The 140,093-nt window shown below is 44.2% G+C and overlaps 6 protein-coding genes across 13 annotated transcripts in view; 5 read left to right on the top strand and 1 right to left on the bottom strand.

The window, feature by feature from the left end:
• TRIM45 (tripartite motif containing 45) overlaps nt 1-7,017 on the top strand; it is an 8,974-nt gene extending 1,957 nt beyond the window's left edge. Inside the window, exons 2-6 of the mRNA XM_074809137.1 lie at nt 1,757-2,490; nt 3,467-3,596; nt 5,459-5,573; nt 5,791-5,917; nt 6,710-7,017. Coding sequence (XP_074665238.1) covers nt 1,757-2,490; nt 3,467-3,596; nt 5,459-5,573; nt 5,791-5,917; nt 6,710-6,861 — 1,258 coding nt within the window. The 3' untranslated portion in view covers nt 6,862-7,017. The remainder of the gene's footprint in view (nt 1-1,756; nt 2,491-3,466; nt 3,597-5,458; nt 5,574-5,790; nt 5,918-6,709) is intronic.
• Nucleotides 7,018-13,183: 6,166 nt separating this feature from the next.
• Nucleotides 13,184-27,123, top strand: VTCN1 (V-set domain containing T cell activation inhibitor 1). Its single transcript, XM_074816797.1, has 6 exons — nt 13,184-13,225; nt 18,927-18,991; nt 20,925-21,272; nt 23,694-23,972; nt 24,668-24,828; nt 26,564-27,123. Exons 1-5 carry the CDS (start codon nt 13,194-13,196, stop codon nt 24,787-24,789), a joined length of 846 nt encoding a protein of 281 aa, XP_074672898.1. The 5' UTR covers nt 13,184-13,193; the 3' UTR covers nt 24,790-24,828; nt 26,564-27,123.
• Nucleotides 27,124-28,813: 1,690 nt separating this feature from the next.
• On the bottom strand, nt 28,814-48,353 carry CTC1 (CST telomere replication complex component 1). Of its 7 annotated transcripts, XM_074809009.1 has the most exons (24): nt 46,587-46,652; nt 46,360-46,508; nt 43,585-43,831; nt 42,502-42,698; nt 40,728-40,872; nt 40,061-40,363; nt 39,764-39,892; nt 39,203-39,429; nt 36,936-37,110; nt 36,651-36,851; nt 36,292-36,418; nt 35,976-36,090; nt 35,311-35,773; nt 34,876-34,965; nt 34,438-34,581; nt 34,081-34,151; nt 33,193-33,302; nt 32,694-32,859; nt 32,356-32,442; nt 32,112-32,271; nt 31,572-31,636; nt 30,488-30,650; nt 30,239-30,365; nt 28,814-29,293 (listed from the first exon to the last, which is right to left on the bottom strand). In XM_074809009.1, the coding sequence occupies exons 1-24, from the start codon at nt 46,605-46,607 to the stop codon at nt 29,115-29,117; spliced, it is 3,861 nt and encodes a 1,286-aa protein (XP_074665110.1). In that variant the 5' UTR covers nt 46,608-46,652; the 3' UTR covers nt 28,814-29,114. The 7 variants fall into 7 exon arrangements, with proteins under 7 accessions (XP_074665110.1, XP_074665137.1, XP_074665119.1 ...); XM_074809036.1 differs by lacking the exons at nt 46,360-46,508; nt 46,587-46,652 and adding an exon at nt 48,288-48,353; XM_074809018.1 differs by lacking the exons at nt 46,360-46,508; nt 46,587-46,652 and adding an exon at nt 45,967-46,250.
• A 192-nt stretch (nt 48,354-48,545) lies between these two features.
• Nucleotides 48,546-66,436, top strand: TNFRSF1A (TNF receptor superfamily member 1A). 2 transcript variants are annotated; one of them, XM_074809113.1, is made up of 10 exons: nt 48,548-48,711; nt 58,543-58,738; nt 59,049-59,177; nt 59,481-59,624; nt 61,205-61,286; nt 61,611-61,678; nt 61,892-62,014; nt 62,368-62,405; nt 63,173-63,332; nt 64,899-66,436. In XM_074809113.1, exons 1-10 carry the CDS (start codon nt 48,673-48,675, stop codon nt 65,198-65,200), a joined length of 1,281 nt encoding a protein of 426 aa, XP_074665214.1. In that variant the 5' UTR covers nt 48,548-48,672; the 3' UTR covers nt 65,201-66,436. The 2 variants fall into 2 exon arrangements, with proteins under 2 accessions (XP_074665224.1, XP_074665214.1); XM_074809123.1 differs by lacking the exon at nt 61,892-62,014 and having other exon boundaries at nt 48,546-48,711.
• A 1,053-nt stretch (nt 66,437-67,489) lies between these two features.
• On the top strand, nt 67,490-82,431 carry METTL16 (methyltransferase 16, RNA N6-adenosine). The gene is made up of 9 exons (XM_074809099.1): nt 67,490-67,931; nt 68,128-68,327; nt 70,641-70,781; nt 74,101-74,216; nt 75,000-75,142; nt 78,192-78,261; nt 80,033-80,122; nt 81,005-81,178; nt 81,272-82,431. The coding sequence occupies exons 1-9, from the start codon at nt 67,804-67,806 to the stop codon at nt 81,884-81,886; spliced, it is 1,677 nt and encodes a 558-aa protein (XP_074665200.1). The 5' UTR covers nt 67,490-67,803; the 3' UTR covers nt 81,887-82,431.
• Nucleotides 82,432-83,963: 1,532 nt separating this feature from the next.
• Nucleotides 83,964-137,983, top strand: POLQ (DNA polymerase theta). Its single transcript, XM_074808995.1, is given in 31 exon segments — nt 83,964-84,017; nt 84,019-84,172; nt 87,301-87,483; nt 88,597-88,727; nt 90,139-90,295; nt 94,110-94,218; nt 96,879-97,098; nt 99,035-99,179; nt 99,280-99,426; nt 100,727-100,939; nt 104,156-104,298; nt 105,742-105,946; nt 106,872-107,014; nt 109,382-109,575; nt 109,887-110,011; nt 111,482-111,725; nt 112,514-115,662; nt 116,695-116,838; nt 117,457-117,653; nt 119,142-119,382; nt 120,491-120,684; nt 122,350-122,487; nt 123,877-124,051; nt 124,529-124,664; nt 127,080-127,198; nt 127,827-128,011; nt 128,367-128,478; nt 130,047-130,171; nt 131,650-131,803; nt 133,589-133,704; nt 137,497-137,983. Coding segments are annotated over 31 exon segments (7,866 nt in total). The 3' UTR covers nt 137,611-137,983.
• The last annotated feature ends 2,110 nt before the right edge of the window (nt 137,984-140,093 follow it).

Genomic DNA, 140,093 nt, shown 5'->3' with positions numbered 1-140,093 from the left:
GAGCTGCGTACCTCGGAGAGGATCATGTCAGTAAGGGAGGAAGAGGTGACTGCAAGACAGGTAGGAGCTGAAGAGGAGGCAGCTTCAGTGGCCAGTGAGCAGGGCAGAGGACAGGCAGCACCATGAAAGAAGGGTGATAGGAAGTCCGAACGGCCTTCTGAAGCAAAGAGGTGACAGGCAGGGTCAGAAAAACACCCAATAATAGTAGTCAGGGAAGCCTCTTAGTCTGGGTTAATCAGCTCAGCCTGTTCCCTCCATGTTTGCTGCTCCTTTCCGCTTGATTAACAAATTCTTTCCCCAGAAAGAATAGAGGCATATTCCTCACTGTCCTGCCCCCCTGCAGATACTGGTGCCTGTGGCAAAATGGCTTAGACTCTTAGTTACCTATCCACTCGGGGCTGTAATTCTCAGCATACCATTCTGATTAGCTAATGCCTCATACCCCATGCAAGCTGCTGAAGAGTGATAAACTGAGACCTTGAATGCTGCACTGACAGAAATAACTGCAGAGGTATAAAGCAGTAGAAAATTTGTCCCGATGACCTGTTCCCTACGTTATTTACTGATATAATTTTTTCACCCCACTAGCATCTGCAGACTTGCACCTGATTTAATTGATGGGCAGAGCAGAACATGGGCCAAGGAAACCCATTTTGAAATGGTTTTCTGGTGTGTAGGGAAGTCTTTTAAGGATCTGGGTGCCACTGTTGTGCTCCTTTGAATAAGTGAGAGAGGTCTTAGGCTGAAATCAGGGAAGTGTGAATTTGAAGGGTGTTACGCAGAAGGCTTTGAAAATGTGCTGGACCCAAGGGAGGTTAGTGGGAAGTGAAAGGAGTAGTGTAAGAGCCGCATACTGCCCTGTGATGAGGTTGCTTTGTGTTGCCAGAGCAACTCTATAGAGCTTGGTCCTCGGAGGATTTCTTTGCTTATGGCTTGGAGCTCCCATCGCAACTGCCAGAATTCATTAGTGCAGGAGAAAAGGAGGGAGAGGAGGCTTTTACATCCTGCTTCAAAATAACATAAATCGGAAATATTCTAGTGCTGCCCTGTGACATGGTGGACATCTGGGTCATAACAGGTTCTCTGTGTCCCATCCTTGGTATCCTCTGAGCAGGACCTACCCTGGCAGCCAGAAGGAAATGGAGTTTGACTTTTGGAATATTAAGTATTTTACTACAGACTCTCATCTGGTAGTGACCTGAACTATATTTTCCCCTAACAGGTATTAGAGCTCATTTGCCTCAGCAAATTTAAAGTCGGTGAAAATCACCGGGCTGATGGCTGAGGGGCCTGGCACCTCACGTTCCTCTCCAGAAGCGACCGTTGGTGAGCGATTCTGTTTTGAGACACCTCCTGCCAGCTCTCCCTTTGTAGGGCTCGCTGCCTTCCCGCTGCCTGTCACAGCGGGCTCTGGGGGTAATTGCAACTATCCCACCTCTGTCAGGCTCCGTGAAGGGGCTTCTGGCAGCCTGACAGCCTGTTCCCCGCTCTGTGTGTGGCCATGGTGGGGCACATGCTTCTTGTGTCTGAAAATAGCACTGACCACATGCAGGGAGCCTGAGAGCAGCCTCTAATGTCCTCTTTTGTGTGGAGCCTTGTCCTCAGGAGGCTGCAAGTCCAGAGTGGATTTCCATGGAGACAGGAGTGGTGCACACTGTGCCTTGCAGTCTGTACAGACTGGCATTCGCAAGGGGTCTCGGATGTTTGCATTTCATATCCAACATGCCTAAAGTGATGTGTGATTGCTCCCTTCTAGGAGACAGAAGAAGACAGCCTCTCATGCTGTGGTGGAGCTGGAGAACACCGAGGATTGCAGCCAGGCCGGGAAGCCTCTCTTCTGCCCTTCCCATCCCACAGAGGAGCTCAGGCTGTTCTGCGAGCAGTGTGACCAGCCCGTGTGCCAGGATTGCGTTGCAGACAGACACCGGCAGCACCCGTATGACTTCACCAGCAACGTCATCCACAGGCATGGGAATGCCCTGCGGGAGCTGCTGAAAGACACCCAGCAGCACATGGGCATCTTAGAGGATGTGCTGGGCCAGATTGATGACATGGGCAGTGCCGTCCACAGTCACACAGAGGATGTGGCCGCAGAGATCTGTCTCTTTGCCAGTGGGTATGTGAAAGCGATTGAAGAGCACCGGGACCGGCTGCTGAAGCAGCTGGAGGCCTTGAAGGTGCAGAAGGAAAACCTGCTGCACTTGCAGAAGGCCCAGCTGCAGCAGCTCCTGCTGGACATGAGGACAGGCGTGGAGTTCACGGAGCACTTGCTGATGAGCGGCTCAGACCTGGAGATCCTCATCACCAAAGGGGTGGTGGCGAGCCGCCTGGCAAAGCTCAACAGTGTTGCTTATGACACCCACCCCAGCGTGGATGACGGGATCCGGTTCTCTCCCCAGGAGAGGGCAGGGCAGTGTTGCGGCTATGAAGTTTTCGGGGCCATTCTCAATAAAGTGGTCGATCCAGCCAGATGCACCCTGCACGGGGAAGGTAATGTGGTGCCGTACAACAGCTAAATGGGAATGCGCCGCTCCCTGCAGTCACCTCTCCGTTCTCTGTACCCACATGCTGAAGGCACTGTTGGCTCCCTGCCATCCAGGCATCGACTAGGGGCAGAGGTAGAGCCCTGCCAGAGGTTGCATTGCTCGCTGAGGGCCTACGGCAGCTGTGCTGAGCAGGGACCCAGAGAGGTCTCCCCATCCAGATGTACCGAGCGTACCGGAACTGCCCTCCGCAGCATGGGGCTGAGGGGTGAGGAGAGCGACCCTCAGGCCGAAGACCACAGCTTGCTCAGGGGATGGGAATGGCTCCTGCCATGGCAGGACGTGCTGCTCTCCCACTGGCCCCAGCTGTTCTGCAGCATGGGCCCAGACAGATCCCCTCTGTGACTGAGCGAGCAGGTTCATTCCCCTTACAGCTCCTGCTGAGATTGCCGTGGGAATAACTGGCATTGATGGTTTCATGGATATTTGCTTACTAAGGACTTGGAGCTGGGCCAGCAAATAGATAATATTCAGACCAGCCCACAAAGCGTGGCCACCTCTGGTCAGTAATGGCCTGTGCAGGGCAGATGAGACAGACCCAGGGCCCATCAGCTCCTTTCCATGCCAAGCTGTAAGTGCTGACGTCTCTGGGGCTCCAGCTCCGCGGCGGGGCCGCTCCTCTTCCATCCTGGTTGCATGGTACACCTTGAGGCTGCTAGGGAAGGTGCCTGTTGGGCTGAGAGGGGCAGGCAGGAAGGCCACTCTGGTCCATACAGACCTCTGGGAGCCTGCCCAACATCTCCCAGCACGCTCTCTTGGTCCCCAGAGATAACTTTTCCCTGTGGGTGGAGGGAGCTGTACACCCACCCCAGCAGCAGAGTCCTGGCTTGTGCTCTGGTGGGACTGCAACGCTGTAAAATAGGTGAGAGGTGGCAATTGTGGCGGGTGTGAATCCTTCCTGGTCCTGTTTCTCTGCCTTACAGATCTTCAGAGCGCCCGTCAGAACCAGCTGACTGGCTTTAGCCTGCTTTGCAATGACACCACGGGGGAGCGGATGCGGCAAGGAGGGGAGGCTGTGCGGGTCACCATCACCCACAAGGACAAGAAGGACTGGTGGGTAGCTCACCTGAGAACTCCCTGGTCACTGGGTTTGCCTTTCTGCCTCCCTCACCCTGGCTCCCTCCTCCTTTGGGCAGATGGGAGGATGTAGGTCAGAATCTGTAGGGGAAAAGGCACTACTCTTCCACAGTGCTTCCTACTGGTTGTGGAGCTTGACAGTGTTGGCTTAGATTTGTATTGAGTCTTTGAGTGATTTGGGTCTTCTGAAAGGATTGAACTCTCAGCGGGTGTTAGATATTGTCAGAACAAGCTGTTGCTGCTTCCTACCCCTACCAGTAGATAACCCAGGGCTTCTGCTTCTGTTAACACCTAATGAGAATAAAACCTGGCAACTGCAGAGTGACTGTCCCAGGTCAGACAGACAGTGCTCCAAGCTCAGGAGCCTCTGACAGTTGGTGGAAGTGCCTAGTGCATGTTCTGGAGAAAGAATCTGTGTCGGCACTTCATCGTGCTTTCTCCTGTAGTTGCAGGTGTGGAGCACTTTAACATGTTTGGAGGTTTTCTAGCAAAGGCAGGGAAGCCCACACTTGAGCTAGTAAGTGTTTCTACAATGAAAATGACCAACCAGAAAAAATTATTTTGTAACTGTTTCCAGGCTGCACTTGGCACTATAAAGGAGCCAGGCACAAATGCAAAACCAACTGGTTCTTAAGAAAAAATTCTGTTTTACGCTACATACAATGTAGCTGGAGGAAGGTGATGGCATAACTTGTTCCAGGAATGCTGTTGGTAGGATGACCCGAAGAAAAAAGAGACAGGATGCTAAAACTCCTTGCTACGGGGGAGCATTGACAAGGCCTACAGAAGATGCTTGTCAGTAGAGCCTCGTTGTTCAAGAATGTTGTTCCAATGTACCTTCCTTTCTTGGGTGCACGTACCCTGTAGGAAGGTGGGCACATGAGGGTTACGTGGATGTTGCTTGGTGAGCTAGAGGTTGCTGTGGCCACGTTCACTTTATTTCTTGTTCTTGCATGTAGGTAATTGCTACATCCGTTGCTGAAAGCTGTCTGGCTTTGGGTTGAGGCACAGCAGCTGCAGAAGAGCATGAAGTATCACCACACAGTTCATGGCAGGAAATGATGTGAAATGGTGGGGGGTGGGGAATACAGCCTACAAATTTGGAAGATTATAAACTATCATGTTGTGGGGCACAAGAGACTAATTAGTGGGGATTAGGAAGACTGCCTTCCTCTATGCAGAGCTGCCTGATAATTGTTGGTGGAAAGCTCTTTCCATCTTTCTGTGAAGCAGGCAATCAGTCCCTGAGTAACTACCTGATGCTTTCTCCCTGGCGCTCTGTCCACCAGGGTTCCTTGTGAAACCCAACGAGCTTCACTTTAGAAAGGGGGAGTTCACCAGCAGGGACCCAGAACTCCTCAGAGCACTGAAGAGAACAGTTGGGGTCAGTGAGTTTGGGACAGCGGTTGAAGGGATTCAAACCTGCCCCATTTAGGTCCTGCCTTCTTCATGGGCTCTTCTGGAGGTAACTGCTCTCTGAAGCTGTGACTTTACCCCATTTCTGAGGGCTCTTATCTGATGGGATAATCTGACCTGCAAGTGTGCTGTCTGTTGTCTTCTGCTCTTTCAGTGCTCAGGGTTGCTACAAATCCTTGCAGTGCAGCTAGCTCTGTGTGACTTCCTTTGTATGGTTACTGCAGCTCCTGGTAGCAGGTGTGTGTGAAAGCTACTCAGTGCTTGAGCGTTGCTCATGCATCCTGTTAGGCTCACTTGAGACCCACGGCTGCTGAACAAGGCTGAGGATAAGGAGCTGACCACAAATCTAGGCCAAACAGTAGTTCACACGTAGAGTAATTTTCTGCCAGTCGCTGACTTCTTGGACTTCTCTCTGTTCATAGTGCAGTCGAGCCAACAGTGTGTGATAATGGCGATGGGACCTACCATATTTCCTACAGCCCTGAGGAGCCAGGCTTGTATGGTGTCTGCGTCTATGTGAAAGGGCAACATGTACAGGTAGCATTTCTTGTTTCCCTCGCACTGCTTCTTCTTTACCTGCTTTTCTAAGCACTTGCTTTAAATCTCTCTAAGAATTGCCTCTACCACTTAGCAGTTTAAGGCTGGGTTTAGTGATCTGTGACTGACAGGATCACCCAGCTGGTTTTTGAAAACACAGACACAACATCTGATAGCATCCACTGCATTAGCCTCTCTGCTTGCTTGTCCTCTGCAGGGCTCTCCATTCACTCTGATGGTGAAAAACAAGTTCCGTAAGCACCGAGGTGTGTTTCACTGCTGCACGTTCTGCTCAAGTGGAGGGCAGAAAGCTGCTCGCTGTGCCTGTGGTGGGACCATGCCAGGTGGGTGCTCAGCTTTCCCCATGCTGCTGGTGTCAGGAAGGTTTGTTGCATTTGGTTTTCCCTAGTGTAGATAGGTGTGAGTGGACACTCCAGCCCAACTCCTGCCTTGCACATGCACCAGGCCTGGGATAACCTGTGTGTAGATATCTTCTGGTAGGATGGGACTGCAGCAGTGAGAAATGCAGCAGGACATGCTAAGGGTCTTTGCAGCACACCCCATAGACAGAGACCTGACCTAACTCCACAGGAAATGGGGCTGGGCAGCTCTGTCTTTCAGCCCTTCTCAGTGAGGCTAAGCAGTACTTCATCTATACTGTTCCTGTTCCTATGGAGAAACCTCACTCCTTAGTTAGGATGAGAGTTCAACTCCCTTATTTGTTTAATCCCAAGCAGCTTCCCAGTCCTTGACCTGCATGTGTCATTGTGTATTTTGCATGTTTTACTATAGAATCAGCCTCTTCCTTTTTCTGTGCTTGATCTGTATCTCACTCTGGCATAGCCACCAGTGGCTGGCATGGGGTTCTGCAGGCCTGTGTCTTGCATTGCTCAACAGGCAAGGGGACGGAAATCTTCAGCTTTCCCCAGCGAGTGGAATGGGGAGGTCCCCGTTGGTGGTTCTCCTTTCTTTATCAAGCCCTGGCAATTTTGGCCTTGAGTAAGCTGTGTTCTCATCAGCACGTGCCTCCCTGTCTTAGATAAGTCCTGGGGCTGAAGAGCTCTCTGAAAGCCTCGGACACACTGGGATTTTCTAGCCCACTTTTGGTTCAGCGGATGGTGCCTCTTCTCTTGCAGGTGGGTACCAAGGCTGTGGCCATGGACACAAAGGTCACCCTGGCTGCCCGCACTGGTCGTGCTGTGGACAAGTGAAGGAGAGCTCAGAATGTTTGGGTGGGCCACCCGGCAGCACCTGGCAGAGAAGTTTGCTCAGGACAGTGGTGCTCTGAGCACCCAGGTGAGTTCCTGTGAGCCCAGGGCATTGCTGCTGGCTGCTGCACAAGTGCAAACCACGAGGATCCCTGCCATCACTGCATAAAACCATCGTGATGGGTGTCAACTGAGAAAGGGGGGTGAGGGAAAATAAAATTGTGCCTTATATTCCACCTGGGAGCGTGTATGCAAGGTTGTTTTGTGCCTGAACAGGAGCAAACTCTGGGAATAGTGCCGCTGCCTACACTTTTGAGGAACTGAGGCCTGTGGGGTCAGGCTCTAAGGGGAACCTCAGTCTGAGCAGTTACCTCACAAAAAGGTCAAGATGTGTCTCATTCTGCAGGATTGACAGTCTCGGCTGTCCTTCTTGAAGAGGCCAAGGCTACTCGTTGGGTCACATTCCACAGGGTTTGCATTCATGCCTTGGAAAGGCTTGGCAGCCTGTATATGGCTCCTGCCTCCCTGTTAAATATGCGGCTGGATTCCGGCTTTGGATGTGCACATATAGCCCAGTCACACTCCTGGGAGCTGCTGTTGTGTTTGCAGCTCTTATATTTTCTCCAAGTAAGCTGTAGTCTCATTACACGCTCTGTAAAGTAGGAGCAAGGTGGGTTAGTGATATAGCTGAAGGAAATCCAAGGGAAACCCATGGCACTGATGGGAACAGGATTTAGAGTGTCATTCACCCACTCTGTGCGTTCTTCATGGAGATGGTGTGGGACACAGCGCTGCTGGGGGTGATGCGGGAGCCAGGAGAGCACCCAGCTCGCCAAGGAAAGATCTGGGGACAGTTTGAGCATTGGTAGGAACCACAAGCTCAAGTTTGCAGGGGTCTGTCCTGAACCAGGGCAACTAGACAAGAGCAGCAGAAGGAGATAGAATACAGCAAAACTCCTGGATTTGGCTTTTGCAGTCTTGGCAAGGCTCTGTTTTTAAAAGAAGAAGAGCTTGTCCCATTTTCCATAGAGGAGGGGGGATGTATCTCCTGGGCTTATATGGGCGCTGCCAAGCCATAGTTGGGGAAGTGGCATCTGTGATGAGGAGGAAGAGGCACATTCCTGGAAGGGCAACTGCTAACCTGCCGTTTGTTGCCTGCCGCTTGCCTAGGTGAAGCAGGCACCCTGGCTACCTTCCTTTACAGAACACATTCATGTCATTGAGACTCGGAACGCTACTGCTCTGGGGGTAACCTTGCTGGTAGGTGTGTGTTGCCAGGGGCTCCTTAAAGTGCCTGGGGAGCTGGGGACAAAGGTCTGACTGTTTGTCACCTGGGGAGAGGAATGCTGCTCCAGTGTCAACATAAGGACTGGTTCTCGCTTTCTGTCTGATGATGGTTGGCTTGTAAATAGTAGAAACCTGTGCTGTCTGTTTGCTTGCTCAGACCTAGGAGACTCTCATTTGTTGTTCATTCCTCTTACAAAGACAGTTTTGGAACCTCTTCTTCCCAGCAAAGGAGATAGATATCCTTATGCAAATGCTGTTTATAGCTTTCCATTAATCATCCAGAAAGGGCTGTCAAACAAACGGCGGAAGGTTAGGCAGTTTAAATCTCCAAGTTAGGCAATTTAATTCTCCAAGTTGCTGACTCTGAAATTTCAAAACGAAAGTTTGAGTTAACCTTTAATGGAACAAACAATAACTCATTCTTGTCCTTGCTATGTGCAGAGTCAGTGCTCAGTACAGAATGCGATGTAAAACAAAATGCCTCATTTTCTGTGTCTATTTCTTGGCCCTCACCCCCCATGTGTGTTGTCATTTCTCGGAGCTTCCATGCCGTACTGCAGAGGGAACACATAAGGACGGCACTACCTTCTAGGCACATAATTTCTGTCTAAAAACATCTTAGTCCTCTCAGACAGAGGAATGTGTTTTCTCTTTGTGTTAGACATCCCTCACACACCCTGTCGCTGACATTTTCCGAGAAGCTGTTTGCGAGAATTACACCAGTGAACATATAAACCTTTCAGGGAACTGCGGTCAGCTTGGGCTGAGCTCTACATTTGACATGGGGAGAGCAGTTCTCAGACAGCATGGGGTGCTAATCCTGGCAGAGTCAGGCCCTTGCGCTGTTTTTTTCTTTCTGTTAGTCTTGAAGGCTCAGTCAGTCCCAGGAGTTATAGAGTACTGACTGGCTACCACTCTGTGTTTGGGCAAAGAGGTCTGTGCATGAGGATAGCTTGAAGAATCGTGCAGAAAATACATTTAATGACCTTAATCACTTTGTGGGGGTTAGGTGTGAGTGTCCTCCCATTATTTGCAAGCAGACTTTGCCCTCAGTGTTCATTACTCAGAATGCTTTGCCAGATGAATGTATCCTAGTGACCTGCTGGAGTCTTAGGTTGGGCCCCAACAGCCATTCCCAGGAATGGCTTCCAGTGCTCTGTTGGTAAAAAGCCTTGGGCAGGTGGTGGATGAGGAGGTGCAGTTAGTCTGCTGGGCTATGTGATGTTATTTCTGACCAGCTAGTCCTTGAGATAACAAATGTATTTTCAAGACAGACAGACATGCAGTACTGACAGAACTGCACTGGTAAATATTTATGTTTTTCATAGGACAAAAGCTCTTGCTGATAAAATTGCCTGTCTCCAAAGTCTGAAAAAAAAAGATTAAATAGGGATGAGCATGAGGAGGGGCTTTGGGAGGCAGGAGAAGGAGGACTTACTGTCTAGATAGGGAGTACAGTGTAGCTGGAAGGAAAAACACAGCAAGAACAAAAGACTGTGGAAGACCTGTCAGGGTCCTTCAGCCCTGTACGACTCCACGTAGGGTGACCCTAGAGTCAGGTATCATGCTAAGGTATCCCTCCCTTCTCAGAGGAGGCAAACCACACCGGTGACATGGCTGTGCTTGTAGCTCTGTGTGTGAGTGTCTGGTTTGTCTCCAGAAGATCGCAGGGAGAGTGCAGAACCTGGCTCAGCAGGGCTCCTTGGCCTTCCCATGACAGCAGGTGATTCGCAAGGGTGCCCTGACCATCTGGAGTGCCAGTTCAAGACAGATCCTGGCAGTGGCTCCCAGGCAGGGTAGAGGACTCTGTGTATTTCCAGCCAAGGTTGGCTCACCCCCTCCCTGTTTTGAGAGGTGAGGGCTTGTTCTGAGTGCTGCTGCTTCTAGCTGCCCTTCAAAGGCAGGCGAGACTGAGGACAGGTAGAGATGATAAGGCAGTGCCAAGCTCTCTTCCTTCCAGACCACTACTGTTCCCACTTCGGTGCTTCTCAAGCACCTCTTGACATCATTGTTACAGATGTGGGATCACAAGGCTGGAAAGATGTCCAACGTTTTTGGCCAAATCCCAAGGTCAGCTTTCATCTTTTTCAGCCTGCTGGCTGCCTTCACCTCTCTTGAGTGCTCTGTCAGACTTGGCTGCTTGTCAGCTTGCCACAACTCCCATCTTCTCCTGGTTCTCCTCTTTCACTGATGGCTCCTCCAGCATTCCAGTGACATTGAAATAGGGCATCAACTTCCTGTAAGGGAACTCTTCTGACAGAAGTATTATCTGTGAAGAAAGAAACAAGTTGTATCATGAAGGCCAGAGAGACTGCAGTCTGGTTCTTGTGCCCGTGCCTCCCCCAGACCACGGAACATCTTCTTGGGCCCTGACCGACCTTCAGTCCCTCCTGACCCCACTGTTCCCTCACACAGGCAAGAGGCAGCACATGCTGTGGCCAGCTGTAGGGCAATGACTGGTGGGCCCAGTGAAACTGGTAATGCTTCGTGCCTGCTGTCGCCCTCCCCTCAGTGAATACAGCTGATGTGTCTCTTCCCCAGGTGCTCACCAGCTTTCAGAGACCATGTGGGACCGGATCCTGCTGTCACATTTGGTTGGATTTTGCTAGTAGATTCAAAAGTGGTAAGAGCTGGGCTGACTGTGTGGTCACAGATCCTTGATCTCTTTGGGAAATATCCTGAATACCTCTGTCTTTTTTGCAGTATAAACATACAGAGAGGAGTAGGCTCCAGCATGAGAGCTGCTCAGAAATGAATGTGGTGTTACCCTGGTGAATGGGACTCACCCTGGTCCTGCAGGGGCTACCTGTGCCTGAGAAGTAGACCTGTTTTTCCAACATGGAAGTAACCTGATCGCTGACGGTGCAGTGAGGTTTGCTGTGGCTCTGACCCAGAGTTAACTGGTGGTGAAAGGGGACACCTCGTTGACGCACTGCACCAAAGGCAGCCATAAATCAGGTTGTCAGCAAGGGCAACAGGGTATTTCTTAATGTGCGTTTCCCACCAGGCCACTATGGCCTAAAGCTATTCTGCTTCTAGTAATGCTCTGTTAAATTATGAGAGGTTTAGTAATCAGCAGAATACTGCAAAATAAATCAAAATTCTTTTTAATTTCAGATTAAAAAGGGCTATTCCATGCTAAAGCAGATGGGAAGTGAAAACCGTATAGTCTGCTGTGTAAGTTTAGACCATCGCAACAACCAAAGAGTGACAGTGATTCTCAGGTGAAAGATTTCCACTCCTCGGTTTCATTCAGAGGCTGGAGGATGAAGGATGTGCTTTCAGTATCAGCCAAGATTGGAGCATTAGCAGTAGGTCCTGTTTGCACCTCTGCCACAGACCTTGCACAGGGCGTTCAGATAGTTCCTCTACCCAGAGAGCAATTATCTTCACAGTCGACCACTCACATTGAAGCAGGACATGAACGGTTGGGTAAACCCAATGCCTAGTCGCTCTTGAAAGCAGAAGGTCCCACCCCGGCTCCTCTGTCCTTGCTGCAGGCCATGCGGTCCTGCCCCACCAGAAACATCACTAGGTGTGACTCCTCTCTGACCACGTGGCGAGCCAGTTCAACTCCCTAACTGGCAGGAAACCATTTGCTTTCTAATTTTACTTTGTTTCTTAACAGGTGACTAGGCTTAGTTCAAATCTGTGCTCTCATCAGTGCAAGGTGGTGGGATGTGGGAGGAGGTTCAGCACAAGTTGTGACATGTACCTTCATCCTGGCATGAGAAGGCTGGAAGTCCTGGGTGTTGAATGCCTTGGAATACAGTTTGCTGACTTTGGTGCCTGTATAAGAGCCACAGCCCCTTCCAGCCCCTTCTCTGCTGTCTAGAAAAGGCTGTAATGTGTCATGGACCTCATCTGCCTATGTTCATCCCTTGCAGAGGTGAACAGGCTCTTTTGGAGTTGAACTGTAGTCCAAAAGACTAAGCACACACTTCTGAAATCTCACACATGCACAGTTAGAAGGCTACTGTGCCCCTCAAGTCATTGTAAGCCCTCCTGAACCCTACTCAGCCTTTCCAACTAGTTTGGTCATCACTGACCAGTATTAATTGGTCTTGATTTTAGCCTCTGGTTGTTACAGAGAAAGTAATTTGGTTTTTGTTAGGTGTTGGACTGTCCCCAGTTCCTCTGGGTATCCTCAGCTCTGCATGGGAAAGCTGTTCACTCCCACTAAACATCCAAACGTGCTGGAGATGGCTCGGGACTGTCAAAATTTCCCCTTTTTCCACCCTCCCTGGGACACAGTCCAGATGTAGATGACAGGATACACAGGTTCTCCTTTGGGAAACTGAACATGGTGGTGCAAGCTGCCTTTCTTTTTCTGCTCTATCACAATCTCTCTGCCCTTCTCAACCTCTTATGCCCGAGAGCTACTCATCCTGCCCCCAGCCTCAAGCGAGACCACGCACAGAAGGAAAGTCTTGCAGGGTCTGTGCCAGTTTCTTTCCTTTATGTGCTCTGATGTCCACCATAATGGCAGACCTGAGAGCAGCAGGAGCTGGCCTCGAGGAGAAGTAGTCGTTTGGTCTGGAGGAGTTCAGCGGAAGAAAACAGCAATCAGAAAAGAGGCCGCTGGTGAACCTGTGTGGCTCTGATGGCACTGCTGAGCCTGGAGGAACCTCTTAGCGCAGCACAGAGGCAGGCAAAGATGCACGTTGCAAATGGGGCCCCTCTGCCCAGTGCCAACAGCATGATGGGCAATTCTAGCAAGGAGACCTGAGCTAGTCCTGGGTATAACACAACCCGTCAGTGATGGGTAAACTGTGGGTCTACGTGGGAGACCCAGGATTAGCTGGCTACCAAACCATGAGCTGTGTTATTTTTTGTTTTAAATCAGACATGGTTCTTTAATGGATGGTGTAGGAGGTCTCTCCTGTTGCCCCAGTGACAAAAGAAACCTCCCTGCTTTTCACTGCCCTAGTGGGGGGAGCTGAGGTGTTCACTGTTTCCTCATTCCTCAGAGTTCATTGCTTAGGCTCACCACTCCTTAGCTGAGTTCAGTTATTTAAGCAGGACAGCCCAGGAGAATATATCATGCGAAGGACAGGGGCTGTGCAGAACAGTGTGGGACCTTCGGGCACCCGGTGTTTGACTTCTCTTCATAGATGCCGTGACCATGGCATCCCAAGGCCAGGTCATCTTCTGGAGGTATGGTATTATCTGCATCTGCTTTGGGAGAGGGGAGGGAGGGAATTGCATTTTCCAGACTCCTCGGCTGTATCACCCTGCTGCCAAGGAGCTTCAAGACAGCAGTTCTTTGCAGCTTGACTCTATACTGCACTTACCCAAGCTAATTAAATACCAGTACAGCTTCTTTTATACAATCAGTAAGGCCACGTAGCTGCCAGACACCCATGTGCAGGTCATCGACTGGAGAGACATGTCCTAGAAACTCTGCATGGCTGGAATACGTTACCTCAGGTTTGAATGCTGTGGTAGGTTGGGGTATCAATGGCTTGAGAAAGGCTCTGTGTTCCTGCTGTTGTAGGTTGGGATATCAATGGCTTGAGGAAGGCTCCCCGATCCTTCTGCTGGCCCTCAGACAGTCGCTTGCTCCCATCACATCAGTGTGCTGTGGGGAGAAAGGCAGAGGCTGTGCTATGGCAAGTTTCCTTCCTGTGTGGATCAGGGAAAATGTGTGAGCTGGTGTGTGCCTCTCGTTTCAATAGCCTGTTTCCTTTGGAGCTATTGACCCAGTCCTCATGAACTACAGTCAGAAGAAGAAGTATAGTGGGGAAGGCCATAAAAATATCTACCTCGTATCCTTATCTCCTGATTAGTTGAAAATAACCCCCGCCAGATGGGTAAAGTGGCAAACTTGCTTCAGCCTCCAATAAACGTGGACCAAGCTTACATCTAAACCTGACTGCTTGAACAGAGTCACCAAAAAGCTGTGTCTCTTCATCCCAGGTGGGGGCTTTCCAGGCTGGCTGGAGGCAGAGTATGTGAGACATCCTTGCTTGCATTTATTATGTCAAAGAGGTTTCAGCTGTTACGAGTATCAGTCCCACCTGAGCTGAACAGCAGTGGAGAGGACAGTCCACGTGTGAACAGAAGAGACCTCTCACACACGAGCTGTGCTCCAGCTTTCTCACGTGGAGCGTCAAGGAAGAACTAAACAGTAATATTATCTGCACCTTCTCACTGACAAACGTGAGATTGCTAGTAGACATAATGTAACACGGTATAAATAGTCACTGGGCATCGTATTCCTCATGTGTCTGGAGTGCATGCAATAACCAGCTCTGTTACTCTCAAGAGGCAGCCCAGCTGGCTTTTGTCAGGCAAATGCAATAACTGATGCATGTCAAAAAATGCCCGCCTACCCCTCGCTGCTCTGAGAACCATCCTCTAGCTCTGCCGGCACCCCTGCCCGCCCCGGGCAGCTGCGCGCAGCCAGACGGCAGCAGGTTACTGGAAGCAGTGGGTTTCTTCAAGGACATTGGCCTCTTCAGGCTGATCTTGAAATGCAAAAATAGCCCAGAGAGAGAGGTGGATTTTCCAGGAAGCTTCAGAGGAGCAGTGGAAAGTCTCTATTTATTTCAGGGAAAAGCAAAACAAAATTAAAAAAACCAAAACACTAAAAAAAACCTGAATTGCTGAGAAAAGTTGAGCTCTGCAATCATTAACCGGTCATTGGAATGGAAATCCCTTCATTTTGGGTTACCCCTGCCATGGTGTTTCTTTTCCACAGTAAGCTTTGACATAAGGAGGAAGACAGGGGACCTTCCACCTCTTAGTCTTCCAGGTTTTTTGATCCTCACACCTCTAAGCCCATTCCTGAGGGAAAGCTTACTCTGAGCAGAGCTAGAGATCAGGAGGGTTAAGCCTCTGCTACCTGTCACAGCGGGACTGCGAGCCTCTCTCTGTCCCCAGGCTGTGCTCGGCAGCATTCAGGTGGGGAATGACTGAATTTCATGCCAAATTCTGTTTGGCTGATCAGGAATGGGACCACAGAAAAGAGGATAAGATACACAGAGCAGCATCCTGCAGGCTGCTGAAGCGGTGCCGGGAACCAAGGGTGGCATCAGGGCTCCGACACCTCAGCCGTCTGCATCAGTCTGTTCCCATGCCTCTGAAATGCTGGAAGTACAAGGAGTGCTGATGCACAGAAAACTGCTTTTCACTTGAACTGCTGGACCAGACTGTTGCAAAACACGGCTACCGTCAGCATGCGGCCAGGTTGCCAACTTCCTCTTGTTCGCTCTGCTCCAGAGCTACCCAATATGCACAGGGGCTTCCAGGCAAATATTTTTAAGGCCCTTGTGATTCTTGGATCTCACAGTTTCTGCAGAGGAAACTCCAAAGGGTTCTGATTTCCCCTTGTTCCTGGCAAGAGTTGTTGAAGTGGGCAGTGGCATCTGTGTACCCAAAATTGCCATCCCCCCTGTAACAAACAAGCAGCTTTTTCCGTCAGCCCTGCTGCTGCCTTAAACCAGGGGCGGGAAGCACCTCTCTGGATGCAAAGCGAGCTAGGCTTTGCATCTACAGGGGCAGATGGCACCAGCAGGGGACAAAAACATTGGTGCTGGCCTGTTTGTGTTTGTCTGTGAGCGAGCTGAGGATGGTTTTACCTAGCAGAGTGTTAGGGCAGAGGTGGTGTTCAGGCCAGAGGGTCCTTTTGAGGACCAGAGGCAAGTGTGGTGTCACCTGAAGTGTTCAGGGACTGCACGGGAGGGAGTCCTGGCTGCTTTCCTCTGCCATACCCCCTCCAGCATTTACTGATGAAATCCATTGTAACCTGCAGGCAGCGTCCCTCGGCTCCCAGCAATTTCTTCCCTGCTTACTCTTGCAAAGGAGGATTTTAATCTAGGGGGGTGAAGGCAAGTCACAGCTCCTGTGTGACAGCATGGCGCGGCTGCTGCTTGCTCTGTGCTTCCCCGGCGTGAGAGCTGAGGCTGCTTGTGGCAACCTTAGCTGATTTTATAGCAACTATCTCAATCTGGATCCATAGAAATTGGTAGAGCTCCTCAAGGAGGTAGATGTTATTCAGCACATGCAAGAGGCTTGGTGTCTGCCCTGGGATAGGAAAGCACAAGGTTGTCCCACGGTGAGCCTGGCCGAGACCCCGAGTGACTCAGGGTTGAGCCCTGTGGGACATGACCAGTCTTTGCTGGGAGCTGTCACGCTGTGGGATCCACATAACCCAACAAATGAAATCCCCATCCCACAGGCCTCCAGGGGAGGTGGTGGCCACTGACGGGTCCCCAGCTGCCCATGCCCACGGCTGGAGGATATCCACTGCTTTCCTTTGGGATAGGGTCAGCTGTGACCGCAGCTGCAGGGCACCCGAAGGGGGCAGGTGGAGAACTGCTGTCCCCCCTGGTCATGAGTGAAAGCTGGTGAGAATGGAGAGGAAGCCAAACATATGTCACCTCCCAGCTCTGAGGGCGTCTAGGCAGGGGGGTCTTGGTGCGGATGTGAACACATATATGGACTCGTATGAACCTTTATATAAACTTATCATATACTTGTGGTGAAATACTGTTCTGATTCCTTCTCCTGAGCACACTGGCATGTCCAGACAGGTCTTCCTCAGACAGCTTTCCACTGACTTTAAGGATGAAGGTGGAAGGGAGACAGCAGGAGGGCAATCAAGCCTTCTGCAACATCTCCCTTCCTCTCCCCTCCGTCCCCTCTTTCAACCCATCTTCCCTTTCTCCCTTCCCTGCTGCTCCATGTTCACATGGTGCAACTCCCTAGAGCCCTGTATTAGCCCCAGGGTTGTGGTGTCTGCGGTGACTGAGGTGCGATTGTGTGAGTAACTGATGGAGGCACCCATTAACAGTGGGAGGATTTAGCAGCTGTATGGATGCCGACAGGCTCTCCTATGGGAGGCTGCCTGATGTGTTGCGGAAGAGTGTGCTGCAAGCTGGCAAACGCTGCTGAACGCAGCTATTTTTGTGTGGGCATGAGAGCCGTGACGTCTCGCAGCCTGGTCCTGCCTGGGGACGAGATGGGAAGCAGCAGCTCAGGCGTTTTCTGTGTACAACAAGCCCTGGGCTGGCAGTCCCAGATGCTGATGCGGAGTGGGTGCTGTTGGTGCCTGTGCCTCTCACAGCGTGACTCCCTCCAGCATCTTGCTGGGCATGCAAATGGGGTAAAGTTCCCTGCGAGGAGCTCCTGCAGCTCTCTGGGCTTCTCCTCTGACAACCCTGAGCAGGGCTGAGCCCAGCACGCTGTGACACTGTGGGGCATGAGCATGGGAGCTGCTTGTCCCAGGATATACCTGTGGGTTTTTGTGGGGAGCTGCTTCAGGGCTTGCTCTGGTGGGCAGCTGAGGTCGCTGCCACAATGCCCCAGTCCACATGAAAATGTGCCCAGGACCACATGCGACAGCTCCACCAGCTGCAGTGGGAGCCTGCACCTGGCCACGCTTTCAGGGCTTGTCCAAGCCGGGGCTGCACTGGAGACAGGTTATGCTCGGCAAGACTTGAGCTGTGCTGCTCCGTGCCACGCTGCCTGTCACCTCCTCTGCCAGGGCCGGGTCCTCTCCTTCTCAGTTTCCTCATTCAAGAGCCCTTTATCCATCTCCACACGGGAGCAGCCCAAATCTGACCAGCTCACAAACCTGGCCCTGTTTGCAGCCCTCTCTTGCCCGCTCCTTGGCTTGTACCGGGTGTCTCCGGGGGCCAGGGGCCTGTCTCAGTGCTCTACTCACCTCCCTGGGCAACTGGTCCCTCGCAAGTGACTGCTGGGCTTGCTTATGCACCAGGGCATGCAGGGAGGAGCAACCTCCACTGGGACCCACTTGTGAAAGATGACTCGTAACTCCCAGAAACAGCGCCTGAGAGAAACAGGCCTGCAAGAAAAAACAGCCTGAGAGAGATAAGGGATGGAGGGGAGCAGAGGTCCTCTGAGCTGAGGAATGTCTCAAACACTCACAAGTAGCAAAACTATAGTCACGGGGTGGATAGTGCAGGGTTTGGAGCTGGATAAGGCTGCCTGGACAGCACAGGATGGGCTGGAGGAGGGAGCTCTGTGAAGGCAGGATGGTTCTGCTCTGGTGCGTCTTATAAAGTTTCAAGGGCCATCTGCCTGGTGAACGACCTTTGCCTCATTAGCCACGAAATGCATATTAAAGTTGACACCCCTGCATATGCTGATGAAGATTAACAGGATCACGCTAGTTACATCATCCCACGAAGCACCTTACCCCTCCCCATACAAGGGATACAGAGGTATGGGGGTCGACCTAGGGGACGGACCCAAAGAAAGTGTGTATAAATCGAGGGGGGAGCGAGGAGTGAAATACAGAAAGAAAAAAGAAGACATGAAGAAGGGAAGAAGACAGATGCATCCCTGATGAACTCAGATGGGACCAACGCAGGAACCCAGACTGGTGATCTCTATTTCTCTATTCTCTCTCTCTCTTATTTTCTTTTTCCCTTTTTCCCTCACTTCCATTAAGAAATCGCTTGCCATAACTCATTGTATACTTAGCCAGTTATTGTGTGTCCAGTGAGTACATTGTGGGAAATTAATTAATGTCTGTGCATGGACTTTGAGACTTGTCTCACCATTGTCCACTCTGTTGGGGATTTATGAATCTAAGTCACTTGTCTCCCTTGTCTGAGTGGGACGTGACACCACTGCCTCTTCCCAAAGGCAAGGCCTGGGTCTCCTCTCCTTCTGCCACATGGTCCCTCACCTTTGGTGACGAGTGCTCACCCAAATGTTTGTCACTACTGTGGTCATGTGCTCCACCAGTCCACCTTGCCCTGGGTCTACAGCTTCTCCGCCTCGACCTCCTTCCTGCTGGTGGCTCTGCAGACGTGCACCGTAGGCGTAGGGTGAGAAAGGAGGTGGGCTGTGTGGTAATGTTGTCCTTTCTTTTCTCCCAAAATAGCATGACTACAGTCATTATCATCCTGGCTGCGGTGATTGCCCTGATCATTGGGTTTGGTGTCTCAGGTATGTGACTGCTCCAATTTCTCCCTGTTAGCAGCAGGGTGATGAACTTCTGCCCTGTCACTACCTCCGTGTCTCCATCCTGTGCATGGGCTGAGGTGTGATCTTGTGTGGAAGTGCCACCTACAACCTTGACAAAGGCTCACTTTATGATGATTGTATGCCAGATGGCTGAATTAAGACTGCAGAGGTGACTTTAGTTCTGGCCTTTCTCAACAAGAAATCGCTCCTTGGCATTAAACCACAAGGAGCTGTGCTCTCCTTGGAGACTGGGAACTCTTATAGGTCTGAAATAGTGCAGAGATTTACACACACACACGTGTGCTCAGGGCGAGTTAAAAGACACCAGCACTTGGCGCTCAGAGCTGAGTGAGGAAATCCATTCTGGCTCTTAATTTCTGCCAAAACTTGCCAGCGGGCCGGCCCCAGGCTGAGCAGCGGCTGTGCAGGTGTGAGCTCCCGGTGTGGCGGGGCAACTCTGTTTTGCCCCAGGAAGTGAGTTCCTGACCTATGCTTTCATAGCAGAAATTAAGGCTTTCATTTGTTTTTTTATTTTTTTCTGGTGTGTCAGCAACTGAAACGTTCAGCTCCACCTGTTGCTCCATGGGAAGCCAGATGAGGCGAGGAGTCGACAAATGTAGCGTAGCCTGTGCTGCTGGAGACGTAGTGCTGTGTTAGCTGAAATTGAATGACTCAAGCGTGTCCAGAGAAGGGCAACGGAGCTGGTGCAGGGTCTGGAGCACAGGTCTGATGGGGAGCGGCTGAGGGAACTGGGGGGGTTTAGTCTGGAGAAGAGGAGGCTGAGGGGAGACCTCATGGCCCTCTACAACTCCCTGAAAGGAGGGTGCAGAGAGGGGGGATGAGTCTCTTGAACCAAGGAACAAGTGACAGGACAAGAGGGAATGGCCTCAAGTTGCACCAGGAAAGGTTTAGACTGGCTCTTAGGAAGTATTTCTTTGCAGAAGGGGTTGTTGGGCGTTGGAATGGGCTGCCCAGGGCAGGGGGGGAGTCCCGATCCCTGGAGGGGTTGAAGAGTCGGGTTGACCCAGTGCTGAGGGATCTGGTGGAGTTGAGAACGGTCAGTGTGAGGTTCATGGTTGGACTGGATGATCTTCAAGGTCTTTCCCAACCGAGATGATTCTGTGATTCTGTGAAATTTCCTTGGGCTTGGAGCCCTAAACCTACACATACAGAAAATCCTGAACATACCATGCACCTTCTCCCAGGTGGGAGGAGATGATGGTATTTATTGAGAAGTCGGGCAGCATCTGCCAGGATGGGGCACATTCCCCTGCTGCCTCAGAGATGACAAAAATGTGTTGCTCTGTTGGCCAAAATGCAGCCTCCTCGGGGCGCGCTGAGTGAAGACACTAGGGAAGGGCTGTACAGGAAAGAGGACCTGGCTCGAGGAAAGAGCTAATTCTCAAGCTTGCTCCTTAGGATTTGACTTGAGAAGTGATCTGTGTCCCCAGGGAAGGGAAACGCTGAGTTTTAAATGAAAGAAAACAGTTTGGATTCCAGTAAGAGTGAAAGAGCAGCCTCGTACTTCTCTGCCAGCATTATGCCTTGCAATCACATTTATAAATATAAAACCACATAAAGGAAGTCCTGACTAAGAAAAGACATAAAAATCATGCTCTCGTGGCAGCTGCAAAGAGAAAAATCCCTGATAAGCAAGAAAACACCATGCAAATTCTTCTCAAACTAATAAGAGGAGCTACTTTTTGAAGCATGCTGCATGCTAAAGAAATGCTCCTGTGCTTTATCTTGGTATCTAAGCCATAGAGCTCTGCTAGCAGCACTGGTAGCTGCTCCCTTGCAATGTGCTGGTTCCCATTCAGCCTCGGGGTTGGTGTCTGACAGCCGCAGAGTGGTCTGGCCTTTCTCTATGCTCACTGCCTTGCCTTTCTCATGCTGGATTGCTTTCTCCTTGCAGGAAAACGCTCCATCAGTGTGACGGCACTGACGTCTCTGGGGAACATCGGCCAGCGCAGTGTCCTGGGCTGCACTTTCGAGCCTGACATCCGGATGGGCAGCATAGCGATCCGGTGGGCCAAGGCAGGAGTAGCTGGGCTGGTTCACGAGTTTCAAGGGGGGAAGGACCACCTGCAAGAGCAAGATGCGTCGTTTCAGGGCCGCACGGCAGTGTTCGCAGACCAGGTGATCGGCGGCAACGCTTCCCTGGAGCTGAGGGATGTGCAGCTCTCTGACGCCGGCACCTACCAGTGCTCCGTCACCACGGCCAGAGGGAGTGGAGCAGCAGTGCTGCAGTACAGGACGGGAGGTGAGGGGTATGAGAAAGAAAATCCTGCTGCAAAACACAGGCTAACGTAGCTTGGTCAGACCTACCCGCGGTTATGCTGATGCTAGAGCCTGTGTGAGCAGCACCAGCTCCTCCAGTAGCCACCATCAGGCCTTGAACCCCTGAGTAGGACTGGGATTGGGTTTTTTTTTACTTTTCCAAAGGTGTTTATGGCCTTACCCACTCTTTCCACATCCTTGTGATGGAAAAGATTATTAATAATTTTAATTGTCTCAGTTGTCTTTTTTTTTTCTGCTTGCCACGTGTACTCTACCAGCTACTTAATGGACTAGAAAGAGCCCCGAAGAATGGGAGTAGCTAACTGATCTTATAAAGATCCAGATTTTATACCTGTTAAAGATAAAATGATAGCTTTTTCTCTCTAGATTTAAAATATACCTCCAGCCAGGAGAAGGGCTGCATAGTAAAAATTGTAGCCTATTTAGTATTTTTTTCTGTTTTTCTAATGTATTTGGTTTTTAAAAAATGACTAGCAAAGCACCAAACTGCCCATATCATCGTTATCTGAAGTATTACATATTTGCTAAATTCTTCACCTTCTTGTGAGTCAACCACAAAAGACGCACAGACACAGGTGAATTTTCACTTGCGGGAGCTTAATTCTTCTGAGCTCTCTGGGCTTGGCCGTCGTGTTCACCACTGGCACAAAGCAATATGCTCCCACTGAACTCAGCAACATTTCACCCATTTCTGTCACCTCTGGGTCTTTCTAATGAAACTGTGGTGAGTTACACTGACTATACAAAGGGGATAACGTGAGCCTGCACAGGTAGGTGGTCTTAGTGTTTCTCTGGCTAGCTTTTGCTGGCATCCCTGAGGTCCCAGTGCATCCCTTTATCCCAACAGCTCAAGCTGGGAGAGGAAGATCTGTCAGACCTCTCCAAGTCAAGGAAATGCATTTTTAGGACGGGTGACCACTTTTGTGGTGAGGCCAGCTCTGTGAGGGCATCCTCTGTGCTTCAGGCCAGCCATGGCAGGACAGTAATAACTAGCAGAGCTCTTGAATGAGACAGGCTGCTTTTCTGCAGGTCCAGTCTCCTCCTTTGGCCCAGCAGAGCCAAAGCACCATGGGGTGGGCACCAGCTTCTGTGCAAAAGCTTGTGACGGATGTCTTGGAGACACAGCCACTTCCCCGTGTCACTCACAGGGACAAAAAGGCAATACGAGAGTTGGTGTCACAGGAATGTCTGGCCAGTGTCGTTTCACAGACTCCCATTTCTTACTGAAAGCATGTTTTCTGCCGTGTTGCTATCTGAAGTGCTTTCCCAAGCAGTGAAAAAAAAGGCTGCTGGGCTCACAGGCCCCTTATCTTGCAGTAACAGGATGGAAGAACTGCTTGGGACTACAGCAGGCAGCAGTGAGCCTGTCTGAGGTGTGCTTAAGTCCCGTGGGGATTCGGTCTCCTACCCCTCCTTGAAACCTTGTGAATCTGGCTGCTTTTATATTGCTTGATTCAATGTTTAAAGTGATCCACACAGAAAAGGCGTTAGAGAGAACACATGAAATGCTGCATTAGGTTTTATTTCCGTTGAAATCGGTGAACTCTGCTCACCTAAAAAGCTCTCGTTTCTCTTCACATATGTACGTGTAGGAAATCTGATGAATATACAGAGACCTAGGCTAACAAAGTTTTATTTGAGGTGGTCTTGGCTTCAAAACACAGCTGAGTTTGCAACCGGCTTTAAACATTTTGTTTAATCCAGGGATGTTGGCATAAAACCTGCAGCTCAGCCCATACCTTAGTCTGCCCCCAGCTTGGCTGCAGCCCCATTTAATGTCAGAGTCACATCATGAAGCCGTAGATGTTGGTCAGGCTCCCTTCTCAGTCAGTGGAGAGGGTGAGTCATCTTCCCCTTCCCCCAGCCTCTGGTAACAGCAAGCATTTTTGGCACATCTCTCCCTGCTGAGAACAGCAGGTGCCTCCTTTCAGCCACCCCCCTTCAGCAGAGGTGAGCGGGGCTGTGCTGGCTGCAGCCCCTGCCCGGAGAAGCCGGGCGTGCAGCAGACACGGGCAGCCTCTGGCCGGCCAGGTCCTGAGCCCAGTCTCCGCTGGGAGCCTGGATAGCCAGGAGCTCTTGGGAAAGGCCTAGTTTATAAGCCCAAGACCCAGCTTGTAACTCTTAAGCAGAATCATTTAGACACTAAAGCTGTGCCATGACCTCAGCAGATCTTGTCAAACTTGCCCTAGGAGTCTTTAGATCCCCTGTAGCCCAACCGGTACCGAGCCTGTGTTTGGTTGGACTACACGTGGTGCTGCGCTGCCGAGCAGCAAGTTCCCCACAAATACCTGGGACTGACCGGCAGATGCAGTTGGGTGTTTTCACGCCCAGTTCCTAAACATTTGCCTTTTTCTGACTCTCTCCCCATTTTTCCCTCCCAAAGCCTTCAGCACCCCCAAGGTCCGCATGGAGAACGGCAGCAGCGGGGACACGTTGCAGTGTGAAGCGCCGCGCTGGTTCCCCCGACCCGCCGTGCGCTGGACAGCCTACAGCGACGCCGGGGAGTACCTCCCTCACGTTGCCAACACCAGCTACGAGCTGAACGCTGAAAACATCACTCTGAAAGTGGTTTCCTTTCTGCACAACGTTACTTCTAATGCCACCTACACCTGCGTGATTGAAAACAACATTGCCAAGGCTACAGGCAACATCAAAGTGACAGGTAAGAGTTTAACACCATCCAGAGACCACAGGCATGGGGGAGGTTAAACAGTGCAGCACTGTGCATCAGGGGGTTCCTGCAGCACTGCCTGCCCTGTGTGAGCCATTTCAGTCAAGAAAGGGACTGAAATCCATGGTTAATCCAGGCCTCTCTGTTCCTGGGAAGAAGGAAAGGGTCTGTGTTTGGTCCTGCTATTTCAGATGGTTTTTATGGTAACAATTGCTCCCTTGGCGCGGGGACAGAACTGCTAGGGAATGGGGAGGAAGGAAGGACACACTTCAGAAGAATGTATTCCTTCAAATGTTAACCAAAAGCAAACCAACCAACCCAAAACCCCAACTTTTGACACTTTCTTCAGCCAGCTCAGCTTAGATCTGTTTTCTGTGCCAAAGCAGCAGGCCCCTTTACTAATGGCAGTCGCTCTGACTCCAGCCCACCCGCTTTATTTAAAAGACTGCCTTATTCACAGGAAAGCAAACCTTCCAAAAAGCCTGGATATCTTCTCCTGTTCTACATGAGAAGGGTCATATCTCTTCTACAGCAAGGGCTTCGCAGCAGTGGGTCTCCAGCACAAGAGGCAGGGTCTTATCTTTACCAATATTCAGAAAAATGGGGAGGAATAAATATATACACTCGTTTTGCCTTCCCTGCTGCGTTCCCCATTCTGGTAGCCTCTCACTGTTCTTCTGCTACAGATTTCAGCATTACAAGGGGGACCAACTTGCAGCTGGTGAACCTGAACGCAGAGTCTGTGTCCTCGTCCCTTCCAGCCTGTCACTGGATGCTTCTGCTTCCACTGTACTTGCTGTCAGTATAAACCCTCTATAAAACAATCAGAAACACTCTGGACCTGCAGGTAAGCTTGGAAAGGGAATCTTGGAAGCATATATGCTCAGTATAAGCATATGTAGACCCTCTTGCTGAGCTTGGTTACAGCAGATGACCTCTCTCAATCCTGCCAGAATGTGAGGACATCTTCCCCTGTGGCCATCTGTTACGACCCGGACTGGGAGTCCAGAGAGTCGTAAAGGTTCTGTGATCCCCTCAGGTTAAATTAAGGTGAAACGACACCAGATGACCAGTTAAAATGTTTTACTTGCAGTAGAAACAGCTTAAACTAGGAAAAGAATAGTAAACAATGTGGTCTCTTGTTGAGAAATCTAGAAGAAAAGAAAGGAAAGGAGGGAGAGAGTTAAAAAAAAAAAAAATTGAGATTACCAGACCTGAGACAATGCTGGAACCTGGGGTGATAATCTTGGGCGTTGGGTGTGCACCCGGCAAAGTTTTCTGTGGCCTTTTAAGTTCATCTTACCATCTGATTTGCAGACTAGAGGCAGGTTTTCCATGAACTCATTAGCATGAGGGATGAAGAAGGGTGGAGCACGGGTTCTGCACATGCGTTGAGGGGGAGTGGGGTGCATTAACCCTTTTATCCAATTGATGGTCATGGTCTTCCCCTGTCACCCTTACTTTTCCCCCACTTACCACCATTTTTTGCTGCCTTCATGCTTCTTGGGCAACCATCCAGCCTTTTGGCTCCTTCTAGGGCAGCTGTTTCCCTCTTATCAGACTTTTAGCTCCCCTTCAAGGGCACGGTTGCTAGCAAGGCCTGCATCGTCCATACAAAGTATCGGGCTTCAACAATAGAGCCGATGTTTAGCGGTCCTTGTGCTTGATGAGGAACATTTGTATGGGCTACAAGGCTACAATTCCCACCATTGGTAATACAACCGCAAGGGAGTGGGGGGTGCATCCTTCGATACACTCCACACTTCCTTGGGTGACATTCCTTAGACTAATCCAAAGGCCACAGCTTGTCCTTGAGGTTTTCTGTGTCAATGAATGTTTGAGGCATTTCTTCCTCCAGTTCCTTACACCATCCTTTCCCCATCCCCAGCTTTAGGTCCCTCCCACAGGCTCCCTGATGGCTTCTCCTATCACTTTCTGCAAGCTTAGAGATTCTTCTCTCACAGCACCAACTGTCGTCTCTTACTTGTTCCCTCATTCTCTTTTCCTTCCCTTCTCAACCTTCTCTCTGGCCCAAAAGACTGATGTCTGGCTTGCTGCTCTGCGTACCCTCTGAACCTTGGCTACGCTTCATGGTTGCAAGGCAGCGTGGACTTTTTCCTCTCCCTCTTCCCGAGGCCTGCTGCAGTACAAGCCTTGCTTGCACCTGCTTTACCCAAACCCCGCTGCACAGGGCAGTAGCTTCAGTAAATAGTACCTACTACAGACAATTCCAACAGGGCTAGAGGAAGCTGAGCAAACATACCTAGACCCAGAATAAGGTGGACTGTACACAAAGACAGGACAACTGCCTTAGTATTCATCAACTTCAGCGTGGGGTGGCAGGCTCTAAACTGGTGATGAAGCAGAGAGCTACAGAAAATCAGCTAAAAGAAACATCTCTGTCTTTCCACACGGAACAGTTACTACAGCTACCCTGACAGCAGGACATGCTTCATGCTCTCCTCCCTCTCAGGCTGAGAACTTGAAGAGCTCCTCCCAGTTCCAGAGCATGTAGTAGTAGCACAAACATGAAGTCAGCTGATTTGTCTTGTATTATTATTTCTTACCCTTGCCAACAACAGGATACTTCGTTTGGCTTCAGAAAGAGAGTGAGGAATGCAATAAGGAGAGTTGCATAAATAAAGGAAAAACTGATCACAGGAAGATGTGTTCTCTTCTCTGAATAACCCAGTGACCAGAACTCTGATCATGGGCAGCTCAGAGACAAACTGGAAGAGTTTCCTGCAATACAACTGAGAGCTGATCCTTCAAACTCAGAGTACTAAAAGCAAACACATCTTAATTCCCCCCGAACAGATTGATTTGTCCATCTCGTGTCTCGTGATTCTCTGCATGTACTAATAAAACTGTAAATAAGACAACCAGTTAATCTATTCAGTCTTCTCAGAAGACTATAGTCAAACTCCCCTTCTGAAAAAGACATTGTGAATGGCAAAACATTGATGGATTAAAGAGCCAGCAGGCTTGGAATAAGTATTAGGTCTTCAACCTGGTGAACAGCCTGTATGAGGACTGAGGATTGCATTTGTAATGTGAAATAAAAGGGGAACTGCTGAGTAGTAAGTGTGGCAGCAGACAGAAGAATAACGTACATAATGAGGAGGAAAAGAGGAAGACTAGTAAGATACTACTGAAAAGTTCAAATTCAGAAGTAAAAACAGTCATTAAACATAGTTACAAGAGAGACAAATTTGCCTTTTTTGTTTTTAAGTAAGTCTGTTATCTGGCACTTCCTATCTATTTCTGTCTGCTACTATGTTATTGATATTACAGGACTACTTTCAGTTGCACTTTTAAATCAGATTTTGATCTCTTAATTTACATCACTTACAGTCAACATTTTCCTCAGGCTGAAAGGGGTTTTTTTTGTTTGCTTTTTTTTTTGTTTTGTTTCTTTGGGGAGGGCAGAGGGCAAGCTTCAGCAAAATTGTTACCATTTCACAGAAAGAGCCCACAGAAAAAAGGACTGTCACAGCAAAACTTGTGTAGACCTTTGCTTTAAGCTGTTTTGGCAACTTTCTTAAGGATGGAGTCTCAGAACTTTCTTGAATGGTGGCATCTGTCAGGTCTTGTGCCTCTCATGCTTTGGTCTCAGAAGCGGCCAGCAGGCCTTGAGGGAAGATACTTGACACATGCTCAATAAAGCCACTACCTGAAGTTTAATATAAGGCTCAAGCTAAGGGTGAAAGGGGAAAGGCAGGGGGACTGAAAAACCCCAAAACAGTAGCTGTTCAATTATGCTCTCTGCACAAGGAATAAGGTGAGGAAGTAATTGTGTGTGGAATTTACTAGCCTACAGCACAAGATGAAGGATCTGGATCTTATTTTGCCAAAAGCAAGTGCAGAACACTCAGTCATCACTGCAAGCAGATGGGAGAGGAACCACTTCAAATGGTGACCTCCCACGTGTTGCACTGGTTCGTCTGCCGTGCCACAGTGGCTACTGGCACGTGGCTTTGCAGCCATCCCCTTCCTGATCAGGAACAGACAGGCAAGCCTGTAACATGTGAATTTCACAGAATCATCCAGGTTGGAAAAAGACCTTGAAGATCATCCAGTCCAACCATTAACCTCACACTGACCGTTCCCAACTCCACCAGATCCCTCAGCGCTGGGTCAACCCGACTCTTCAACCCCTCCAGGGATGGGGACTCCCCCCCTGCCCTGGGCAGCCCATTCCAACGCCCAACAACCCCTTCTGCAAAGAAATACTTCCTAAGAGCCAGTCTGACCCTGCCCTGGCGCAGCTTGAGGCCATTCCCTCTTGTACTGGCACTTGTCCCTTGGTTCAAGAGACTCATCCCCCCTCTCTGCACCCTCCTTTCAGGGAGTTGTAGAGGGCCATGAGGTCTCCCCTCAGCCTCCTCTTCTCCAGACTAAACCCCCCCAGTTCCCTCAGCCGCTCCTCATAACACATGTGCTCCAGACTCCTTTTTTTTTTTTTTTTTTTTGTATCACAGCTCACTGCCTTCCTCTTGTTACCAGCCCCATGTACTGTTCACACTGCTGTTTAAGCTGCAAAATAATGTCCATACAGTCCTGTGATTTAGTACCATGATTTGGTTTCCAAACAGTAACTTACTTCCCTTCTCTTCTTGGAGGAAGGAAATGCTTTAAAAACATCATTTTAATAATTTCAGTTGGGTTAAGAAGACTGTCCCTTGTGGCAACTGTACAGTTTTGCACGAAGACGGTGAATGATCCGCATAATGCCTGGCTCTGGCTCATACACCGAGGATCTACGTTCTGCCTCATTTCCCCAATATAGCAAGAAAGCCCTAATACTAAAATAGATACGGTGTTATTTAAACTGTATTTTAACAGCTTTATTTAGTAGATACTACCACATGAAATACACACCTGTGTATGCCCTAGGCCCAAAGCAACCTCTATCATGTAGGAAGTATTGAACATCTCTCTTCCAAAACACAGCACAGTATCGCTGGTGGCAACGGTCCAGAATGACCAGTCAGGAATTCCACGAGTCGCAGCAGCTTCTTCAATGCACCCTTCACCCTGCGCTCACAGGCCTGTCCTCCCATGGGAAAGGAGTCAAAAAACCTCCCAATCCCAGTAGGTATTTCCATAATTCCTATCCCACTGGGAGAGCTGTTAAGCAGTAGCTACCACTTGGCAGTGACTAGATGTTCTCCTAATCCTCTCGCTGTTCAGATAGCTTAAGGTGCCTTGTTCCACCTCCTCCACATTCAGGCACAGCAGGCTTGGCCGAGGTCCCACTTGCGACACAAACTCCACTTCACCGCATCGAAAGTTTCTCAGCTGCAGTGGAACTGAAAGGGAAAGACACAACTTGGAACAACTCAGTACAAGGCTCCTGCTCCGTTCTAGCCCACAGCTGTCGAAGTTGCTGGGGGAGGGAAGGCCTTGCAGCAGCTGCTTGGCATCTACTAAACCCCAAAGGACAGTGTGATTCATGGATCCAGGATGTAAGCAGATGAATGCATTTGGCCAGAATCCCTCCAACTTGGAGGAAACAGACATTCTACACTGTGAAATGCTGTGAACTATGCACTGCTTGCACAGCTGATGCACCCAGCTTTGTATCTTCGATCAGCAACCTGGCCTTACAGACAGGGTTACATGATAGCTGAAAAATAACATCTCCAGGGCAGAGCATCCTCTGGTGAGCTTAGCAAATCCACCCCTGCAGCATCTGGACTCACACGCAAGCGCTAGTGTTAGCACAAGCAGCTAAGAAAATTCTTCCCTAACACAGCAGCTGCACAGCTGCAGCAGCAGGAGCTCAGACATCAGCAACCATGAATTCAAAACTCTTTAGCGCTTTAAATTCTGCGGCCACGGGGATGATTTCCAGGCCTAGTCTTGACTCTACCTGCTGTCCTGACTAAAGTTAAAGCCCACTTGATTTGAGAGGTCTGCGCAATAAATAACTCTGGCTGGCCAGAATCCCACCCCCATCCAAGAACTGGGAACCTTGCTCTAAAACAGCTCTATGCTTCTGTGTAAAGTAGAAAAATTCATATACAATACTGTTGTAGATAGTGACTTTTATAATATTATTTCTGTATTTGTGTAACCATGGTTCTGCTAAGACACACCTTAGCTCTATCGTACAGAATTCAAAACTCCACGGAAATCCTCCAAAGATCTTGCTTTGTGGGCAGTGAAAGCAGCTTTCCTTCCCCAGCCTGATGAGATGGTTCCTCCCTTCCTTCCCACACTAAATATTACAAAAGCCAACAGTGCCTGCTTACCAGGCTGCAGGATCTTGGAGGGCTTCCTGTTTAGGCTGAAATCCAGCAGGATAGGGCGACAGATGAGAGGACTCCTGCACAGGTTCCTTAGATAGCAAGCAATGAGATCCTCAGGTTCCTCTACACACTGAGGAAGGAAAGGTGTGTTGCCAGGCAGGGAGTCACTGGAATACCCAGAGCCAAGGGAAATCCAGTCCAGCTGAGCCTCCAGCCCAGCACGCTGCAGTCGCTGCCGCAACAACCACTCACCCCTGTGCCAGTAGCTTCCCCGTGCTGAATGGTCACTCTGCCCCTGCTCTGCACACAGTTCTGCAGAGCTTCCCACTCGAGCAGGCTCAGGCCCAGCATTGCTCCCACGTGCTGGTTCTTGCACAGCACCAAAGCTTCACCTGTTCCGTCCTCCACCAGCACCCTGTGGAAAGAGCAGGCAGACCAAGATGCAGAGAGAGGTCAGGACCATGCCTGGCTCCCTCACAGGGCTCGTGACCCAGACAGTGGATCTCGGTAAAGAGAAAGGGAGGTTTCGTAGAATCACAGAATCACAGAACTGTCTAGGTTGGAAAAGACCTTGAAGATCATCCAGTCCAACCATTAACCTCACACTGACCGTTCTCAACTACACCAGATCCCTCAGCGCTGGGTCAACCCGACTCTTCAACCCCTCCAGGGATGGGGACTCCCCCCCTGCCCTGGGCAGCCCATTCCAACGCCCAACAACCCCTTCTGCAAAGAAATACTTCCTAAGAGCCAGTCTGACCCTGCCCTGGCGCAGCTTGAGGCCATTCCCTCTTGTCCTATTGCTTGTTTCTTGGTTCAAGAGACTCATCCCCCCTCTCTGCACCCTCCTTTCAGGGAGTTGTAGAGGGCCATGAGGTCTCCCCTCAGCCTCCTCTTCTCCAGACTAAACCCCCCCAGTTCCCTCAGCCGCTCCCCATCAGACCTGTGCTCCAGACCCTGCACCAGTTTCGTTGCCCTTCTCTGGACACGCTCGAGTCATTCAATGGCCTTTTTGGAGTGAGGGGCCCAAAACTGAACCCAGTCATTGAGGTGCAGCCTCACCAGTGCTGAGTCCAGGGGTAAGATCCCTTCCCTGTCCCTGCTGGCCACGCTAGTGCTGATACAAGCCAGGATGCCATTGGCCTTCTTGGCCACCTGGGCACACTGCTGGCTCCTGTTCAGTTTGTTCACGTCTGGGAAGACATGACAGTTCTAACTTCTGTCTTTGCTATTCTGTTCATGTCCCATCCTTGATGGGATTTTTCCCCTCCCCTCTGTGGCGTAATTTGTTCCCTCCTACCCACCAACTCCCACACCCAATCCCTTCGGAGCTTACCATGCACTAGCTTGCCTCACGCCTGTGTGTGATGGACATGGTGGACTGTGTCGGGTGCACCTCCCCTGAAGGAAGAGTAAAGCTACAGCTAAGTATGGGCAGGTGCAAGAGAAGGGGAAGGGCCACTGCTTCTTTTAACCCTCCCCTAATTAAATATGCAAAGGATTAAAGAACTTCACTGCATTTGCAATGACCGTCTTGGGAAAAGGTATGGGGAGAAAAAACACCCGCTGCAAGGTGCTGAACCCCAACAGCAGTGAACATGGGAAAAGCAGAGCATTAACAGAGTAGGAGTCTCCCCTTCAATGTCCTCACTTCACCCCCAGTCCCAGCTGCCAGCCTGCCTGGTATCAGACACATACATCTAATCAGTTGTCACTCTGGTCCCTTTCTATCATCCAAGTCCTTTTCAGACACTGGAAAAAGAGATTTCGGAATTGGCGTAGGAACTCTTATTTTTTCTACATGGTAGCAAAGGATGTGTCAGAGTAGAAAATCTTCAAGGCTTCTCACAAATTCTCTCTGCGAGAGCTTGAATACCTCTTTGAAGATGCTGCTGCAAAGCGAGCAAACCCACTGCAGGGACAGAGTCCGTACACAGGACAAGTGGCATAAAATCCGTGCCTGGGGCAGGTTTTGCAGGTGAGGTTGCAGGCTGGATAGAAACACTAGTGAGGGGGATGAGGCTTCTCCTGCAGGACTAGAAGAAACAGGAACGCGAGAAGCTTGGAACAAGAAACCTTTCTCGGGACGCTGTTAAGGTGAGAACAGACCCTGAGCTCACCTGGAAGGAAAAGGTAGGTGCGAAGCTGGCAGAGATATGATGCTCACACAGCTGGAGGCAATGTATGTGCAATAAACATTATGGAATCTGCAATATGAGAGAGTAGATGTCAGAAAGAGCTCGTAGAAACCAAACCGCTCAGTTTTCTTGGGATGGCTGGGCTGATCTTCATCTGTAACGTGGCAGGAAAATAATTTATAGTAAGGGATTGGGAGACGCAAAGGTATGGACAAGGGATGAGGAAAGGCCACATGAGAAGAGAGATTAAGAGACAGTTTCAAAGACAGTAAGAGAGGTCAGAGCTGCAGCCTAGATCAGGGCTCTAAAGACAGGGGTACCTTGAGATTTTGCGTTCCAAGTTCTGGAAGAGGATCTTGGCTCCAGGTAGCAAACCCCAGAGATGCTGCAGGTAGGTGGCAGTAATGTAAATGTCCATCACAACACTGGAGTCTGGAGCAGCCGAGACGCTGAGCTTGAGGCTGTGATCAGCAGCTAGCAGACTCCCTGAGGAGGCACACAACCACACGCACCATCAGCTCACACACAGGTAGCACAGTCTGTCACTGAGCTAGAGGTGTTTTCCCTCCCATCACTATCACTAGTGGCTATCACTCTTCCACCTCACACATTTTCCAGGTACACTGTTCCCATTCCCATCCCCAACACGCATGCAGCATACAGTTTCCCAGCCCTCTGACGTGCAACGGGATGCCACATCCTGGCACGCTTCCACTATTCTCAGATACAGGAGCACAATTAGCCAAGTGACCTGTCCCTCTGAAACAGAAAGAAGCAAGAATCAATCTGTTGTTACCTCACAGGCCGTCACAATCTCACCTTTCTGCTTTCGAAGGCCGACAGTCACGGATGGTTTCTCATTCTTGGGAGAGGCACACAAGGTCCTCTCCACTATCTCACCAGAGAAAGAAACAAGGGAACCTGTGAAACTGAGAGCAGACCAGGATTTCTGTCTGGGCTGAAGACAAAGGCAGCAGAAGAAGGCCTGACTTCAAGGCCACCACAAAGGACAGGGTGGAGTGCTGTTGCCTGAGCCTGGTTTCAGGGGATCCTGCCCTTGACTACCTGAGCTACTGGACCAAGGGCAGCTTGCTGCAGCCTACCCCACCTAGCGACAACAGGCCCCTTTAACTCACTTTCTGCTTCTTCAGGCTCAGCAGCGAAGAAGAAAAAGGGAAAAGCATTATAGCCTTCCTATCTGCTTAACTCCTAATTGTTTTTCTTAATTAGAGAAAAAAGCCAAGCAAAGAAAAACTCAGTTTACCATAAGGCACTGGTGAAGATTTCAGTGTGCACACATATCACCCCAGATTAATGTGATTTGAACAGAAAAGCTTCTAACCCTAATATTTGTCTATGCTAAAACAACCAAAAAACAAAAACCATCACATATTTAGCCTCATTTTCCCTGCTGCGCCTGTTTCCACTTCTGAGAGGAATTTAGCAGAGGCCTTTGGGACCTAGTCCACACCAGTAGCAGCTCAAACTTCTGGACACCATTTTGCAGTCTTGTCACCTGCTATCCCTTTAGTTTTGATAAATGGGATGGGGACAGTCTGGACTACTTGCACACAGGAAGATTTCCAAACCATATTCCTAGGGTGGATAACTCATCACTGTTTAATGTAGTACTGTCTCCAATAACGAGGAATACAGACACATTCCCCAAAGACATAGCCACAGGTAATTTGGGGCAGACCAACATACCTGTTGTGAAGTATTTCTGGAATGGAGGAAATTCTCTGGTCCATGCCTGTCAGCACCGACCTCGCTGCCAGCTAGAAGTGGGGGAGACACAGCCTGAGATGGATTGCAGTTTATAGGTGTCCCCAGCCAGAGCAGTAAAGGCAAGCTCTGCGTGCTTAGAGCTACGTCAAACAACTGACACTTCCTCCCCAGATTAATTCTGAGGCAGGAAAATGTGAAGCCCAGCAGCAGCCTCTGATGGAGCTTGGAGCAGAACAGTCTCATAAACAAGACATTCCGTATCGACAATTTTTTGGCTAGCTCTGGAGAGCTCTACAAGTCGCCCATGAAAGCCCAGAGCAATAAGGTACCGCATACCTGGCGCTCCGTCAGACAGGAGATCCATGTCTCATGCTGTAAGTGCCAGGTATCTTGGACAGGCAGGCACAGTGGGCAGGATGACCTGCTCAGGAACTTTGCTGGCACAGATGGAAAACAGAGCTTGTCAAACACTTCCAAGTCCTGAGAGAAGAGCGATAAGGCAAGAAAAAAGACTATTAAAGGAAGGAGATGAAAGCTATATGGGAAAAAAGGGCCACTGAAGGATGATGGTTTAAAGAAAAAAAAATTAAAAAATCCACTGAAGTCAGAGCTCTGAGAATTTTAAACAAACACAGAACTGAAGCAGTTCCTTGGCAAGATGGACGGGAATTCCAAGCCTCGAAAAGAGTTTAGTCACCCTCTGACTCCTCGACTCCCACGTGGCAGTTCAGAAAAAGTCTCCAAGAGGAAACAGCAAGACAACCTCTCTCTTACCGAGCAGCAGGGCACAATGAAGCGATACAGCCCATCCAGGTGCAGAAATGGAAACCATCGTAGAGACTTTCCCATAAAGAGCAGCAGTACCTGGCGGGGGAGGGGAGGGAAGAGAGAGAAAAGGTGATGAGAAATGTTAGGAAAAAGGTAGGAAATTGATAATACAGGAAGGAGAGAGCAAGCCCAGCAGAGGATATCTTGATTGAGAAGTAAGGTTAGCACCATCAAGGGTATGAGAAGGTAGATGCATTTACAGAAATGTGACAGAGAGGAGATGCAACTCCCGTGGGGTGGCACAAGGAAGTTGCCTGCATAAACATACATCTGTATCCAACACAAAAATCATTTTCCCATTGATTAGGAATCTACATAATTATTTGAGAAGCCAGCTCCCAGCCTCAACAAATCACACCCCAAAACTGCCTCCTGCCTCACTTCTTGCCGTGTCAGGTCCTCTTCTCCATCGCAGCCAGTCTCCTCCAGCTCTGGTAGATTCCCAGTTTCTCTGGGGTGGCTCCAGAGCTGAGGTCTGCCCAGCCACAACACCGTGGATTGGAAACTGCACTGCAGCTCCCATCCTTCTCCATCTTCTTCTCTGTGTAGTTGATAATTGCGTAACATAAGACCCTCTTTCTGGGTAACCACGAATAGGCGAGATACACAGCTGGTTCTTCCAGCGCTGCTCTGGCCTCCCTGACAGTTCTCATCTCGGTGAGTATCTGGCTTAGGATCCTCCAATTTCAGCATTTTTGCCTTTGGGGTTTCCAGCTCAGATGTTAAGCTGCCATCAGCCTTCCTCCTCAAAGAAGAGCTGTTTCCACTCCTAAGGGCTTTCTGGATTTGTCCTTCAGCAGCATGGAGAACCTGAACATCCTCAAAGCAGAACTGCACGTAGACACTGAAACAACAAAAGGTAGCTGTGAAATTCTGGGTGTATTCTGAACAAAATGGAGACAGTGGGTTTGTTGCTGATAAAGATGACCTTTTCTGCCAACAGCAAAGGACAGATACTATGCTGATAAGCAGCTTTACCATCGTCCAAAATAGCTGTAGAACTGGAGAGTGATGATTTGACTTGTGCACTGAATAAAGGGACTCACCTGTTTTTTTTTTCCCTCACATGCTCCAGATTTGCCAGGTGCTCCCAGGAGGGAAAATCAGTCTGAAGGAATCTCTCCACTACAAGCTGATAGTTTTCCACCTGCAAGAGCGATCCTGCAAACACATCAGAGCAAGGAGCTGAGTTAATAAAAAGAGAACACAAAACCAGTCAGCTCAATTTCCTCATTTTAAAGTCACGAGGCCAGGCAATGACAGCTCAGCATCTCCATACCAAGTCTCCTCTTCCTTGTTCGGGAGCTGGATGGCAGAACAGCAAAAGCTCAGCACTCTCAAATTCAGCTCAGTGAGACATACCTATGAGAGCTGTACGGGCAAAGGGGCTACCATCCTTATGGGATATCACGCAAGGAAGGGCGCTGCTCTTGTCCTGCAGCTGGAGGGAACTGCTCCTGGAGGAGACTCTCAGCACACCCAGTAGTATCTGCAACAGCAAGGAAGCTGCAAAGAGCATCAAACACTTCCCATCTTTGAAGGCCATAAATCAAAGTGTGCGTAGAGCAGCCCGAAATCAGCCTGTGTTCAACACACCACAGATGAGAAAAGCAGTGTCATTGCCTAACAGGAGGGACAGGTGGGCATCAAACAGTGCCGGAAGGCATGGGGGGAACTGGGAACTCTCAAGACACAGACAGGAATGGGAACAAGGTACTTACCAGGCGGGGCTGGAAACTTCCTGCTGAGAGTGTGCAGTAGGACCAGGCCAGTCTGCGATTCAGCTCCTGGGTGCCCATGTGCTGTGCCTCCAAGGGGGAGAGCAGCTGGGATGGACTGAAGCCTTCCCAGCTCTTCTCTTCTGCCACACGGCAAACTACAGACAGAGATGGGGCCTGGCATGGGGGGTTCAGGCTCAGATACTAAGAAAAAAGAAAGAAAGAATGAACCAGCGGAGTTTCTTCCCATCAGACGAACAAGAAACACCTCACAGAGCATTTACTCACCTTCTGCAGGGGACAGTGATGTATTTTTTCCAGGATTTCATTATAGATATCTCTTGCTTCCACTCTATCTGGCACCACGGCTTGCAGAAGAGGGACAAGGAACTTCTCAGCAGCTCCAGGGTTTCGGTGCGTAGAGCTAAGCAACAGTCGATGGCGCCCAAAGAAACAGGAAAACCTGAAAAAAATTACGACAGAAGCATTAGCAGTCCTTGCTTTTTAGTGAGTTTTGCAAGTAAGACAGGGATTCTCTCTGCTTGTTATGAGTGAATGTGCTGTGTAGAAGAACTAAGGAGAGCACAAAAAGAACATGAAGTGATTACTAGAAAGGAACATTTGAGAGCGATGCAGATCTATGTCAGGCAAGCAGACAACGAACAGGAAAATATACAGAAATGGACAGACTGGCAAAGTCTCAAAACTCAAGTGGACAAAAAAACCCAAACCATCCAAACATAATGTCCCTCTAAGTCACACATGCATTTTGTCTAAGCTTGATATAATTATTCATATTAGGTGTACTTGGGTCTCTTTTACAGGATGCAAAAAATCACCAGACAAAACAACCACCGACTGCTCTTGTTCCAGTATTTCCCTTGCGTTGCATTCCTTTCAGAAGTTTAACTCGCTGCTTTTGAATGCCTGGAAGTGATCACACTGCCAGTCAAAATACGACTTAATAAGAAAGTGAACTCAAATGAAAAGAGATAGCAACTAACTCACTGGAACAATTTTCAAACAGTAGCAGGACTTAGCAATCCCATTTAAAGAAAGTGAAAGAGCTAAGAAAAATTGAAACTTATAGCTAGCATCATTCCCAGGGCAAAACTGAAATTGTTTTATTGAAAAGCATGGTAAAAATTCCACAGTGCCAGTAAAGCACAGGAAGACTGAGCATTCCGTAAACTGCTACTTTACTGCCTGAGATTAAATATATACATTTTAGTTTTTAAAGTCCAAGGCAGCAGTTACAGTGATCAACCATAATTATTCCAGAACAAACACAAATATTTTCACTAACAGAACCCAGAAGTAAACCCAGAAACTGGCCCACAGCTGTTATGTGAACAGAATGCAGCCATCAGGGAGAGCAAGAAGCCATCTGGAAGACCCAGAGATAAGCACGTGTGGGAAAATCTGCTAAGACAGAGGCTCTCAAATGCATGTGCACACTCAGAATATCTCGAAGTGATATGCTGAGCAGCTGCTGCTGCTCCTGTGAGCAGCCAGGACAAAAGAGCCTTTATCTCAGTTGCGATTTTGTAATTTTTGTATCAGCACTAGCGTGGCCAGCAGGGACAGGGAAGGGATCTTACCCCTGGACTCGGCACTGGTGAGGCTGCCCCTCGATTACTGGGTTCAGTTTTGGGCCCCTCACTACAAAAAGGCCATTGAATGACTCGAGTGTGTCCAGAGAAGGGCAACGAAGCTGGTGCAGGGTCTGGAGCACAGGTCTGATGGGGAGCGGCTGAGGGAACTGGGGGGTTTAGTCTGGAGAAGAGGAGGCTGAGGGGAGACCTCATGGCCCTCTACAACTCCCTGAAAGGAGGGTGCAGAGAGGGGGGATGAGTCTCTTGAACCAAGGAACAAGCAACAGGACAAGAGGGAATGGCCTCAAGCTGCACCAGGGCAGGGTCAGACTGGCTGTTAGGAAGTATTTCTTTGCAGAAGGGGTTGTTGGGCGTTGGAATGGGCTGCCCAGGGCAGGGGGGGAGTCCCGATCCCTGGAGGGGTTGAAGAGTCGGGTTGACCCAGCGCTGAGGGATCTGGTGGAGTTGAGAACGGTCAGTGTGAGGTTAATGGTTGGACTGGATCATCTTCAAGGTTTTTTCCAACCTAGATGATTCTGCGATTTGGTTGTAGCAGCAGTTTCCAGCTCCAGCCTCAGCGCTCACCTCAACTGGCCAAGCAAACCCCGCTGGCAGGCAGATATCCCTACAGTGCTTCCATAGTTCAGGACAAAACTTCCTAGGCAGGAGTACGTGAGCACATGCTCTGGGCTGCTGCAGCCTCTCGAGAGCTGTGGGCTTATGGCACACGCACTTGAAAAACATCCAGGATTTTCTCCTAAGAGCAACTGCAAGGTACAAGCGACTGGACATGATGTGAAATCTAGATAAATGGCTTACTTAGGCCAGTAAACCAGAAGCGATTGCTGCTGCTATTAATATCCAAGCACAGTAATTTTGTGAACCCTTGGTCCAGAAGACACCCAGGTAGCTTACAAAGCACATTTACACACAGCCTGACTTCAGAAGAACTGTCCTCACCTCTCCTCAAACGTCTCCAGGAGGCTCACCAGCCAGAGGTAGAGTGGCATACCAAGATTGTAGCGGAAGAGCAGCTGTAAGTAGAGATTTCCCGAAGAGGTTGGTGGCTGGTAGGGGGTACTGAGCCTTGAAAAACTCTTCAGCACAACAGTGCTGCTCAGGCAAGCACCAAGTACAATGAAAGGGAAGGATGCCAGAGGCTTCTGCAGGAGGTGGACATCGATGAGCTGAGATACACAGACACACAACTTCAGAGAAGAGAAAACTCGTCTACGACCGCTCCCCAAATCCATCACCCCATCCAAAATCCTTTGTCACTCTACTGGATTGTCTGTAAACCCAATGGGCCTGAGAAACCTAGCACTGCTTAGGAAGGAATCATATAATAATCATTTTGACTCTCATGACCAAACCTAGACAGTAAGATCCCCAATTTTGCTCCAGATACTTGCTGAAATAATTCCAATGTTCCCATAGTCTTCTGCTGACCCACACACTCACGAGCCATCCCCAGGGCCTGAGTCTTTTCCACTGAATGCTTTATGCCTCATCTCCACTTACTTCCACACATGCTCCTGGTCGGAGTCCACGTGCAAAATTCAACAACTGCTGGTAAGCAAGGCACAAGCAGACTTTGTTATCCAGTAAAAAGAGACCAGCTTGGCCATTGAGTATTTTGGTGACAGTTCCCTAAATAGAAAGCAAACAGGAAGTTATAGGAGTGTAGAGAGTCCCAGAACAGAGACTCCTAGGCCTGAGCAATAAAGAAATAAATTCATGATGAAAATAAGACCTTGCAGGCCAGGAGTGGAAACCCTAGAGCGCAAGTGGGTGAAGGCTAACCCTACGAATCCTTACCACATAGGAGATGATCTTGGATTCTTTGGTTGATCTTGGCCTCTCCTCTTCAACTCCCAGCTCCAAGGAGCCACTGAGCTGCTCAGCAGTCTCAAGGGAAGAAGACTGAGTGGATTCTCCTTGCCAAGCACTGTCCAGTGGCTGCTCCCTCACCTGCTCTGCACAGTAGGGCAGAAGGCAGGAAGAAACACTGGTGACAAACATCTTCTGTCCAGATTTCTTCAGGCTGGACATACTCAGGCTTGTTATTGTGTACCTGTGACCCAACTGGAGGATATGATGCCATGCCAGCTGGTTGGGCTTCTAGAGTAGAGAAACCAAAAGTGACATCAGCATCTCCTGCACTGGAAAATATTCTCCCCAACCCCGATAACCCCACCCAAAAACCTCTTCCTTCAAGAGGACTGCCTCACACTCTTAGCAAAAGGGTGATATCTGCAAGATGTCTGCATGAGGGAGGAGGGCTGTATTTCTGCAGGGCACAGAACTGGACTTCTTCATACAAGCACTGTTGTAGGTTGCATGGAATTAAATTAAAAAAAAGAATCACTAGTAAAAGAAAGAATAAATCGAACCGGGAAGTCAAAGGCAAGCTTCAAAGAATTAACCAACTAGCACATACGCAGTTACAGATGGTGAAATTGTGAGCAAAATTCCAAGGACTTACCTGCACCAGCACAGGGACCCAAACAGCTGAGGTGAGGCACTTCAGAAACAGAAAGAAGAATGTCTTGTGGTGAATACAAAGGAGAGGCCCGAGTCTGACCAATTCACCTGCCAGAGCAAGCTTTGATCTTTTCTTACATGCAATCCTAGAGGGCAATTGAGGAGGCAAGGGAAATCAGAGATGAAAGAAGAACTTGAAAGTATCTCAAAAGCAAAATAAACAAATATGCAGCATGCACCTTCTGGAAGTAAAGGATCCAACAAGGTAACATGGACCATCTCTCCAAGAGGTTTTCAGAACAATTTTTGGCTACAGAATTCTTACTTTAACTTTTACATACGAAATCCCTTTGACATTTTAAAAAACCTTAATATTTGAACACAGCAGGGTTGTGTTGAACAAATTCCTATGTTCCAAGAAAACAGCCAGATTACAAAAAGCTTTTCCACAAACAGGAAGCTAATTATAGGTCAAAAGCAAAAAAGTCACAAGCAATTCTTAGCAGAAAGCAGAATTCAGCTTTATAGACTCATGGAATGTGACACTGTGGAAGCTCTATAAACAAAAGAGGCCTGAAAGTAACAATGAGTCTTCCTAACAAACTTGGCACAGGGTGAAAGAGCAGCAAAACTGAAAGCAGAGACGAGAGAGAGGTGACATTTCTTTAGTCATTTCTGTCTGTCACTTCAAACTTTAATTTCAAAAAAAGAAAAAAAAAATTCATTTCAAACAAACAAATGTTTGTCATTTCATTTGTCATTTTCATTTTCAACTTCTACTGGACTGGAATATAACCATCCCAGTCACTCTAAACAAACCCATTCTTGATGCTAAAACATATAAACATTATCCAACTTTATGACTCCTTTTAAAAGAAATACCAGGATGTCCACACACACTAGTACCAGCACTTTATTGGTAAGATTTTTAAAGAAGGAACATGGAAAATTGGTCAGATATCAGGCAATAGCAGAGGAGCTTTATGTTAAAAACCTGAGGGTGTACACTGAAATATGGAAATAGTTTTCTTGTTTAGAAAGGTCTGTTGAGCTAAATAAAACACGCTTAAAGTAAGTTTCTTACAAGCAGATAAACACGATTAGAACAAAATAAAAGAAGAAACTAAAGCAGACTGACATTTTATTGTTATTATAGAGAGTATAGAGAGAATTCTCTACTCAAGAAGATAAAACATGACCTAGCACAACCTGAAATTATCAACTTCAGTAAGATTTGGAATTCCATTGGCTACATTTTCACATAATGTAAGTATTATTTTCACTAAAGACAACAGTTACTTTTATCAGCTGGCATTTAACTGGCACCTTATCTCAGCAATCTGATAAGAACTTCACTGGTGGTGTCTATCAATTTCATATTAGAATCTATAATTATTGTCAATAGTACTTTTGGTTCACTGTAAATTAAAAAAAAAAGAGTTGTGCTAATCAGAAGAGTGAATTTTAACTTCAGTGAAAGCTGAATCATCACTTTGTTCTCACGTCTGTTCTATAGTATCAAAATACATCAGGAAATAATTAAAATTTGTCTCATTTTGTCCAAATACAGAATAAAAACTTCCAGTAAAGTCCTGGGAAACAGCTGATTAATGAAAAGTAGCTTTATTGTCTAACTTCTACTTCCACCGCTCACCATATTGCTTCTACCTCAGGCAGACACAGAATTTGGCTCTTCCTAAGCCAAGTGCTCTTCACAGCATCTGCCACACCAGAGCAACCGCGCTACGACGGAGCGGAGCACGCTAGGTGTTTACCTGGAGGTGAGCAGTGGCTCGGGGGATGCCAGGTGGGTGACTGGAATGCTGTCACACACTTCCTTTGGGAGATTTACTGGCACTGGATCCGCCAGGATTTCCACGTACCCTGCTGCGCTCCGATCCGTCTGTGGTATATACGACCAGCTTGGGAAGAGGAACAGTGACTCCAGCCACTCAAGTTCAAAATGCAGGAGCTAAGACAAAAGATAATGAGATAAAAGCTTGGGATGAGTTATGGTACGTTTTCTCAGCTTTACTTACAATGTTTGTTACTAATTTGCCCTTGCATGCACACCACAAGCTCTTGTTCTACTGCGGGGCCTCATTACTAAATGAGAGCACTGTTGTCTGCCCGCTCTCTGCCCACTGGAGAGCTTCTGTCCTTACAGATGCAAATCTGGATTTGCTGAGCTCTACAGCTAGCTGTTCCTGGGTTACAGTCACACCCTCCCGGCAAGGTGATAATTAATTCACTGCAAGGCTTGGTTATTTTCAGACTATTTCTCTAAAAGTCTCACCTGCTTTCTTTTCCCCTGTGTTTTCAGTTAGAAGTTCACACCGACATAACTTTTTTTTGTCTTCAACTCCTCGAAAAGCCCAACCTCAATGCTCTTTCATCACCACTCTAGGGGTTACCGTAGACTCCCCTTGTAATGAACTTCAACTCTCATGCAAGCTGTTATTTCCTGAAAGTATGTCATCAGTGCATCACTGAACACCCAGTACAACTCTCCAGAAAGTTATTTCTGCTCCACTAGTTGGAATTCAACAAATAGAGGGTAGTGCTATGACCTTCAGTTCTCCCAGGCCACCTCGTACTGCTGAGAATTTAACAGAACTGCACATTAGGCTGTCTCTTTTTTCCAGGCCAGCGCATTCAGTATTTGTTCTCCTAGCGATGACAGATTTGACACATTCTATCCTCTCCCCAGGATCTGAGCTTGCTCTTTTCCTGCCTGTTACACAGATGGGTTATTTCCCTCACTTCAGACTTTGGCAGATCATCTGAAGGCCCTGGTGATCTGTGGCACTGCCCTAGAAGTAGGAATAAAGACAGAATCCCTCAGACTGAGAACATACCTCACAAGGAATTATCCCAGTATTGTCTTTCACGTATAGGCAACCATCTACCAACTTCGCATCGCCCTCTTGCCTTCCATCTGTTAAATAGCCAACCAAGATCAGGTAAGTCCTTGGTAAAGGACTCTGCACAGGTAAAAAACCTTGTCCTTGATGAGCCCATTCTTTGAATTCATTAGTGCTCCAGGTCAGGTGGCTGCAGCACGGCATGCACTGCTGACGCTGTAGGTCAGAGATGGAGATGAAACTGGAATGAAAATAAAAGCAAGACTATAGAAAAAACCTGGTCTGCAAAGTTTGGAAATTACAGCGATTGCTGCAGTAGACAAAGCTTGACTAAGTCAGAAGAGCCTTAGCTATTGGCACGGTCTGATGCTACCACATGGGAAGAAATCAACCCATTCACTGGCATTTATCAAGGATCTCTCTCAGCTCAGTCAACATGTTCCGCTTGAACATCCTCTCTGAAAAGAGACACCCTTTGCTACTATGGTCACCTGAGCAGGCATGTGGAAGACTTGAAAACAAAAAAATAAAACTGAGAGCTGATAAAATGGAACATGTTTTCAAGTACATGTAGGGGGAGGCGAGAGGGAGAACAGTTATTAGTTCAGACATTTTTGGCTTGAATGGGAGACTCTGTGAGAAAACCCCAACAACTGCTCAACACAGTTTACATATCAGTAACAAACACAGGTAAATACAGACTAATTCCATCATCTGGTGCTAAAATCACTGAACTGTAGTAAAAGCAAGGCTGAACAACTTCTAGATGAAGATCGTGATAGTTTTGGAACAAACTCTCTCCTGTGGATAACGTACACAATACAAAGCTGAGAGACACCAAGCCAGATTATTAGACTAGGCCTTCACTAGCCAAGCTAGCCCTGAGTCTTTCCACCTACCCTCCTGGCTTTGGGGAGAGGGGGGAGAAGGAGATGTAACATCCAATCAACCAGATGTGAAGCCATCCGCAGTTCAGCATCTGTCTGGCCGCAGTACCAAATATGGGAGAACTAGGCAGCATCCGCAGTAGATTCTAAGCCTTTTCAGTGTTTATATGATCATGGCAGCATTCATCGTTGTTGTTTACATCCTGGCTCTCTATGCTAGAGAATTAACAAAAGTCCTCTCTCCATGTTAACATCAACACTGAAAGAACGAATACAAACTGGTCTCCAGCTAGTGATTTGCTACTTGTTTCCAGCAAGGTTCACTGACAATTTTAGGTTGTGAAACTGGAGCTCTATTCACAACACCCACTTGCTCAGTAGCAGGATATAATCAAATTCAGAGAGTATGAATTTGAAGAGTTTCATTGGATTAGTCAAGTATCAAAGGTTCAAAGCCAGAAACCAGTCTAGACGAGTGATGGGTCTGCATCAGCAATAAATAGTATTTATATATGAAAAAAGAAAGAGATAAATTTATGCAGATACTTGTGTATTTGGCAGGAATCTGAACAGGAGAAAGATTAGCTGAAAAGGACATAAACAAACTGCTCCACCCTGAGAGACAGAGCAGCACTGGGAATAATACTGATATCTATGATCTACAAGGAGAACACAGTGCTGCTCATGTTTTCATCACATGTGCTGACTGTTTTTTGTGAGAAAACAAAACTACAGCAGTACACTGGGTCCTGGTTATCACATACAGAGAACTAACTGAACCCTCTTCTGGACTCTCTTCTGGTGCTCCAGAGCTTGATGGTCAGCTGTGGATGTAGTACACTGCTCACAAACAGACCACTGGCCTCATACAAGACAAGTATCAACCACCTTAAACTCTTCTCTACGAATTCCCCTGAATAAAAACCAACCTCTGGATAAAGTACAGTAGAATATAGTCTACAGAAAAAATATGTAGATGAGATCAGTTTAGCTGGTGTGAAGGCCCTACCACCTATATTTATAAGCTATTATTATAAAATTATTTAGTCCTTAATCAAATCCAGTTGACCTTTGTCCCCAAGCCAGCTGTGCCAGGGGTTTTAATAGCCATTCTCCCACCATACGTTGGAGCAAGAAAGAAATAGATTGGATAGATTTGGTGAGTTAAACCTTCCAATCTGGATCTCTCTCTGCAAGTTGCATGTTTTTCATGATGGTAACCACCCAAAAGCCTTTGACCATCTAAAATACGGGCCAGACTACCCTAGATTCCCGCTTTGTGAGAGCACACCCTTGAAGGCTGACCTCTGCTGCCCAACGGCCTCGCAGACCATGCCCAGCACCAGCCTCCTGAGCCAACTAACAGGCTCCCGCCGGGAAGCCGCCGTGCAAACACCGTGCAGCACAGCAGCTCGTTCTCAGCGAGATGCCCTACTTTGGTTACACGCTCTACCTACCGCAGACTGGCGGATACGGTGCTTAATCATACCGCAAGAGCGATCGGCGGCGCATTGAAGCCAAGAGAACGCATGTGGTTACCCCATCCTCGACAACATCCCTCCCACACCCAGCATCCGGGGCTGCCATCGCACAGCAACGACTGGCGCTCGCCTGGCGCCGGCGGCAGCTGCTGTTGCTGCTCCTGCAGCCGCGGTGCTGAGCTCCCGGGAGGGCTGTGCCGAGCTCCCGGGAGGGCCCCGCCGGCTCCGCTCCACCGGCCGGTGGCTGCGGCCGGGCCCTGCGCCGGGGGTGGTGGTGGGGCCTTTCTCCGCAAGGTGCTGCGCATGCGCGAGGGATGAGCGCGGGCACCGGGCCCGGAGAGAACCCCCCCTTCCCGCCCCGCTCCGACCCTTCACCCCTCTCCGCCCCTCCTCTCGGTCACCTATAGCCGAGCGGCAGATCCCCGCCGCCCGCGCTCCGCAGGCACCGCAGTACCGCCTCCAGCGGCGGCGGCTCCGGCCCGCCAGGCCCCTCGCAGGCAGGGAGCGCTCGGCGAGCGAAGTCCCGAGCGGCCTGCAGCCAGCGCTGCTCCTAGAGAGAGCAGAGAAACGAGGCTTCAGCGCCGTGCGGCGGGGAAGGCGCCCGGAGCCCCCGCCCTGGGTCCCTCACCGCCACGCTGGGCTGCGCCATGACAGCGCCCGGCCGGGCCGCACGGCTCACGGGGTTGCCACGGCGACGCGGCGGCGGGAAACGCGCAGAGCCCGCCGGGAGGGGCCGCCGAGACGCGAGCCCGTCACTCTCCGACTCCTCCCTCCCCTCCGGCCAATCGCCGCCCCCGCTCGGCGCTTCCCCCCGCCCCCCCGGCGGCGCGCGGTCCCGCGGCGGCCGCCCCTGAGGTAAAAGCTCTCGGAGCGGCGGCAGGAGGTGTTCCGCTCACCGGGACCGCCGAGAAACGGGAACCCGGGAGTAGAGCGGCCGCGCTGACAGACAAGCTGAAATCTTGGAGCGCAGGAGCTGGGCTCGGTCCCCTGGGTGGTACATAGCCACGGAGCCCCGGGAACCACGGAAGGCCTGGCAGGTCGCGGGGAGGCGGCGGCGGTGAGGGGGAGGGTGGCGTGGGCTTGCCAGTTCTGGCGAAGGCTGGGAAGTGGAAGCTGATGCGTTTGACGTTAATGTGTCAAGTGTGTGGCGGAAAGAGTCGAAAGGGAGGGTTTATGGGGACTTCTCTGACACTTGTGTGGTTCTAGAGAAATGCTGTTTCTATTTTTTGGAAGGCCAAAGCATGAAGATTGAAGGGTATGCCTCATCCACTCATCTGTGATAAATCTGAAACAATCCATTAAAAAAGTGATTCACTCCTCCATAGAATGTACTCATCGGTTCATAAGAATTCTTCCTTTAGGGGCTAATTTTGTATTGGCCTTGGTCAAGGCAAGGAAATGAACTAGACAAAACTTGGTAAATCTCTTTCATCTCTCTCCCCAGAGGTGGCTGCACCCTGATAACAGGTTATTCTGCTATTTCCTTCCCTCCTGGAACCTGCTGCTGGAAAGTCAGAGCTGTTCCAAGCCCAAAGTATGGAAGAGAGCTGTGTAGCTGCACGGCGCTCGTTATTTTGTCCCTGTGCACGCACCACTGGTGGCTTCCATACAGCACATAAGTGACTCGGGAGCAGGCACAGTCTGCAGAGGTGTTTGGCTTTATCTGCAGCAATTCCGGCAGTGCAGAGTGCGTTGTACAGGTGTTTTGGACTTACACCCATGAAATGGACATACTCATCCAAAACAACGCTTAGCAGCTGAGCTGTTGGCTGTAGTACAGAGAGAATTGTGGAAAACAGTGGGGAGTGTTCCCTGTTGCAAACTGACAGCTGGAAGATAGGTGCTGGGGCTGCTCCACGGGCCCTCCTGTTCGTGATGCCAGGCTCTTGTGGTAACTAACAACCAATTCCTGTCGCCCTGAGCAGCTGAGACCAGGTAACTTAACACATGCAGCTCATTATCTTGAGTGGAAGCAGTTCTGAAACTAACGGGCAACAAATTAAGGGGAGTTCGTTATCGTTTAGCCACTTATTCCTTATTGTATATTTATTTTTTCTAAATGCTATCGTTATGAGCATGTGAAGCAGAGCTCATGCAGAATGTGACATACGCTCCACTTATCTTTGCAGTGTCAGTGCCGCTGGTTTGTTGGAGTGTGCAAGAAAATGTGTGTTTTAAATGAAAAAGTACAGGATGGGTATATATACTCTAAATAAGCTACTTTTGGCTGCTAAGCACCTATCTTTAAAATTATTTTGGTGCTGACAAGGCAGTTAAGACGCAGAGTTACTGTCTTACAACTACACGGTTAAGTTTCCCGTGAACTTACCATCAAAAGTACGGCCGAAAGGCGAAACCCTCATGTGTCAGGAAGTTTTAAGATGACAGTGACCATCCTTTGACTCCTCTCCCGTGTGTTTTCTGTCGGTTTTAGCCACGCGAAACACCTTCGGTTCTTTTTCTTCAGCTCGCCCGTGTCAATTTTTGAGGAAAGCTGCAAGTGGGTGTGCGGAGAGAGGGCGGGAGGGCGGGCGGGGCGCGGAGCCGGGCCACCTCCCCTCCCTCCCCGCCGCCCTCTTTCCTGCCGCCGCTGCCAGGAAGTTGGAGACGGGGCAGCGTCGCTCCCCGCTGCTCCAGCCGGGGCTGGGCAGGGTTGGGGCGGCTTCCTCTGGGCGCGGGGGACCTGCCATGGGGACGTAGCGGGCCGCGGAGCCATGCGCGGCCCGGCGCTGCCCTGCAGCTCGCTGGGGACGGTAAGTCACGGCGGGGGCTCCGGTCCCGCAGCGGGCGGCTTGCGGGCTTCCCCCCCCACCACCCCACCCCCCGGGGCTGCAGCGCGGTGCCCGCCGCGGAGCTTTGGGTCCCGAGCTGCCTTCGCCCCCTTCTCGCGGCCGCGGGGCTCCTCACCGCTCCGGCTCTGCGGACAGCCCGCCTCCCGCTCTCCGCGGGCTTTGGCTTCCCTCACGGCAGCCCGGGAGCGGGGGAGCCATTTCCTCCTGCGGGGGGGCGAGGCGGGCGGTCGTGATGAACGGGGAGGCTGCCCCGCGCCGACCGGAGCGGCGACAGGCGGCCGGGAAGCGGAGCCGCGCCTGGCCCGCCCTCCCCTGGCCGCCTGCGGTGTCACCGCGCTGCGGGGCTGCCGAGGCCGGCGGTGCTCCCTCCTTCCCTGCCCGCCCACCGCTGGGCGCTGGGTTCGCCGGCCAACCCCTTTCCGGATTTTATCCCTGAGTCAGGGCAAAAGCGGCTGGATTTACGGGAATGGCGGAGGATATCCCGGAGCTCCGCTCCCGCCGCCTCGGACTCACCCGGCTCCGCTCCGCGGTCGGCCGCGGGTGCCTACGGTTGTACCGCCAGCGACGGGCTGGGCGCGTTGCTGTTAGTAAATTGTTAGTAGCAGTTGCCACTCTGCGGGCATTTAAACAAAGATTAGCGGGCTCTGCCTACGCCCCAAACTATGGGGTTTGTTTAAAAGCGGGTTTACCTTTGCCAGGAAATCTGCTTTGACCTTTTTGGGTATCTTAAATCAAGATTTTTAAGCTGTCCATTGTAATTTTGCGGGTGAAAAGTTACCTGTAAAAGAAATCAGAGTATTTTACGAATAGTGTGACTGCTAGAGGTGAATGACCATCCAGTATCAGCAGATGCGTGATAAAGCTGTGACAGTAGGGGTGTGGCATCACTTACCATCATGACATAGTAAATTCTGATATAGAAGTTACAAGGTCAGAGTGTTTATCCTTAAATACCTGAGCATCCTGCTAACAAACACTTGCACTTGATGGCACTGGACTTGTGATGTTGGGTTAGTTGTTAATTTGCTGTCAGAAAGCTGTGACTATGCTACTCAAAGTTACCTTCTTCCAGAAGCTTTATTTTTTTGTGCTTGGAAGCTTTTTGGAAACCAGGTAGTAGAGTTAAGGCTAGCACTGGCAGGACAACCGAACTAAATCTGTGGAGTGGGAGCACTCTACACCTTGAGTCTAACTGTGGATCACTTACCATCCTGGGGCCTAGGTGGGATACATAAACCGTCAACTTACATACGGATTTCAAAGCACTTAGCAAAGCTGGGAAGGTGTATTCTGACTTAAGAATAGTGGTCCACATACTCTTCTGTAATTCAGATACTGTATGTGAGATTCATATTATTGGCAATAAAATGCACAAAACCCCATTGGATTCCCCAAATTAATTATATTGTCATCAGTTAAATAATATTCTGGAGGAAGATTGTCCTTCAGTCCTTTTTCTTTTTGAGGACGTTTTTCCCCTCCTATTTACATGTCATTTCAAGTTAATGCCACCACACTCACTCGTTACAGATAATGTTTATCTTTTCCATAAAATAAATTTTTTTTTCAGTGTTAAAATTCTAACTCTGTTGCATGCCCTTCCATCTTCCATTTACTTTCCATATCATCCTATGTTGGCCCTCATAGCTTTTCTTACTTTCTTGATGACCCCTTCTAGTTTTCTGATTCTTTTATGCTTCCTCTGATTCTTCAGAATTTCCTGTGGCATGTTTCCATGCATTTTCTCTTTTCGTATGTCCATAACCTCCATGACTTCTCAGGTCCTCTGTGTTTTCCCTGTGCACTCCTAACTTTCACAGTGGAAAAATTGGCAACTGTCTTCTCTGAGGCCTCTGTGTTTTCTGTCGCACTAAAAAGAAAAAAAAAATAAATGGCAGTTTCGTTTATTAAAGGCAGTTCAGTTTTATGAAGAAAAGATTAAATAGCCATAAGGGTACTTCTGGCACCCTTTGAAGGTAAAGGGAGGAATTGCAATTTTGAAGTTGGAAGCTACGTTATATAAAAATTGAAAACCAAGGCACCATGTGCATTGTAAAAAAGAACTGTTGGGTCTACCATCCTGTTTCCACTAAGTGGCCAATGGCAGGTGTCTACCAAGGGTTTTGAAGCAGGGCAAGTGTACAACAATGAAAAATAAAAATATTTTCCCAGCTTCCAGTGATCTGTGACTGTAGGAATTCCCAAGTTGAAATGGTGTCTTCATTTTTCTGTCTCCTGGGTGTGTTTTTTCTTCTGCTGATGGGTGTGATGATCTCTTTTGGAACCCAGGCATGTTTCTGGCACCCCCAGCACTCTGGCAGGGAGTCCCACACCGCAACTATGTGCTGGCTAAAAAAGTACCTACCTGTATGTGTTTTGAACCTGTCCCCTGCTTGTTTTATGCGGTGCCTTAGTTCTTGCACTGGAAGAGCCAGAGAAGAGCCATCCCAGTTCATCACCTTCGGCCATCCCAGTTCATCACCTTCGGCCATCCCAGTTCATCACCTTCGGCCATCCCAGTTCATCACCTTCGGCCATCCCAGTTCACCTTCTCTATGGCATTCATGACTTCGGGGACTGCTATAGTATCCTCTGCTCAGTTTTCTCTTTTATAGACCAGTATTTTTAATCTTTCCTTCTATGGCAGCCAGTCTGTACCACTGGTCATCCTTGTTTTCTTTCTCTGCATAATATCTGGGTTAATCTATATTCTCAGGATTGGGGACTAGAGCTACAGTCCAGATTCAGTCCTTACGGATTTATATATTGGCATAACAACACCCTCTGTTTTGTCCTCAGTTCTTTTCCTAATAATTCATAGCATTTGATTGCATTTCTGATTGCTTTCTCTAACCAGGTTCATTCAACTTTTGATTTGCTTATTAATCTAATTTTAATTTCTATTTTTGATGACTGTTTACTTCTAGCCAAATAGAACATGTTGATATCCAGGTCTGTGCTAATTTCAATTGCGTGGTAATTTAAGTTCTCACAAGTAATCAGTATTGTCAGTTTGGATGCCTTTTCCCTTAGTTTTCATTAAGTAATCCATTTTCTGCATTAGCAGTATTATTTGGGCTAAAACAGTTTTTGTCATTTTTCTCCTTCTTATCCATTTTCATTAGTCATCACAAAGGGGCTTTGTTTTTATTTGGGTCAGATGTCTTGTGTTCTCTTCCATACTCTTGTCCTCATCCCTGGGTGACCGAGTGCTTCCTTTGAACCCTCAGTAACGCAGATCTTTCTACTGTGGTCTTCGGAACCTGACAGCAGGAAGCACATCTCAAAGCAATGTTGCTACATTTCTCTGTTAAAACAAACAGGAGCACATCAGTTCCAATGAGTGGGACTCAGCATGTGACAATTACCCCACTCTTAAAAAATTCACCTAGTGAGTCACTGTGAGCAGGCTGCAGGCAGAGGTCAAGGGCTCGTGCCCAGCTGAAAATCAATTTGGGATTGAAGGGGGAGGCCACTTTTCCACTCTTCATCTCTGCTAATATGAAATAAAAACTTCTAACTTTATATACTGTATTTATACAGACGTTTTATGGTGTGAAGTCCATGATCTTTATAGATAAATCACACGGTTTTTTTGTTTCTAAATTAAGATTTCTAAGGCATTTCTTCATTGTGTGAAAGCTATTACCAGTCTCCTGATTCTAGACAAGGCCTAAAATACAGCATTCCTCCACCTGATCTTGATAAAATGGAGGTTTATTTATAATAACAGCTCTTGTATCCTTCTTTTGACCTTTCCAGGTTTTAGTGAGCAATGAGAAAAGCTTCCTGTAAATGTTGCTTTAATATACATTTCTCAATGTGTAAAGCAGAAGTTCTGGTTTCTTGTGCATCTTTGTATAGCAGACTAAAAAAAATGCAAACCTCAAAGAGCTTTTGGAAATGGCTGAAGCAGTCAAAAAATATAAAGGGTAATCTTGCACCCTGATTTCTTTGGTAGATCGTTACCCTGAGCAGGATCTCTGTTTTCCTCTGAACTTCCAAGTTGGCTAATTTTTTATGACTCATCAAAAAAGTTTACAGATGACTGATAAGTAGATTACTTGTGCATTGGTGTGTATTGTGTTGAACTCTGATGCAAAGGGAAGTTTCAATTAAGAAATTCTAATGACTTGTAATGCCTTTTATTTGCAGGTAGTTCTTTAGTTTAACAATGGAATTTGCAGAAGGGAAGTCTTTTTTGAGAGAAGCAGTTGAGTAAGATGTTGTTGGGGAAACTATTAAATGATGAATATGTTAGGTGTGCACAAAAAAGAGTAAGCCTCTTAATCTCTGGGTTTTAACAGCACGTCTGGGTTTATAAAATTGTTTTATTCTGAAATTTTCAGCTTTATGCTTTTGCATTAAGGAGTTTTTAAACTGGAAATTATTAATTTGGAAGTATTTTAAATGTAAGCTTCGTGATGAGCAATATTATTTGAATTGTTTGGAATGCTAATACCCGAGCGTCTGCTCCAGCAAGTATTGCCTTCCTGTTAGTTCACATGAACAGGCATGGGGTCTCAAGGCACTGGATGTGGGGGCAGGAGTCACTTCCCACCTGTCTAATTCCGCCCCTTCCCACCCAGTTTGCTTTCTGTGACCGGCCTTGGTCCACTCTGGACACTTCTGGCTTTCTAGGAGAGGGAAGTCTTGTTTCCAACACAACCCTCTCCAGCCTTGCTTTCCCATCATACCTGTGCATCACTGTAGGTGCTTCCTCCGCCCTTCTCCCTGAGGGCGAGGAGCCTTGCAGATAGCAGCAGGGCTACACCTCTGCACAGAGTGCATGATAAAGAGCTCTGGCATCCCTGCTGAATAAATTGGTATTTTCTAGCCTTGTGGACATTGGCAGGGGATAGTAGCCCTGATACGCTGCACTTCCATGCGTTGTCCCTGTGTTTCAGATACTGTGCCCTCTTTCTCCTTGGCCTGAGAAGACTGCTCTCAAATGTCCCTTCTTATTTCCAAGCCCCGCTTCCATCTTTCTTTCATCTTGCTGCGTTCTTCACTTCTATCTTAGCTGGTCCTTTCTTTCTTTGCCTTACTCTTGTCCTGGTTTTGACTGGGATAGAGTTAGTTTTCTTCCTAGTAGCTGATACAGTGCTGTGTTTTGGGTTTAGTGTGAGAATAATGTTGATAACACACTGATGTTTTAGTTGTTGTGAAGTAGAGCTTATCCTAAGTTAAGGATTTTTCAGTTTCCTGTGTTTGCTGGCACAAGAAGCTGGGAGGGAGCGTGGCCAGGACAGCTGACCCGAACTAGCCAAAGGGCTATTCCATACCACAGAACGTCACACTCAGTATATAAACTGGGGGGAGTTGGCCAGGAGGGGCAGATCGCTGCTCGGGCATCGGTCAGCGGGTGGTGAGTGGTTGTGTTGTGCATCACTTGTTTTTTCTTGGGTTTTATTTCTCTCTCTTTTTTTATATTCCTTTTCATTACAATTATTATATTTATTGTTATTATTGTTGTTATTATTTTATTTTAGTTATTAAACTGCTCTTATCTCAACCTGTGGGTTTTACTTTTTTTTCTGATTCTCCTCCCCATCCCACTGGGAGGTGGGGAAGAGTGAGTGAGCGACTGCGTGGTGCTTAGTTGCTGGCTGGGGTTAAACCACGACACTGTAGAGATGTCACCTCACTTGCAGTTCTCGGTGCATGGCCTGATGTGGCGGAAACAGCAGCAAGGGTGTGAATTGAAGTGGTGGTAGTGATTCAAGAATATTTGAGGTTGAAGATGGTGCAGAGACTCCTAAATCCTGTCTCAGCCGCCAAAGCTTTGCATAGAAGAGCTTTTGAGCTTTTGCAGTGTTTTTTTTTTTCACTGTAGCTGCCGGCAGTAAGTGCTGGCATGAGACATAAGAAGGAACTAGGGTTGCCTCACATGTGAGAAGAATGTATGGGACACATAGCTGTCACCCAGAGGGGTGGAATGATTTAAGGATGCAGCATTCTTGTTTTCATCTGCCATATTTTGTTTATTTCTGCAGCAGTTTCAAAAGTAAAACCTAGAGTTTCTGCTGATTCTTTTTTTCCTGGGAAGTCCCTGCTCACTAAAAATGTGAATCACCGGTGTGCATGATGTGGTTTGGTGGTTTGAATTATCATTTGGCTTAGGTAATACATGCTGTCCACTTTTCTATGCAGCACTGGTTAGTAGGTACTTGTTCTTATGGTCTGTGGAATCAGAGCATGTTATAAATCTAACGATGGAAAAATCACCTTATTTCAGTGAGCTGTCACCAATGACTTGAGGCTTCATTGCTTGGTAAATGGGGCCACATCCGGCTGGTGACCAGTCACCAGGTGTGTTCCTCACGGCTCACTTCTAGGACCCGTTCTGTTCAATATGTATCAGTGATCTGGATGCAGGAGCTGCATGCACCGTTAGCAAGTTTGCTGATGATACCAAACTGGGAGGTGCTGTTGACTCTCTTGAGGTACAAGGTGCCTTGCAGAGGGATCTAGATAGATTGGAGCACTGGGCTATGGTTAATGGGATGAATTTAACAAGAACAAATGCCGGATTCTGCACCTGGGAGGAGTAACGCCGGGCACAAGTGTAAACTGGGAGAGGAGTGGCTGGAGAGCAGCCCTGCAGAAAGGGGTCTGGGGGTGCAGGTCGGCAGCAGGCTCAGTGTGGGTCAGCAGCCTGCCCTGGCAGCCCAGAGGGCAAACCGCATCCCGGGGGGCATCAAACACGGCACGGCCAGCCGGCAAAAGAGGTGACTGTCCCGCTGTACTCAGCGTTGGTGCGGCCAACCCTGGAGTGCTGGGTGCAGTTCTGGGCCCCACAACTGAAGGATGTGAAGGTCCTCAGACGCGTCCAGAGGAGGGCAACCAAGCTGGTGGAACGGCTGGAACGAATGTCCTGTGAGGAGTGGCTGAGGGCTTTGGGCTTGTCTAGTTGGGAGAGAAGGAGGCTGAGGGGCGACCTCATCACTCTCTGCAGCTTCCTGGGGAGGAGAAGTGGAGAGGGAGGTGCTGAGCTCTCCTGCCTGGGATCCAGCGATAGGACATGTGGGAATGGCTCAAAGCTGCACCAGAGGAGGTTTAGACTGGACATTAGGCAGCATTTCTTTACCAAGAGGGTCAGATACTGGAGCAGGCTTCCTGGAGAGGTGGTCGATGCCCCAGGCCTGTCAGTGTTGGAGGCATTTGGACAATGTCCTTAATAACATGCTTTAACTTGGTCAGCCCTGAAGTGGTCAGAGTAGTTGATCGTTGTAAGTCCCTTCCAACTGAAATATTCTGTGCTATTCTAGTTTCATGTATTTCCTGAATTTTATGAATTCTGTCATTGGTATAAATCAGTATACTGCTGAACAGCTTGGGGAGCTGCTTAAGATGGTGGTGTGTTTTTTTTTTTTTTTCCCCTGTCATATGAATGATTTTTCTGGAAGGCCGAGTCGCTGGTTTGTGAGTCACTTGTGGTTTGTGACTCTCTGTTCCTCAGATTTTCATCAGTGATAATGTGTTAACTCTGGTTTGATTACACTTAGAGACATGCTTTCACTTAATCTGAAAAACTGAAAACACCTGTATTGTTTTATTTTGTTTTTGAAGGTGCATCTGACCAATTTTCTATGTGTTTTTGGCTTGATCTTTGATGCTTTCTTCTGTTGTTTCTATTGCTGACTTGTCTGACCTAGGGGCTAGTTATATATATTCCCGTGTCGGGGAATTAATCATTGGGTAGAGAATCAGGATTTTGTTTTTTTATTTTACTTTTTATTTTGCTGTCAGGCCATCTGTGTGAAAGATCTTTCACCTATTTTCCTGCAAGCAATCAGTCTTGTAAGACTGTCAGCTGCTGAAACGAGTTTTATTTCTACTGAGTTCTTGGAGTACTTGCATTTATTGTGTGGTCAGCTAATTAAGTCTGAAATGATAGTCATTTAAATATGTGGTTTTCTTTTTCCTGTTCACCATTTTAACATCTGGTCTAGTGAATATGTCTTTGTATGACAGAGTGCTCTGAAAAATGGGGTTTTTGCTTTGTCAGAGTTACAAAGTGCTATCCTTGAGGTTTTAAGTTGCTTTCATGTATGTACCTTTTTCCCCCAAAGCTTTAATTTTGAGAGAGAAACAGGACAGCATGGGGCTGTCATAGCCATCTCTTTTTGCGTATCCTCTCTTAAGCTTGCAACCACAAAATTGGTATCAGCATTGTGGTTTACCCTTATTGGTTTGCTTTGCTTTTGCTATAACTCTCCTAGCTGAAAAAGCAAAAAGAAACAGAACTCTGAAGCTGTGCCTCTACAGCTACACATCTTGCCACTTTCAAAAAAGCAAGCTGGGAAAACATTACAATGTAGGGAAGGTAGTGTAGTAAAACTCTATGTACAGAGATTGTATGGATGGGTTGGGGTGGTATTTATTTGCAGAAAAAAAGAGGAGTTGATTTTCATGCATTCACACCATCCGATGCATAGACTACATTGGCACATGCTCTCCACGACATACCCAGAAGCACTAACACACGTATGTCCAGATGGTGTGGCACTACAAACTACTTTTTGGACAAGTCCATCATACCCCTTGGATGTCATCAGCTGGTATGGGATGGACGTTTGACATAGAAACTTGCTGACTTTAGGCTCCATAAATCTTGGGTCAAGTTGTTTCTCTTTTTTTTTTTTTTATTTTATAATTTTTTAACCTTTTTGTTATTGTGTTTTTTCCTTGTCTGAAGGCATGTTTGAAATACATGCCTAGAGTCTGTTTTTCTGCTGGGCCAACAGGCAGAGGAATCGTGTTTGTGATATGCTGCAGTTTTATTACCATCCTCCTAGTGCAGGGTCTTTTGCCAATGAGTCATCTATGCTGAGTGTAGACCTTTTGGCTCGGACATAAACAGCACATTTCTCAATTTCGCTGCTGGGAATAGCGTCCTGAAAACAGCGTGCAGGGAATGGTGTCCTTCATTATCTGTAGAGGCTGTTCTTTTAACCCTTCGTTCTGCTGTTCCTTCGTGCGTCTGTGTGTACACACGCTCATGCTCTCTTACAGTCATACTGCAGTCGTGCTAATCTTAATATTTCTGTTAAAATTCTTGACAAGTCATCTTCAAAATGAAAAATAGCAAGTAAATCTTAAAGGAATTAAAAAAAGAAAAAAGTGCACATTTTTGTGGCAGACTGCTCAGACCGAATGTTAACAGCTGCAGTTTTAAAGGAAGAATCTATGTTTTATGGGGAGAAGTCGAAAACCTAACTTTCCCACGTTTCTAGGGCTGGCTTGCTCAAGAGGAGTTTTGGAAGCTTTTCTTTACTTTGCATGCAGTGAGATCCTCCTCTGCCTTCTTACTCCAAACTTTCCATCTGGTTTATTTAGTCAGTAGAACCGCAAGTACTGGATGCATTCTTCTCTCTGGAACTGTTTCTAGATGGGCAGTCTTACTGCCTTTCTTATAAAAACATTCTTTGCTCTTGAGTAACTTTCTTGCAAGCTGCAGCATTTTCAAGGCATTCCATCTACGAATTGCACATCACGAAAAGTATTTGCTTTATATACAATCAGTTTGTCATAAAGACATATGGCATATTAATAACACAGATGATAGGCATGAGTTTGTTGGGGCTTTTTGTGGTAACTAATCTGCCTCCACACTTTTGTCAGTGGAGGGTCCTGATAGCAGAATTGGTCAAGTCAATTGAACTCACTGTTTAATAAGGTTTAATTGTAAGTGCTGAAGTCAGCTGTGCAGTCTGCAAGGGGATGTGATGTTTTCTCACCTTGTTTCTCTTCCTGTTTCTTTCCCTCTCTCTCCCTCTGTATTTACAGGTTATCTTAACATTCATCTGCGTGTTATCAAAGGAATCTGTAGGAATTGCTCCAGTGCCATATACATTGCAAGTCCATCGGGTAGCTTTGGATGGAAGAGACCCCTCTAACCCCTTGAGGGGAGAAGAGAGGCAGTGTCTACTGGGACAATACCTACATCCCAGTGAGACTCACTGCTGCATGAGATGCCATGCAGGTACGTAAAATGAGTACAGTAATAGTGACCTTCACCTTAGAGGCATTTCCCTGTCCGGTACTCTCAAACTGTCTCTCTCCTACAGCTACATCAGTGCTCCCTTTCCTTGGTACCTATCCCTACCTGGATAAATTCTCATTCCTTGTCTCTTCTTTTGGTCTGTCAGTGTCCTTCACACTGGTGAGAGGAAGTATACTTGGTCCTTACACCATCAACTTCAGGGTTTCTCTGAGCAATCCATGACTCCCATCCTCCCTAAGACAACGCATTTGCCTTCCTGTCAGAGGTCTGTTAAGTGATTTTCTTGCAGGTACCTACAAGGCAAAAGACTGTGATCGGCCTGACCAGGCACCTGTCTGTCTTCCGTGTGCTCATGGCACATTCACAGCTGTTGATAACACCATGTCTAAATGCTTCCAGTGTACACACTGCCGTATGGGTGAGTTATCTGTAGGACCTGATGAAAATGTGTGGTACTGGTGGGTAGGGGGCTGGAGGGGATGGCAAGATGAGCAAGAAGCTTGGAAGAGTAAGCAATTGAATGGGCAGAAGGACAGTGTATGGGAAAGGATTGGGGACAGCAGGAATAAGGGTTACCAAATTACTACAGTCTGAGACAGAGTTTGCAGGCCTTTTTGGCCTTTTTCTGAGAAGATTAGGGGATAGCAATACCTGTCACTGCATCTCTTAGCTCAAGGTAAAGGAAGAGGTTGGAATAATCACTTCTCCTTTCTTTCCACAGAGTTTGGGCAGATAGTAGAGACCCCCTGCACCCCAAAGCAAGATACTGTATGCGGCTGTCGGAAGCATCAGTATCAGATTGGCCTGTCCGATCTCTTCCAGTGTAGGAACTGCAGCTCGTGTGTCAATGGGATTATTGCCAACTGTGAGTATGGATGGGTGTGGCTCCACTATGGACATACTGTTCTCAGGTAGACATTAATAGCCCCTCCTTTCACCTTCTGACATGCTGCAGTGCCTTGCCCTGAAGTAATTGTAGTTTTGGAACAACTCTTGGTTTTCCTCGTCCACTCTCCCCAGAAAGACTGCCATTTTCTGCCTGCCTTGGCATCAAACCCTATTTTCTATCACAGTTTCTACTTTCCTTTTGTCCTTGAATGGTTTCTTGGTTTTGGCTGTTGTGAGGAGATATTTGCTACTTAATTTTGGTATCTCTGCCTTGCATGCACTGAAGCAAGGTCTTTTGTCTTTGTGTGGATATTTCTCCTGATGCTCGTTGCATTTCCCTCCAACTGCTGGAGGCACTTTTGAGTGCAATGGCTGAAAATACCACTAGTGCCAGTGCTCAGCTGAACTGCTTGTCAGTCAGTTGCTGAACCATCACAGTGCAGTGTTTTAAAGTAAAGAGCTGCTCAGGTAATGCTGAACTGTACTGAGTGGCATTGGGTGTGACCTGGGGATGGTGCAAGTGTCTGGGAGAAGTACCCATGTTAGCTGTCCCAAGCTGCCTCATCTCCAGCCAGGAATCGGAGATCTTAACCAAATACTGTGTGCCGCCATCTACCTTGTACTGTATAATTCTGTTCATGTCCCTTAAATGCTCCTTACCTTGTTGTCCTAAAGCTATCACCTCTTCTTTGCAAATTCTGCTTCTCCTGATCCCTTTCCCTTCTCTTACCTTGCCTAGCGTGAGCTTTACTGTCTCACTGGTGAATTCGTTCCCTCTGGTGCTCAGTAATCTTCCTCTAGGACGGTTTCCACGCTTACACCTGTCCTCAAGGGTCATCATCGTATGCTGCCCTTAAGCAATTTCCTTCCCTCTTGGCTGATGTAGAACTGGTTTTGTCCTGTCCCTTGCTTGCCGCAGAATGCATGGTTCTTTTTCAAGCACCTTTTTCCCTCCCGTCATGCAGCTTTATGTCCTTCCATCACTATTCTTGCCTGCTCCTCCCCATACCTGTTTTACTCAGTCTCCATACTGTGACTTGCTTAGAAGCAATAGCTCTTTCATTTCTTACCCCTTCCACTCACAGCATAGCAGATCACAGGAGTGAATGTGTCCCATGGCTTGAAGTGATTTCTGCCTGCCCTGAACTGACTTCCTCACGAGTCCCAGCTGCTCAGGGACCACTTCTCCCTTGTCTTTGCCTTACTAATGTGATTTCCCCTTCCTGTCATGCTGCTTGAACTTGAGTGACTTTCCCTGCTTTTGTGCTGGAACTGCCATTATCCGTTAGACCAATTTCAGTTGCACTGTAATTTTAGTCCCTTTCCAAGGTTCTACAGAGGTCTCTGACCTACCAGGATAGTGGTACCCTTACTTTTTATTATATTTATCCTCCCCCAACCCTGTCCTCAAACATAGACTGATCCTTTTTCTCTTCTTCAGTAGCAGTTCTCTGAGTTTAAAGAGGGATAATCTCCCACCCATCTGGGAGTGGATTTTTCTCCTTTTGTTTTCTTCTCCATCCAGCTTATGGCTACAGTTTCTTCTTTTCTCTACAGGTTCAAAGAACAGAGACACAATTTGCAGGTGTAAGCCGGGATTCTTCTTGACACTTAGTAACGTTTGCAAGCCTTGCAACAGGTGAACTTTTTTCTCTGTATCCCCCTCTGCTGAGTAGGAGAGAGAGCAGACACAAGCCCCACAGGGGGAGGAAATTTTTCACAAGGCTCTGTCCATCTTGACATAACTTTACAACATTCTGCTTTTCCAAGGCAATTGGGTCTTCCCCTCTGCCACCCCCAGTCTTCTCCATGTAGGCATCAGCCCACTAAGAACCCAAAGCCACTAGCCACACTGCATTGCTCTGCTTTGCAGGCTCGTCTTGACTCGTCTGTTACTTAGGATTGTTGCACATGGCTGGTGTTTTGTTTCATGCGTGCTCACCTCTCTGATTTGCTCTTTCAGCTGCATTGGAGAAGAGTGCTTGCAGTGTCATAGCTCAGTGGCTACCTCACCGACTCCGTCTGGGCTGAGTGAGTACTGGGGGAACTGAGGGACAGTGAAATCTTTTCAGTGTGGGATTTTGTTTTGTTAATGCCTTCTGTAAAGTGTTGTTTTCTCCACTCTCTCAAACCATTATTCTTTTTCTCCCTACCATTTGCACATCTTCACTTGCTGTTCTTCCTCTAGCACTTACATCCTCCTTTCTCAGTCATTCACTCATTTGCCCTCATCCTTTTGTCCAGATGGGAGCCTTGTCCTTGGCATCATTGTTGCAATATTTGGAGTTATCTCTGTCCTCTATGTTGTAAATAAAATAGTGAAGATGGTCCAGAAAAATGGGATAGCGTCGTCTTTCTACTCCTGTGGTGAGTACAGCAGCATATGCAGAGATATTAACTGGGATAGACATCATTCTCTGTGTGCTTGTGTATGCGCACACGTGTGAGGGAAGAAGTGGGATCCCGTTACTCTGCTTTGCTGCAAGGCCAGAGGAACACAAGAACTCGACAGCTAAGCGTATTGGTGCAGTTCTTGCAACTCTGCATCCATGACCATAGCTGTGATTGGAAGTGCAATGTGAGCTCATTGCTGGGAGATGTGCATTTTGCTAGAAAACCTTTTTGAGGGCAGGATTGTGCAAGCTGCTTTCCTGTTTTCTCTGGGATGAGAGGAAGCGAAAATAATTTCTGCTTTCTTTTTTCTTTTTTTTTCTTTAAAGTTTCTTTGCCGCAGACAACCAAGGAGCCAGTATCTGAGGTGAGCAAGAGGATGGGTATAAGATCTTTCCTTCTGCTTTCAACTGTGTTAGCCTGGGATCCAGAGTAACATTTTTCCCCAAGGGCTGTTTTTAGGCCTTATATTTTCAAATGAGCTGAGTAATAGGGCTGTTTAATTCAGAAGTCTTTTCCTGTAGAGGGTGAAGCCATTAACATTTGACATCCCTTCTTCTAGAGGTTGCTTTTCAATCTCCTGGCTTTTTGCTTTTTTCTTTCTGGATGCATTATTTTCAGATAGCTGCTCCTTAATCCCTTTTTCTCCCTATATACCTTAAGCTTGAAGGATTTAACTAATTTTATTTCACTTCAGATCTTGACCCCACAAGCCTCTCAGTGCTGCTTCACAGTGTTCTCTCAGGTCCCATGTTGTTCTGCCATTAAGAGGGCCCAAGCAGTAGTTGAGGCGGGGCTTCCACAGCCTTACAGAGAAGGCTGATGGAAAAGGTGGCATGTGGAGCTTCTAGAATGGTGGTGATTTCAGGTTCCAGCATTACCTGATTTTGTAAAGAAATACTTTTTTCCAGACTACTGTTTTTAGATGCCAAAAGAGAGTTAAACTCCTTGGGTTCTGCTGGAAAGAAATTTGTGGTGCCTTCTGCTCAAGGCATTAGGAAGAATTAAAACCTCAGCACCTGCTCCCCACCTATTTTGGATAAACTTTAGTATGTAAAGCTAGTGGTTCCTTGCAAGAAACAGGTGTATTGTGCTGTTGTGGGTGGTTCTGGACTAAGAAAACATGTCTTTTAGGTTGAGGTAAAAAGAAGTGAAATTTCCATCCTTCTTCCTGAGTCCCAGAAAGAAACAGAATTGTCAGTGAATGCAACACCACCACCTGCACCTCTGCTGCAAAGTTCCCATGAGTTACCAGACTGTGTCAGACCTGCCAGGAAGACGCAGCTTCCAGACAGTAAGTGAAACTCCCCCACCCTTCCCTCCTTCCCCAGACAAATGAGAACCTGATTGTGCAAGCGCAGCTAGGAGGATGTTGGACGGACCTGAGCCGGTGTACATGACCTGCGTGTATGTTCATTGTGCTGGGTTTGTGTGTGTGGTGGGGTTTTTGGTAGTGGGGAGGGGGCTACAGCAGTGGCCCCTGTGAGAAGCTTCTTAAAGCTCCTGTGGCTCCAAGTTGGACCCACCTCTGCACCAAGGCCAAGCCAATTAGCGACGGTGGCTGTGCCTCTGTAATAACGTATTTAAGAAGGGGAACCGGTAAGGGGGAGTTGGAGTTGTGAGGAGGAATTGTGAGGAGGACACGTATGCGAACACCGAGGTCAGTGGAAGAAAGGAGAAGAAGGGGGGAGGTGTGCCGGAGTGGAGACGCCCTTGCAGCCCGTGGTGAGATGGCAGGGCTGCACCCCCCCCCACCCCCCCCTCCCCCATTGGAGGTCCGTGGTGGAGCAGAGACTTGCCTGTGGAGGACCCCACACCAGAGAAGGTGGCTGCGCCTGAAGACGACCTGGACTCTGTGGGAAGCCCCCGCTGTTGTCGTTCAGCACTGGGAGGATTGCAACACGTGGGAGGGACCCACGCTGGAGCGGCTTGGGAAGAGCTGCAACCCGTGAGAGGGAGAAAGTTAGTGGAGGACTGTCTCCTGACACCACGCCAGAGCAGGGGAGAATGGGAGGAGTCCTCTCCCTGGGGAGGAAGGAGCGGCAGGGCTGGCTGCACCCCCCCATTCCCTGCCCCCTGCACCGCTGCAGGGGGAGGAGGTAGAGAAATCAGGAGCAAAGTTGAGCGCAGGAAGAAGGGAGGGGTGTGGGGAAGGTGTTTTTAAGATGTGGTTATACTTCTTACTGTCCTACTCTGTTAAGTGGTGGTGTTGATGGTGTTTGAATTAAATGGACATTCTTTTTCTTCCCCTAACGAGTCTGTCTTTTGCCTGTGACATGTAAGGGGCGAGTCATGCCTCTCTGTCCTTGTCTCAATTCCCAACCCTTTTGTTGTATATTCTCCTTCCCATTCCTGAGGGGGAAGGGGTGAGCAAGCAGCTTTGTGGTGCTCAGTTGCCTTCTGGGCTCAAACCACAACATTCATGCATGGCACAGTACAAAGGCAGAAGCGTTTCCAGAGGCTGTATATGCTAAACACCTATGCAAGGCCTTTCTGTTGTCCCTTTTCCCTACCAGCAAAATGGGTTGTCATATGTGGTGACAGGCTGTCAGTCTTAATGCCTCTGGGATAGTGACCCAGAGCATTCCTTTTGCAGGAACGTGTGGTAGCAAGGCCCTAAGCGTGTGTGGTCAGCTCTGCTCATAACCTTACACAAGAGCATATGGAAGCATTCCCTTTGGCTTTTTGAGTGATAAGAGCAAATCTGGGCATCACACGCGTCTGTGTGCCTACTCTGTAGAAGACCTGAACAGGATGGGGCAATGCACGATCCCAAGACACCATCCAGCCCTGGATTAATTGCATTCTCTTTGAGACTGCAGAATCCTGGTTCTCACACTTTTTTCTTCTCTTTTCACAGACCCTGCTATTCTCTACACTGTGGTGGATCACGTACCGCCATCTCGGTGGAAAGAGTTTGTGAGGCGTCTGGGTCTGAGTGACTATGATCTAGAGCGAATTGAAATTGAGCATCGGCGTTTACGAGATGCCCAGTATGAAATGCTTAGACTGTGGAAACTGCGGATGGGCCATGCTGCAACTGTGGAGCACATCAGCTGTGTTCTCAACCAGATGGAGCTGAGTGGCTGCAGTGAAGCTATTCAAGAGGCTTTGCTAAACCAGAACTCTCCTCAACCTTGCAGCCTCCACAATCATCTTTAATCTATTTCTGTTTTAGTTTCCCTTGCTATGACTCTTAAGAGAGGATCATAACTCCCTTCCTTTCCCGTCTTCCTTTTCTCATACTGCTCTATCTTTCTAACGCTTTTCAGCTGGGTTTGTTGGAGACAGCAGCAGATTATGCTGGAGGAAGGCTGAGGTTTGCTTCTCAACCACCTTGTAGTTCAACACCTTTAAGCCAAGACAGACCTCTGCAACAACTCATTTCCCAAGGAGGGGAAGCACCTCATAAAGGAAGTGGTGTGCGGACTCTGACCAAGATGAAAACAGGAGCTTAGAGTGACTTGAAAGATCAGCTGCTCTGTGGACAAGTTGTTGCTGAAACAGGTGCTCTACCCACCATGTGGTGGGTAAATTTGTAGGGTGACTTGGTTAAGCTGGCTGTTCAGGTGGTCAAGTACTCACTTTTTGCAGATCTATTTTTCTGCAAAATCAGACAGTTGAACTGGCTCACATTGCAGCCCTTTGATTGCTAAATCTGACTGAAGGGAAATGGTGGGAGGATGTGCCTGTTTCTGGGAGCAGGGGAGGATTGCCCTCTTTCGGTATCAACTAGTTATCGCTGTGGCAGAAGAGTCACAGAGATCAGAAGTGGTGGCTCTGTGAGAAACAGGAGGATGTTATCCTTTCCACACCCCCATTTCCCTCAGGCTCAAGAGGAATAAGGATTCCGAGCCACTGAGTCAGATGAGGGGGTTGGTGCTTTTTTCTCAAGCTTTTTTTCTGTACCTAGAAACCATGTAAGATAGCATTAACAAAACACCTGCCTGTGTGTTTGTCCAAGCGCAGAGTGGGAAGGGATGTGTGCGTCTGGGTGAGAAGGTACACACAGGTCGGTGGGCTTGTGTCTACCTGCTTCTCTTATCTCTGAACAATTTGCTGAATCTGATCTAACTGCAAAGGGAACTGTGTATGTGTACATGTGTGTATATATATATATTTTAGCAACTGTTGAATAACTTCACACTACTTTCTGGACTGCATTCTGTGATTGCTGCGTGGGTGTGGGAGCCATTCCAGGCTCTGACCATCACTTTCTCATGGGTATTACCCTGGGGGAAACAGAAGAAGCAAAAATCAATTAGCCTGCATCAGGTGCAGGTTATCCACACATTTGTAACGTGGATTTTTTTTTTTTTAAATCTCTAATCCCTTGACCAGAGCAAAACTTTCTATTATAAATACACTAAATACTCTGGATTAAAATTCATATTTTTACCTCTGCCTCCATTCTGATTTTGTCCATATCGACTTCTCTTCTGTGACTGAGTGGGGGCAGAGGAAGGGGAATAACTTCCAGAAGTGGCCAGACCGGGCTGCAAGAGTGTGGGTGGCTTGATGGTCTCATGAAATTTTTTTGAAAAACAAGTTTTATGAACTTTTGTATGTAAAGTTTAGCTGCCCTCAAGTCACAGGAAACTGGCTGAGGGCAGGAAGTAGGACTGAAATTAAATCCGGTTGCAGGTCTTCTCAGATATTCATGAGTCAGAGGGGGTGCTACTGTATTTAAAGTGAGTTTTTAAACAACATACAGCGAGTGATTTTGTATTTGGCTTTTTAAAGAGGAAAATATCTTTAAAAGAATGATAATCGATTATACTTTAGTGCTAATCTTACAGAAGCATGTTTTTGTCTGAGAAACCAAAGCACTGTGTTAAGACAGAGTAGGAAGGGTCCTGTTCCTACTCTGATGAGAAAACTTGAAAGTTCACGACAGTGACAAGGCCAGGAAATTAAGTCAGTTTTAATTTCCAGTTTGAGGCTTTGTTTTGCTATGCCTGCACGCTATTTTAATTGAGGCTGATTTTTTTGTTGTTGTTTTTAAATCAAAGGAGGTGGTACGAAGTTCATTCTAATACTCTCTGTATTTCTTTCATAATTTGTTCAACAAGCACTACAATGTAATAATTACTCTAGATGTGAAACTGTTTGAAGTGGGGAAATCATCAAAAATCCTTTCCAGGTGTGACATTTAAGGGATTAGTTTGGTGTTTGGGGTTTTTTTACTGTGTAATCCATCATTAAAATACCTGGATTTTAAAAGTTCACGGTGCAGGGTAAGCCACAAGCAGGTGAGCAGTCGGCCACGGGCTGCTGCTCTGTCACCAGTGACTTCATGCACCGAATTAATTACAGAGAAATCCAGGACTGAGGCGTTTCAGACAATGTTGAAGATCCCTTCAAGGGAACGAAAGGTGACTTGGGCAGGTGACTATGAAAGCGGAGGCTCCTCATGCTGCAGCCGCCAGAAAAACAGAACGTTGTATTTTTTCCTTTTGCCTTTATTACTCATTGAGTACCTAACTCTGAAGCCATGGGGCCCGCAGATACAACGTTTAGATGATAAAATGCGTTGGTCGCTTCTCTCTCTGGCCGATGGTCTGAGCGGGGCGGTGCCGGCGGTGCCCGCCTCTCCCCGCGTCCCGCTGCGCCTTGGTACGCCCCGAGGGGGCCGCGGGGCACGCCGGGAGCTGGCGGGCGGGGCGCGCGCGGGCCGCCGCTGAGGTCGGTGGGCGGCGGGGAAGGCCCTGAGGCCGCCCAGCGTTGCCGGCGGCTCCCCCTCACCCCCGCTCCCCCCCGCCGCCATGGCCCTCAACAAGTCCATGCACGCCCGCAACCGCTACAAGGACAAGCCGCCCGACTTCGCCTACCTGGCCGCCAAGTACCCCGAGTTCCAGCAGCACGTGCAGACCACCCTCACCGGCAGGGTGAGGTAGGGCCCGTGCGGCGGCCGGTGGCGGGAGGGAGGCGGAGGCCCGTCCAGGCCGCGTCTGGGGACTGTTGAGCGGCTCCCGCCGCCTCCCGAGCGCCCTGTGTGTCTGTCTGTCTGTCTGTGTGTGTGTGTCCGCCCCCGGGGAGTGGCGAGCGAGAGGACGCTGGCACCCGTAACCCCCGCTTGTGCCTTTCAGCCTGAATTTCAAGGACCCTGAGGCGGTGAGAGCTCTGACGTGCACCCTCCTGAAGGAGGATTTTGGGCTTACGATTGACATCCCCGTGGAAAGGCTTATTCCTACCGTTCCCTTGAGGCTGAACTACATCCACTGGGTGGAGGATCTCATCGGTCATCAGGAGACTGCTAAGCAAGTCCTTCGGCGGGGCATTGACATAGGTACTTGGAGAGGCAAAACGTTCAATTCGTTATTTACTGTCAGTGAAACTAGCTGATAAAATTTGCTACACATCTGTAGAAACGTGAAGTTTGAGAGAGAAAAAAATTCTGAACTGTGCTCGCCATGGTGAAACGGGTAATCTGACTCCACTGGTTTATTTGGTTTCTTGGTGGGTAGAATTTCTCTGCACAAACACCAGCATGGCCGTAGCAGGCAGTTATTTGGCTTTTCGTGGCCTTGAACTCTTTGATTGTAGCTTTGTGTGGTATACAAAAATCACACTGTAGTAACACGGGCAGAAACGTCATTCTAAAGGAATTTAAAAAAAAAAAAAGGCATTTCTTCTCAGTTTTCTAACTAGTGAATTATGTTATATTAGCCATGTATTACTTCTGCTTTTGGATGTCTGTATGAGAGAGTTTGCAAGCTGCATAGCAGTATTTTCTATCATTCCTTTTAAACAAATTCTTTTGCGTGGTTTCAGTTGTATTTGACAGATGAACTCTTTGTCTTTTTTAAACTTTGATCTATTTGAATGCAGATATTTTCATTAGCTGAATTGTAAAAGTGGCTTAATTAGAAACCGAGGCACATACTAGCAAAGCTGCCTTTTGGTTTTAGATGGTCAAACATTTCCTGTATGTTGCTGAAAACAAAATATTTTTTTAAACTGGCCTCAGCATCCAGGTATAGATGATATTGTCTAGTGCACGTGTCTAGGAGCATTGCAGCTTGTTGAGTTCCAATATCTGAATTACTGGACAATATCTGTATAATATCTGGATTAGTATGAACAGTTATTCAGTAGAGATGTGAATTTATAAGATGTACACTGATGCACACAATTTAATTTTTATTAGAAACAAAAAAGGCAATTTCTGTAGGAGCAAAAAAACTATATTCACATGCAGATAATAAAATTGATATTTGCACTCCAATTTTTGGTGATTTTTTACAAATTTTTTAAAAAGTACCTGAATTTAGTTCACCTCTTTTATTTTTGTCAATAGAATCTTCCCTTATGATTTCAAAGGCTTGTTTTGGAAGGTGGTTTTGTGCTGAAGTAAACTCATAACGAAATTGAGAAAAGCTGGAATTTCCTTTTTAACTTAAGTTTTAATGCTTGACATTACAATGCTAAACTTACTGATTTCCTCAAAGTAATCTCAGTTACCACACCAGTTTTTATATGAATATTTTCCTGGTGTATGATTTTTTTTGTTTTAATTCCTGAAATTTACTGACTTGCATTTTTGGCTGGATTTGTGATGGGTACAAGATTTATATCATCACATGGTGTGTGTGCAGCTGCTTTCCTTTCATAGCTTTTAAACTTGTTAGCCAGCTTCTGCGCATTTGATATTAGGTTGCATTTTTTGAAAACAATTTCTATGAACTTCATCACTGTAGGTGACTAAGTAGAAGAGACAGATCCTTTAAGTCCTCCAAATATTGAAAAATCCTCAGTTTGAGTTTGCAGTGAGCTTTGTTCCAACTTTGGGAAAGCAGTAAGGCATCCAAGAGGGATGTTATGTGAGTGCTGAAAAGAACGGCATGCTTTTGCTTACTGACAGACATTGTTATTTGTGTTTCAGTAGGTCAGGGTAATAGTAGAGTCTTGATATATCTCTGAACTCAAGTTTTGTGGTGTTGAGATATTTTTTCCTTTCCTTGTATCCATTCACTTTAATCCTAAATGTGACTGTCATTGGTAATTGAATCACCTAGATACGCCATAATTACGAGAAGGAATCATTTTGTGCTAGCATATATTTCTCTTTGTTGCCAAGTTTTTATCTGTCTGGCTATCTTTTTAGATTTCTTAATTGGCACCCCTGTTTCTTTGATCTTTTTAAATATTAGGGAAGAACAGTCTGATGGAACAGAATGTAATTTTTTTTGTGGTTGCTATATGCATCAAACTAAATTTATTTGTGGTGGATAATAGAAAAATGCAGAAGAAAAATGTATTTGTGAAAATACTATTTCTTAGTACAAACAGAATATGTATGGCTTTCACTATATAAATTACTTGCTACCATATAGAAAAAAATAGCTTGAAAATAACTTGATCATTTACTAGAAAATTTATTCCAGATTATTACATTCTTTATTAAAAGTGCATCTTAGACGATGCTGTGTTGCAAATTAAGACAATAAAGTTCACTAAAGAACTGAGTGTTAGATGATCAGTGATGAATTTTTTCTTGAAATTAGTTCATTTTGTTGTAAAAAAGTTCATAGTTAACAGCCACACTGCATATAACACCAGAGACTCGTTTTGCCTTTCTCATGGCTTTTCACTTCTACAGGGACAGGGGCATCTTGCATTTACCCATTGCTGGGAGCGACGTTGAATGGCTGGTATTTTCTTGCAACAGAAGTGGATGATATGTGCTTCAATTATGCCAAGAAGAATGTGGAACAGAATAATTTGTCTGATCTTATAAAAGGTATGATGTAATAGGGTATTTAGTAGCATACAAATGGTGTGATCAGAATCCATGTTCCTGCCAAATACATGCTCAATTGTTTTTACTGAAGCAGAACATTTGCTAAGGTCTGCGTATACTTAAGCCAGGAAGTCACAGCTTGTCTAGAATGGGATGTGTAGATGGAGAACTACACATCCTTACAAAAAGCTGAAAGTTAAACTTCACCCTGGGGTGTTTTCCTCTCCATATTTTTTGTCTGATTACTGAAGTAGTTTGTAGAGTTCATGCTGTTTCTGCTGCTAGGAGACCTGGAGTGCTCCCCTCAGATAATTTGCGTGACACTGCCGCATATACTGTCTTGTACAGAGAGAATCCTTCACCCTCATTTCTGAATGATGTCCTAACGTGCCTGTGGTAGTAGTGGTATGCCAGACTTGGTCTGTGGGTGACCTTGGAAAATCTTCTGTGGGAACTCAGTACACTAAAAAGCATAAAAGTCCATTATTCAGCTCTGAAACAAAACCTTTACTCTTGCTGGATTTTGAAAGTACCAAATGCTGTCACCTTGGTCTGTCCTCCGTGTCAGTCTTGAAGATCCAGAACTTGATGTGGAGAACAATGACACTTTTCTGTTACCGTTGCCATCATAGGATTTTTAGTGGTGTGGTGGTGTTTCACTAGACTGCAGAAACCTCTGGCAAAGGAAGAGGCCTCATGTGAAGCTGTAGTGCCAAAGGTGATAAGCTGGAGTAAATGACTGATTGCTGGTGAGCAGAGTAGTAGTAACTGGTGGTACCTGCAGCCAGACACTGCCTGGGAATGATCCATGCTGCCACTCTTTAACTCCTGGGCCTGAATTGTCTTCCCAAAACTGAGTATATTACTGTAGCTAGTAACTTGTTTAGTCAGGCATTTTTGAGTCAGATTAGGAATCTTTCTGTACTTCTGTGTTTGTTCTTTTTTAAAACACAATTTTTGTTGTCTTCTAAGAGTCTGTCTTGAAATTTTTGACAAATAGCTTCATTTGGAGATCATGTTGGAATATAACCTTTGTTCTTCTAACTTCAATGAAAAAAATAATTCAGTGATAGTAAAAGCAGCAGTAATGTGGTGATGATTTACTAATTGCATTGTAACTTCTTTTTTCCCAGGGGAAAAAAAAGTAATGTTTTTTGGCTGAAAGTGCAATACTGCTTGTAGTTACTTTCTTCCAGAGGGAATCTCTCCTATATGTGCAAACCAGAAACTGATAAACCTGGGGATTGATTGTAAATGCTAAGAAAAATTATATGGTGTTCCGAGTTGTGTATTTTACTGGAATGGGATGATGGCCAGAATTTGCTGGTATTTAAAAAAAAAAAAAAAATCAATACCCTGTATGTCATGATAGGTTAAGAGATTTTCAAGAACTTGGACTCTGGAAGTTTTCAAACTACTTACAAGGTAAATTAGGCTTGCTCTGTGACATGATAATTATATTGTTTGCTTCCTGTTTGTTTTATTTGCTTTCTTATTTCCAAATAAAATCACATACTGTCAGCTATGTAGGTGGCATGTGATATTCTTTGATGTCATCTTCTAAGTAACTTTACAGTAATTTTAGAAAGTATGTGCCATAGAACATGTGTTACTGCTCAAATTAACATAATCTTTTTGCAGAGTTATGCTCATCTTGGCGCCGTTGTCTGATTTCTCTACTATAAAAACTAATTCCATGTTGTTTTGTTTGGTTTTTTTTTCCCCCTCCATAAAATTGAAAAGGGTATTGCTAACAAGAAGGGCAGTGAAATACTCTGAAAACCGTGGGCTGGATATTTCAAAGCATTTATATAAGTAAATGTCTCCTCTGTGTGCAACAGCAACGGCTATGTTACACCTCAGTGCCAAAAGTGTGCACTGAGCAGCTTCTGGAGACATTTAGTGATTTCTTGGAAGACTGTAACCTGAAAACCTTCAGTCCAACTGATGTAATGCCAGACTGAAGAACTTCTGGCTTTGACTGTGATGTGTAATTTGTATTTAGTTATTATTAATTGTATTAGTTTTACTGTTTTTAATGTTATAAGGGAAGCAGGGGAACAAATATCTACAGAGATAACTTGATGACTTTAATGTCAACAATTTTAAGTGAACAACAATGTAAGGAGAAATGCTAAGTGTTTAATTTATAAGTTTAAGATTATAAAACGGGGAACAATGTGTTAATATATTTTAAAAATGAACTATTATTCTCATGGGTTTTAGAATTTGTTTATCTCGACTATAAATTTCTGGACTCTGAAATGCTTGTGACTTACAGAGCTGCAGCTTTAAAGTTAGTGGATGTTCTGGGTATTATTCCTGCTATATATAACCTGAATTTTGGTAATTGCCTGCTACCCTAACAATTTTATATTCTTAGGATGGTGATAAACTATATCAGTAAATGTTAGGAAGAGAGAGGCATGCCTTCTGCCTTCGTTCTAAGTATCTTTGTTCTATGTGCATTATCCGTGAGTTGCAGGACTGGTAAAGTCCTGCTTGTAATAACCTTTGTACATGCTTTAACTGGACTTCATCCATATTTAAATTCCTGTTCCCTGGGCTGGAGTTCTTGTGGTTTTTGGGACATGTGTAACAGGACTTGACCACAGTTTTCAAGGGAATTGTATAGCTTTTGGGAAAAGACAGTGGAGATCTACGTGGGATGTTTGTGTTCATCCTTGTGATGGGTAATAATAAGTTGGTGGACCCTAGTAAGCAGAAGATTTGTCCAGAAAGGAACTTTAATCTTTTTATTTCATTGTGATTCTTCTAAATTGTATGAGACTACAGTTCTCGTGCAGGATGCATAGTACTGCTAACGCAGTAATTCTGGTTTATTATAAGATTAGTCTTGATGCTGTGTAACTTCAGTGAAAATAGCTTTATCTTAGTCTTTCTCTTAGTTTTATGCTCTAGAAAGACCAAACATTACACTTTCTAGAGTGCCATTCTAGAATTCCATATCTTAAAATTATTTGAACTGGGATTTCTTTATCTCTGAGGAGCCTGTGGGGGAGTTAACTGACACCTGTGTTAATTTGTGGAAGGACTTAAAAGTGTATTTGTAGTTGCATCAGAGAACTCTGTATAACTCAAGCAGTTCCTATTGTGTATAAAAATACAAGCTGTTTGTATGCCAATCCTTAACCTGAAGTGTTTATTTGCATGCTGATATGTTACTTTTTTTTTGTAGAAAATATTGTTTAGAATGTACAGTTTTTATACAGTGTATTGTTTCAAGAAACACAAACGTAAACGGCATGCTGGATAAAATATGAAGTTCCTCACTGACCAAATCCCTGTTTTCTATTAGTGGTTAAGGTACCACAGAAGACTCTTCTAATGGATGCACTGAAAGAAGAATCTGAGATCGTTTATGATTTCTGCATGTGCAACCCCCCCTTTTTTGCCAACCAATTGGAAGCGAAGGTGAGTTAACAAACTAAATGTTGCATGTGCTTCAGTGCTCAGTGAGTGGGAACGTAGCAACAATTTAACCTCTTCCCTTGGTGAAGGTTGAGTGGAAAATCTCAAATCATTATGAAATAGCATTTCAGTCTTGTTCCTCCGCAACCCCCACCTCAAAGGAGTTTTGAAAGACTTAACTCTTAACCTTCTTAAAGTGGAGGATGACCTGTAGAGTTTTTTCACAAGTTCTTACTGTCTTAGAGAATTAGTTTGGAAAGTAGACAGCTAGTAAATCTGAAATGAAGTGCCCGTTGCGTAACAGTGAAACAGAGGAATTAGTTTCTGTCATCATGCGTGTCTGTATGTTTTGTTTCCTTAGTGATTTAGGCAATATCATACAGCTCAGAACAGTTCTTGCAATACCCTCTGAATATAGTCAGAAACTTAACTCTGTAATCTAGGGCAGTAGAAAAAAGATTTAAGTGTTGAAATTAAACACTGTTGATTATAATTGTGTAGGTGCATGTAACCAGCATGTCTTACATGTATCGAAACCACGTATTTCATATAAGCAGGATACTGATGTGTGACAAGTAACTTACGTAGGTTTGAGATTGTAGGAAATTCACTCAGTTACGCTTATTTCAAACGTATCTTTGTCTATTATCCATGGTTCTGATGGGGGGAGAATAACTAGAGGTGGTGATGCTTGCTTCCCACTAAAGATTGAGGCAGGAAGCAGTGTACAAAGCAGCTGAATAATTCATTAAATGTTTATCTCAAATGTTTTTTTTTTTTATCCAGGGAGTAAATTCTCGAAATCCACGGCGTCCGCCACCCAGTTCTGTAAATACTGGAGGGATCACAGAAATCATGGCTGAGGGGGGAGAACTAGAATTTGTCAAAAGAATTATTCATGATAGTTTACAACTTAAAAAGAGGTTACGGTAAGTGCTTTGTTCCAGTGGGAAAAAAACCCCCACCCACCTTTTATTTGCTTCTTTGGCAAAAATCATGTGAAAATAGTATTTTGAGTAAGGAATGTAGCTGTGGTCCAGTGGTATCTGGTTGGTTTAATGATACATGCACATCAGTAATTAGTCTGTTCATGTAAAATTAGTTGTTTCTGAGCATCAAACAATTACAACTCATTGTTGGAGATATTTAAAGGCAGAAGGCAAAGAAAGCCTGTACCAGTGACCCTTACAGCTTGCAAATTAGCAGGCATACTTGCTAAAGACGGTCAGGATTGGTTCTTACTGGGATGGGGGAGGATTTATGATGTTGCCTAGTTATCTGTTAATTACCTAAAAGGTTCTATCTTTTTCTGGCTGAATTTTGGTAACTTGCAGCTTTGCCTGCTAAAGGGTACTGTTGTACTGAACACTACCTTGGTTGAACGTAAGCCGCAATAAAAACCATAGCGAGACCTTCTGTTGAACAAGATCAGCAGATGGCACATCTTCAGTTTTCTGACTATCAGACTTTTGCTCCCCCAATGTTGTACATTATTCCTCTAGCTCTTCTGGAAGATTCCTTTTGTTTAATATCCTTCTAAAATTTAGCTGCCAAAATTTTATGTGTGTACTACCACATTTCATCAGTGCCCAAAGCAAAAGAAATACAGCCTGCCTTTTGTACATCTGAGAAGTGTTTTGCTTTTGTTTTGTTTAGACTCTTCTAGGCAGAGCATCACGTTAGAATCTCATCTTCACCTATGTAATAGCAAAATTTTTCTTTAGAATGTTTGTTTTCTAATAACGGGCCTGAAAAAATGAAGAACGTATTCAGTCTTTGGCAAAACAAGACAAAGCAAAACTGCATTTGGCTCTATTAGAAGTGCTTCTGTCTTATAGTGCTTTGAAGAAAAAAAAAGTTGAGAAGGTTTGCACAGGTTGCAGTTTTGCAAACATGGAAACATGGTGGGTTTTTTGTTGTTTTTTTTTTTAATATCCTTCCTTTCTCTGTCAGCCCACCAAATCTTATAAAAGGGGATAGATAATATGGCAGAGTGATAAAATAGAGGTTTTGGTGTTCAGAAGGGGTTACAAGCCAGAAGAATTAAACTTTTGAGAATTTTTAACAATCTTGTTTGTGCCAGCAAGCACACTGGAAAATGGTGTTCCTGTCAAAGTTTGTAGGTAGAATGTTATTTTAGGCTACTTGATGTAGACAGGCATTTAGGTGTGTTTGCTCTTACGCATGTCTAAAATGTAGTGATTTTTCAAAACTAAGTACCTGAAACAGTTGTTCTGAATTTAGACAGCGATACAATGGGTGAGGGGAGGCAGTCAGAGCAGAAGCAATGGTATGTATTTTAAATGTTCTTTGACTTACAGCTTGATGTTTATCCTCTTTACATGTTCATTCTGAAAAGTAGTGGATTTATTCTACAAGTGTAGTTTCCACAGGAGCATGTGGTGCTCTGTGTAAAATACTATGATCTGGAAAGCACATGTATACAGTTGAGGACATTCTGTAAGGTGGGGGCAGGGGATGCATCTGCCATGACTTCTGGAAATTCAATAGGAACATGGTTCCTGATTCCACATGGTGGGTGTAGATCCAGGGGAAACATGCTTTAGATAAGTTGCTGCTTGACGACCTGTCAAAGAAGTCTTTGCCTTGAAAGGTGATGTGGAATTACGAGGAACGCATCCTTTCTGTATTGCTCTTCTTGGCAACACCACTCCTCTGGGAAAGAGGAAGGTGTCTCTTGATCTGCTAAAGTGATAGTGTATGGCATAGAACATACCCACGTGCTGTGTATCATATTTAGGAAAAATAAGCTCTGCGTATTTGGGGGTTAGGAATGGTTCAGTTCATGTTTTTAAATAAACTACCTCAGAGAATCTGTTACAGAAAGAACAGTTTATGTAAAATACTGTTTCCTATTTTGTCAGAGGTAAGGTTGGCAACTCTGTCAGAGGGCATGAGTAATGAACTGTTAGTAGACAGAGACTCCCTTGGGCTGGGAGATGATCTTGACTGACTTACCCCCATCCCCAGTTCAGCTAGGAGTTGCAGGTTCAGTATTTCATAATTTGGGGAAAGATGTGTGGTTTATTTTTGCTAGAAATTTTGGGGTTTAATGTAAGTATTGCTGCATGAAATTCTGTATATTGCATTATGCAGGAAATCAATTTAAATAACTTTCCCTTAATACCACTAATAGTTGTGTTTTTTTTTTTTTTTTTAGTTTACAGTATATTTAATTTGTATATATGAGCAATTTAATGCGCTTGCCTTCAACTTAGATGCGCAGTCTTGAGGAAACTGTCCCTTGATAACTGGGAACCCCAATTTTCGTACTTCAATACCTTATATTTATGAATAACCTTTTTGAATCCAGTCAAAAAAGTATGAAAGGGGTCTGTAGAGCTCAAATAGTAATTTAGATGGAAAGCAGAGATGTAACGTTTGGAGATACTGAAGATGCAGAGCTGCATGGAAGGATACGTGCCACCAGAAGTGGGAAGATAAATTTGTTTTTTTTTTTTCCTCTGTTGGTTGGAAATACGGGTTAGGTGCTGGAAACCTGGATAATGAGTTATGAATGAGCAGAAGTGGTAGTCAGTAGGTCTGCTTCTGAGGCACAAACGCTTGCTGATTATTCCTTTTTTTTCCGAGATTTATTCTCCAAAGAAAGTGGAGAAATTGAAACAAATTATTGTCAGGGATAACATCTTCCACGTAACTAAAGTCACTCTTTAAAATGGATTCTTGGTCGTTTAGCCACTGTTTCAATAATAGATTTAAAGTATTTCCTAAAAACTTGGAAAGATTCTTCTGTCCAGTCTGTCTTCGGGCCTTTTGTTCCGATCCATGTTGTACTATGTCCTAGTCTCTGTTTAAGAGTGTGATTATTTTGTTGTTGTTTTATTTTTATATCTCCTATTGTTCTTGAAGGTTTCTGATCCAAGTAGTTCTTTCTGGTAGTTGCCATTTTCAGTTGATTTGCATTTGTAAAATGCTTTGTTAATATGTTGTTTGCAGATGGTACAGTTGCATGTTGGGGAAGAAATGCAGTCTAGCACCATTGAAAGAGGAACTTCGAATACAGGGGGTGAGTTTGTATATAGTCCATGTATATCCAGTATATGTTCAATACGATATATACTATGTTCCAGTGCATGTGGGTAATTAGTATTGAATTATTTTACTGAGTTTTTATTTACAAGAAGAAACTGCAATTCCTTGTTAAGGAGGGACTTAAAGCAGCTGAGATTTAATTATTGTAGATTCAAAGCTGATAGATAAGTAGCACATATTGTCTCCAGATTTTTGTCTTTATCACGTGTAGAAGCATGTCTTCATCCATTCTAGAACATACAGGGTTTCTACTTTAAAAGAGCCTTAACAGGGTTGTTGTAAAAAGAAAATAAATTCTAGCTTCCTTTCCTTTTGAGGTACCATGAAGTCTAGCAATTTGCTTGGTAAAAGACATTGTAACGTTATGTAAACAGCAGCATTTTTTTGTTTGTGTTCAATTCTGGCACCAAGTAAAGTCGAGCCTTGTGCTGTGAGAAGGCTGTGCAAAGGACCTTTTTATGGCTTTCTGGAGGAAGTGTAGTCTTGTCTAATTTCCATGCAAAGAAATTGATTGTGAGATCTGTCTTTGTGTATGGTAGAGAGGTGAAGGAAAGAGAATGCATGATGAAATCAATTCCCAGAAAGATGAACTACAGGCCACAGGGAATCCTTAAACTCAATGCCAAAAGCAGATGTTGAGCTAGGCACCAAATTTCAAGTGTCTGACTTTATTCCCTATCCTTAAACTGTTGCACCTCAGTAAAGTAAGAGAACTCCTTGTGAACCTTGCATAGAAAAGCTGCGTTTTCCTTTTGTATTTTTCTTGAAATTAGCAATTTCATTTTGTTTAGGTTTGTAATCTTTGTTGTAATAGAGCTGGGAATATGTTCGCTGTAACCAAGTGCAGACTGTGTTGTGGTTCAGGTTAGGATGCAGCATAAATCTTCCAAAAAGTCCTTTTAATTGTTCAAAGTGTCTTGACATCTGTATTTATTGGAAATTTTGATAGAATTAGGAATCCAAAGGCAGAAAAGTTCTACAATAGAGACACCTTTTCCTCTCTCTTTTTGAAGACATTTCTCAGAAGTAAGAATTTTTTTTTCTTTTTTCTGTACAGACCTGGGGCTTATGCTCTAGAGCTGATAATTCAGAGTGAGGTGGAATGGTTGATATTTATCCTTGCTAGTATTTGGCACATTCTCCTTACCATACGTAAATGCCTTACAGCATCCACTAGTTAACACTAGCATTGGATCTGAGCTTTATATTTAAAGGCAGTGTAAGTTCGGACTTGATTTTTTTGGGACAAAGATAGACAAGTGTTTCTGGGCACACTTCTGCCATCTGCATACAAGTGAGTGGCTTGGCTTCCCAGCCCTTCACTGTCTTTGTTCTCTGTTCCTTTGCTACAGCAATGGGTTCAGTATTCAGATGTGGAATGGGAGCAGGTTTTGAACAAGGAGAAAGGATGTGTTTTTCACACAATCAGAATGCAGATGTGTGCTGGAGGTGTGCTGGATTGCTGCACAAAACAGGTCTTGTTGTGTGTTGCTGAACAACTCTGGAGGGGCATAGACATGGCAGGACAGAGATGGGAGATCCTGGGCATGGCTACTGGGCTTGGCACTGACCAGCTCCAGGCAGCCCTGACATCCGTGAGCCGTGTCAGAAAGACTCTCCATTTCTGTCATGAGAAAAATAACTCTATGAAAACTTTATAATTTTTAAAAAGTTGAAAACGTACAGTAAAACAATGTTGTTTATTAATATGAAATGAAGTTTTATATTACTACTTCTTTGCATAGGTTCCTAAAGTTACTCATACTGAATTCTGTCAAGGGCGCACCATGAGATGGGCACTGGCATGGAGTTTCTATGATGATGTACAAGTACCTGTAAGTAGCTTAATTTTGGTTTGTTTGTGATTGTGCCTTTTATTTGAGGAAGGGGCCTAATGAGCTATAGCTGCTGTGAAACAAACTGCTCTCCCTCAGACTGGAACGTTGGATGTGCTGGGCTGTATGGACAGTGGGATTTCTTAACTGGCTGCCAGTCTGTTGGCAGGTGTTACCTGTGATTCCTAAGTGACCTCTGTTTAGGGAGGAAAAAAGAAGCCTGTGCAGGAACTTCATGTGGGTTTCAGTGAAAGTAAGGGTTGCTTGTAACATATTTCAAATAGCAATTTAGTAGTATTAAAAATATGTTAAGTTTGGGGTTAGATTTGAACTTTAAGCTTCCCTCTGAGAACTTGGTTTTAATTTACCATATAGATTCTGTTACCAAATAGATAGGAACATGTCTAGCTCAGACCTACCTGCAGGAGCATAAGTGGAGCTTGTTCACCTTAACTAAGGTGAGTCAGTTGCTTTTTTGGAGCCAGATGTACATATACTGTAAGATAGGTATAGACAATAACCAACCTTACAGAAGATGCAAGTAAACCTTCAGTGAACTTGAATCAAAATGTGGATACTAGCACTTGACCTCTGTTCCCAAGAGCAGCCACACTTTCTCACCTTCAGAGAACTAGTAGTTTGAAGGAACTAATGAAGCTTTTTGCCTTATGTCTGAAGATAAACTCCCTCTGTCCATCAAACTAGCATACAGTGCACGATCCTGTTAGCTATTTTTAATCTAAAACTCTTGGGAGTGAAGAGAAACTCGGGCCATGTCAATGGCTGTTTAGTCATTATAGTCTTAATCCCCATGTCTTCTGAGTACAAAAGTCATCCCACTAATACTGCATAGCTTTGTAATTTTTCTTTTTTTCCTTCTAGTCACCTCCCTCTAAAAGAAGAAAATTAGAAAAACCCCGAAAACCAATTACATTTATGGTCTTGGCTTCCACAGTCAAAGAGTTATCGATCAAAGCTGCAGCTATGGGCTGGGATGCTGTAGAAGCTATTACTGTGGTTAGAGCCTGGGTAGAGAAGATTCTCACTGATCTGAAGGTACAGTCTTAAGTATTGTATGTTGAAACAACATCCTACTTGAAAGCATAACTGTGAGAGGACAGTATGAAGTTCTGCTGTTTTCTGCAACAGGTTCAGCATAAACGTGTTCCCTGTGGAAAGGATGAAGTTAGCCTGTTTGTGACTGCCATTGAAAACTCCTGGATTCATTTGAGGAGAAAGAAACGAGAGAGAATAAGGCAATTACGTGAACTTCCTCGAGCTTCTGAAGACACTCTGCAAGCAATGGAAGAGGAAAAAAACAGCCAGAAGAGTGTGAGCAACAATTCGGACTGTGAAAACCCCAAGACTGAAGACTCTGAAATGGGGTTTATGGCACCTGATGAGGATGTGCACTTGACCGCAGGTGATGAGCTAACAGAAAAATCTGCTGCCAAAGAAGAACACAGTGAGCACATGGAGGAGGAGACAGAAGCAAAGCGGACAGAAACATCACTTGGCAAAGGTTCCAGTAATGCAAAGGGGGAACCTTGCTCTTCAGAGGAAGCTAGCAATGTGACAGCTGAAAAAGAACAAAGTCCCAAAGAAACTAGTAGATGTTTTCTCTTTAAGTGTTTAATGAATGTGAAGAAAGAGGGAAATGATGTATTAGTAGAAATGCACTGGGTTGAAGGACAGAACAGAGACTTGATGAACCAGCTGTGCACATACTTACGGAACCAAATTCTTCGCCTGGTTGCTACTTAGCCCTTTTCCTACTTTGGTAAAGTAAATCAGTCCTCAAATTTTGTAAACTATTTTTCATGGATCAGTTAGCCAAACCTGGGTTTTCCCCTTAAAAAAAATGAGTAAAATGATTAAAGTGCCCTTTAATGCTTTAAATAGCTTTTTCAAAGCTGCAGGAAGTACATGAAGTGTACTTCATTGGACATGAAGTGATGGGGAAGTAATAAATTTTGTCCTGCAGTCGTAAAACTACATGTTAAAGCGAAACATGTCTATCCTGTGAGCTTTTCAACTATGAACAGTGTTTATTCTGGTCTTTTTTCTGGTGCGATAGAATTATATATTGTTACTAAGTAGAAATCTTTACCGAAATATTTTCAATATTTTTTCAATACTAATGCAGGAAATGGTTAGTCTGCTGTGGGAATTGTTTTCTGCAGCAAGGGGTCTTCAACGAAGAATTTAAGTATGCCTCTCTTCCCTTTAATGCATTTAACCTGTTGTCTACAGAGTAGAAAGATGGATACATCCTCTAAGTGTCAATTAAAATATTCGCTTTAGAAAAATCACGTTGTACTTTTCTGGTGCTTGGGCTTTGAAACACAGAAGAGCCTGCTATTAGCATCTGGTTTTGTAAACTTTGTTTTAACAACAAGCTCTTTAAGCTGCTTGGTTTAAAGAGGATTTAACTATGTGGACTGTTTCATTAGACCACTCCTTACACTGATGATTCAAATATAATTGTCTGAAATGACAGCAGTATTCTTAAAGGATTTTACTTCTGTTTAATCTTAAGAGGTTACTTTAATGACAGGAATGAGAGCATGTGCTCACCTTCAATGGGCCAGAAATTCCTTATGCAGGACAGAGCTGGGTACAGAAGTGTTAGGCTGTTACAAAGGAAGGCAACTGGAAAGACTGTTGCTTCCACACCTGACTTCTTACCTCCTGCTGTTTTCCCAGTGCTTCTGGGGCAGGGACCTGTTCCTGTGAGAGGAGCAGCTGAGGGACATGGGTCTTGGGTGCCGCAGAGAGGGTGTGTGTTTTGAGATGATGAGCACCGACACGGCTTCGCATGGAGTCAGGCTCCCAAGCTGTAATCCGTTTCTCTACAGAGATCTACAGAACATGGAGAGAAAGTTTTTCTGAGAGAGTGGAGCGTGTGTGCCGTTACCGCAAATAAAAAATGCACTCCTGGTGGACAGAAGGAAATGCTGCCTGTGCTTATGCTACTGGAACCACTTTGAATGTTCAACCTTAGTTGTCAAGATTTCTGGAAAGATTAGTATGTGTTCTTAAATTGAAATTAAAGCAACATAGAAAAGCCTTAATTTTCCCCCTCTGTTAACTGTTGTGTATCATGCTACTTAGCACTTCTCCTGCAGGTGATGGACAAAGACTTGCATTTTTTGGATATTGCAGAATTTTCACAGTACTGCTTCCAAAGTCCATGTCACTGGGGAGAGATGAAACTAGCTCTACTCTTTTAGAATCTGAAGGGGTTATTTTGGCTAGCTGAGCCATTAAAAATGGAAAGCAAGGCTGTTTGTGCTTTGTGCTGTTCCCTGTTTATGGTTTCAGTCTGTCTGCAAGGATGAAGAAGCTCTGCAAGGTAAGCCCGAGTGCTTGTGGCACGCTTGTTTTGCTGAAGCAGACAGCATTATGTTGCTTCTTTAATTACCTTTCACATGTACACCACGAATAACATACGCTCCTCAGTGTTGCTTAAACAAAGCCGGGTATTTTTACAAAGAAAACCAGTAGTCTGTGATTAGGATGACTGTTCAGAGAAGTTGTTTAAATGTTGTCTTGGCCTCTTATTTAAAACAAACGCTTTGACAAAGGTGAGCATGGCACTCGGAAAGCTAATCCCGTCTTGGGAAAGAATAGTAATTAAAAACTGCAAGTTAGCGTCTCCACGTCCCCAGTGCAGCCGTAGCAATCCTGGAAGAGTCTGAAGTCACAGCGGCGTGACCGGACGCCTCGGCCGCGCCGGGTACCGTTTGCTGCCGCTCCTCCTCCCGGGCCCGGGCGCAGGGGGGCGGCCCCGCTCCCGCCCGGGCCGTGCTCCGCGGGGCGGGCGCTGCCGGCGGTTTGAATGGCGCGGCGGGAAGATGGCGGCGTCGCCACAGCCTCGGCCGCGGGGCGCCGCAGGCGGCAGCTCGGTCGGCCCGGCCGCCTCCCGTGGGGCGGGGATGGCAGCCCCGCTCCTCGGCCCCGCCGCGCCCTGCCGGGCTGTGCTCAGCCCCCCGCCCGGCCTCCACCTCTCCCTGCGCGGCAGCGGGAGCCCCGGCACCGGCTCGGCAGGTACCGGCGCGGGAGAGCGCGGCCTTCCCCTTCCCTCCGCCTCCCCTCCCTTTCCTCGGCTCCGCAACGCGGCGCGGGGGGCCGGGACGCGCTGGGTGAGGGGCAGCGGGGCTGCCGAGGGTGCCCTGGGGGTGCGGCCGCCGCCCCGGCCCCTGCGGGCCGCCGCTGCCCCCCGAGGCAGCCCGGCGCTGAGGCAGCCCGGCGCTGGGGGACCTGCCGCCAGCGGCGGGCCCGGGCGGGGGTCGGGGACCCGCTGGGCCTGTCCCGGCCCAGAGCGCGGGGCCTTTGCCCTGGGAGGGCCTCGCCGCCCGCGGGCGGCTCTTCGCCCGTTCCCTTCTCCCTTGAGGGCAGTGACTGCGGCCGAGGTACGTGCTGATGGCAGCGAGGGTGGTAGGGCACAAATACGAGTCGAAGCCCTGTTCGCTGGTTAGTTGAAGAAGGTAAGAAAATGTATGTTCTGTGCCCACTTCTGAGGTCGGGCTCGTTTCACTGTCGTTTAACAGCGGGCCTCATTCTGGACTTGGCCTCTAGGTGCTACCATAATACAACAATCGGTGGAGTCTGTATGCTTTGGTGTATGAGGTGGGGTTTGGCTGTGTTATTAACATATTCATGAGCACGGTAAGCTGATAAAATGTATCTAGAGGCATCGCTTTAAGTGGTCCTGGTTGGTGCCCTGATACCTGCAAATGCAGAGGAGTGCAGTAGGTTTTCTTTATATGACTGGGAACTGGGGGGTTTAGTCTGGAGAAGAGGAGGCTGAGGGGAGACCTCATGGCCCTCTACAACTCCCTGAAAGGAGGGTGCAGAGAGGGGGGATGAGTCTCTTGAACCAAGGGACAAGTGCCAGGACAAGAGGGAATGGCCTCAAGCTGCGCCAGGGCAGGGTCAGACTGGCTCTTAGGAAGGATTTCTTTGCAGAAGGGGTTGTTGGGCGTTGGAATGGGCTGCCCAGGGCAGGGGGGGAGTCCCGATCCCTGGAGGGGTTGAAGAGTCGGGTTGACCCAGCGCTGAGGGATCTGGTGTAGTTGAGAACGGTCAGTGTGAGGTTAATGGTTGGACTGGAGGATCTTCAAGGTCTTTTCCAACCTAGATCATTCTGTGATTCTGTGACATCTTGCCTATATATACAAGATGTTATATAAACGTCTTGTGGCAAGATGTCATATAAAGTGGTCCTGCTGCCAGCCAGGACCACTTAAAATGATGCTTCTAGATGCAATACATTTTACCATCTTATTGTCCTTTTGAATCAAGAGAGAAATCAAGACATAGACAGCATCAAGATGTTTATGTAACATCTTGTAACTTCATCTCTTTTGCAATTTTTCTGTAACTCTTTAAAACCTACACATCTCTCAGCCTCTTCTCCGGTCGTGTTGCATCTTCTCCCTGATGGGATTATGTTCTGCAAGATACAATTCTGTCAGCTTCTGCAAATGGAACTGGGCAAGGCAACGTACGTATTTCCACAGGACAGCTCCTCAAAGATGTTTCAGTAAGCAGCACTCCTGTGTCCAACTGGCCCAGCATTCTGGAAGAGTTTTCTTTCAGAGAAACCTAGGGCCCAATAATTTTAACCAACAATGTGTATCTTCCTCATTTTGACTATTTCTTAGAATTATTTTAGTAGGTAAAAAAGAGGTTAGGGTCAGTGGTATACTTCTGTACATAGATCTTTAAGAACCCCTAAGGCACAAGTTTTCAAACTCACGTTCAGTGATGATCTACAGATATTCTTCAAACAGCAGAATCACATAATCCTTTCCTCATTCCATCTTTTACATGTAGTTCATTGGTTTTAACATTAGGAAAGAGGCTCGAGATCCCATCATATAGTGTTTTTTCCTTTCTTTTTATGTTTCTGTATCCTAATTCTGCCATATTAGTCACATTTTAGGATAGACAAATCTGGTCTCCTCTAAATTCCCCTTGGGAAGCCTGTTCTGCTTTGTGGCATACTGCTGTTCTCTCCTCACAGTGCTCAGTTTCTTATTTAGTATTTGTATGGTACTTTGATTATACAAAGTGAAACAAAGCTTTCAGAGCTAAGCTATATCAGCTTTTTTATGTGTTTGTGCAGGGGAGAGTGATCATGCACCAGTGACAGCTAGGTTGGGGTTAACCTCAAGAAGGCAGTTGAAATTTTTAGTATGTTGAGAGGAAAAATACTGGCTGCTTATGCACGCTGATATTTGTCATCTACCCTGCCCTTATGCTGTCAACAATGGTGGGAAGTTTCTTTTAGAATTTTTTGAATGTGCCAGTAGAAGAATGGGTACAGTAGAGTCAGTACACACAATTACTTGTTCTTCATCTCGATTTCACAAGGTCTTTCACAAAGTGCTGCTATGGGAACTATATAGTCATGGGTGATAGGGGAGGCATTACTGTGGATCAGAAACCTCTTTTCCATCTCAGATGAAGAAAGGGACAAAAAAAATGAGTTTTCTTAATGATTTGGAAAAAGGAGGAGGGGAGGGAGGAGCACAAAATTATTTAAGGTTATAAAGACAAGAAATAAGCAGCAAGGAATTAAGGTAGAGGAAGTAGCAATGTGGTGAAGATACTAATCAGTGTTGATAAACTGGAGTAACACACATTGTACCAAGTAGCTTGAGCTGCTTGTTTGGTGTGTGTTGTTTTTTTAATTCGTCCATAAAGCAAGAAAAAAGACTGGGCAGCTCTGTAATCTGTGAGGATTACTGAAGTCTCTGCAGCAGTAATTTAAAAAGGAAACTGTATAGATAAGGATGAAATGGCAAATACATCGTAATGCTGTTATATTAATCAGTGCTGAAACTCTCTGTTTGAATATGTATTTGATAATGGCTGCTCTGTCTCAAAAGCAAATATCAGAGCAAGAGTTTGGTGAAGAAATGATTTGAATGTGGAAAATACTGTAGGAGGAAAAATTGGAAAAATGATGTCAGGAGGTAAGAATGGTGAAACATCCATAGGAAATATTGAAAAATATAGGGAAGATAGTTTCTTGTTACTTTCTCTCATAATATAGGAGGTTGTAGAGAAGTTTGACCTTTAGGTATGTAACCTCTGACCTCAGATTCAAGGATGATACCTGACTTTTTCAGTGGTGTTTTTTTTTTTTTTATTTTCTCCTCCCAAAGGGCAGCATCAGCAGGTAAACATTCCTGGAGACCAAGCAGACAAGTTGCTCCTTGCAAACTGGGGTCTTCCCAAAGCAGTTCTGGAGAAATACCACAGTCTGGGAGTAGTACAGATGTTTGAATGGCAAGCAGAATGCTTAATGCTCGGACAAGTTCTGGAAGGGAAGAACCTAGTTTACTCAGGTATGCAAACATTTGACAAAACTAGTCCCCCCCTAACTTTCCCAGTGCTGTTTACAAGAACATACTGGTGCTGAAGGGTTCTGATCTGGTGGATAAAAGGTCAAGATCCCCTTTTTTCTGGAGACACCCCATTAAGATTTGTCCCATTGCTGTACCTCAGACCTGATTTGATGGGACTCCTTTCCAGATGTGAGGGCAGACTTTTTTCCCCATTTTCTCTCCTAATGTTCCTTTAGAAATTGATAACTAGGAGTCAGTTAATGATGACTCTCCTTTATTACAGACTATGTCAACCAGGAACTGAATGATAACAGCAATGTTAGACATAAATACTTTTGAAAATGTTATTTATTATCTAATTTTTTCGGTCCCTTTATCATTTGTCTTCACGTAGTGTGTGTGTGTGGGGGGGGGGGGGGGCGTGCAGAAGGAGGGTAGGACTGGTGGACTAGAAATCTGTGGGAAATGACAACTTGGCTGTCTGCTCTCCATGGGAAGAAGGTCCTAGAGCAGCACTGGGAGGATGAATTTAGAAGAGGAGTGGGTGATTTTCTTAGGCTTGGATTTGAGTTTTATTTGATTGGTTCCAGAAGACTTTGGGCCTGGTTGCCAGGTAGTGGCTGTCCCTTGGTATGTGGCATCTCCTCCCCAGTTTTCTGTCAATGATAGCTGGCAAACAGCAATGCTTGCCAAGCAGTAGGGGTTAATGTATTTAGGGGCTGAGTCAGTAACGTGGTGGCTGAGCTCTCCTGTCCAACCAAGAGACTGTAGTAGGTTTTTTTGCTTGGTTGGGTTATTTCTTCTTGTTTATCTTTGAGCTGCTGTTGCTTCTGGAGCAGAGATGAGAATACAGGCCTTGGTAGCGTAATGGAAGAGGCTAGAAGAGAAATACTTTGCAGTCTTCTTGACCCTTTATGGGGTTAACTGCAAATGTGGTTGTGGCTGTGGGAGAAGGGCATCAGTTGAAGAGTCCTGCTCCGAGTTCTCAAGTAACTGTTTTCTATGCTAGCGTTATGATGCTTGTTCCTTGGATTTTTTTTTTAAATTTTAAAAACTAATTAAAAAAACCCCCAACTTGTTTTGTTTTTTTTTTTTTCTTTTTTCCCCACCCAGCTCCTACCAGTGCTGGAAAGACACTTGTTGCAGAATTGCTTATTTTGAAGCGAGTCCTGGAGACTCGTAAGAAAGCTCTTCTCATCCTTCCCTTTGTCTCTGTGGCCAAGGAAAAAAAATGTTATCTGCAGGTAAGTAGCATTCAAGGAGCGTAAATTTCTGGGTTGTAGTTGTCGGGTCGCATTTTTTAAACAGAAGTTTTTGCATGGATTTGAGGAAAAAAAATTTGCAGAGTTGTTTTAGAAAGGATTTGTAGATAATTTAAAATTTGCTCTTGTTCCAAGTTGGGGATAAAAAACCAAAAATTTTAGACAAAAAGGGAAACCTGTAAAAATTTTAAGGAGTTGATTAAAACATTTTATTTCTGCTTTGACTTTTAAAGCAGTTACTTGCATTTATTCACAGATTTTATAATATACAAACTTTGAAGGAATTTTCTAATTAGAGATTCTGTCTGAAAAACTACAAAGGGGCGGTGTCAATGTTATCTGAAAGGATAAAAGGATATTTCACTTTCCTTGGGGTGTTCCACCAGAATTTTGTGTCTTTGGTTTCACTTTGACTTTGCTAAAAATTTATTCTGACAGAATGTGAAAATATCTTGGCTTCCTCACCCCAGCTATTTAAAAACAAAATTACAGCAAGAACAGTCTTTCTAAAACAAAAATATTTTTTTCTTGAAAGATTTTCATATCAAACATTGTTTTCATTAGCTAATATGTCAAAGTAACAACAATTGCTAAAAACAAGTACATAACCAGCAGGCATTTTTGTTATAGTTTCTGACATTTAAGACATTTTGGGTGTTAATAAACTGAGAAGGTATCTCAACCTTGCAAATTGCTAGAAAAATGCTACAAACTGAGTGCAAAAGCTACTTTGTAGTGATTGATAATGGAGATATGCTTTTGCTTTAATCTTGTACAACTGGAGGATTATCCATGCTGTGTTCTGCTACTCCTGGCCTAAGGTTTGGCCATAGCTGAACGTACTTGAAATCTACCTATCCTACCCATCTAGTTCAAACATTTGTACCTTTTGTTAATGTAGCGTGTAATGTGCCAAAGCGTTGGCACTGCAGTAATGAGCCGTGGAAGAAAAGAAGTCATCAGTTTTTGACTTTCAGTCAAAATGTGACCTTTCTGTGTTTGGGCTCCCACATTTGGCTTTTGCCCAGGATTTCTCAGGAGCAAGGCTTCTTTGTACATAACCCATTGGTATTATAAACTGTTGCACTGTGTGTTCTCTAACCTTTTTAATAGTAAATGTTTTTATACAAAACAGTGATCCCCATCTCTTACTCAGTTACATACACTTTATCCTGCGATGTGGACGGTGTGGCTTCTGCTTTGGAAATAAAAAATGACAGTGGGAAAAAAAAAGTGGCAGTAACTGGCTGAGCTATGGCTTTAATCTGATTAGTTGGCATTATAAGTACTAGAAACTGTGGTTGTAGGATGCAGGCTTTTATGTGATTCCAGCAGGCATTGGTGAAAATTCAGTTGTAACCTTGGCATGACATTCAGTATCCTTGGAAAACAGGCCCTGTTTCAGGAGGCGGATGTGAGAGTTGAAGGCTACATGGGAAGCATGTCTCCTGCTGGGCGTTTCTCTGCCCTGGATGTTGCTGTCTGCACCATTGAGAAAGCCAACGGTCTCATCAATAGACTAATAGAAGAAAACAGAATGGACTCACTGGGTAAAATACTAAACCTTGACCGTGGTAGGGATGAGGTTTATTACATACTCTTGAGTACCTGTGAAATCATGGCATATTTTGTATTTGCTCAGTTCTGTATGTGACAGACATGTCATATGGGAAAATCGAGCAAGTTTTCTTCCCCCAGAGCACCTCTGATTTGGATTTAGGAAGGCAGTCAGGACTATTCTATGTCGCTCAGCAGCTGGGGTGAGTAGGTAGAAGCTGCAGGTTTTAGTTTGTCTGACATGGATGACAATCCATTAACATTGGTTAGCTGCAATAAGCAGTGATTCCCATAGCTAGAAAATGTCTTCTAATTAATGAAATGGAATTAAAGGTCTGGGAGTTCAAGAATGAGCTTGAGTTCAAGAATGGATGTGTGTTCGTTTGCTTTGGACAGAGATTGTGGCATCCATGGTTTATTTTCCCTTAGCTTAAGGAAGAGGAGGAATTGTGTTTGGTGCTCATCTGGGTCCAGATAAGTGGAGTGAATACACAGAGCTCCTCTGGGTAGGCATGGTGACTAGGAGGGCTGTGACATTCGTTTCTCTCTTGTAGTTCATTCAAAAGCCCTCTGTCCTTGTAACACAGACTTCCAGGTCACCATGGCCCTGATGGCCACTAGATAATGGTAATATTCATGTAGTGTTTGGGAGGAGGTATAAAACCTGAAGAAGCCCTGTGTTTCCAGTGCGCACTTGGAGAGAGATGTGTTTTTCTCGTCCAGTCAGAAGTTTGTTCTTTTCTGTTTCCCTGCTCAATAAAGCTATACCCAGTTATATTTTATACAGTAATCCCTCCCATCTTCACTCTGGCCTGTAATATAGCTGGTTACTATTTTAAGAATATAAAATGTTGAAAAGTAGATGAGTATCAAACTGCTCTGAGACCTCCACCTATGAAACTGGTGTTCTGTGTGCATCTGGTATCATAATATTCTGCAGCGTTGTGTGCATCTGGTATCATAATATTCTGCAGCGTTGTATACCAGAAGAGTTTTTTAAACACAAGCGAGAATAAGGGAAATAAAGCCTTGCAGGTTTATCAGAGTGTGGGATCATGGGATAACACATTCACACCCGGATTTATAGGGGCTGGAGCACCATGGATGCTTTAGGCTGCCAGTGGGCTGGAAGATGAGTGGATGACCGTGGTTATGCAGCATTTTAAGCTCACTTGAATTGAGGTTCCCGTGGTCCAGCCTGATTCTTGAATCTGTATCTTCATCCCTTCCCTTGCAAGAGAACTGATGATCATGCAGTTAGTTACTTCAGTATGTGGCTACTTAGTTTAGGGGGTTTTTTTGATTGTTTTAAACAGGGTTGGTTTGATCCTCGGTCATCACACCATACGAGCTGTGCTGCCAGCATCAGGCAGAGTGGGGTCATGATGTCCATATTTATGTTGGCTTGGGTGCCTTGGAAGCATACTCAGTATACTGAAATGTGTTGTTTAATGATACCACCTTTCAGAAGCCTCATCCCTTTGGTTGGTACCTCCATCCCATCCCTACATTTTGTTGTGCTAGGATGAATGTACCTGAGAAGAGTCATATAAGTATAACCAGCCAAGTGATTACAAGATTTAAGTTTGAATATGTGTCCTCAACACCGATACCTCCTTAAAGCATGATGTTTTTCTTTCACCATTTGAAAACATGTCTGCTGCAACTCTTTGGTTCCTTTGTGCCTCAATATGACTGTATAACTGAAATAACGACAAAAATGTTGGTGTTTTTTTTCTTTATATGCTTATTTGAAATTCAGTTTTAAATTAACTTTGAGTTTAAAAATCATCTTTAAGAAATTGACAAAATTTCTATTTGGAGATACATTTTCATGAAAGCTGCAAGATATGGACATGAGCCAAAAATGCCAGTTTAACTGTCACCTAAAGCAAGCTTGTTTGAAACTGCAAGATTGTACCTTGTCTTCTAATTAATTCTAAATTTAGACCAGTTCGTAATGAGGGTGTTTTATCTTTTGAGATGAGTTATTGGGAGATGACTGCAATTCTGGCTGGATTCCATCTCAAGCTTGAGCTGTTCCTTTTGTTGATGTCAACCCCCTGCTGATAGCTCACATTGCCTTTGGAAATTGTTGAGAGAAACTCAAATCCTTGGCCTGGCAGAGCTCTCTTTGCTGTATGAAGCAGTTAAAAGCAATTTCGTGTTGCTAATTATTGTACAACGTGTGTCAGTTCTGAACATCCAGGTACACAGGAGAACCTGTTGTTCAGCCTCTTGACGCTGATGCTAAAGAAATTTTTAGGATATTAGAGAATTAGAGAAGAATCTGCTGCCTTCTCAACGTGTTAGCTGGGAATGGATTTGTAATGTGCTGTTGTGATACTTAACTTGTTTCTTTTCTTAATTTAGACTTGAAATTAAAAAGTTACTAGTTTAATTGTATTAAAAATAAAAAAAAAATAATCAAATCCTCCCTGCCTGTCATTCAGAACCTTTTAGTTTTAGGCAGGATGTGGACTTAAAGCAGCCCAGTTATTCCACAGTAAACATGTATGATAACTCTCAGGTACTTTTTAGAAGTGTTTTTTCAGCATTCTTCTAGGGACACACCTAATTTGCAGACAGAAATAGGAGACTGAGGCTAGCCTCATTTTCAGTAGCAATGCAGTATGACAAAATTCTGGCCCCACTTGCACTCCTGAGCTTGTTGTTGAGTAGAAAATACCACTGCATGCTGGAACCTGTAGTCCTCTTCGCTGCAATTCCATTTTAAGATGAGGCCAGCTTTGTGAAAAATACTGGTTGCCTGATTGCTCCTGCTGTGTTATCCCAGTGGGTGTGTTCTGAGTACTGCTTGAATAGAGGAGAGACAATCAAGTCTCACCAGCTTGCAGGCTGCCAGGGCAATACAGTACACGGGTTTAGCGTGGGTTTGAATATGTATTGTAGCTGAGTAGCAGCAGAAGGTATAGAACAAGTGGCCAGTACAACAAATAGTGGCGTTCCCTGTGCTTTGGCCTGTAGGTACCACTAGTGTTCTATGCTTCATTTCAGGAAGCAAAATGTGCTGCTGCTTGGCACAAGGACTGAAAAGGTAACTTGTATGAATTTTACTTTGGTAAATATCTGATTACACTGTCCTGTCTCCGCTGCTGGAAGAATTCAGACAGACTGTTGTACAGGGAAGCAGGAAGAAGCTTTTTCTGGTAGATGGACAAATATGTATTTGGTGACCAACATGTTACCCTTTTTTACAAGTGAGCACAGAGCAGTCATGTAAGGATTTTTTTCATTAGAAAGCCAAAGCTAAATAGTAGAGCTCATTCAGATTTAGTTAGTGAAAAAATGTATAATAGGAAGCAGGCTATGCCAGTGCACATCTGCTCTAGGTTTCTTTTCTGACATTACTGTATTAGTAAGGAGTGACGTTTTTCACTAGGACAGTGATGTCAACAAAGCTTTTGACCAGCTCATTTGGGTGCTGGAATGTTCCTTAATAGATTCTCTGAAGCCTGGGGGTTTTTACTTGCAGAGAGGTTACAGTATAGATGCTGCAATACTGCTGTGCATGGTGGCCCGACTAACAACTCAACCTATTTATTATTTTTTAAAAGCTGACTCTGTGTGTGTGAGGTTGTGGGGGGTGTGAAATGTCATGACATGGTCGTGATTTGTCTCTCTTAGAAGTATCAGTGACAGAAGGAAGCCAGAGTGGTATTGGTAAGCACAGCGGGATTTGTGAATATAAATTTCAGTTCATCATGTGGAATATGAAAGGATCAAAGCTATCTGTTCTTAGTTTGGAGTTTTGTCAGATATAACCTGAGTGCTTCTCTTTATCAGGAGTGGTGGTTGTGGATGAGTTGCACATGCTGGGAGACTCTCATCGAGGATATCTGCTGGAACTCCTTCTGACCAAAGTTAGATATGTTACAGAGAAGGTTGCAAAACGGTTGGTAGACCAGGATGTTTGTCTTTTCATGTTAAATTATGGATGGCTCTAAATATTTTGTTCTCTGGGTGATTGGAAATTTGGGTTAGCTCCAGGGTTTTTATAAGAGTGATGACCTAGACTATTTTGGTTATTAAGGTCTCATCATACCACCTCTCAGGGGCCTGCTGTTGTAGTCAAAACCTCTTTTCCTTATGGTTTTCAATTTGTATGCCACCATGGGATTCATTCTCTCAGGAAAAGAAATAAGGCTGAAGCTTTCATTTACTTTGTTAGCCTATTTAAATTTTTTAAAACACTTTGGATTTCTTTGAACGTTTTTGCTAGCAGACTTGCCCTGCTTAATTTTTCAGTGTTTCATGGAATGGGGTATTTATCCTTCTGAAATGTTCAGGTATTGTGGAAGACTGGGCATGCTGTTACCTTGTCAATGGTGAATTGATCAGAAGACTTAAGAGGTTGTGCCAGTAGTTAGCACTGCTCAGGGTGATCTGTGGTTTTGCTTATAACATGCGATAGCCTAGTGGTTGCGTGGTTTCCTGCCTTTAGCACAACTGATTGGACACTGGGGAACAGATTAGATGTTTAAGAAGAGTTTTAGAGGCTTTTAAGAATTCAGTATCTAGACCCCTAGCACCGAACTGTCCAGCAGTTCCACAGTGCCTGAACACAGACAAAGGCAAACAGAGGAGGTGGTGATTCAATCTTAATCTTTATTGATGGTGCTGAGAGAAGAGTCAAAGTCAACTGTTCCCATTGCACCAAAATCCATATTTTGCCAATTTTCTCTGCTGCTTCCCATCTTGTGAGTCGTACCAGTGCTGGGCTAAGCATAGACTACCTATTTAGTTCTGGGGGAACTGCCACTTCTACATTGGCTCTCCACCAGACATTTTAGGCAGTGTTTCCCATCCTGATTTCCAGGATCCAGCAGTGTTCTGGGTCTAAACACCTCTGACTTTTTCTCATATTCTCCCATTAAGTCCTGGAAGCCAGTGTACTTCAGAGCAGCATGAGTGGCTTTGCCACTCCTTTTACCTTGGCTTGTCATGTAGCTGCAGCACAGGTGCAGGTCCACACTCTGCTTGCATTGAAGAAGCAAGAAGGAGAAAACATTTGTTGGGGAAAAAGGGACAGATGCATCAAGGAATGTTCCTGGGAAGGCAGTACTTCAGCCTTTGCCGTATAGGTGCTAGGGCCCAGATTCTCCATCTCTCCATCATGGTCAAGTTGACAGTGGTTCCTTGTACGACTTACTGACATGAAAGAGGTGGCTGCTATTTTTGTTTTAGAATCCACTTGAGATTCCTGGAGTTCAAGACCACATTTTCTCTCAAATGTCCTCGTAAGTCTCTGGTGCTTTTTTCCCTGTTATTTAATGGGAGCCCCTTTATCCAAATTCTTTAAACATAGTCCAGCCTGATTGATTATCAGAATGACCAGTGCTTTTAAGAGCTTTTTACATGGTTAGCTGGACATCCCACTAAAGTATAAGGCTGTGTCTTCGCACCAAGAGAACGTTCTCTGATGGCCATTGTCAGCGTGGGTGCCCTTGCTTCTCCATGTGGCTTTTGCAGACCCAGGAAAAATTCTGCAGCAGATTTTTCTCTTCCCCAGTCAATGAGTGTGTTGTGGAGCTGGAACATTTTTAATCCTTGAAGGTCAAAAGTTGCTTTAAGGGAGGAAGAGGTCGAAAGTTGCTTTAGGGGGAGAAATGTGCAACCTAGGTGGCAGGAACTGTACTAGCAAATGCTTGAAGAGCTTGGGTAAGAGGGAGTCTGCCTCTCTACAGCTTTCTTATTTCTGTCTCATCAGTGACTGGCCTTTTTTACTCTAGCTTCTGGGTAGTCTTGTTTCCTCTATCTTGTCTTTGCCAGGATTACCAGGATCTTCTAAGCAGGTTCAGGCTCTTTTCTGAGCTCACATTGATTTTTATTTTTTAAAGTTTCAATTTGTGGCTCAGTGCAATGCAAATGAGTAGTTTTTAAACGTAGGCTTAGGAGTATAAAAAAAACCCCTATTGTGTGGATGTAAAAGCCTGAATTAAAATATACATTTGGGTATCTAAATTAGTGGTTTGTGTTATAAGGTCTGTTAAGAGTCTATTACTTCTCACTGCCTTTAGTGGAAGGCAGCACTGTTCAGCACTTTGAGAACTGAAGCTGCTTTCTTCTTTGCTGAACTAAGGGCTTTGGTACCCAGCTCTAGGAAGACCTTATTCTAGTATTATTTGTCCTGAAATTGAAATAAATGGAAGTGTTTTAATTAAGGCATTTAAGCTTAGAAAGACTGCAGTGGAGACTGGACCATTCCTTTATTTGCATGTTTTTGTTAACGGCAAGGAAATAGTTGGTCGATTTATTTATTTGTTTTCAGTTTCTCCAAATCTGCATTCAGTTTATGGCCGTTGTTACCCAAAGAAGCTTAAAGTTTAGGTTCAAAATGATAAAAAGTTGAAGTGTCTTGTTATCAGTGCATAACCTGACGTTGTGTTTGCTAAGAGTAGAGTATGGCTTGTTTCTTTTTCAAGAACTTGAAAAGAATACCTTTGCACTTTAGAGTCTGAAAGGAAGTAGCTTGAATTAGTTTTTCTGAATCCTGTTTTCCAGAACAGTAGCCTGTGTTGTCACTAACTTTCATTTTCTTTTAATCACTTCCAGACAGGTGAAGATGACCAGTCCTGGTTTTGGTGGGATACAGGTAATAGGCATGAGTGCTACCCTCCCTAACTTGGGACTCCTAGCCTCATGGTTAGATGCAGAGCTATACTGTACGGATTTTCGCCCTGTGCCCCTCAAGGAGTGGGTGAAAATTGGCAGCAACATTTATGACTCCTCCATGAATTTAGTGCGAGAATTCCAGCCCAAGCTTCAACTAAAGGTAACAAAACTCTGAGCAGTGGCTTTGGGATAACACCTTTTTTACAGCTAAAATTAAAAAGACAGCTAGTGGTATTTTTAATTTTTTTTTTAATAGGTGACATTCCTGATTTCATTGTTTACTTCATAGATGGTATGCTTAAACGGAGAACAAAATTTGGTTTTTTGTCTTCTACTGATTTAAATAAAAAAGAAAACAAGCCACACTTACACTCATGAAGTTCTTAAAGTTTCTTGAATCTGACTTGAAGACAAAATTGACTTTGCAGTTACCCTGTTTCTGTGCACTTGACAGGTATAAAAAATTTGATTCTCCCTTCACCCACCGCTCTACCTTGTGTCCTGGAATCTACTTCACTTTCATAAATTAAAGTATTTCCTAGTTAGTCCAAGGAATTTGCATTAATCATTGGGAGAATATATTTTCATTAAAATCTGGTATTGAACCTGCTTATGTTAAACTCTTAAATGATCTAATTTTGTAGTGATTAGAAGGCAGATGTCCATCCTGATTCTTCTGAATCTGTTTTCAGTATTTAGTCCTTTTGTGCACTTGAAAAGCATGTGAAAAGTTAAGAGTAATGTACTATAATGATTTGGAAGAACTAAATGAGTAGAAATGGGAAATTTGCACTCACTTGTAGGTTCCTTTTCTGTGTAGTCTTTGAAAGATGAATTCTCTCCCTGGTCCATTCAGCTGCTCTGTGTAATATTAGTATAGTTGGACAATATAGGCTCAATGCCAGAAATATTTTGGAATATTTTGCACCCAGTTCTCCTTGTGTGCAAACGTTCTGTTATCAGTAGTATGGTGACACAACAAAGGAAAAGGATCCCGGAAACAAAAGGAAATGCTGGTGACAAGAGTATTCAGAAGCCTGCTTTTATGTGGTCATATTGAGAAGATGATGTTGCATCTCCTTTTCTGCATATCTTTTGGAGTAGTTGCTTTGGATGGGTACTAGATTAAGTGAGAGGAAGAACTAGATTAAGTGAGAGGAAGAATTAACGAAGCTTATGACTGAACAGTTTAAGGCAGTTGGCTTATTTTATAAGATCAGGTGATCTTCTTGGGCTTGAAGTCTGTTGCTGGACCTTCAGACCTCTGTTCTGTGCCTCAAACTGGACCAGGAAAGGGAACTTGATGACCTCACCACTTCTGCTGAATTTGGCTGAATCCTTACTGAGCTTTTGATGTGTATATGCAGTTCCTGCCATTGCTCCCCTGTTTTCATTTGCATTTTAGGCTTTTTATTTTTTACTGCACGCCTACCTTTTTTCTCTTCCTCCTTTGGCCTGCTTGCTAGAAGACAATCTGGCTTAGCCAAGCAAAACAGATCAGTTGCAAGAACTCTCTTAGGATCTTAAAACCAAAAAGGCAAGCTATAAACAGTAGGGTTTTGCATGCACATCTATATAAGTATCCATAAAAGCCTTCCACTGTGCTCTGAATACTTGTGGTCCTTGGTCAGCAGTGCTTGCTGGGTGCCTCTTGTTGGGGATGCTCTTGGACTACTACATCTTGCTTTTAGTTCAGATATCCTAGTTGATAAATCTTCCTTAGTTACTGTAGAGGGATGTTTTCCCCTGGGGCTCTTCCTAGTTCTTCCCCACTGCTGTTAGCCATGACATAGAGGTTACAGTGATTTGTTTCTGCACTGTGTGGCCTTCATTCAGAAACAGATTTATGCAAGCAAGACGTAAAACCTTAGATGTATTCATGGGTAGGTCTAGGACTTTCCTCAACAATGTGGTCATACTGGTGCTTGGACTTTCTAAAGCAAGATGGAAACTTAAGATAACAGTGCTTCATCTTCTTTGTTTGCTTCTCTTTCTGACTTGAAGTAGAAGATTCCTACTGTCACACAGAGGAATGACAGCATTTACAAACCCCAATCAGTGTGAGAGTGCACTGAAAATATTTTGTCTCAATTCAGGGAGATGAAGACCATGTTGTGAGCCTGTGTTACGAGACTGTTTGTGATGGCCATTCAGTCCTGCTCTTCTGTCCATCCAAGAACTGGTGTGAGAAGCTGGCAGACATCATTGCCAGGGAATTCTACAGTTTGCAACAGGCTGAGAGTAAGAGAAAAGTAGTTAATAGAAGACTGTAGTATGCACAGTGTCTTTAATGAAGATTAATTTTAGTAGAAACTATAAAAAATATTTTCTCTCTCTCAAGGTTCTGCAAAAAACTCAGCCCTCGCCCCAGTTGTTGTGGATAGAGAAGGGATCGATGAGGTTCTGGATCAGCTGAAGCGTTCTATCTCAGGCCTGGACTCTGTGCTCCAACGTACTTTGCCGTGGGGAGTGGCATTTCATCATGCAGGTATTCCTGAATATCTCAGTCTTGAATGGTCAAGTCATGTCAGTTCTTTTTGCTGTAGTTAGCAGCAATTTACCAGTTGCTTTTTGAAGCCTTCTGTAGTTTGTGACCGAATTAAAATGTTTCGAGAATCTTACAGTTAGAGGTAAACTTGAAATTCTTTTATTGTGGCTGAAGACTTTAATTCACTAATTGTTATGATAAATCTTCTCTCTGTTCTGTTGGGTAACAGCAACTTTTTAAATACAACAACTTAAATTTTTTTTGTGAAAAGCCTGAAAAATTAGCTGATTTGCAGCCCAAGGATTTTCAAGTTGTCCCTAAAGCTGACAGAGTATTTCAGAGCAATTTTCCTCAACTTGATACTGAAATAGATGAGTAAATAAAGATAGTATAACAATGAACATAAAAATAAAAGGAGCATGTGCTGCAGTGCTTCTGGCTAGATCTTTTATTTCTTACTTAAGTAGGTAATAGCGTGTGTCACCTGTTGATCCACTGAGAGAAGGGACTGATGCTGGAAGAGAGAATAGTAGCTGTGGCATTGAATATATAGGGGGAATAATTCCAAATGCTTATACAGTGTGGGTTTCTTTCTCAAGAATAAAATAGGCTTGAAGCCCTCAAACGAATGTAGAAAGATACATATTAGACCTGTAATCTAGAATGGAAATAAGAAGGATTCCAGAGTCAGGATGGCGAATGACTAAATCCTGGTTCCCTACTCTGTGTGTTACATCCAGTTTTCTTCTTATTATTTTATTTCTTTCTTTCTTTACTTGAGTGCTTGTAGATATGTAGTAAATAGTTGTTCATCTTGCTACAATATGTACAAGCACTTCAGAAAAGCTCGTTTATAATTATTACTGCCAACTGAATAATAAAAACTTAATGGTGACATTTTGCTTCACTTATGGTTCAAAAGATGTTAACTGAGGTAGTGTTGCGAGTCTAGTTCCTAACACTGAATGGCAAATGTTCATTAAGTTTGTTTGTTTAGACTAGATATTAGGAAGTATTTCTTTGCAGAAGGGGTTGTTGGGCGTTGGAATGGGCTGCCCAGGGCAGGGGGGGAGTCCCCATCCCTGGAGGGGTTTAAGAGTCGGGCTGACCCAGTGCTGAGGGATCTGGTGGAGTTGGGAACTGTCAGTGCTAGGTTCACGGTTGGACTAGATGATCTTCAAGGTCCTTTCCAACCTAGATGATTCTGTGATTTGTTCTTCCCCTTGCTTGACAGTAATATTATTAGCTCTTAAATGCAGTCTCACTATTACTAGGTTTGCTAAAAGTCATCTCTCCCCAGGTCTTACTTTTGATGAACGGGACATCATTGAAGGAGCCTTTCGCCAGGGCTTGATTAGAGTCCTAGCAGCAACCTCCACGCTCTCATCTGGAGTCAATCTGCCTGCACGCCGAGTAATTATACGAACTCCCATGTTTGGTGGCAAACTGCTGGACATTCTTACTTACAAGCAGATGGCTGGAAGGGCTGGCAGGAAAGGAGTAGACACAGAGGGTAAGCAGAGGCTTTATTAACATTCTCTAAGAACGGTGTTAACCTGATTAAATCCAGGGCAGTGCTTTGCAATTAGTGACTAATCATGATGAATTCCTTTGGTATTCAGTATGATTAAGTTAATCAAGATGAATTTGTTTGGTATTAATGGAGTAAAAATTGTAATTCCCAGGGGATTCTTTTCACTGCATAAGACTTACTTTGGTATTTACACGTCAGTTACTTCAGGAATGGGCTGTTTTTTCCTTTGAATTCTTGTTTAGCTTCTAACGCTGTGTTGTTTATTTGCCTTAATTCTGTGATCCATGGTCGGTTTACTAAAGCATTTACAGTTTTAGTGAGAAAATTTACAGTAAACTCTCATTGGACAGGCCTAAAATGTAAGAAATGCATTTAAAGTCTACAACCATAATTTGACAAACTTCTGTTGTCTGAAGTTCTGATTTGGATTTATTAAACTTCCAATAAGTTTAACCATAACTTTTATGGATCTTGAAAGTAGTAATGCGACAGAGACAGGGAAATATGAACAGTAGTTCATACATAATATGGTGTCTTAATGCACACAGCAGCACTGATTGATGTTCAACAAAATAATACTGCCTGTTACTTTAATTTGCAATGGAAATATATCTTCATGGATGATATTTGGAAAAATCATATTGTAGCAGTATAAACACAGTAGAAAATAAGAAGTTCAGCAGAAGGGGGAAGTGAGATTTGCCCTCCTGATGGTTTGATTGGTGCTTGCTGGAACCCTATGTAAGCAGACTGTTCTTACATTTAACTTTCTATTTTTGCCAGAGTAGCATAGCAACAGAGCATTTTGCGACCTATATCTCTCTGAGCTATCCCTGTGTGTTCAAGAAAAGGGCAGCTGCATGCTGTATTTTGAAATTTTCCAGACTTTGTCATTTGAGTGTAGCTAGCAGGTGTAAAATTACATTATTCCTTGAAATTTCCTTTTTTTTCCCCCTTCAAGTTACAATAATTAGTACCCTTTTGTGACAGTTCTGATGTGGCTGTGTTTTGCACAGTAAGCAGTTGATTTTATGCTGATGAGCTTCATGAATGTACCATTTTTTTTCCACTCCGCAGAGTCTTTTGGATGAGAACATAAAGTTACATTACCAGCTGCTACTCTTTGACAGAGTAGGGAGACTGGAGGACAGCAACTTCAGCTGGAAAAAATGTGGATATGAAATTCAGCTGACAGACAGAAGATAAATGCTGTTGGGTTGATTTCCTTCTCCCCTCCCAACATTGTAGTGTTGAATTGTCTCAGGTTTTGATTTTGAATTTTTTTTTCTGATTTGATGGAAATCTAACCCCATCATTTTAGAAATGAAATTGGATTATTTTTGCATTCATCAAAACTCATGTTCCCAAGGTGGAATAGGTAAAGCTGTTCAATATTGCTGAACAAAACCCAGAAATACAATAGAGGGCCTTTTTTGCTTTTAATGGAATTTTAGGCCTAAATAGCCAGAGTCTTCTGGTGTTTGTCTAGTCTGATGCTAACCTAGACTTCCTCTCTCATCTGAAATGTTGTTCAATAATTTCTTTAGTTCCTTTTTTTTTTTTTTTTTTACTGTTTACTAGGTTGTAATTATTGGCTTTAAGTTCTCAGTGGTACCTTGGGAAAGGGTTTCACCCAAGTCTTGAATGACTGTCAGATAATGTAGAGCCAAGTGGATACCTGTCTTCTGTTAGATTTATCACATTGAAGAGTCAAAGTTTTCAGAGGGAATTGTAGGTCACGTCAGAACCCAAAAATGAAATGCACGAGTGTTCTTTATTGCTAAAATCAAAATAAGCTTTGCTTTCACAAAACAATGCTTACAGGCAGTTTATCTCATGTACTCTCAGCATTGGCAAAAGTACATGGTCAACAGATGTCAAAAGTTTCACCTGGCAGAATAAAAAAAATAAATCCCAGAGACACATCCCCTGAGCTTGTCTTTCATCCTGGAATTCATTTATGTAATCATGTTTAAGCTGTATTCAGTTACTCACCTATGCTGTATTTATGGTATTTATTCTGTTCATTAAATTTAAGTGCAGTTGTGTTTTCATTACCTCTGGATTTGCTAATTACTGCAGCATTACTACAGCTACGGTTTTATCATAACTTAACATTCCTAGGATCTTACAAAGATACCCACTACCAAAATTACCATGGTGTCCAGACTGCATGCACTTAAATCTTAACAAGTTATCATAAACCTATCATGATATTTACTGTACAGCTAATCCAAATCTAATGCTCTCTTCTTAGTCAAAGGCAAGCTTGTCTTACCCATAATTCATTTATATTGTGCCAACTGGCAAAGCTTCTGACTAGCTAGGTCTCCCAGGGACCTAGTTTCTCTGGAATGACTTTGTTGAAAAAATCTCCTTTATGTGACCACTGCATTCTGCATGGATAGTGTCTGTACTAATATCTCATTAAAGGAATTGGCCTATTATTTTTTTTTTTTCCATGGCTCTGGGACCTTTTTTGTCTCCCACAGAATTTCAGTAGTTAGGGATTAACCTAACAATGTCTGATAGAGAATTTTAAGGTAAGGTATATTTAGATGTACTTTCAGTGGAAGCCATTCAAAATACTTAAGATTTTTTTGTCTGTGTGTATATGCATAAATGAAACTTCGGAGTTTACTTAGATTAATAACTTTGGGTTTCTGAATTACTTGGTGTTATTTCATTTTGGGAGTGGAAGCAGGTTGACTTAACACAAGCTGTCAAAGTGCTATGCAACTTTTATGTTTTCTTCTTGCTTTTGAGAATCTTTTCAGTTTATTAATGTAGTGCAGAAGAAGAATTGGTGCCACTGTATATTATAGTTCCAGTCAATTCCAGAACAAGAAGTGAGGGTGGTTCAGCAGGCAAAGCAGATGCATAGAGAAGCTGTGGAAGCTCCTTAGGTGTTTTGTCAAGACCCTGACCAGCCTAATGTAGCTTTGAAGTTTGCTCTGCTTTTAATTCTTAAGTATTATGCATCTGTGGAGTTCTTATATAGCAATGGATATACACTGTTTAAGGTTAGAAAGGTTTTTTTCTCTTATTCAGCTTTTTCAAAAATACCTGGTTTTCCATTCCAATAATATGTCCTTGGTGAACTCTATGTAGCTATTACGGTGCTAATATGCAATACTAAGGTAATTAACTTTTTTTCTGTTTTTTTTTCTTTTTTTTTTTTTCCTTTTCTTATAGGTGAGAGCATTTTAGTTTGCAAACCTTCAGAAAGATCAAAAGGGTCTGCTCTTCTTCAGGGATCTCTCAAGCCTGTTTGCAGTTGTTTGCTTAGAAGAGAAGGGGAAGGTGTTGCTTCTAGTATGAAAAGAGCAATACTTGAGGTACAGTACACATGGAGAGGGATTAGAATTGTACTTTCATTCTTGTGATTGTAGGATGGTTTCTTTTGTGACACCACCAAATGTTTTCTGTGCACTTTTTCTTCTGTTTCCTCCCTTGTCAACCCAAGCAGCTTGGGTCTGCCAGCTTGCTTCAGTATTCAGCATTTTGTTTGGTGTGTTTCAGTCTCTGCTTGCTGCAGATTAGGGCGTGAGCACACTCAAACAAGGGTTACTAAACTTTGCTTTGGTATTTAGATATATTCAAACTGCAGGCAGAAATAAGTGTCGTTCTTAAACTTCGTGTGTGACCTGACAGTCTTAACTGAGAGATACTTGTTAATTACTGATCCCAGAGGCTTTGTAGACTGAATTGGGCCATAATAACATTGGTAAAACCTTGTAGGGTCCCTTATTTCCCCCCTCAACTTATCTACCTCTTTTGCACAGAAATAATTGAAATTTTGTGAATACATTTTTGGTGAACAAACAAACAGGTGTAGTACCCAATTCTGTCCCTCTAGCCTGCCCTCCTCTGTAGGGTTCCTACAGGAGTAAAAAGGACCAAAAGGGTGTTATTCCACATAGGTGAGCTTATGTCCTTTTCCGGACTTGCTTTTGGGCTTGAACTGAGCTTAGACTCTTTTAAATACAGTTTGTTTGCTGTACTACTCCTGCTGTCTTTTGAAAGCTGCCTGCTGTGGTACTTCGAACATGTTTGTGATTCTGTAGATTTTGAATTTTTAGCAGACTGATGGAATTTCTAAATGCATTTTTCTACATAGGTGCTGTCTAAAACATGGGAGCTCCTTTCTGGTGGTGCTGCTTTACAGCATGAAATAAATCCACTGAAACCATGACAGACATTCTTTAGTTAAACACCTTGCTATCTCAAGGGAGATACACACATGGAAATGACTCACAAGGAAAAAGTAGTTATGTGAAAAACAAAATGAAAACAAAATCCAGGGGAAAAAAAATCACAATCAGGAAAACAACAATGGGGGGTATAGTGTTCACATTTATTAAGAGAAAACTTCAGTATAGTGAAGAGCCTTTGGAGAACTCCTCCTCCTGGTTTGCTTTTTATCTTCAGAAAATTGTACTTTGTGTTCTAACCTTTTAAAAGTATTTCACAGTGTTGGCTAAACAAAATACCTAGGGCTAGTCTCAAATCTAAATTGCTACTATGTGTATGTCCGCTCTCAAAATAAGATTTTATAATTCATTCTTTCCCATAGCTTAGTCCTCTTACTTCTACCTGAGTTGTCTAACTTCTTGCCAAGGAAAATCCTTAAAGGTTGGGAGTTGCTTTGCCTCATGTTCCCCTGTCATACTGGTTCTTTAAAACTTGGATATCTGATGGATCAATCTCTTTGATTCTCTGATCTGATGTTCCCTCCTACTGTTTCTCTGCAAATATGAACAAGTACTTTTCTTCAACAGATCATAGTGGGGGGAGTGGCCAACACTTCAGATGATGTGCAGACCTATGCTTCTTGCACTCTTCTTGCATCTAGCTTGAAAGAAAGCAAATGGGAAAGTGAGAAAGCACAAGACAGTGCACAGACTGGACCTATCGAGGCTTGTGTGGCATGGTTGCTGGACAATGAATTCATTCAGGTTCTGGACTCCGGCAGTGATGCAAAAGGTAACGCTGGTGTTCTTCCCAGTGATTACAGTTATCAGTTTTGAATTGACAAATCTTCTACAGCTGGGTAGATGTTCAGTGTAACTTTATAATGAGGTCTTCTGTGCATTTTTGTTTTTAATTTTAAAGATTCGTGTGTATCAAGAATTTTTTAGCTTTCCAGAGGGTGTCTTTATACCTGCTTTAACATTTTTTCGCATGCACATATTCTTGGAAGGCCTCTCTCTGCACATCACCTCTAAGACTGATACATCCTAGTCTAGAAATTTCCAAAATATCTTTAAACAAGGCATACTTTTACTACAGGATTTGTGCATGTTAACTGTAGACTATGATTTTTATCTTTCTGAAGAACAGCCAGTATATTCTGAGAGAGTGCAAGTCTCTTCTAGAACTGCTTGGTGTACGTGGTTGCACTTTTTCCTGATTTTGTCTATTTTCTTACAGTGGCTAAGGATGAGACTCTTACAATAATAGTAAGAATCCCCATTACAGGTTAATTTGTGTCTCCTTTTTAAGAAAAGATCATAGAAGATATTTGATGTTCCAAAGAGAGAAATACTCAAAATGATAACTCCTAGGCAGGATGGCAGATGGGATTCCAGTGGTTGTTGTTCAAATAGCTATCACAACTGTTAGTCTAAGTAGTTAGTGGGATCCAAGCTCGTAATCTGGCCTCTGAAAAAGGCTAATGTAGACTTAGGCAAATCTAAACCTTTTATTGTTTCCATTTTCCTGTCTTCAGGATGGAGAAATATGCTATTTCTTCTTGAAAAAGCAATTGAGAAAAGTTACTAGAACTGATATCTATAAAATACGTTGCAACCTGAAAATGAGATATAAAATTGCACTTAAATATTTCTCTGTTTTTTTTTCATTTTTTGTTGGTTTTTTGTTGTTGTTCCTTTTTTTTGTTTTTAAACAGGAAAGGTTTATCATCCAACACATCTTGGCTCAGCTACTCTTTCCTCTTCTCTTTCACCAACTGAAGCCATGGAAATCTTTGCTGACCTGCAGCGAGCTATGAAAAGCTTTGTTCTGGAGAATGATCTGCATATTGTCTATTTGGTAGGTTCCTCATTCTGTGTTTTTTATTTTGTGCTGCCAAAACTAAGGAAAGGAGAGAAAGTACGATGCAGAGTTCCTGAGGGCTCCATGAATGCAGAAGTCTTTTTGTGCTTCACTGAGCTCATCCTTTATGAAGAAAAGATTCTAAATTGAATGTTCTTCAGAACTAGTCTGTTCTCATAGTGTCTATTGTGTAGGCAGGTGCTGCTTGTCCATCTAACCCATTGTTGTCACTCCTGACATCAAAAGATTTCAGAACTTTCTAAGTTTTGGGTGTAGGATAATAGTAATTTTTCTGAGACACTTGAAACTGATGAAAGAAAATTGGTTTTGTTGCGTGTTTGTTTGGGATCAGCAGGCTGCATCTCGGATTGCTTTTGAACACTTTTGAGGTTTTAGCATCTGTTTCGCCTACAGAAAGCCTCAGAGAGCTACACTGCTTTCTATGGGTGGGCTTTTCTTCAGTTCAGTAACAGTGACATTCACCTCTGATTTAGTTCACTTGTCTGGTGATGCTGCCAAGGCTAAAGGAAGGAGCGTGATAAGTCTTTTGAGGGGAAAGTGTCCCAAACTTTGTCAAGTTTTATGTGCACATACACTTAAAAAGCTAAGGAATGCTATTTAAAACCTTTGGAGAGGAAGACATGAACCTGTGAAGATTAGTGAGGAATCAAGATGAAGTTGCAGTAAACATCTTAGGATGCATGGCTGCCAGAGGCCTGGCATGCAATCATCCTCCAAAATTTGACAGTTGTCTTTAACCTCCTAAAGTATAAAGTGTATTCTCTTTACCAGGCTGATAAATCAAAGGCAACATCTGGGCATCTTGCCTGAAAAAAAAGTTCACTCCAAGGAGAATATGCTTGCAGTTACAGGAGTTTTTGAGCTAGGGGACAGGGGGAAGGCAAGAGATTGAGGGTGCCTGTCTCTGCCTGCCATGTTCATTAACCTAGTTATTGGCTGATACTGATATGATTTTTTTGGATCTACTAGTGTCCCATATGTACCCATATCTCTGTTTCAGAGGACCACATAATATTTTGTTCTATTTATACTAGGCAAAATGGACTGTTTTGTGCCATGCGCCAGTGAATTTCTTTCCTGTTTACATCTCCAAAACAGAAGAAAAAAAAAAGGATGAATTTTGTTTGTGTTCTGAGGTAGAGACAGTGATGGCAATATATTTTTTTTTTACCCTGTATTTTTTAATTGCAGCAGCTGGTCTAATGTTATTTTAAGTCAAATACACTGTTGAAAAAAATGTTCTTGAGATTCTGTTTCATTAAGCTAGCCTAAAACACTTCCTTGCAAATCTGTTCATTTTCAAGGCCAAAGGTTTGTTTCGTTTTGGTGGCTTTTTTTTTTTTATTTTGAAGAATTGTTCTCCATGTGTTCCTAATGGGCTACAGAGAAATTATCTGCTATAATGCTTTTTAATTCTCTTAGGCTTGAATCTTTTATTTGTACAAATATGAAACTGAATTCCAAGACCTGGTATTTTAGGAAAGTTGATTAAAACAAAAAAGTATTTGCTAGGCTAGGAAGAGTTCTCTTTAAAGAAAAAAACCCCAACATAAACAAAACCCCAACAAACAACAAAAGACAATCCCCCACCTTAATAACTCTTGTTCTTCTCAGCAGATGAAGGGACATGGACGATTTACAACTGCGTAGGCATCTGGTATTCTGTGTTATGTTCAATGCTCCCCAACAACTGTTAGTTATTTCAAAATAATTAATCTTGCAGTATATTGATACAGATATGAAGACATTTTGTCTCCTGACACTGCAACTGACTCTGTGCTGACTGAACGATAACAGAATTGGTTTTCTGTCTAAAAGTGTGTGAATGCTCTGGATGGCTTTTTCTGTTAGTGTTAATAGAAGCTGAGATTTCTTGTACTCTGGGTAAATGAAAACTTCAGTGAGTTCTAGCAAAATATATGTTCCCTTCTGCTTGATCAGATGCCATGGCAGTGGTTAGTGTGGTTGTTAGTGGTTTCAAGAGGTTGATAGATATCTGTCAGCTTTGTTAAAAAAAGAATAAAGATTTGTTTTGTTAAAGAAGAATAAAGATGCAGCTTAAAAATCTTCTAGTGGCTTGGATTTAAGGAGTAATCTGACAAAGATTCCAAATTGTTTAATCATCAGAGTACCCATATGAGTCAGATCTCATCAGTACAAATATTAAAAAAACTAGGTTAGAAGAGCTTTTACTTTCTTCGGTGTACATGGTTATGACTCAGTGCCTCTGAATAGTGCGTAGGATGCTCTAACCATATTCCCTAGGCTGTATTTTTGTTTACCCAGAGCTCTGTTCTGTTTGTTTCTCTGAAATAGTTTTTTGCATTGTCTTCTTTTCTTTAGGTCACCCCAGTGTATGAGGAGTGGACTACAATTGATTGGTACCAGTTTTTCTGCTTATGGGAGAAGCTGCCTGCCTCAATGAAGCGTGTGGCTGAGCTGGTGGGGATTGAAGAAGGCTTTCTGGCTCGCTCTGTAAAGGGCAAAATCATAGCTAAAACAGAGAAACAGCACAGACAAATGGCCATCCACAAAAGGTAGCCACAAATGCGTGTGAATGTGCAAAGACTAGAGCCTATGACATGTGGAGTGGGCAGGCTCTGTGTCTGTTTTCAGGAATTGGCTCACTTGCTGCCTGAGCTCATAGCTCAGAGAACCTGGACGTGGTCTTCTCTGGACTGAGAACACTGCTGGCACAAGATGTTTGTGCTGACGTTTTTGGAAGCCATCTTCTCTGTTTCTTTTGTGTGCTGTGCTATAATACCATTCTGTCCTATGCTATCACATCCTATGCTACACTAATGTGCCCTGGATGATGATTTTATTTCCATCTGTACTTCTTCTGCAGGTTTTTCACCAGTCTTGCCCTTCTGGATTTAATCAGTGAGGTTCCTTTAAAGGATATGACCAAGAAATACGGCTGTAGTCGTGGCCAGCTTCAATCCTTGCAGCAATCTGCTGCCACGTATGCAGGTGAGCTGTCTGGGCAAAGTGCCGCAGGAGTCTTAGGCTACTCTGTTTTCTTTCCTTCCAGATATGGGGATAAGATAGCCACAGTGTGGTACTAACAACAATCAGTCTTGTAAAACCACTTCCAGCTTTATAGCTTAATCTGTGGTTGCCCCTGCTTTGAGACGGAACCACAGAGTGTGCTGTGGGAAGGGGGCCAGCTGAGTGGAGTCAAGCAGAGCTGTAGCATGCTGAGGTCTGTGGAAATCATCTGTGGACTGTGCAGGAATATAGTTTGTTCAATACTAAGTATGAAAATATTACAAGTCCATTCTGAAACTTTGCTCTATCAGGAAAGAGTACCTTTCAGCATGGGTGAAGTTTGGGTCTCTAAGACCTTAGCGTGGCTTTCTCCTGGTTGCAAAGTTAATTGGCCAGAAAGTATAAGCTCATAGTTTTCAAAACAGAGTGAGCAGTTTCTGGGTCATTTATCACCAGATAAGAAGAGGTCAGAGAGCTGTCACCTTTAACTTAACTTCTTTAAGAGGGCTGTGTTGGGGGTAGAAGCAACAGCCCACCGTGTGACTGAGATTTTTTTTTTTTCTGTTGCCTAAGTCCTCCATTACTCCATAAGTGGGTCTTCAATTTTTAAGACAGTTTTAGCTCAACTTGCGAAACCCTATGTGTGGGTTGCAGCATGAGTCAAAGCCCCAAAATGAAAAGGTCACGCCAACTGATGCAGAGTAGTTTAATTCTGGTAGCATAAATAACTTTTTGTTGTAGCGGTTTCATAATTCTCTATTCCCAGTGTTAATAATTTTCACAAAAGCAATCTGAGAAGTAAAACGAGCTGTTGACATGACATATAGTTAAGAGATATGATAAAAGTTGTATTCTCTAGTCACTGTAAAAATAATGAGGGATGCCATGTCTTTCAGTTATTTTCATATTCTGTAGATGCAATCTGTGAGTAAGACACTGTCTTTTCCTTGCTCTTTTCCTCCTCCTGTGTGCTGGGGACTGCAGCTGTAACCTTTATCAGGCTTTGCTACCTCCTGTGATGCTCTCAGTAACTGAAGTTCTGAAGGCCAAGTTCTGCTCTTATGGATATCACTGCTGGCTTTCCTCAAAGATCTGTGGCTTCTCTTAGTGCTTCTCATCACTGCTTTTTTCTGTCGTCTTTTCTTCAGTGTTTTTGGTTCACAGGGCACCTGTTACAAGATATGCATGTGCTTCACATTTTCAAGATGAGCATCTTTGAAAAAGCAGTGTCATTCAGAATTTCTACCTCACTGATAAACTAGTCTAGATTAAGTTGAGTTCTGCGAGACCAGCTCCTAGTCATAGTTATAAAAAACATGAGTTAGTTTCTGTAAGTAATGGTAAGGTGAGAAATGTAAAGTGAATGCTGATCCAGGTGAGGGTAAAAAATTGGATCCAGCTTAGTAAAACTGCAACTGGAGTTAAGACACTGATATAACTTCTGTGTTCCAGGAATGGTAACAGTTTTCTGTAATCGACTGGGCTGGCACAACATGGAGCTGTTGCTCACTCAATTCCAGAGCCGCCTCACTTTTGGGGTTCATAGGGAGCTTTGTGACCTGGTACGAGTGTCTCTGCTGAATGCACAGCGTGCTAGGACGCTTTACAACGCTGGCTTTGTCACCGTGGCTGATCTTGCTAAAGCCAGTCCTGATGATGTGGCAACTGCTCTGAAGAATTCAGTACCATTCAAAAGGTGAGAAATCACTAAGTCCAGAAGTCAAGTAAAGAAGTTTGCTTGTAAGGTGAAGGGTTACAGGATGAAACCTGTAATAAAATAGGGCAACCTTTTGGGACTTGGTGCCAGACGTTAGTTAGAAATAACTTGTAGGTGTCTGACTGATCACAGTCATTCCATGATTATTTGGAAATTAATAGAAGCATCTTTTATTTGCAGCATAAGTTCGTGAGATCTAAATTTTCTTCTTAATCCTCTTTTCAATGCACTGTTAAGTCCTTGGTGAATTGTTAATGCTTTCTGGAGACCTTTTGCTGCCTCTGAAAGGCAGCTCCTCCACATGATCGAGTGAGTTGATGATTTATTACTGTGTATCATCTGAGATTCTCTTGCAATTTTCATGTTAGTGCAATGACAAGCTTCCTTGTTCCAGTACTGTGCCTTGACACCTGTCTGGTTCATGCTCCTGAAGTTTCCTTTCTTTGGAAAACAGTGCATGGAGGAGGATTGATTCAGACCTAGTAGGGAGTTGGGACTCATCCGGGGTACGCGTTTGGACACAGAAACCTGGGAATGCTTCTGGGGATGCAGCCAGTAATATCTTTCATAACATCAATCCACATATAGAAAACTGTAATAGTTATTTCCTTTTAAGTGCATTATATTTTGTATATAGTGCTTCTGTGAAGGTAAGAAGCTGTGAAGCTAATTGAAATAGGAACAAAGCTGAATAGTTCCAGCTCCTTGTGTTGTTTGTTGTTTTCTGCATGAATGTTTACATCTGTCTGTTGTTACCTTGCCCATAGTGTTCGTAGGGCTGTGGATGAAGATGAAGAATCGGCAGAGGAGCGCCGGACTGCGCGCAGCATCTGGATGGCCGGAATGAAAGGCTTAACCGAAAGAGAAGCAGCTTCCCTCATCGTGGAGGAAGCCAGGGGACTTCTCCAGCAGGATTTGGCACTGATGGGAGTGCGGTGGAACCCAGAGTCTTTTCTCGAGACTGATACATCCTCTATGATCAGCAGTGAGTCAGAGCTGGAAGACAGACTACATAGATCAAATGGAGAGCAGTCTTCTGAGTCTTTGAGGGTGTCAAACAAAAAAGGGTGCAGAGTTCAACATTGTAATGGCCTTGGTTCTCAGACTGGAAACTTACCAAATATTAAAAAGGGATATAAAAGGCGACTAAGCGGTAGTACAGAAAACTCCAGATTTGAGAGTGAACTCCCAGGCAAGAGACAGGCTCGAGCAGAGGAAGGCAATGATGATATTGTGTACAGTGCTAGAAAACAGCCAAATATGTGCAGAGAGAATGAAAACGTAGAAGGAATTTCTCTGGTCAAAACCAAGACTGATTCCAGGAGAGCAATTCCAGAACTCCCTACTGAACAAGGCAAAACACCAACATTGAGAACAAAGTCTTCAGCCTCTAGATTGATAAAAAGTACGGACATGCATTTAAACCGGACTAGGAACAAAAATACTGCTTCAAAACTGCAGAGGTCACTTACTGAAGATTCAAATATGCCTAGCATAGACATACAAAAGCTGCCTGCTTTCCACCCCACCTTTTCTACCCATAATTTTTCTTCAGACCAAAATAATAAGGAATTTATGGAAACAGGATCTGTAACTCATAAAGTCTCAAATTCTGTACAGATGGGGGAAATTAATCTTGGGAGGAAAGATAAAATGGAAAGGTTATTTACAGAGCCTACCACCACTAATGAAGGCATGCCTAAGGGGAGAGCATGTTTTCAGGCACCTGTTATGTTGCAGGGCACTCCACACATCAATGTGGAGGCACATAATATTGTGGGAAGTCTAGTAGTACCTGGTAGTGCTAGGACACTGAGAAATGGCAATAGTGATGATAAGCAGAATAAAATTAATAAAATGCAAACAGATGCAAGCTGTGCTGAGGTGATGATTGGTAAGAGGCAGATGGCTTTAGACAAAGATCATGGTAATGTAACTGTTAACTGCTCTGGAAGTGGACGTGTCCATTGTGGCAGCAGGATACAGAAGCCTGTGCATTTTTGTCCTGGTGCAGATAAATCCTGCCATATTCAGATTCCGAATGGTGGCAAAAATGGGAACGGAAAGCCCAATGGAATATTGTTACAAACTGAAGCACTGCAGGAAGCCAGCTGTCATCCTAAGGATTTTTTGAAAGACTCTCTAGTAAAATCCAGAGGTGTTTGCAATGCAGATGATGTTCAGAATGGTCCATCCTCTGATCTGTTTTCCAGCTCTAGATGCTTCGAAGACAGCTTTCAGTTGGATACTCAAACTGAGATGATAATAAAACAGGAGGGAGCAGCTGGAATCACAGGACAGCAGGGAATACAAGGTTCAGAGCTGGCAGCAATACCACAGCAGGAAATCTCCAAGAAACTAAGCAGTTCATGGACTGAGAATGCTACTGATAGGAAACTGGGCTTATCGAGTTTTATCACAACAAATAACATTACAAAAAACACAGCTCAGCACTGCAGTAATAAAGTTTTGGAGTCTGGAGGCCTTAATTTACAGCCCGTAGCAAAGGAAATAGAATCTGCACCTTGCCTTAAAGAAAGTGATTTCTCAGTGACTGACTCCCAGCTACACAGTTTTCTACAAGATTACCAGACCCAAAATTCAGTGAAAGTGGACAATGTGTCTAAAGACCTTAATAAAGCAACCTCCCCTTTTGGTAGGGAGCACGTTGTACAAGTAGAATGTCACCCTGTACCCGAGAGAAGCCTGAATATGAGTGATAGCTTGCTGTTTGATGATAGCTTCAGTGATGCCAGCGACCTTTCAGCTGCTCACATCACAGAAGCTGACAGAAAGGACCCTGTGGAGAATCAAGAGGCTTTGCTTCCTCCAGATGGCCTTTTGCAGAACTTAAGGCCTGTTCAGAATAAATTTGATGTCTGTGGCAATAAGAAAGAGCATGAGGATCCTGCACAGTGTAACGATGGGTCTTTAGCATTCTCTGATCTAATAGCTGAAGCTTTAGATCACGCAAACTCCCCGTCTTTTCTGGAAGATCTTCCGTCTACATTTCACGGTCAGTCAGGATTAAGAAATCCAGGGATATGTAACAATAACCCCAGACCAAAGGACTTAGTAGGAGATCAAGTTGAAAAGCTGCAGAGAAGCCAGCAAGCTTTAGACAGGAAAACCCATCCAGTGGTGTGGACTGACCACTCGTTTGAACTAAGCCCAGGATTGCAGGATGTATTAGACAAATGGCCTAGTCTCTCAGGCATTGAACCAGTTTCAGTAAACTCCTGTTTGAAAGGAAAATTAGTTGCTCCTATTGTTAATGAAGAGCCAGATCCAGTTTTTGAATCTGACTGTTGTCAGCCAGAGCCTTTGCCCACTTGTCAGGATATTAAAAGCTCTTTCAAGGTTAAAGAAAATAAAATGGAAAACTCAGATCTTCAGAAAACAGACTGCATAACACTTCCACTGAAGGGAAGCAACAGAACATCTTGTCCTCCACCAGATAGTAATAACGGGTTTATTCCTCCAACACCTCCCAAAGAGCTTTTTTCCAAGAGTTCTGTTTTGCTCTCTGTGAAATCTGTGAGGAAGAGACAAGTCACCTGCGTGAACGAAGGGCAGCTGATTCAGCCACAGCAGAGTAGCGAGGGCAATGCAGAGCAGCAGGTAAAAACACTCCAGGTCAATCTTGGGAGTGTAGACCCAATTGAGACTGATGAAATGAAAGATGATTCCACTATAGACCAAGGTTTTTCCCTGCAACTATCTCAGGATGGTTTTCCACTCATTCCCTTAAGTGCTGAAAGTTTCACTATTATTGACGTAGCAAGTGACAAAGCGCTTTTCCAGACTTTTGTTGCAGAATGGAAGGAGAAAAGCAGATTCTCCATCTCAGTGGCATGTGAAAGAACAAAATGTCTTTTGTCTCCCAAATCAACGATTGGTGGCAAATTCAAAAAAGGTCAGTTCTGTGTTCCAGCACATTGTTTTGTGAACAGCAGGGTGGCATCTTCAGCTTAAAGCAGGAGTGGAGAAGGAAAGGGTTTGCAGAAAAGGAGGAAAATTACTGATATTGATTGAATATTGTCAGTCTCAGTAAAGCAAAGGAGCTGAGTCTTAGAGGATGGAGAATTGACATCAAGCATTTCATTGGTAGGTCTTTGGTGATAGTAATGAAGTGTTAGCAGCTTGTGAGAGCATCTGAATATTCTTAACGTGTGTTATTTCATTGTGTATCTAATTTTGAAATGGATCTGTGTTGTGCAGTCCCTTTATTGTGTGTCTTTCCATGTCATAAACAGATTTTAGTATATTTTAAAATGAATACTATATTTAACAGTGAAATGTACAGATTGTTCAGGGTCTCCACTGAGGAGTGTTACTTGCGGGATTGCCTCTGAACCAAGGTTAAATATTTTTGAGTTTGCAAAAAGTAAATTTCGTTCAATATATACATGTGTGAAATTCAGATCAGTCTCTGGGTTGGTGCAATATTGCTTCATTTTTTTCCACAGAAGTATTCATATGCTGCAGTTTGCTGCTGCTGCTGTATAAACATACTCTTCCTTTAAAATACCAAGATTAAGCAGAGTTAGAGTCTTTGCTGTCATTGCCATAACAACAACAAAAATTCTTAAGTATCAAAATACATTTTTGACAGACAAATGTGAAATGTTTTTCAGAGTGGAAGGAGGGAATACATTTCTGGCTCAACTCTTGAAGACATTGCTAGGAAAGGCCAGAGTTTTGCAGGGATGCTATATGGGTGGTTGTTTCAGTTAAGAGGAGGTTTTGCTATTCTAAACATTGTTGGTTTTTTTTTTTTCCCAAATGAAACACAGTTTTTTCTCCCCATAGATAAAAATGAAGGTATATGTTCACTTCTAAGAAACTTAAGCTCAACTGTATGTATTTACATTTTTGGGATCCAAACTCTTCCTTCTGTATTTATGGATGCTATTTCACAATTGTAACTTTAGAATTATTCCTTTAGTAAGCTCTCCTCAGTGGATGCAAGTTAAAGATGATGGATTTCCTGTCCAAGGCTGTGAAGACATCTTGGTAGTTGGACTGGCAGTATGTTGGGGTGGAAAAGATGCCTACTATATCTCCTTGCAGCAGCTACAAGACCAGACTGGTAAGTGAGCAGACAGGCTGTGCTGTGTTACATGACACTGCGTTTCAAGAAACTACCTGCAGTAGATAGGTTCTTGGAAGTGTTTGGAGTGTCCCAAAGTCAGCTCAGCTGTGTGATGGAGTGGCTTGGCCATATTATTCAGCATATTAAGTGTTGAACACCCTTGAACATGTTGCTGTGGATACATCTATGCTGCTATGTAATAAGGACGGGTAATTGGCTGAAGCACTGGACTGCTGAGCATGCACGTGGCTAAAATGTTAGCTTACTCCCATGTTCTCTTTAGCTTACTTGTTTTTCAACCTCTTGCAATTTTTGCTCTCCAGAACAAATCTGACACTTGAATGCTGAACATAACCCAATCTGTGCTACATGAGCTCATGGTTAGGGCTTGATTCCTGGCTCTCATTTGTTTAGTAGTACAGACACAGCATATTGCTTTTGGCAGCCTTGTCTGGTTTGATAAGATATATAATACTGGTATAGATTTATTGTTATTTGTTCACAGTCCAACTGGAGATTTTGTGCTTGATGTGATCGCATCAAGATTTTTCTTTTGCCATTCTTACCGTGCAGTGGGTCAAAAAAGATGATTTCTGCTTGTATTTCCTGCCTTAGAAATCAGTATGAGTTTGGCACCGCCACCCTTGGACAAAAACCTGTCTGTAACAGAGAGACTGTATCATCTGCAGCTGCACCTGCAGAAGCAGCCCAAGCAGGAGCGCTCGCTTGTCATGTATAACTTCATTCAGCACTACAAGACTCTGGTGATGGCTTGTGGCATCTCCTTGGAAGGAAGTTTTGAAGACCCAAAGGTTTGCAGGATAAAGAAATTTAGGTTGGGTAAAACTACTAGTTTAAACACACAGGTGGAAAGACAGGAGTACCTTCTGGAACTTTCCTTGTGTTACTTAGATTTGAATATGCACATCTGTCGGGGGGTTTAGTGACATTTTCTTCCGGTGGAAAGTCTAAAACAATATTTAGAGGAGGCTTCTTTTGATATGTGTGTTCATGGCACCCACAAGAGAAATGGAGCAGGTTCAGTGATAGGTTAACACAGTAATCTTTCACGCCTGATTGCTTGGGTGGGGAGGATGAGTTTAAATCTCACCCCATCCCAGTAGACAGGGCTGAACTCTTGTTTTGTTGCTAGAAGCAGCTTGGGACTGAAATGGCAGAAGTGCTTCTGGTCAGATTATTAATTCTGAGAGCAGAAGACTTTGTAAGCAAATGATTTACTGCTATGTGTTGTATGGACCACCTTGCTTACCACTATTTTCTCAAAACAAAACAAAGTTTACATGTAATTTCAAAAGGCTTGGGTGCCATTTGTAACTCAAATGAAACACTAAAAAGATGTGAAAGCACCTTCTTGCCCTTGTTAGGAAAAGCTCTAGATTCAGAGAAATTTCTGGTGTTGATTTTTAAAGCTTGCATCACACATGGGTTGAATAGCATCACAGTGATATTAAAGTCTGCAGGTAAGTAGCTAAGGTGTTCAACACAAGGACAAACTTAGCTTTTCATACCAATACATAATTTTAGGATAAAATTAAAGAGTAATAACAGTAGCACCTTTCCCTGCACTGTTCCGTGTGTTAAATGGAGTCATATGCATATTTGTTTATTTTAGTGATGCAATGAATATATACATACATGTGCACATTACCACCCCCCTGCACCTGTGTATATGCATATGATTTTTACCTTCTGCTTATATGGCAGAGACAATGCAGAAGCCCTGTGTCTCATCCTATTTTGACACAAGAAATTGAAATATATCTATAAGCGAAATTGCTTTGAAGACAGTGGGAGGTATGAGGCTTACTGAGAATAAAACTTGCCTTGCAGAATTCTTGGTACTAGTGCTGATGTGCAAAAAATAGGAGAGCTCAGCTTGACTAATATTCTAGATCAATAGCAAGTTCTGATTTTTACAAAGTCAGTTTTCAGATTAAACATGTTTTGATCCTGATTTTCATATTTAATTCCCTTTGTGTTGGGTTTTAATAAATGAAAAAACCTGAGGACAACACTTCTAGATGTGTTTAGTTGACAGAGGATAAGGTTTTCAATTATGCAGAATTAACTTTGAGTGAGAATGAAGCTTTTTCGGTGACTTACGCCCTCTTGAAGGTTTTATCTGCAATCATGTAACTTTTCCGCAAGTTATTCCAGTCTGCCTGCCAAATCAAGAAGGATAATCTGCACTATAATCTTGCATTAACCCCCAGCTAAATATTTACATTGTATTATGACTAAAATGGAAAAAAGGTCTCACGGAGGTCTCCCTTTTTAAGGTTGCATGTTGGCTGCTTGATTCTGGCTCTAAGGAACGTACACTTCACAACATGGTGACTAACTTTCTCCCCAACGAGCTACCTCTACTGGAAGGGGTAGGCACCGGCCAAGGGGTGCAGAGCCTGGGGCTTAGTGCCAGTGGAGATCATTCTGGGCGGTACAGAGCCGCAGTAGAGTCAGTGCTTATCTTCAACGTCATGAACCAACTGCATAATGAATTACAGAAGGAAAATCTGTCAGGTAAAGAGAACTCCTCTGCTTGGGGGCAAAGATGGAGGGTAAAGGGAGCTGTGCTACCACAGGCTGAATGATCAGTGGAAAAGAGAGGAGATTCAGAAGTTCTTATCTAAGTATATTCTGTGGCAAAATGTTCATTTATTAAAAGAAAAGAGGGGACTTCCTTTCATCTATTTTGTCAAAAAACAAATTTTAAATTAAAATCTAATTTTTATATTCTGAATATCCCCCAGTTCCATTGGTTAAACCAATAGCAGAGTCTATTTTAAGTCTCTGAACCAAGCAGATCTTTACCTCCCAGGTGAGTACCCTGGCCATTCTGAGGGGACCTGTGGGTCTGTCTATGGTTGCTCGTGAACATTTTCAGAAGCTTTTGCATTTTCTTGTCAGAAGCAATTCCTGAAATCCTCAGATGTTTTCTGAAGGAAATTTCTTGCTCTTTGGCCTGCCCACGTACGTTGTTTGCCATGTATGTGTTGTGTCCATGAAACTTTTGTGATCCCACAGTGAATGATCCAGTATGTTTGCACTAATATTTGCTGAGTGCTTGTCTCTGTTTAAAAACAAGCAAACCAACCCCCTCAAAAGCATGTACCTATTGGTGGGCTTTATGATTGTTTCCCCTAAATTTTAATCCAAAGCCTAAGATTAGGGTCCAGTCTCACTGAAGTCTTTTATTGCAAGTTTACCACATCATTTATGATCGTGACAACTAAACCTTAGAACATTTTTAAAAGATGTGTGTGGTGGAATGAAGGTGTATCAAGTTAGAAAGCTTTACATTAAGCATGTCTGTGGTTTATAGAATGTTGTTATACAGAAAGATGTGTATTCCTTTGAAAAAAAAATTGACAGAAGTTATTATTCTCTTAAATACTTCTATGATAAAAAATTCTGGAATACCTCTTATTATGAAATATTTCTTACTATGAAATGTTCCAGAAACAAAAGTATTTAAACTAAATCTATATTAAAAGATTTCAGTGTGTCAGGACATTCAGGATTTTAAAAACTGAGGATTCCCCAGTTGTTTTTTTACGAATTGGTTGATCTGCAGTTGATCTATTTTTGATGTTATAATAGTTTTCCTGGGGGTTTGTACTTACTACAGATGTATTTTCTAAAGTGGAAATGCCCACCCATTATTGCTTGGCTCTGCTGGAGCTGAATGGCATTGGTTTTAGCACAACAGCATATGAAACCCAGAAGCAGGTCATGCAAGCTAAACTGAGCGAGATTGAGACCAAGGCGTATCAGCTGGCAGGCCACAGCTTCTCCTTGACCAGCCCTGATGACACTGCAGAGGTATGTGAAGGTTTGGGTGGGAGGGGGTGAACTTTCTCAGAAGTTACACTGAAGAGGCTTTTGCTTAGGCTTAAGAAAAAAAACCACTTCTTGGGCAGACTGTGTCTGAAAGAAAGACAAAAGGCAAGCTGAACTCTGGTCAGAGTTGATTTGGCTTTACACGTGTTATGAGCTTGCTTCCTGCAAGGTGCTGTGCGTCTCCTGCTTGTTACTAATCATTCTGATTTCTGCTAACTTTAGCAGAAATAAAGAAGGTAGAAGTGGAAGTAAGCCTGTTGTTTGTATAGGACCTTGGCTTCTCATGGCGCATGAGATGATCTGCCGATTAAAATGGATTTTGGAATATTTCTGATGAATGGTGCGGGACTAGAAAAGCTTTTTTGCATTATCAGTATTCTGCACATGAGATGTAATGTGATATCATGTAGTCTGAGTCTAAGAATAGTTGTACTGAATAAGTTGCATTGTTACCCTGGTCCCTATACAAGGATGAAAGAGGAAGAAAGACTGCTTTAATAGTTTTGAATCAACTACTGTCTGTTTTTTACGAACTGATTTTTTTTTTTTTAAGCCTAAGAAACATTTCTATTTAAATTAACAATCCTTTTATTCCTGAAGAACTTTACTATATATTTTTTAATGCATGCTACATGGAATCATAGGAATATGCTGTGCATGCTTTTTTCCCATTTGTTTCTTTTCTACATACTAATTTCTTGCTGAGGGGCTATACTTTATATGGAAGCAGTCAAAATTTACAAGCAGCCATCACTAAAAGAAGTTCCACAGAAATGTTCCTCCTTTGTTGCAAATGCAGGAGTTTTTCTCAGTAACAGTAGTCTGACTGAGAACTCTTGAAATAATGCTTGGCTCCAATTTCACTCTGCTTCATGGAAAAGGGGAAGGAAGGTTTTTTCTGAAATGCTGTTCTCTGAACTACAGGAGCTTGTTTCTCATGTGGAAATGTTAGGAATCATGTAAATTATCTTGTATTGGTCAGTGGAGCTTTACTGTTATAATTCTGTGTCAGTAAAACTTTTGTGCTACATAAACATGCAAGAGAAAAGCTTTTATTCCCTTCTGCCAGCTGTGAAATGAAACACAATAGCCACTAAATAGTGTATATTGCTACATAGGAACATGAAAAATGCAGAATAGTGTTCTGTCTGTCAACAGGTGAGCATATACTTAATTTTCCAGTTCTTGGCAATTTCTTAGAAAAACTAATATTCCAACTATTCTATAAAAGATATTTGTGACCACCTCCTCTATGCCATTCATGTTGCTCTGAAGCCTGCTCCCTACTAACGCTTCTTTTTTTCACCGATGTTCTTCCCACTTCTAGTCATCTTAACATCACGTTTTATTACAGTTGACTGTCAGCAGTAACCTGGCTTATTGGATGGAGTTAATTACCTTTTCTAAAGACATACCTCTGAACTCAAACTTCTAGTGTTCAGAAAATGAGATTTTAGATTGCATTTTATAGTTAATTAAAGTGAGGAGGAGTGACTTTGATAGCAGAGATCTTTAATCAGCTTTTTAATTACCCGAAGCATTCATACTATCCTTTGGTTGGAATAAGCTGTTTAAGTTCTCAGTTGCTTTTTGTTTTCTCCTGGGAGTAGCATGCAGAAACTGATTTAAAATGCTGGCCTTTTTTAGGTTTTGTTCCTGGAGCTGAAGTTGCCACAAAATGGAGATGTGAAGGTTCAAGGGAACAAGAAAACTCTGGGTTACACCAGAAGAGCAGCTGCTAAAGGAAACGGGGTTAGGTTAAGCAAGCAGTTCAGTACAACCAAGGTACAGTAGTCTGGTTCTAGTCTGTAAGTGACCGTAAAAATAACTCCCTCTTACTTCACACATCTTCTGCTTGGATACATTGGAGTTAGGTATGCTGACTTAAATGAAAGTAAATTTTTAAATGCCTTTTGCTCCTCCGGTTACCACTGGAAATTCAAACTGGATTCTGCCTTCTCTGTCAGCAGAGTTATTAACTCCTCCTAAAGCATGAGTGTAGTGAGGACATGACTCTAAACAGCAGGCTTCAATAAGAATAAATCAGGCGACACTTGATTTCCCAAACCACATGTAAGACCAAAATAGCACAATAATTTTGTAAAGCCAATAGTAGAAGAATTTTTCAACGTCAACTCGAAAGATACTTAACTACCATGGTGATTAAATACAGTATTCTCCCTGTCTGGTACTACCATATCTGTATTTTGTGCTTCAGAGGATTTGTCTTCAGAATGGATGATCTGATGGCTTATCAAATTTAGTATATCAAAAGCTTGTATGTATGCAAAGGCTATTGACATGCTTGCAAGTTGATAAATATTGTGGAGTTGCATTAATACCAACTGCTGCAGGTTAATGGGTGCTCTTGCCAGACAAGTGGTATTAGCAGATATAGATGTTCTCTCTTTTCAGGACTCATTAATCTGTGTTGTTTTCTTAGTTTCCCCTTGTTCAGCATAGTCAGCGCTTAGAAGACAAGTATTGATTTCTGAAACTCAAGTAGCAGTGAGTGTGGTGGTGGTGGTGGCAGAGCAGGGAACAAGAAGCAAAGTGAGGATTTCCTCCTTTTGTAATGTGGAGGGTTGAGGCTGCAGCTGCCTGCTGCATACAAAAAAATGTTATTTTGAGAAATGTTTGCATGCCACTGTCTTTTGAAATTCTTGTTAGTCCCTTCATATTTCTGATTTAACTGAAAGGATTTGATTACTAGTGATCAGCTTTGTCTTTCAAGGAGTTTAAGGGCTTAATTTTATGAATTCCTAGTATACAGATAGAGAGCAGGGACAAAAATATATAAGAAGATGGAGGAGCATTAACACTGAGCAAGAGGAGACAACGTAGGGGACCTATGGCAAGTGATGCTTTATTTGATCATTTCAGATGATTTATTGGTTGGTGCAGACTAAGAGTCATGATAAGGATGCAGAAGTCCAAAGAGAAGTGATTGCTGTCTTGTGTGTAATAAAACTGCAGCTTTGATCAAAGCCCATGGTGCTTTGATTGCTCAGGTGTAGATGGTATAAGTGGAGGGATATCCATTTAATTTCAAGGAAGCGACACTGGAAGCTCACTGTGAGTGAAGGAATCACTTTTCCCTGCAGAACTGCATAAACTTTATAAATAAAGCTTTAAAGGCAGTTGCTTATACCTGTGCCCTTTTCTCCCCACAAGGATGTTTTGGAGAAATTAAAGACACTTCACCCATTGCCAGGGCTGATACTGGAATGGAGGAGGATCAATAATGCCATTACTAAAGTGGTGTTTCCACTACAGAGGGAAAAGCGATTCAGTTCTGCACTGGGAATGGAAAGGATATATCCAGTGTCACAGACTCACACAGCTACAGGTAAAGAAATACGTGCAAAATCCTCACTATTTACTGTTTGGTTTTTTTTCCTTTTTGTGTGTGGGCAGCTCTTCTATGGGAAAAGATAGGAAATCAAGCCTGTGCTCTAATTCAACCAAATGAAAATACTGAAATACCTATTTCACATGAATCTGTGAAAGTCTAGATGTGTTTAAAATAGCTTTTGTGTTCACCGAGCAGTATTATTAATTTCTTGCACATATTAACATGTAAATCTCTGACTGTAGAACAGATTCTGGATTTGGGATTTCTTATTAATGATACAGCAGTGCTGAAGGGGAACCATCTCAAGCCCATTAAACCTAAATTATTTTTTCTTCAATTTTCTCAGTGGTTGTGTCCTGTCCCACCCTCCTGCCCCTTGTTTTCTGGCGATGCAGATGTGTGTTCAGCTGTGCTAAATTAGAGAGATTCCTTTTGGACCCTTACTTAGTTCTGCCTTGTCTTCCTTCTCAGGTCGAATAACCTTCTCAGAGCCAAATATCCAAAATGTGCCAAGAGATTTTGAGATTGAAATGCCAACTGTGGTTGAAGAAAGCCCACCCTTCCGAACCTATGGAAATGTTAATTCTCGTGCTGTTTCTGGGGGCAGGTAGGAGGATCTCGGCAAAGCTTCTGCCTACTCTTCTGATCTGAATGTTGTCAGGTTGCCAAATTTCTCTTTTCTGACTTCACCTGTGGTTGCTGTCATGTCAGTATGACTTGTTACTCAGTGTTTCTCTTAGTTTCAGGGGAGTAAATACCTAAAACTCAGTGACACATATGAAAGACCTAATAATACTAACATCATGTGGCTCCATGTAGCTGCTTGCTTTTGAAATTCTTTATAAGACCCTACAGTGAGATTAAGCATTATGCTCTCAACTGTTGGATTGAAAGCCTGAGTGTGAAAAGTAACTAAACTTGAAGTTAGGATCTGGTTTGACTTTCCAAGAGCTACTCTGAAAGAGGATAAGATATTATGGAAGAAGCAGAAGAAAGTTCATCTGTTTTATGCTGTGCAGCTCCCTGTGTAAGGGAACATGGTCAACGTATTTTTCATTCTTTGTTAATAATTTTGTTTGTGATAACGATCCTGCAAAAGCTACCAGATAGCAGAAAAAGATTTCTAAATCTGGTTCTGTTAACCAAATGCCCTATTTTGACAGCATTACATGCCAGTGCCTAAACAGTTGCGTGAAAGTCTAGTGAAATATCAAGGTGGATCTTTTAGCAGCTAGTTTGTGAGTTTAGGGGCTCCATACTCGCTGGTGGTTTTCTGTCCTTTCAGTTTCTCTTTCCATTCAGGTTCTTGTCCCACATGTGTCACCTGAGTGGCTTTTATCATCTTGTTTCCCATAGCAAGATGTGAGACATTTGAGAAGTTTTTGGCTGTTCTGTCTGTCTCTTCCTACTACCATGTGTCTAATGTCCTTGTGCCTTGAGTAGGTCATGGGACGAGAGCCCAGGAGTACCAGGATCTTGCCTGTCTCTCTTCAGAAGAACCAGGCGTAGCCATGGAGGCAGAAATGTTGTTCTGAGAAATAGCTCTGGCAGTGCTCAGGCTTGCAGCAGCTTTGCAGGACAGTTGGAGAGTGGGCTGGGTTCTTAGTCTTCCCTGTAGGGAAGCAGTCCATCAAAGGAGTGGGATGCTTGCTGAACTTTGAGAGAGGTCTGCTTCTCAGGCTGACTTTTGGGACTACATTCCTTAATAAAGCAGCTGCTGTGTTAGGGAAATGGGCAATCCTAAAGGCACAGAAATAACTGCTGGCACAAAAGAAGCTGTCATGCAGCCTAAGTCTGATTGGCCTTCCAAACTTTGGTCCAAACTGTCTTCTATCTTAGTAATTGCTCTTGCTACTCCTTCCTCTTGTAAGAAGCTTCTGGCCAAAGAAGTGTAGCTAAATTAGCTCATGGTATAAAGCCCTTACTCATTCTACTAAACTGGGAACCTATGCTGGACAGTGTCATTCTCTACAGTTCCCATATGTTGTCCCTCACCTTTATTTCTTTTGAAAATTTATTTCTGACATTTTTGTGCTATCTTTCATTTCCTTGATCCCTACCATCCCTGAAATGACAAGGTATAAGAAGAAAAGGGAGTGCACGAGGGAAGAGAGCATGATGTCTTTTCTGTGCTTTGCTGAAACTACTCTTGATCTCAGAGGTACCTTTTGATTCTGATAAAGAAATTGCTCAGATCCCTGAACCGAACATCAAGGACTTATAAAGGCCTTTTGACTTCCAGTGGAGAACCCAGGGGGCTGACTGGTAGACTGGTGCTGATGGGAGTAGGTGCTGTGAATGGTGTCCCAGCTGTGTGCTGCTCAGTGGGTGCACTGATGGATACAGTTCCATCTGCAGTTACAAGTGACTTGGTGGGACAGGAGAGCTAAGCCAGCCCTGAGAAGTTGCAGAGCACCACTGTAAACTTCTAGCCTTCTGGAAAAGAAAATCAAGTTGCCTTGGGGCAATTTTTTGCTCTGTCTTTAGAGAGGAAATGTGCAGTGTTTTATGAGCACATCTTCTGCAAGTTCTGTTCTGCTCTTACAGACTTATTTGTGTGTGTGTATGCAGCCATGAGGCTGATGTTGTGGGGGAAAATTTCTGTCTCTACTAGGTATGGGCTGGTGTAGGCATTCTGCATGTGAGAATGATGTTGAGAGAAGACTTGGCACTCAAGGTGAGGTGTTGAATTTTTAGGACTGCTATCTTGGAATGCACCCATCACAGATCTGGGGTCTTTCATCTTATCTGTTTTGGAGTGGAATCACCCAATTTATGAACCAAACCCTGCATGTACTAGAAAGATTTATCACTGAATCTGTTCAGAGTCAGTTAATCGCTTCAGGTGTACATGTGGCCTCTGTCCAATTCCCTCATGGTCAAATTTAGGTATGGATTGTCCAGAAGACTGGAATAGAGGCTACTGTCTCACTTGTTTCACTGATTCTTTGTGGCAAAAATGGTTATTCATCTTTAAGCGTTTTAGAAACTGGTGAAGAACAGTCATTCTTTGTCTCTGCAGATGTAGAAACCGCTCCAGTATTTTGCCTAATGGTCTAAAGGTTCAGGCTGAAGACCGATTGGAAGAAAGAGGAATACCATTTTCTGTTAGCATGAGGCATGCTTTTGTTCCCTTCCCAGGTAATGCCCAGATCCTGCTCTGTAATTGTTAAAAATATAGTTACCAAAAATCCTAGATCTAATGAAGAGTTAAGAACTGATGACAGTATGTATCTGACTGAGCAGCCCACTTGGAAAATAATGCAGTAGTTAGCATGCCCTCAAAATTATTCACAAGGCTGTAAAGGAGAGAGTTTCAGCTGGAAAAAGTATTCAAATGTTCTCACCTTCATTTCCTCTTTAAGAATACCTGTTTTTTGAAGAGGTAGCTTAGGCAGCTCTTAATATACAAATTGCACTCTATCTAGTGTTCTTTCTATCCAAATGTCAGTTATTGCATTGCCTGCCCTGGCTCAGTACAAGTCTGCTGGTCTCATCTCTGTGCTGATCGTTCCTATTAGGTGCTAGGCTTTTACACAGACACCTGGACAGATACTTGTCTCTGTGGTTTTGGTGGATTCTAGATTTAGAGGCTAGATGCAAAGCAGGCAGACCTGGGCATCGGGGAAACAGGCAAGAATTTGTCTGTTAGAAGTGGCTGTGGAAAAATTTCAGAGCAGAAGGTGCAAGGACAGCTTCAGTCCTTCTTGTTGGAATGTCGTTGGAGTAATTTATGAAATAATGATTGCTGCAAACTTCTTGGCTTCAGGTGGCTTAATCTTGGCTGCTGATTACTCTCAGCTGGAACTGAGGATCCTTGCTCATTTGTCTTGTGACTGTCGACTCATTCAAGCCTTGAACGAGGGTACTGATGTCTTTAAGAGCATTGCAGCAGAATGGAAAATGATTGATCCTGAAGCTGTTGGAGATGGGACCAGGCAACAAGCTAAACAGGTAATCTTTAGGAAAAGAATTCAGCAGGAGCTCTCTGGATAGGAAGGTTCAGTGTTCAAAACATCAGGGAGTCACGATAGTATGGTTTTCTGTTTGGCTTAGGCCATGATTGTTCAGTAGTTGCTTTGTATGTCCTGCCACTCTCCACACGTTTCAACTGGAGCTTGTCTGGGTTTCGGGGGATGAGGATGGAGAAAAGCAGCATGAATGGCTCGGACTCAGAGGTAGCCTCTTCTTGAATGCTCTCACTTGTTTCCCATATACTTGTCGTCCAGTGATTCACATTTTGGTTTGGCTCTGCTTTCTCTGCATGGTTCACCATATGGTTGCGGTTCTTCACACTGTCCTCTGGCAGATTTGCTATGGAATCATCTATGGAATAGGAGCAAAATCTTTAGGCGAGCAGATGGGGATTGATGAACATGAAGCTGCCAATTACATTGAATCCTTCAAATCAAGATACACAGGTTTGGATATGGCTGTTTGGGAGCTGGGTGGTGGTGGTTGTTTGTCATCCCTTCTCTCTATGTCTCTTCAAATTCTTATCTCAGCACTCTACTACTCCTCTCTCTCTTGAAAAAGCTTTTAATATTTAAAAAGTCCAGTACACGAACACAGCAGGTTGATGCTCCATAATGTTTTACTCTACACTCTGGTTTTATTCATCTTTAGGACCTTGTTGTTTGCTTATTGCTTTAATTATTTTGTTGGTTTTTTAATTAATTTATAAGCCCTGGGGATTCATTTTAAAGCTCTTAACTTTCTGAATAAGAAACACTCTTTTCCTTATTAAAACACACAGCTTCAAGGGGTATGCAATACAACTTTAGACCATACTTCTTATAATTTTTTAAATATAACTATTTCTTTCTTCTGCTTTCACTAAGTTTTAAACTGTTCTGCATATAACCCTTATTTTTTTCCAACTGCTCAGAGCAGCTCTCCCATGTTTTGTGAAAAGACATTGTTGCATTTCTAAGAAGCGTGTTAATTTTTAGGAAGGCTACAGAGAGAGTAGAGCTGCAATCAGAAAATGAATGGAGGGCAAATGGGATGAGAGGCAGCTAGCTCTAATCATAAAACTTGGAAATGAGCCTAAAAGTTACATTCTGAAGATTCGGGGTTTGTTTCTTTAGGAGACAGATGTTGAGAAATGGTGTCCTATTAAGAGTCTGTTGAGTCTCCAGTAATTTCTGGATAGTCTCTCCTTCATAACCATTAGAAACTTACTTCCTGCTTCCTCCCTCTCGGTACCCGTGCATACATACAAACTCTGCAGTGTACCTTATATTGTAACTTCTTATGAATTTTCACTCATATGTATTGCCTGGTTGACATGCTGAATTACATACCTAATGAATTAACTAACGCTGTCAGGCTTGATTTTGAATAGCTCCTTTTACATTTTATATTCTGTAAATCTTGGAAAGAAATTGTCTGAAGTTAACTTTTTCCACTTTAGTGCAGTTACCTGAACTTGCAGTGAAAGGGACTCTTCCCCGTCTCACCTTTCTTTGACCTAAGTTTCTTTTTAACACTCTCGGTGGATTCACTCCTTCCCTTGCAAAGTGCAGGTGGGTGAGTTTCTTTCATCCTAGAATCTGAAGTGACACAGTCTGAAGTCAGGCAGCCTGAGGCATCAAGGGCTCTGACTTCTGCTTTCAACTTACTCCCTTCCCTACTACTTGTCTTTCCAGTGCTGGTCCAGGTCCTGACCTCTCCATTATCAATAATATATGTCTGATCCTCCTTGCCTGGGCGCTGTGCAGAATGGACTTCCTACCTCCTTGTGCACAGCCAGATATCCTGATGCTATACACTCTCTTCCACCTCAAAAGTCTTAATAGGTTTCCCAGTAGAGCTGCGAATAAGCTGAATGAGAGATCGTGTGCCCTTGTCCTCTGACAGGTTCTAGGAAATTTAAAGAATGACCTTTGTATTGCTTGGGTGTCCCAGACCGCTTCCAGTGACCCCAGTGAGAAATCAACATGAAATGTCAGCTGTATTAGGGAAAACTTTCTCTTGCCTTTCACAGGGATTCAGAAATTCTTGAGGGAGACAGTGAGGAACTGCAGAAGAGATGGGTTTGTGCAGACCATCCTGGGAAGACGGAGATACCTGCCAGCTATCAAAGATCCAAACCCCTACAGTAAAGCTCATGTATGTTGAGTGCAGTACCTTTTTTTTAAAATCCTTCCTTTAATTTTAAAGTATTAGATTTCTTTGCATATCCATATCTGCGATTTTACAGGGTCTATGAGCCATCTTGGTCATGACCTTCCACTTCGCACTTAGTTCATTGTTTCCTCAGTTGTTCTCTGAATAACAGAGCTTTTGTCAAGGTCTGCTTGACATAAGTCATCTGTGACTGGGTGTAGAGCTGTCATCGCTGTGCTAAACCTCACTTCAGAACTCCCACGTTGGAGCTGGAGTGAGTAATTTATTGAAATAAGTGGACATGATTTTAAAAAGCCTCCACAGAGTGATGTGCTTTAACTCTTCAGACTGAGTTGCTCCCACTCAGCAGTCTTCGTATGTTATATGCTTTCAGCACTTGAACAAGAAAGGGCATTTAAGTCCTATATTTTTGGGTATTTGTTTCTTTTCTTATTTTCCCTCAAAAGAAAATTGCTCTAACTTGTTAGATAAATATTTACTTAATATACGCCTTTGCAGTGGCATTATCTTTTTTCAAGGTCATTTTGGACACATCTGTCATAGACTCTGCTTCAGTAAGAGTGAATTGACTCCTTGGGGAGATGTTGGTGCATTTCTGTGGGGAGGAAGCATTATACTTCTCAGTAGGAAGCTGGATGAGGTTGTGCGGAATTAAAGATCAGAGTGGAAGAGGGAGGAAGTGGGGGTACTCCTAGTAGTTGAAAGGGAAACAAGGAGACTTTCAAAAAACTTTTGAGATGATTTGACTATTTAATCTGAAGGATACTACAGCATGAAGCTTTGTAGATGTACCTTCTGTTCAACTTTGATTTATTCTTGTAAATCATATTAAAGACCAGTTAATTATTTTCACTTTCATTTCAGCTTCCTCATAACTTTTTGCACACATTTCAGCTCTAATTAAAGAGAGAAGAACCTTTGAATGCAGTTTTCTTGTCTGAGGAGGGGATTAATAAAGAGGTTGCTTGTGTGGAAAAAAATGTCATTGTGTCATAGTGTGGTCTGGTGTGTTTTTGCACAGCTGTAATGCTCTGGCCATTGGGGTTCAGTGCAACAGACCAGACTGTTAGTCCATCTTGCCTTTGGTTATCCATTCCTGATGCTTCTGAAGATAGGCAGAAATACTTGGATTAACTGTGAGATTTTTCTGTTCCTCATGAAACTATTACCACGCGTGTATGCTTCTTCCTTTTGTGGCTTGTGGCTCTTGCAGGTTATTACCCTTGATATTAATTTTAAATTTGTGGAAATCCTGCTTTTCTCAGTCGCCTGGAGAAATTTTGCATCTGAAGCTAGTCTATAATGTCTTTCTTTCAGGCAGATATAACAAACTCTTTATCTGGAGGTTTTACTATGCCTGTATTTGGCCATGTATTTATTATTTTTAATGAAGTACATGTGGCATGCTGGATTTGATTTATTTTTTTGGGTGAGTTTTGAGAACAACTATCTCTATTTAGGCAGAGCGACAGGCTGTGAATACAACTGTTCAGGGATCTGCTGCAGACATTGTCAAAACAGCCACAGTGAACATTCAGAGACGCCTGGAAGCTTTCTCCTCTGTGACCAAGTCTCATGGACATCTGGAATGTTCCTTACAGAGAGATAAGACTGGTATGCTCGCCTCTTCCTTGCACACCAGAGTGAAATTTTCAGTGTTACTAATTAAAAAAAAAAAAAAATGCCTGCAAAAAAAAGTTAGGGCATTTGGGCTAGGAGTGGGAGACATTTTATTTCCTGACAGTGGTAAGTCTGTGTTTAATGAGCAAAAAAGTCACCAAGGAAGGAGGGAGAATATCTGCTCAACACACAAACAAGCAAATGGTGTGATCAGATCGAAAACCCCAACTGCCTCAAGTCAGATCTTGCAGAAGTTGGCAGTGGGACTTCATATGTGATATGGTCTGTGATGCCATCACAGAATTGTTCAAAAGTAGGAAGGAGAAACTGAGCAGATACTCTGGCTTCAAAGGCAGTGAAAAGATAGAGCAGTACAACTTCTAGTTCCAAAAATACAATTTTTGGTTAGAATTAAGTCTGGAATTTGTTGACTGGAATTTGATGTACAGAGGCTCCACAAGAGTATTATATTGAAGCAATTACCAGCATAAATTTCTTCTGGCTGCAGATAGCAAAGCTGTGCTGGGGGAATACTCATTCCCAGAGGAGTGCTGTGAAGACTTTTTTTTAGCATAATGTAGACAGTGTTTTGTTCATCAGTCATGTATTTTTAGAAAGACAACTTAAGGGATGGAGTGCTATATTTCTTTGATAGTTCAAATGCTTCAACCTGAAACATGAAGCTATCTTAATATGAAGAGTCTGATTTGTAGGACTGAGAAGGAAAACTAAATAATTCATTGCTGAACCTCTAAAAATATGTCAGGGAGTTTTATTTTAGAGAGACAAGATTCAGAGGTCTGCTATGAGTAGAAGGCATGTGCTCAGCAGAACCTCCCACCACTTCCAGGAGCCAGGAGCTACTGACCTTTGGCCAACGTAATTGTAGGAAGGCAAATAGATGCATTTGTGACAGTTTTTCGTCCTCTGATAGTAGCTGTTTCAGGAGCTGGAAAGAATTCTCCTTCAGCAAGTTATAAGTGCCTGTGCCATCAGAGAAGCATCGCGTGGCTTCTTCAACATTGCTGCTTCGGTGTGAGGCTTGTGTGAGGAACTCATGATGCTGTGAAACCCTTCCTGTAGTTGTGAACTGGAGTCCTCCTGCTAGCTAACCTGAGAAATAAATAACTTTAGTGTCTGTGTGTGTGAGGTTGTGTTTGTTTACTTTTTTTAAAAAAAGCCTTTGCTATGGAATGGTTTGTTCTGCTTTATTTTTGTCGGGAAAGACCTACCAGGATCCTGGTTTTGTCAGCTGTTACTTGTTTATTCAAGAACTGCTCTTTTTTTCTTTCATTTTTTTAATCAGGAGTAGTAGCTACAGTTTCAGATAACTGCATTTGAGAGGAGGCTTACTGCATTTTTAGACTAGCCATTAAAATGATTTTGGAAGAAAAGCAGAATCCTAATTCATTGCCAGAGAGAATGTTGTGAACTGACTTCTGATTAAACTTGACATGATTTTATTTAAAATTTACTTTTAAAACAGATGGTTCAGGAGATGCAACTGTCTCTTGTTTATGTTCTGATTCATTCTTTTATAATGTAAGGCTGAAATGTTTATATCTAAAATGTTTTTCATTAACATTTTTCCCTCAGTAGCTGTACAAATATTGATAGAATAGTAATGTTATGTGGTTTTATCTGTAGGCACGGGCTTTTTCATTTTAAAGTTCCTCATGTTCTTTTTCTCAGCATTAGGAATGTGTGAGGGCTTTTTAATTACGGGAAACATGTCTTTGCATCATGGTATCTAACATTCTGTGCTCTTCACCTTTGTAGGAAGGCTAGTGAGGAAGAGCAACAGAGGGATGTTACATCCTATCAGCGGAGGTTTCTTTATTCTCCAACTTCATGACGAGCTCCTCTATGAAGTTGCAGAGGATGATGTCATCCAGGTACAGCCATGCAGTTACTTTTTCAGCTACCTACTGCATTATGATGTTTCAAACAAGCCTTTCTTCTAGGGGCTCAGCTTCTCTTCCCTGGATCCTCTCTTGCTGTGTGCTTAAAGGTCTGTGAAAACAAAGCTGAATTGGGTGAAAAATGATGTTCATATTCTTGATCCCTTTATTTTCAGACTCAAGCCATCACCATGGCTTCATTTTTCCAGTGTGTGCTTTGCTGCTTATAATAGCAGCCCATACAACTTCTCTGCAAGGTCGATGAATGAAGCAGCTTAATATTATTGACAGGTGTAGGGGAAAGCTTTTCCTCATTTGGAGGTATTTTTGCCTCCCTGTTTACACTCCTGTCTTCTGGTGCCTAACTCAGAACATGTATTGATACAGCTGTGGTTTGTAATCTGTGTAGGGAAAGGAGGATTCTGTACTTCTGGTACTTGTTTCCTCATTCCCTGTCTTTCTGGTAGGACAATTACAGTGCTGGTTAGTGACATGGGAGGGAGGTATAAGAAATGTGCTGTGTGGACTTCGGGTACCTTTCAAGTGCATACTTGTCTCTGTGTGTTCTTCCACTGCGTAGGTGCTCCTGTGCCTGGCCATAGCGGTGTCTGCGTGACAGCTGTCAGTGGCAAGTGCTTTGGCTGTATGTTGGCAGCTCAGTGTTCTCCCAAGTCCTGAGCACAAGCGCAGGAAGGCTCCCAGGGTGTGCTTCCATAGCTTGGGATGCCTTTCTCCCACTTCTGTTCTGCGCATACACATCTTTAATGACAAAAGGCCATGTCCTGATAGCAAGCAGTAACTCCTACTCTGAGGGAGCTTTCAGCAGAACTGTCTGGCCTGAGCATTTTTCTTTTTTTTTTTTTAAATTTCATTAAGAACAAAAGGTTTAATATTTTTCTCTTGAATCTCAGCTGAAGCTTCTGTTTGTTTTGCCAGGTCTGTTCAGACATCTGCTGCTTCAATCCGGGCAGGCTGTTTTAGAGATGAAAAGTCTCCTAATATTCTTTCTGTATAAAACTGAAATCCCCTGAGTATAGGATTTTACGTCTTTAGATACTGAGTCCAAGTTATCAGTGTCCCCAGAAGAACTGGGGCCAAGTGAGTGGATTTGCTTATTATTTTATTTTTCCATTAACAGCCTCAACTTCAAGTGAAATTATTACCAGCTTTTCTAACTTCCTTCAGATATATTTCTGTCCATAGATTTTCTGAGCAGTCACTTAAAACAGCATATGCACACAGCGCATGTTTCCTAAACTGACTTTCCTTGTTGTGCCAGATTTGCTTGTTTTTCAAGGATTTCTGTCTAGCTGAGACAACAGGGTACTTCTTACCCCTTTGATTAGTTGTTTTTAGGGCTGGAAAAGATCTCTTTTTTTTTTTTTTTTTTTTTATAATGCTGCCTGCTCTTCTTTCAGGTGTACCATTAGAATTATCCTATAGTGGAAAGATCTGGGTTGGAAAGGATCTCTTGAAGTCTCTCCCTTTTAAGCCCCAGCTGAAAGCAGGGCTTGAATTACTGAGCCCTTTTGAACTACAATATATCTTTTAGTGAAAAAGAACTGAGCATTTCTTGGTTTCTGTATTGGTGAGGTTTTTTTCATCTTGCTGGCACCAAAGCTTTATTATACTGTAAATCATCTATTTCTGTGCTGCAACAGCAATTTTTATTCAAACAAGTTAGTTTGGTCACAGGCTTGATGCTGACTCTGGCTTATTTTCAGCTGCTGAAGTGCACAAAAGAAGACTAAAAATATCTTTCCATATATCTAGGAATTTGTGTTCCAATCAGAGTATCCTGACAAATGGTTTGTAAGAGACAAAATGCTAGTGATCATCTGTTTTCATTTGCAGTCTACGAGTGAGCTAGTTTGCCTCTCATAAAAGACCACATTGGGGTAATACCTGTTTTTTCTTGTGCTAAAGTGTGAAATGCCTGGGGCATCAGGGCTTTCCTGGTCTGTGCAGAATGTCAAAGTGAAGGTAGGGAGATTTCAGAGCTTGTCACAACAGCAAGACTGTGATAATATTGCGGAAGATGATAGAAGGAGGCTTGACCACCTTCTACCTGTTGAGCTGGCCCTGGCAATGAGGAGTCAGTTAGGAACATAAAGGTATAGACTAGATTAAAAGCGTCTAGCCTTTGACTCTTAAACTGCTTGCTTGTTCCCAGCATCACTGCATTTATGTTTTTAAGATGGGAAATTCAGAGCCCAAAGCCCCCCCTGGGTCGGTACCTTGGTGCATGTCCTGTCCCATCCCATCAGCTTCCCCAGGTGCCTCACGCAGGTTTTCCTGTTGGTGCAGCAGCCCTGATCTGATGTTCCTCGCTGGTGGTGTGTGTTGGACCTGTGACCATTCTCAGAGAATCTCCCTCTGTATGGTTCATGATTCTTTTGAAATACTGGGCCCCAAACTTGATCAAGGCTGGAGTGGTTTGAATTGAGTGGAAAATTGATCTGTGTGTCACACAAGCAACATTTTCTTTTATTGTGTTCCAGAATCGCATTTGCTTTTTTTCTCACAACAGCGTGCCTTGCTTAAACCCTGTTCAGTTTTTACTCTCTGATAACCCCATTTTTTCCCTGCCCAGGCAGTTATTTTTCATCCTATTTTTGAACAGTAGATTATTTCTATCCTAGTTCTCTACCCTGCTTCTTTCTACTCTGTACTCGTCTGTGCTGAATTACATCCTATTTGAAAGCATTTTTCTAGGTTATCAAGATCATTTTGAAATGTGGTATGTAAGGGTGTAGGGTTTTGGAAGACAAATCTCCCCCTAGTTCTTAATGCTGTTGTAAACTCCTGTGCTCTGACCTCCTCAAATCCCTCCTCCATTCCCCAGTAAAAACTGTGGAGAAATTTCTGCTGTGGATACCTGTGTGGGAATTAATGAAAATCCATGGAAGGGTCAGAAAGCTTGAATAGTTCCTATGTTGACACAGTGGCCCCTAACTGAGATGAGGAATCACAATAATTTCAAAGCCTCTTTTCATTCTGCTGGGGAAAGGTTCATGGGATGGGTGTGAACTGAAAGATTCATTCAAATAAGCAGTCGGACAGGCTGGACTCCACGTGGGTCTTCAGGTAGGAAGGAGAGTCCTTTTATCCAGGGCAGGTATTTACAGTCAGGAAAAAATAATCCAGTCTCTTACATCCAAAAAGTCACAGTCAAAAATATCTTCTGGTCCCCTAACTGTGTACTGAAATGAGTGTTTTCTTAGAAATACTTCTGGAGGGCAGCAAACGTTGGAGTTGCCTCAACAAAATAGTGAGGGGGAACCTGAGTGGTATTTCTAGCACCTCCATTGAATGTGATCTGCTCTGCCCGAGGTTTGTAGTTTGTGTTTCACAGAGTGCCTCTCGTGCTGACACAGCGAGGAGCAACACTGTTCTTTGCCTCTGGTGTATTTGGTTTGTGTCTTGCTTTCAGCACATTGACATTTTCAGAGCAGACTGTGAATTATGCAGCTGGGTGAAAGAGGAGACTCTGCAGGACTCTTTAGTGTTTAATGGAAACTTAATTTTGCCTCTTTTCTAAGTAATCTTGAACAGTGTGGAACCAGTCACAACTCTGTGCTGCATAAAATGTTCCTGGCTTTGTACAGTTTCTCCTTTCGTAAACCCTAATTGGGATGAAAATGTTTGGCTGCGTTCCCACCGGTGGTAAGTCAGTGCAAATAAATGCAGGAGAGGACTCCAGGTGTCTGGCCACCCCAGCTATTGACACAGGAAAACACAGCACTGAAGTTACCTGTTCATCTGATGTTTAGTGTTTTCTTGTAGGTCGCTCAGATTGTCAAGCATGAGATGGAAAACGCTGTCAAACTCTCAGTAAAACTGAACGTTAAAGTGAAAATTGGCCCTAGCTGGGGAGACCTGCAGGACCTGGAGCTCTGATGTGAAATGCAGCTTTCTTGCGTGCAGTGAGGCGGAAGGTGCCACGGACTGGGCAGGGCAAGAGCCCACGACAGAGCTGCGTGCGGTGCAATCCTCCTGTATCGTGTTTCTGCAGGCGGCGTTGTGAGCTGGCTTCTGAAATGTGTGGTGGAAGCTCGTATGAATTTACCAAGCCAAACCTTTGAAAGGTCAGACGGCGCAGTGAAGCGTGTTTACAGAACTGTGAAATTATTAATTGCTAAAAGCGCAGTATTTAAATGAATTCTGTTAAAATAAGCTTGATCTTGTAATTTAAAACAAAACCCCAAAGCTAATGAATTTATTACATATGAAATGAGCTGGATTATTATATTAAAACAAGGCGCAAAGATAATTTGGCTGTTCTTGTGTGTAATTGTGTATAGGACAAAAAAAAATCATGTTTGCACTTAATGTTGAATTTTACAGGCCTCTGCTAGGATCCTTTTGTACTGAATTTTGCTGATGATGTTCAGGTGCTGAAATGGCTTTACAGCTGGCTGGATTTCTCACTGAGCAGCTGTGGCAGTGTTCACAGTGACTGGAACTGGTTCTTGGTTGGCCTCCGACTTTTAGGAAAGCATTTTGGTGACTGCTGTAATTCATCCTACTGCTGCCTTGCAAGCTGGCATTGAGAGGGATATTATTTGGAGTCTCTTATAGTTAACACAAAATTACCAGCAAAAACATTCCTCTTTAAAGAATGAAACGCAATTTATTGGTTAAAAACTTAACACCAATTTGTATTTTTGTGAAGGAAAAAAAAAAAATAATCTGTCTGGCCAGTTGAAGTGACAACCTTGCTGGAGTTTGAGGTCTAGTGTGTTAGAAAGGTGTCGCTGAAGGGTGGTGAGTGACCTGTGGTTCTTCATCCAGAGACCTGTCCCCTAGGGAAGCCTCATACCCTGCCTGTTGGTAGCGTCACTAAAAACTGCTCAGGTTTCCCCCGTGCTTTGTCTCAGCGTCTTTGACTCCATCCCCGTGATCAGGCAGAAGGTTTTTCTGGGAGTTTGGACTTGTCAAGCTGAGCTGGTCCTGAGACTGACTTTGGTCAGCTGCCGGGATCAGATGCTTCAACAGAGGGGGCAAGGAAGGAGCTCACAGGGAATTAATCCACCACTATTTGGCGTTGCTCTCCTCACTAATACCTTCTGGTCTGGCTAAACCTCACACATAGTTTCATTTCCCTTCCAGGTGGTTACAATGGTTATACAAGTTCAGCTGTTTTTGTTAACTTCATACAATGCCTGGCCTTGAATTCTGTTATTTTCATCATGTAGCCTTTGTATGTTAGAAGAGAGGGAGGATTGTAGTGCCTCCCATCATCTTCTTTACACCTCTAATTATTTTATCATGCCTTTCTTCTGTAGTTCCTCCCTAAGGTAAGCAACCTCCATCTTTCCATTCTTGCCTCCTGTGAGAGATTTTCAAGCCCCTAATTATTCTCTCATTTCTGAACTTCTCCCGGATCCTTTTTAAGAAGTGTACTTTTGAAGTTGCCTTTATAGCCCGATCTGAGAGGATGCGTACTTGGCTTTCAGCAGCCTGGTAGCATGCTTGAGTTTGTTAACTTCAGATGCGGCGCTTCTGGCACGGCCGTTATCCTGACATCAGAAGTACCTGGCACCGAGGTTTCAAGAACACGGTGAGTTTTAAAAGATGTTAATGGGCCCTGCGTACAAAAGGCCGCATCCTGGACTCTGATCCACCACCTGCCTGTTGTGCAGCAAAACGGAAGTGTGGTATCGAGTCAAAGCCCCAGGCGAGGATGCTGTGACTGCCCTTCTCAGCACCGACTTGGCCACCTTCCCTGTTTCATATGTCACTTTACATTGAGAACATTTGTTTCCTTCCTGCCTGCTCTGTGCTGTGGTTTTCTACCGCATCTGTCACCTGATGGCTGAGCTCTTTATCCACAACGTTTGGTTGATAGACAGTTGTTTCTTTTCTTAGCTGATTAAAGCTTTTGTTATTAACAGATCGGAGCCTCGGCACCCTGGTGTCTGACCATTTGTGCGCTCTGCCTGTGACGATGCTGGGTTGGACTCATTATCAATGCATATGGCCTAATGATTTCCTGTCCCTGCGTGTCGTGTCGTGCAGTGACACACCTGTGCTGTATTTCAGGCCTCACCGGAGCTGCTGTAATTTGAGTTGCTTGTTGTTTGGCACATTACATTATTTTCCTCCCGCATACTGTCCTTAGAATTTCAGAAGGATGGACCTCACGCATATTTCCCAACAAGCTCTCTAGGTAGGGGTGGTGCTAATCAATAAGGGGATTGACACAGAACTAAACTTATTTTGCTAAACAAACTCAATGAGTTAATTTTAATTAAGCAGTAATTTGGTGTGAATGAGAAGATAGAAGGTGGCCACTGCTCTGTGAGTGAGGTGACTGCAGTGTTTGAGTCATGATATTAGAACTGGCTCTGAGCTGTTGCCTGATTGCTGCTATTTACATT

The sequence above is a fragment of the Strix aluco genome, chromosome 2 (assembly GCF_031877795.1).
Source record: "Strix aluco isolate bStrAlu1 chromosome 2, bStrAlu1.hap1, whole genome shotgun sequence".
Lineage (NCBI taxonomy): Eukaryota > Metazoa > Chordata > Aves > Strigiformes > Strigidae > Strix > Strix aluco.
Note: the sequence above shows the minus strand (reverse complement) of the source record. Positions and strands in the feature narration are given on the sequence as shown.

What these genes read in the sequence shown, in the direction of transcription:
- METTL16 (XM_074809099.1), top strand. Translation starts at nt 67,804, where the DNA reads ATGGCCCTCAACAAGTCCATGCACGCCCGCAACCGCTACAAGGACAAG. An exon ending in CCAACCAATTGGAAGCGAAG is followed by an intron (nt 74,217 to 74,999) that starts GTGAGTTAACAA and finishes TTTTTTATCCAG; the next exon opens with GGAGTAAATTCTCGAAATCC. An exon ending in AGATTCTCACTGATCTGAAG is followed by an intron (nt 81,179 to 81,271) that starts GTACAGTCTTAA and finishes TTTCTGCAACAG; the next exon opens with GTTCAGCATAAACGTGTTCC.
- TNFRSF1A (XM_074809113.1), top strand. Translation starts at nt 48,673, where the DNA reads ATGCGCGGCCCGGCGCTGCCCTGCAGCTCGCTGGGGACG. An exon ending in CAATGGGATTATTGCCAACT is followed by an intron (nt 59,625 to 61,204) that starts GTGAGTATGGAT and finishes TTTTCTCTACAG; the next exon opens with GTTCAAAGAACAGAGACACA. An exon ending in ACCGACTCCGTCTGGGCTGA is followed by an intron (nt 61,679 to 61,891) that starts GTGAGTACTGGG and finishes CCTTTTGTCCAG; the next exon opens with ATGGGAGCCTTGTCCTTGGC.
- CTC1 (XM_074809009.1), bottom strand. Translation starts at nt 46,607, where the DNA reads ATGGCGCAGCCCAGCGTGGCG. An exon ending in CCAAGATCATCTCCTATGTG is followed by an intron (nt 39,893 to 40,060) that starts GTAAGGATTCGT and finishes CTTTCTATTTAG; the next exon opens with GGAACTGTCACCAAAATACT. An exon ending in GTGAGGCAAGCTAGTGCATG is followed by an intron (nt 30,651 to 31,571) that starts GTAAGCTCCGAA and finishes CTCTTTCCACAG; the next exon opens with GGTGCTGGTGGAGGACGGAA.
- VTCN1 (XM_074816797.1), top strand. Translation starts at nt 13,194, where the DNA reads ATGGCATCCCAAGGCCAGGTCATCTTCTGGAG. An exon ending in GGCCAGGTCATCTTCTGGAG is followed by an intron (nt 13,226 to 18,926) that starts GTATGGTATTAT and finishes CTCCCAAAATAG; the next exon opens with CATGACTACAGTCATTATCA. An exon ending in AGGCAACATCAAAGTGACAG is followed by an intron (nt 23,973 to 24,667) that starts GTAAGAGTTTAA and finishes CTTCTGCTACAG; the next exon opens with ATTTCAGCATTACAAGGGGG.